The sequence below is a fragment of the Anabrus simplex genome, chromosome 2, assembly GCF_040414725.1.
Source record: "Anabrus simplex isolate iqAnaSimp1 chromosome 2, ASM4041472v1, whole genome shotgun sequence".
Classification (NCBI taxonomy): Eukaryota; Metazoa; Arthropoda; class Insecta; order Orthoptera; family Tettigoniidae; genus Anabrus; species Anabrus simplex.
In genome coordinates, this window is record NC_090266.1 from 1,111,490,256 (window position 1) to 1,111,634,434 (window position 144,179).

The 144,179-nt window shown below is 38.8% G+C and overlaps 1 protein-coding gene across 1 annotated transcript; it reads left to right on the forward strand.

The window, feature by feature from the left end:
- The first annotated feature begins 1,119 nt into the window (after positions 1-1,119).
- On the forward strand, positions 1,120-86,272 carry LOC136864726 (E3 ubiquitin-protein ligase UHRF1). The gene is made up of 2 exons (XM_067142068.2): positions 1,120-3,502; positions 80,029-86,272. The coding sequence occupies exon 1, from the start codon at positions 1,265-1,267 to the stop codon at positions 3,482-3,484; it is 2,220 nt and encodes a 739-aa protein (XP_066998169.2). The 5' UTR covers positions 1,120-1,264; the 3' UTR covers positions 3,485-3,502; positions 80,029-86,272.
- The last annotated feature ends 57,907 nt before the right edge of the window (positions 86,273-144,179 follow it).

Genomic DNA, 144,179 nt, shown 5'->3' on the forward strand with positions numbered 1-144,179 from the left:
TAGATAAGATGGCCGCTAACTTCTAAGTTAACGTTAATTTTAAGTTTACGTTACGTTACGTTTGCATTGTGAATGGGGCTTAACTCCTCTAGACGCTGCCTGTACTCAAGCTTAATACATTTCAATTTTCTCCTCCCCACGTCAATTGCACGTCTGGTATACAAGCCCTCTCACACAATAATCAATATATTAAATCAGTTCTTAGATCACTCTAGTTAACAACTCTAATCCCTCATTATCACAATACATTAACATCACTTACTTATTTCATAAAATTCTCATTTGACTCACGTCCTCCCTACCGCCTGCTTTTAAACCAAGCCCCATGGCTACCGTATATTGTCATCTGCCTCCCTCCACCGATCGCGTGTACATTTTCATTGACGTCATATCATCACACTGTCACCCCTCTTAATTTTTTGTTTACGAGCTCAATAACACTATCCGATCTCTAAATCCCCCATATACGTTAATCAGATATTCATTTCCCTCTGTCCAAAGTCCTACACTCTTACATATATTCACCCCTCTGTAGTTCCACTGCCCTCTCCTACTTGTATTATAAGAAAATTTTCTTCTCTTGTTAATTTAATATTTAGTGCTTGACAATAATGTATTTTAGTGTACCATTTGCCACCGAGGTAGACACCTCATTTGCAAATAAAGAGATTTTGATTTTTTTTTATTATCCCTTATATGTTGCCCCGGCGTTGTATGTCTTGTAGAAGTCGCTGAGATCGGCCACTCTAGCGTGAAGATTAATATACCTTGTGTCCCTGTGATTTTCCTATATCTCCTAGTATTGTATACATAATTTAATCACTCTCCTTTGTCTAGGTGCTACGTCTTCTAATGAACTATTTCAAGTACTTTGAAACCATTTTGTGCGTCCACTGCACGATCTATTTTACTCAATCTTCAAGTACTTCTCAATCAGAGAACATTGCGAACTGCATTAGTGTCCTACTTTATCGGAATTGTTTGCGAGTGTCGAACTAGTACAAATATAATAAAGTATTGTGTCTGGGTGAAATAACGAGCCCACATCAGCTTCAAGAACAACAGCAACAACAACAACAACAACTTGCTTATGATTTTGCCGCGAAAATTCATTACTCTTGGTTAATGTATTATAGTCAGAGAGGAGTATTCCGAAGTTGATTTTTGCGTGTTATGTGTACGAAGTTTTTGTTTTAAATACTTTAGTGTGATTCGTTGTGCGTATTGTATTTTGTTAAATTTTCTGCGACAGACTACCGTCGAGATGTACGTGCAAGTTCGAACTATTGACTGCAAAACCAGTATCTTTGTCACCGTGTCGAAACTTACAACTGTTGATGAATTCAGAGCGAAGATTCAAGAAGCTCTTAACGTAGAACCAGTAAATCAAAGACTATTTTATCGTGGAAAACAGCTGGAGAATGGTTACAAATTATTCGATTATAATATTAACTTGAATGATGTCGTTCAGTTGATGATCAAAGGTACTAAGCCACCTTCTACGAGTGAACAAGAGAAAACTGCGTATAGTGCAAAAGGTGATGTTAAAACGAGCAAATATTTTAAAGTTGGGGATAATGTCGATGCACTTGACTGTGCGTACGGTGCGTGGTTTGAAGGCGTTATAGAGGGTATACTGGAAGAAGGAAAAGATGGAAAAAATGAAGGGTCAGATGAAAATGGAATAAAATCTGAAGTTAGTTTAGGTGGTGAGTTAATTTACTGTGTGAGAATTGATGGAGGTAATGTTAGGAATACTCTGGATCATATCAGACCTGTATCAAAATATCAATACAAATTTTCTGAACTTTCTGTTGGGGATACAGTTTTGGTGAATTACAACATTGAAATGCCTAATGAAAAAGGTTATTGGTATGACTACTGTATTGATCGTTTAGAGGAAAGTAAAGATGATAGACGAATGTGGGGTACATTGTTTATTGGAAAAGATCGCATTCCTTTAAGGAATGTTGAATTGAAATTCACTACTGTGCTTAAGATTGAAAGTGTTCATTCAGTGACTATGAATGTTATAAAGGAAGAGACGTGCCCTGTTGTGGTTAAGGAATCTCCTGTTTGTGAGAGTGAATCAGTTTGCCCTCGGTGTAAGAATAAACCAAGCATTAGGTGTAAAGACTGCGGTTGTCATGTGTGTGGACTGAAGGATGAACCTGAGTCTCAAATATTGTGTGATGAATGTGATATGGCATACCACTTAAAATGTTTAAACCCTCCTTTGCAGGCTATTCCGGATGTCAATGAGTGGTATTGTCCTTCATGCAAGAATGATGAGAATGAAATAGTTAAGGCAGGAGAAAAGTTGAAAGAAAGTAAAAAGAAGGCTAAAATGGCATCAAAACAATCAAAGGGTAACCGTGATTGGGGAAAGGGCATGGCATGTGTTGGACGTACAACAGTGTGCACCTTAGTACCTCCTAATCATTTTGGACCTATTCCAGGTGTAGAAGTGGGGACAACCTGGAAGTTTCGACTGCAGGTATCTGAATCAGGTGTGCATAGACCTCATGTTGCTGGCATTCATGGTAGGGATTCTGAGGGAGCATACAGTCTTGTTCTTAGTGGGGGTTATGAGGATGATATTGATGATGGTGAAAGTTTTGTATACACAGGCTCGGGTGGTAGAGATCTGTCCGGTAATAAACGGACTGCAGAACAAAGTTGTGATCAGACATTAACTCGTATGAACAAGGCTTTGGCTTTGAACTGTAATGCTCCTATCAATGTCGCTGGGAATAAAGCAGAAGACTGGAAAAGTGGAAAGCCTATTCGAGTTGTTAGAAATTACAAATTGGCTAAGCATTCTAAATATGCTCCTGACGAAGGTAATAGATATGATGGAATTTATAAAGTAGTTAAGTATTATCCCCAGAAGGGAAAGTCTGGCTATGTTGTTTGGCGGTATGTGCTTCGAAGAGATGATCCTACACCAGCTCCATGGACAGAGGAAGGGAAGAAACACATGGAGAGTCTTGGGCTGACGATGATATATCCTGAGGGTTATTTAGAAGTCATGGCAAGTAAAGAGAATCAGGATGTTGCAGTTGAAAAAGGGATCAAAAGGCAATCGGAAGACTTGGGTGCATCACCATCTAGTTCAAAGAAAAAAAAAGCAGTAGCTTATGAACTTGACTCTGGCATCCGGGATCTAATTCAAAATGATGTATCTAATAACAAGCTTTGGAATACATGTAAAGATTCTCTCAGTAATGGGAAGCAGAAATTTCTGTCCATAGTTAGTGAAACATTTATGTGCATATGTTGTCAGGAACTTGTCCTTGAGCCTGTTACAACTGGTTGTGGTCATAATTTTTGTAGGCCGTGTCTGAAGAGAGCTTTTAAAGCTGAAGTGTATACTTGTCCATATTGCAGATGTGAATTAGGAGAAAAATTTCAAATGGAGATAAACAGATGCCTGGCAGATGTTCTTCTGAAACTCTTTCCTGGTTACAATGCTGGACGATGAAGGTCATTTTTGAAACAGGTAATTTATTTTCTCATGTATTTTATGCATTCTTTTTGAGGGATACTGTATGTATGATAGGTAGGTAAGGGTTATTCTGCCGGAAGGCAGGTCCGAACCTCCGCAGAGGTGTTCCTGAGCCGGAGTTTACGTGCGGTAGGGTGGCCAGTTCCTTTCCACTCCTCCATTCCCTTACCCCCCACCAACAGTGCGTGGCAACCCATCCAACTCCTGACTATGCCCAATGTTGCTTAACTTCGGAGATCTCACGGGATCTGGTGTTTCAACACGGCCGTTGGCACTGTATGTATGATGTAGACTGATAATGAAACTTAATATTAAGTTTATTAATGAATTAAAATCATTACTTCAGCCCGGTCGACAGGACTTTAACACATGCGTAATGACTGTCATTTCTTTATACGCTCGCGCTCTTCTCAGGCACGATGTTGTCAAGCAGTGCTCAGAGCTGCCAACCTGTGTACTTAGGAACTAAGTGAGTGGTCCTTTGATAGCTCGTGGTGGTGATTATTGTTACACGATTGGTGAGGAGTTATAGGACCTGGACAAGACCAGTGATATAGGGATAAGCAAAGGGGGTCCTCAAGGTTAGAAGCCGTGAAGTGGCCCTAGGCCTCTAGTTTCATGTGGAAACACGATTGGTCTGGACTGGTTCTTGCCATGTTGATGGTTAGGATAGGACCTGGACAAGACCTGTGAAATAGGGACAAGCAAAGGGGGGTTATATAGACGAAAGGTATCTACGAAATGTCACTGTAATATTTGTCCCAAATGGAAGATAATAATTAATTTTACTCAAAGTGTAAAATCTACAGTAAATTAAGAAATAGTACGATATATTTACTTGCAGAGAATAATATGGAGACATACTCTACTACCTTACAACTATTTTTTCTGCTACACTGCAGCCTTTTCTAATGTGTGTTTTTGTCTAACACTTTCGTGTGTGATGTCTTTGCTCACTGAAGGTGTTTGAATTAATTAGGTGTCATTTTCTTCATGTTGCTCATTCGTTTTGTGCCCTAACTCATTCATTAAATTATATATTTATTGATCCAGGGATCATGCTATTTTCCTTTTTTGAATTACCTGCGCTAGTCATATGGACAAAGATAATGAGAATTCAGACATAGCACCCACATTCGTCGGTGCTAGCCCTGGACCTACAGCCCATAAGTACGTATACATATTTCTCTAGTAACAACGGTATTCCTTAATTTACTGCAGATTTTTCACTTTATTTGTGTAAAAGCAATTATTATGTTCCATTTGGGAGAAATATTAGCGACATTTCGTAGATACCTTTAGTCTACATAACCGCAAAGGGGGTTTGGGAGCGTAAGACCCCAGGTTAGAAGCCGCCAGTGATACAGGGATAACAGCAGCGCATTCTATGAGGTCTAGTGTTTGGAATATGAATTACAAGTTCCTCGTGTACTTTTATTCGCTATTTCTCCGCATTCGATTTTCGATAAGGTTCGTCACTTCCAATATCAATCCATTGTCGATTATGGCTTTGATTTCTGATAAGACACGTTCCCTCCAATATGAGTTTCTTATAGATTGCTGATTCATTATTTTTGGAATGTGGTCAGCACGATGAATCCTCTTGGCCGTTATTCTTGGCTTTCTAGACCAGGGCCCCTATCTCATCATCATATAGGTCCTCAATTCTAATCACGTAGGCTGAGTGGACCTCAAACCAGCCCTCAGTTGTAGGTAAAAATCCCTGACCTGGCCGGGAATCTAACCCGGGCCTCCTGGTAAGAGGCAGGCGCGCTACCCCTACACCACGGGGCCAGTCTTCAAGGGCATCAGCTGTGAGAAATAAAAAGGGGGGTGAATGTGTTTACTATCCCTTCCTCTTTACACTTTAGGCCCTCATCATATTTTCACTTTATTTTCTCGGTTTTTCTTCTTCCAGACTCTCAAATAGAATACCGCATACTGCAACATTTTCCAGAGCGGTTTACAAGATCCATATTTTTTAATGCAACCTTAATTTTAACCTTAAGGAGTCCCCTCTACTATCGTCGGCCGCTACTCGTTTCTGGAACGTTTCCGAGAATACGTTTTTCTCCTGCAGTTCCTCTTAAAGTCTGTTGGCTCTGTGGAGATGTCGCTGATGACTGATCAAGCCAGTCTTTGCATGAAACATGCGGCCACACAAGTCACATCTAAAGGTGGGTGGAGTACATGGTTCACCTTTACTATTCAATTTAGATTAATCACTACCTCAATTATCACTTTGAATCGTCTGCAAGATTATTATGAACAGTGGATTCAGAGCTAGACCAGTTTTACAAGGGCGATTTCATCTCAGATTTTTTAAAAAGTGTAATTTTGAGTATAGCAGGAGCATATTTTGATATTCCCAAAGTTCTCTTTAGGTATCTTGCTTTCACACACTCAGGGGTCGAGAGGTTTCTAGTTGTCAGGTTGTTCCATATGAGCTCAATGCCATATTTAACGTCAAAAACTTCATAATTGGTCCGTATTGAAAAAAGATTTACATTCAAAGATAAAGAGTAAGATTCTCCACCCGTTCAATACTACTTAAAATGTGATGTAATTAAAATGTCACATTTTTATTGTCAATTTTTAGGTACCGGTTTCAACATTTTTTATGCCATCATCAGCCTAGGGTTAAGCAAACAAGGACATTGAGTAAATTACGTATGTATGTACACAGATAAACCTTCTCAAATACCTAGCAATTTATAATTGCGTCACAGCATAAAACATTTGACTGCACAAATATCTCCTATATATATATCATAAAGTTGTAGAAAAAGAGGTAAAATTATTCATATACAGCTCTATGCATTTCTATCACCTGGTAATGTTAAATGCTGTAATTGTGTATAGAATTACTGTAGCCAACAAGTTTGTGTAAAATCTTCTTGACTGTCTAAACAGCTGATTAAAATTAGACTACTGACCTTGGAGCAATATATAAAATCTTTTTTTGAACGTTCTATCATGAGAGATTTTAGCATATATACCTTATTAGCTAATTTTTCAGAGTATTACTATACAGTATAAAAGGGAAGACCATTTATTGTCCGATGTTTGTAAAAAAAAAAAAAAAAAAGAAAAAAGTTTACCGAGCTCGATGGCTGCAGTTGCTTAAGTGCAGCCAGTATCCAGTATTCGGGAGATAGTAGGTTCGAACCCCACTGTCGGCAGCCCTGAAGATGGTTTTCCGTGGTTTCCCATTTTCACACCAGGCAAATGCTGGGGCTGTAGGCCTACCTTAATTAAGGCCACGGCCGCTTCCTTCCCACACCTAGCCTTTCCCTGTCCCATCGTCGCCATAAGACCTATCTGTGTCGGTGCGACGTAAAGCAACTAGCAAAAAAAAAAAAATTGTTCCTCATGGATTATAATCAGAGAGCCATCATAAATTGGTCGGATTTTTAGAATCAAGTAAGAAACTTGCATGGCATGTATCTTGTTTAAATCTTACTGAAATAGCTTGACTTATTAGGGTATAAAATACTTTTTGAATCTATATTTCAGTAGTATATTAAAAAATGTGAGTGGACTGAGGCCGTAGGTTGACAGGTGAGATTTCATGAAAAACAATGTTTTCAGGTGGTCGGGGAAAAAAAAGAACATTCTATACACGACTGTGTTGAATGTTCCGGTCATACAAACCGTGAGCACTGAATGCATTTCTTCTTAGACTTTCGGTTCTTTTTGCGGTTGCGAAAAGCACACCAACCTGGTTCTTCTGTTTCCTGGTGTTGTGTTGGTACCTCGGGCTCCAAACCACGAATACTTCTCAGGCGCATCTTTATGTCCCTGGGAATGCACTGCAGTGTGGAACGCTGAACCATGTATTCCCTGCACAAATGTATTGATATAGTCTTCAAGAAAGCACGGCGGCTGGAAGCTCTGTGGTTAGCTTGATATACCACAAAACTGTTTATTCCTGCCATATTCAGGAGCATGTAGAATAGGGTAATTGGCCAGCGGTTAGTGACTCTTGACACTGAATGCTCAATTTTCATACTCTCTACCACATCAACCCCACCTTTTGTTAGGTTGTAGAAAGTCAGCATTTCCGCCTTATTTGCATCACCAGAGCTCTCGTCAATTGAATCGTCGTCATGCATAGACGATACCAACAAGACCACTTTATTTTTTTTGGCTGGTACGATAGTAGGGTGCAGTCCTTGCCGAAACCGAATATGCTGGAATTTGTTGGTCTTGAGGAAGCCTGTAGAAATAGCGGAGGGGTTTCTCTTTTGTTCTTCATTAGCGTTCCAACCACTGTGAGTTTGTGTTCATTGAGAAGTTTAGAAACAAGTGGTATCGATGTGTACCAATTGTCCATGGTTACATTTCATCCAGTTTGAGATATCGGGGGAATAAGCCTCTGAACAACACTTGCAGGGCTATTGTCCACCTTATATGGTCCTTCGTGTTGCTTTCCAGCATATGCCTCCATATTTACTGTATAATATGTTCTTGCATCCGCTAAAGAGAACACTTTAATTCCGTATCTGGACGGTTTGTTAGGAATGAACTGCCTGAAACTGCATCTTCCTCTGAATGCTTCGAGCATCTCATCAATGGTTGTATATTCACTTGGACTGTAGTTCATTTTACATCGAGTGACAAAGCCTTCAAATAATTCCCTGATATAAGTGAGCTTGTCAATCATGATTCTGTCAGTCCTCGTATTTATATCATCGAACCTCAGAGCTTGTAACAACAGCTTAAATCTCTTCATGGGCATTGTAGTTCGAAACAGCTCGATTCCAGTTCCATCTGTGCACCATAAATCAGAAAGGTTGAGGTGCTTTGCCTTATGTACTCCAGCCAGATACAGAAGTCCAGTCATGGCTTTAATTTTTGCAAGATTAGTCTCTCTCGGATCACGGTGCCTTTGAAACTTATGACGTTTCTTCTCAAGTAAGTTACTATGTTGTCCAATACGTTATTCGGAAAAAATAACTCCCACGCTTGTAAAGGGGTTTGAATATTCCTAGCCTCCCCGTTAGGGCCCGGTAAATGAATTACAATATTTCGTTTCCTAGTACGACCACGTTTCTTAGCACAATGAATATTCCAAACAGTATCGCCGTCTTTGCTAGTGTATTGTGGGGTAGCTTCACTGGTATGCGGTGGACTATTCTCTGCATATTCCGAGTCTATTGACACTTCACTATCCGTCTCATAAGCACTTTCTTCAACTTTATCTTCTTTTGCTACACATTCTTTTTCTGAATCTACAGTCAGTTCAGTATCTTCATCAGGTTCATATTCACTTCCATCAAAATGAAGCCGTCGAGCCGAAATCTACGCCCGTAAAAGTGAGTTATTCCGATCAAATTCTTTTTCCACACTCATAAGTAGTTTATTAATCCTTTCCTCCTCGTTGATATCCATCATGATAGTGAAAGATATAGCACAACGAGTGAATCAAACACAGTCACACTCAGACGGAAACACAACAATGTACGTGTCAGCAAGAGTCGCGCGTGGCGAATACTTCTGCAACGATGACAATTCCTAACAGTAACAATCGCCACAGCAACAGAGTTAGGCCCAGTTTCACAGTATACGCTTAAGCCACGGATCGGGCTTAAGCGGGAGCTTAAACTCTGGACGAGTTTCATAGTGGGGAGTGCAAGTGGTAAGCCGAGCTTATCTGTGACTGGCTTAAGCTGTATGAAACTGAGGTTTAAGCTAAGGATTCAGTTCGGATGGTAGAGCGCTGGCCTTCTTATAGCCCAACTTGGCAGGTTCGATCCTGTCTCAGTCCTGTGGTGAAGGTGCTCAAATTCATAGTTAGTGGGACGTAAAACCAATAACATTAAGATTAAATAACTTATATTTCTGAATATATTTCGAGGCTCGTGAAATAATACAGTTTCCGTGTTCCGATATACAGTAAAAGAGACAAAAATGTCGGTCGGTCACTTGCTTTCTTGGCTTACGCTGCGTGAACCATCAACGATAGACCCCAAGTGTAAGTGTACGAATTGTAGAGCACAGAAACCTCTACAAAAAAGTTCGCGATGGTATATACCTATTTCCAACCGTTTGCCCTCTAGAAGCGATTTTATGCTATACTCAGCGGTAAAAAATATAACTCCTTAACATTAAATAAATATTTCGATATTATCCTCGAATTCCTCATCGAAATAAATTTTTGACCTCCTCCAGTATTTTATAAGGATTACAATAACCTTGTCAGGACATTATTTGCATGAATGGTTCAGAAGTTATGGCCATTTTAGGCTGTAGTGGTAGTACGTGTCAGCAGGACGGGCGAGTGACCTTTTTTTAAACTTTATTTTTGTTACTATTATTGGAATCACATTTTCCGTTCATTCTTCTAAATTATCTTGGCTGATAAACGATGTATAACCTACAAGTCAATCAATCATAGGCTACGGATGTCAAGGAACTTAGAATACTCTAGTACGGATGTAAACAAAGATGAGAACTGAATCATTGCGCATGCGCAAGCATTACCAACTTCGGAGATGTTCAGCTTAGTAAAGCTGCACATGGTCCCCCTACTGTGAAACTCGTAGTGTTTAAGCCAAAGAGTAAGCCTTGCTTAAGCGGCGTGCGTGGCTTACTAAAGCTTCGGCTTAAACTCAAACTGTGAAACCGGGCCTTAGAGATAGAAATAAACTAACCTTGACAATTGGTTTCCAAAATCCCCGAGAACAATAAGACAAGCACAAATGCAACTTGGGCAAAGTCACATTCTCGTACAAACAAAATAAGAAAAGTGCAGAGGTTTTCTCTGTGGCGCGCCCTCTCCCGGGTTAAAGGTGATAAGGAGTGGGAAATACCCACTGTATTATAACAGAGAAATAAGGAAATTAAGAAGGAAGTGCAGGTTGGAAAGAAACAGAATTAAGAATGGTTGTGGAGGCAAGGAGAGACTGAAGGAACTTATTAGGGAAGTGAATTCAGGAAGTAAGTCAGCTAAGAATAACAGAATGGCAAACATAATAGGCACATATATGAATTTTTGGAAAAAATGAAAGTGTATGTATAGGTACTTCAAGGCAGAAAGAAGTTCCAGGAAGGACATTCCAGGGATTGTTAAAGAACAAGGGCAGTGTGTATGTGAGGACTTACAGAAGGCAGAGGTCAGCAGTATGTAAAGATTGTTGGATATAAGATCTTACACTTCCAGGTAGAGGAGGTTACTGATACTGGCAAATTACAGATTGATTTTTTTTTTTGCTAGTGGCTTTACGTCGCACCAACACAGATAGGTCTTATGGCGACGATGGGATAGGAAATTGCTAGGAGTTGCAAGGAAGCAGCCATGGCCTTAAGGTACATCCCCAGCATTTGCCTGATGTGAAAATGGGAAACCACGGAAAACCATCTTCAGGGCTGCCAACAGTGGGGTTCGAACCCACTATCTCCCGAATGCAAGCTCACAGCTGCGCGTCCCTAACCGCATGGCTAACTCGCCCGGTATACTGAAATTTACCTATGATAAAGGATATTTATAAAATGATACAAAAGTCGAAAGCTAGAAGATGGATTAGATTTCTGGGTATACACTATAAGATGGTCGCCTAGTTGTACTTTCTCTGAAAACAATAATCACCACCACTGAAGGCAATGGGTTTGGGATATGGTGCCATATCTGAAATATTTATTTGATTACTATTTGTATGAAGGGGCTATACAAAATGAATGGAGAGTTGCTATAGTAGTCCCAGTTGATAAACGTAAAGCAGATACTTACGGGCCTGTCAAACTTGACGTGTGTTGCATATAAGCTCTGGGAAAGCATTCTTTCTGATTACGTGTACAAAATTACTAACTGATTTGGTCGAAAGCAGTTTGAGTTTCAGAAAGGTTATTTCAGTGAGCTCAACTTGTAGGATTCCAGCAAGATATATAGTAGATATTTTAGATTCAGGAGGTCAGATGGACTTCTTCCTTATTGACCTATCCAAGGTTTTTGATAAGAGGAAGTCATGGGAGACTGCTGATTAAAATACTGATGGACTGGACAAAAGGGCAGGTGAATGGATGGCTACATTTCTGGAAAATAGAACTCTGAGGTTTAGAGTAGGTGAAGTATTATCTGATCCTGTAATGACTAAGAGGCGGGGTCATGCTGGGCAGTATTATTGGACCTCTGCCATCTGCACCTCTCACTGTTACCACAATTGACTTCAGAACCTGTCATTGTTGCTATTGTGCACATTTGTCAGGAACTAGAATCTAGATTATATATTTATTGCATGTGCAACAATGCACAAGATATTCACAATATATCATTTTCGCGTATCAGGGGATTCGTGATATAGGTTCACCGTCCCTCGTATAGAGAAACTTGTCGTCAGCACTGGGATAGGTGCCTGAATGGTGGGACTCTCTGTGGAATCCTTCAAATTATCATCAGTTTACTGCCATTGTGATATATTTGTTGTGCGATATCTACGCACCAGTCTCTGTTTCAACCGAGCAACCCTAGTACTGCATGTCTCATGTCAGATCCTGGAAGGTAGAGGTCTTAATTTTATTCAGATGGTTCTTGGTATGTTACCTCAATTCCCACTGCCATCATAGGAATGATTTCCAAGGTACATAATCAGTGATTTCTCACACCATGAGTGTCAACTTATGCTGAACTTACACCTTTAAAACCTGAATCTTCTGGGAAATAATATACTAACGTGGAGATTATTGAATGGGTATATATGTTTTGGGAATATTAGTTTTGGTATTTTATTTAGCATATGACTTTTCGTAGCGGAAGTGTCCAAGAACATGGTCGGCTCGTCTGGCGCAGGTCTTTCCATTTGATGCCCATGGTTGACCTGTGGTTTTGGGTGGGAGATGATGATGTAGGGAGAGGGTGAAACCCGATGTCATCACATAGCCTACTTCCGTCGAATAACGCCAAGGGGTTTGCTCAGAGTTTAACATCGTCATCCGACGGATGAGTCACAATCAACATATGAACAGTGTGGAGAGGTTTGGAATTGAATCCAGGATTTTGGCACACAATTTGTCTCCATACCTGCTGCCAACATTCTAAGGGTGAATTATTTTTTCCACCAACAGGACTGTCTTAACAGTGTCGGATTATAAAACTTGATGTGTTAATGATCATGGCCACAAGGACAACCGTGGTTCTGATGCCACAGCATGATGGCAATTGCATAAGCAAGTACAGGTATAGCAGCTGGGGTCATTGGATAGGGACATTTTGCAGAAAATTTAACGGCATACTGAATGGATAGATCTTTAACTAACATTAGCCTGTATAAATAGAACATCCAATACCAGTAACAACGATTATATCCCATACAACTTAACATTGCTCTAAGGACTATAATGATTTTTTTCATTCCTTTTATTCAGAAGGCATTCTCTGAGTTTTGCATAACTTGTACCTTTGGAAATGCTTAAGGTTCAGATTATGACACATTGTGGTGTTTAGATCTTTCCCGTCCATTTTGAGGTTTTTATGAACATAGTAATACTGTTTTAAAAATTCTGAGTCTTGCGTAACTTGTACCTCTGAGAACGCTTAAGGCTCAGATTATGACACTTAGTGGAGTTTCTAAAAAATTAGGGTAAAAATTAGATTTTTCCTGTGCATTTTGAGGTTTTTGTGAACATAGTACTACTGTTTTTAAAATGAATTTAATGTTTGTGAAAGACTTTTTTTTGCTATTTGTTCTATGTCGCACAGACACAGATAGGTCTTACGGCGACGATGGGATGGGAAAGGCCTAGGAATGGGAAGGAAGCTGCCGTGGCCTTAATTAAGGTACAGCCCCAGCATTTGCCTGGTGTGAAAATGGGAAACCAAGGAAAACTGTCTTTAGGGCTGCGTACAGTGGGGTTCAAACCCACTATCTCCCAAATGCAAACACACAGCTGCATGACCTTAACCGCACAGCTAAAAGTGGAAACACACTACTGTCACTTCACGGGAACTCTCGGTGAGCTGAGTCAACGTGGAGGGGAGGATGATGTCATTGCATGTTGCGTGAAGACGGGAAACACTGTCCTCACATTCACAGATGGCAATCTACGATAGTACATCCAGTTCATTGGATTCTGATGATATTTTAATTGCCTGTGCTGGTTCTGTCGCCATGAGTACTGTATGTCGCAAATGACAATGGGTACATGAAACTAAATTGTGGAGGGAAGAAAAGGGTGAATACCACAATTTAGCAATGGAGCTAAATGGGCATCCAGAAAGATTTTGCATGTACTTCAAGCTGAACAAAGATGAATTCAGCTACCTACATACTCTCATCAGGGATGAAATTGAATTTGCAACTGATCTGGAGGAATCCTACATATGAGGCTTTTCAGATATGAGAAAATTTCAAAAAATTAGTTCAATATCGCTTGAAGGCTCCGTGCCATGGCAATTACAAATCGTTCGTTGTGGAAGAATAAATTGAACAAAAAAGAAAAGAACTGTGTGGTAGTGAATAGATCGGACAATAAACATTTATTCACAGACATCTAATTCAGCAGGAACCGGGCGAGTTGGTCGTGCGGTTAGGGAGATGGTGGGTTTGAACCCCACTGTCGGCAGCCATGAAGATGGTTTTCCGTGGTTTCCCATTTTCACACCAGGCAAATGCTGGGGCTGTACCTTAATCAAGGCCACGGTTGCTTACTTTCCACTCCTAAGCCTTTCCTATCCCATCGTTGCCATAAGACCTGTCTGTGTCAGTGTGAAGTAAAGGAAATTGTAAAAATAAAAAAAATCAACAGTATAATTTGTAATTTGTATTGTATTTTAGTTATTATTATTACTGCGATAATCATAAGTACAAGTGAGGTCTGTTTTCTACAACTGAATGCCTATTAAAATCGGTACATTTTAGTGCTCACATGTGATCTTTATTTCCTTTCCTATTTCGTCCCAAGCCTCGTGCCGCATTTGCCAGTTTGTATGGTTAACCTGTATATATCATACAGATTATCATGCGCCCGCACCAATTCAATCAACATTTCTTCCATATCGCTAAGAGAAATGACTTCTATTCACACCTCACATCACCAGATATGTGCTAGAGCAGAAAATTGTGCTTCACGTGAGGAGTGCTGTCACCAGATTCTACGTCACACTGACGACAGCCGACGTGAACAGCCGTGACATGAGTGTAGTGTGATCACTACATTTCGTACAGTGTGGAAAAGGCATAGCAGATCTTCCTTGACAGGTTCAATTGCGTCACGATACGTGCAAACTCATGTGAAGAGACAGTAGTGTGTTTTCACCTTAACTTGCTCGATAAATAAATTTCGTCACGAGCAATTTTCCTCTAAAACAAACCGTAAGAGATACATCTATTGTTGCTGTAAGACCTGTCTGCATTTAGAGAAAAAATGGGAGATTCATTGAGTTTTGTGTTTTAGGCCCCCTCTGAAGCTGCCTCCTGCTGATTAGTTTTGACCAGCCTATATCATTGCCCCGACATGCTTTGGCAACCAGCACAGTTCCTAACCTCTCAGCTAGATGGGGGCTTCATTCATTCCATTCCTGACCTGGTCGCACGACTGGAAACAGGCTGTGGATATTATTATACAGATAAGATCCTATTCCTCATTATTTAAACTTATGTACCAGGTTTCACGGTGCTGTTACAAACAATAGTTTTAAAAATTCCGACATAGGCTGTTATTTGCCTTTTCTGTTTTAAAATCTTTGTATCAGGTTAATATTAAAAGAGGCAGACAGTAAGATGATTTAAAAGTGTTTTATCACATTCAAAGCAGAATGTTGACATACATATTGGTCGAGCTTTGGAATTGAGAATCTGAGGAATACTCTTCTGCTTGTTGGTACAATTGTCCCTCTAAATATAAGATTAACAGATCTGGCCGACTATCTCAACAGTCCATGGTAATATTTATGTTGGAGCCATGGATAGAGTTTTGTCAAATAACTGCTTCAGTTCTTGAATTCTCTTCTTGACATTTTTATTTTGTATGATTTTATGAATGCAAATTATTGACTACAAAGACACGTTGACAGACTGATGGAATGGAATATAAAATAGCTGTATGTATGCTTAGTGCTCAGCCGCAATGGATCCACCATTGCCTGTCATACCGGTACATGTCCTAGGCACCAATAAAGACTTATACTAGGGAAATAAAGGAGTGAGGCAGTTCCCTATTTCTTTTCTCATTAGGAATTTTTGCTACAATGAAAGAAAATCAGATTTATTGTGAAAAGTTTATAATCGTAACTGTCTTAACAAATCCATTATAGAGTCAATTTATTATTTTCATCATCATCACTGGCGCAACAGCCCTTTGTGGGCCTTAGTCTTCTGAAGAAGTTTTCCCCATTCTTTCTTGTTAAGTGCAGAGCTCCTCCAATTCTTTATTCCAATTATCTTTACGTCCTATTTCACCCCTTCTTCCTACTCCACTGGTCCAAAAATTTGCCTCAAAATCCTTCTTTATTCCAATTATCTTTACGTCCTATTTCACCCCTTCTTCCTACTCCACTGGTCCAAAAATTTGCCTCAAAATCCTTCTTTCAAATATACCGAGCTGTGTCTTTCATCAGATTTTGAGTGTGTCCAGGTCTCAGCACCATGTGTTAATACAGGCTTTACTAAAACTTTATACATTAGGACTTTAGTCTTCCTGAACAGCAGCTTAGACTTCAGATGTTTTCTGAGGCTATGATAGCACTTGTTAGCAGACAGTATATGTTTTTGGATTTCAGAAAAAACTTTGTTCTTGGAATTAACTTCTGATCCAAGGTAGGTAAAGCTACACACAACATCTAACTTATATGAGCCAATTTCTTTGGATTTCTAGGGTAGTCAGTCTTGGTTATGGGCATGTACTTAGTTTTTCCTCTCCTGCGAACCATGTGACCTAGCCACGGTGGGGAGGCTTGCGTGTCCCAATGAGGCAGATAGCTGAGCCGCAGGTGCAACCATATCGGATGGGTATCTGTTGAGACACCAGACTAAGGAATCGTTCATCGAAAGGGGGGGGGGGGGGGGGGTAGCAGCCTTTCGGTAGTTGCAAGGGCAGCAGTCTAGATGATTGACTGGTACGGCCTTGTAATAATACTCGACATGGCTTAGCTGTGTTGATACTGCTACACGGCCGAAAGCAGCGGGAAACTACAGCCGTAATTAACTCCCGAGGACATGCAGCTCCCTCTGTATGAATGATGTACTGATGATGGCTTCCTCCCGGGTAAAATATTCCGGAGGTAAACTAGTCCCCCATTTGGATCTCCGGGTGGGGACTACACGAGAGGGGGCGATCATCAGGAAGATGGATACTGACATTCTGTGAGTCGGAGCGTGGAATGTTAGAAGTTTGAATCGTTGTGGTAGGTTACAGAATCTGAAAAGGGAGGTGGATAGACTAAAGTTAGATGTAGTTGGTATAAGTGAAGTACGTTGGCAGGAAGAACAGGATTTTTCGTAAGGAGACTACCGAATTATCAACACAAAATCAAACGGAGGAAATGCAGGCGTTGGTTTAATAATAAGAAAATAGGGCAGCGGGTAAGCTATTATGACCAGCATAGTGAAAGAATTATTGTCGTCAAGATAGACACCAAACCAATGCCCACCACAATAGTGCAGGTCTATATGCCTACTAGTTCTCATATATCATAGAAGAGAAAAAAAAGGATCCACCTAATCAATACAAGTTTATTGTAAGTTCCTATATTACAGTGCCAGTTTCGACTCCTTTTATAAAGTCATCTTCAGCTGTACGTTACCTTTACATTAGTCAAAATTGGTATTGTGCCTTGCTAAGTAAAAAGAGGGATGTAACAAGCGTTAAAATTTTAGGCATATTTCAAAGTAAAAGCCGGCTATGTATACATCTAATATTAAGTGTGTCTGAGGGCCTAAAAACTGTGTTGATCAACTTATTTAAAAGATAACAGAAGAACTGTATATATCATTGGATCAATACACCAACCCTAATTACAATATAAATGAAATAACTGAAAAAATCAACACCATATTTAACAAAGTTATCCCCGCCTTAAAAAATTACTATCTTAAAATAGTCAACAAACAGTGTCCAACATGCGCCACAGCGCAGACGACCGACACACCCAACTCCGCCCCTATACATACAACAGCAACTCCCCCCACCCACCCCTCCATTCCCCTCACAGCAGCGGATACCAACACCAGGAGAACACGGCACAGAACACGTCAGGGAGCCAGGTCGAACGCATCTCATCCACTTCAGCAACAGTAAGTAACTATTACGGAAACACACATACAAGCAGGCACTTTCAGAACACAAATTACTAACTTTACTTTTTGTTTCTTACAGATATTTATTGGCAGTTATAGACAAGAAAAGAGCCACCACCAAGCAATTGAGATTTATACACTATAGCAAACTGCATTTAATGTTTTTAAGACATTCTTCAACCTCAGCTGCACATGCCTACCTCTGAATATACATGTATTTATCACTAACAACTGATGATTGTAATCATACAAGTGGATGAACCTAATATAGAGTAGAATATTAAGGAAGCAATCCATACAAACACAAGCACGGACATTTCCTCTCATGTTGGATAATTAAGTAAACAAACAAACGCAAGATGTCAAAAAATTCATTTCAAGAATGTGTTCCTACTCATCACACTGGACTTTAGCATGAAATGTGTATTTTAATGTGTAATTTTAATATGTACTGTGAATATTTTAATGTGTTTATGTATTTCCATCTTTTAAGTTGATCAACATGGTTTTTAGGCCCTCAGACACAATATTACATGTATACAGCCGGCTTTTACTTTGAAATATGCCTAAAATTTTAACGCTTGTTACATCCCTCTTTTTTACTTAGCAAGGCACATACCAGTTTTGACTAATGTAAAGGTAATGTACAGCTGAAGATGACTTTATAAAAGGAGTCGAAACTGGCACTGTAATATAGGAACTTACAATAAACTTGTATTGATTAGGTGGATCCTTTCTTTTCTCTTCCATGATATATGATAACTATCAATACGGGAAATAATGAAACTAATAAATCAAGCCTACTAGTTCAGCGGATGATGAGGAAATCGAAAGAATATATGAAGAGATAGAAGATTTAATACAATATGTAAAAGATGATGAGAATCTAATTGTGATGGGAGACTGGAATGCAGTGGTAGGCCAAGGAAGAGAAGGTAATACATTAGGAGAATTTGGATTGGGACAAAGGAACGATAGAGGAAATCGGCTGGTTGAATTCTGCACTGATCATAATTTAGTCCTTGCCAATACTTGGTTCAAACACCACAAACGATGGCTGTATACGTGGATGAGACCTGGAGACACTGGAAGGTATCAAATAGACTTATGATTAGGCAGAGATTCAGAAACCAGATGTTGGATTGCAAAACTTTCCCAAGAGCAGACGTGGACTCTGACCACAACTTGTTGGTCATGAAATGACATCTGAAGTTGAAGAAAGGAAAGAATGCAAAAAGATGGGATCTAGACAAGTTGAAAGAAAAGAGTCTGAGGGATTGTTTCAAGGAACATGTTGCACAAGGGCTAAATGATAAGGCTGAAGGAAACACAATAGAGGAAGAGTGAATAGTCATGAAGAATGAAGTCAGTAGTATTGCTGAAGAAAATTTAGGAAGGAAGAAAAGATCAACAAAGAATCGGTGGATAACTCGGGAGATACTAGACCTGATTGATGAACGACGAAAATACAAGAATGCGAGAAATGAAGAGGGCAGAAAAGAATACAGGCGATTAAAGAATCAAGTGGATAGAAAGTGCAAGGTAGCTAAGGAAGAATGGCTGAAGGAGAAGTGCAAGGATGTCGAAGGTTGTATGGTCCTGGGATAGGTAGATGCTGCATACAGGAAAATCAAGTAAACCTTTGGGGAAAGGAAATCTAGGTGTATGAATATTAAGAACTCAGATGGAAAGCCACTTCTAGGGAAAGAAGAAAAGGAGAAATTTTTTTTTTTTTTTGCTAGGAGCTTTACGTCTCACCGACACAGATAGGTCTTATGGCGACGATGGGATAGGAAAGGCCTAGGAGTTGGAAGGAAGCGGCCGGGGCCTTAATTAAGGTACAGCACCAGCATTTGCCTGGTGTGAAAATGGGAAACCACGGAAAACCATTTTAAGGGCTGCCGATAGTAGGATTCGAACCTACTATCTCCCGGATGCAAGCTCAGAGCCGCACGGCCAACTCGCCCGGTACAAAGCAGAAAGATGGCAGGAGCATATCCAACAGTTGTATCAAGGTAAAGATGTAGATAATTTGGTTCTGGAACATGAAGAGTCTGTTGATGCTGATGAAATGGGAGACCCAATTTTGAGGTCAGAGTTTGACAGAGCTGTGAGTGACCTAAATAGGAACAAGGCACCTGGAATTGATGACATTCTCTCTGAATTACTGACTGCCTTAGGAGAAACCAGCATGGCAAGGTTATTCCATTTAGTGTGTAAGATGTCGGAGACAGGAGGAGTCCCATCCTATTTTCGGCAGAATATTGTTATATCTATTCCCAAGAAAGCCGGTGCTGACAAGTGTGAAAATTACCGCACCATTAGTTTAGTATTTCATGCCTGCAAAATTTTAACAGTATTATTTACAGAAGAATGGAGAAACAAGTTGATGCTGAGTTGGGAGGAGATCAATTTGACTTTAGAAGAAATGTAGGAACACGTGAAGCAATCCTGATTTAACGTCTGATCTTAGAGGATCGAATCAAGAAGGACAAGCCCACGTACATGGCATTCGTAGATCTAGAAAAAGCATTCGATGATGTTGATTGGACCAGGCTATTTAAGATTCTGAAGATGATTGGGATCAGATACCGAGAACGAAGAATTATCTACAATCTGTATAAAAATCAGTCTGCAGTGATAAGAATCGAGGGCTTTGAAAAAGAAGCAGCAATCCAGAAAGAAGTGAGGCAAGGCTGCAGTTTGTCCCCCCTCCTTTTCAGTGTTTACATAGAACAGGCAGTAGAGGAAATCAAAGAGGAATTTGGAAAGGGAATCACAATCCAAGGTGAGGAAATCAAAACCTTGAGATTTGCCGATGATAGTTATTTTATCTGAGACTGCGGAAGATCTTGAGAAGGTGCTGAATGGTATGGACGAAGTCTTGGGTAAGGAGTACACGATGAAAGTAAATAAGTCCAAAACAAAAGTAATGGAGTGCAGTTGAACAAAGGCAGGTGATGCAGGAAATATTAGATTAGGAAATGAAGTCATAAAGAAAGTAGTTGAATATTGTTACTTGGGTAGTAAAATAACTAACGATGGCAGAAGTAAGGAGGACATAAAATGCAGACTAGCACAAGCAAGGAAGAGCTTTCTTAAGAAAAGAAATTTGCTCACTTCAAACATTGATGTCCGAATTAGAAAGATTTTTTTTGAAGACTTTCGTGTGGAGCATTGTATGAAAGTGAAACATGGACGATAACTAGCTCAGAAAGAAAGAGAATAGAAGCTTTTGAAATGTGGTTTTACAGAAGAATGTTGAAGGTGAGATGGATAGATCGAATCACGAATGAAGAGATACTGAATTGAATTGGGGAGAGGAGATCGATTTGGTTAAAGTTGACGAGAAGCGGGGATAGAATGATAGGACACATCTTAAAACACCCAGGACTTGTTCAGTTGGTTTTTGAAGGAAGTGTTAGGTGGTAAGAATGGTAGGGGTAGACCGAGGTATAAATATGACAAGCAGATGTAGGATGCAATAGTTACGTAGAAATGAAAATGTTAGCACAGGATAGTGTGGCATGGAGAGCTGCATCAAACCAGTCTATGGACTGATGACTCCAACAACAACAACTTAGTTTCTTCATTAATTTGTAAATTCATCTTTCTTCCTGCTTTTTCGAGGCTTGTGAAAGCTTCTCTCAATATTCTAGGTGTTTTTGCGGTTAAATCAATATCATCTGCATATGCCAAAATTTGAACTGATTTATATAAGATGATTCCCCTTCTGTTGATACGTATCTAACAACTTTCATCAAAGCTATATTGAACAAAAGGCATGATAATGAATCTCCTTGCTTAACTCCGTTCTTGGTCATTATAACACTTGATAACATATTATGGATCTTAATTTGATTCAGAGTATTTTCCATAGTGGCTTTCAGAAGGGGGATCAATTTCTTAGGGATCTCAGACTCGTCCATTGCTACATAGAGATTACTTCTATCAGTGCTCTCACAGGCTGATCTGAAGTCAATGAAGAGATGGTGTGTATCAATTCCAAATTCTTTTCATTTTCCAAGTATCTGGCAGATTGTGAAGATCTGATCAATAGTAGATCTTCCTTGGCAAAATCCGCATTGATAGTCACCGACCGCATTTTCCATGCAAGGCACCAATCTGCTAAAGAGAATATTGGAAAATATTTTATAAGCAATGGATAATAGGCAGATACCTTTATGGTTAGAACACATCATGATATCACCTTTCTTATGTATCGGGCAGATAGTACTTACATTCCATTCATCAGGGATTGTTTCAGCTACCCATATCTTGGGCACTAGTTTGTGGAAGTGTTTAACAAATTCTTTTCCAGCATTTTTCAAAAGCTCTGTATTAAATCCATTCCCAGGGCTTTGTTATTCTTTAACTTCTTAATGGCGAGCTCAACTTCCTCAGTGGTAGGTATCGGTACTTCTATTTCTGATTTTCTTGTATTTACAGGAGGTAAGGTTTCTTGGTCATCAGCTGGACTTTTGTTCAACAGTTTATCAAAATATTGGGCCCATCTTTCTAGTATTGCTTCCTCACTGCCCAATATTATGCCATATTTATCTCTACACAAATTTGTTCAAGGCTGGAAATCCTTACGACTTTTATTTAACTTCTGATAGAAAGCTCTCACATCATTCATACCTTTCAACTGCCCCATTTCTTCCAATTCTTTCCTCTCATACTGTCTCTTTTTCTTGCGCAATCTCCTTTTGTTCTCTTCTGGAAGTTGTGTACACTTCCACAGCTTTTCGGGTGTGGTTCCTCTGTTTCATTAGCTTGTATGCTTCATTATTTAAGGTTGTTTGTTATGCACACACTTCATTTGCAGTTTTTATTAGTGCATCTGTAAGATTCTTCCAGATTTCATCAATACTCTCATTATTAAGCAAATCAGTCAGGGCCTCATTAAGCAAATTAGCATATCTTGAAGCAGTTTTGGGCTCCTTCAGCTGAGCGCTGTTGAACTTTCTTGCATTGGACCCATGTACCTTTCTTGCATTAGATATTCGGCTTCTAATAGTTGCTACCACAAGGTAGTGGTCAGAGTCAGTATTAGCCTCCCCTATAACTTCTAACGTCCATGTTAAAGAAATGTCTTGCATCTTTTAGGAAGTGGTCAATTTGGTTAAAAGTACTTCTATCTGGAGACTTCCATGTGATTTTATGCATGTCCTTGTGATTAAAAGTTGTACTTCCCACTACCATATTTCTCGAGGATACAAAATGTATAAGCCTAATTCCATTATCATTAGAAATATCATGCAAGCTGTATTTTCCAATACAAGGTCTGTATTAGTCTTCCTTTCCTATCTTCGATTCAAATCCCCAAAGATTATTTTATAGTCTACTCTTGGGCACTCGTTATAAATTTCATCTAATTCATCATAAAATGAATCTTTATCTTCATCGCTCTTCTCCTCAGTTGGTGCATGTGCACAGAGAAGACTAATTGAAGAATTTCCCTCTAATTCTAAGTCTGCACAATCTATCCAATTTTTCCCGAAAATCCATGACAAAATGTTTTATATACTTATTGATAATAAAACCAGTACCAAGCATGTGATCCTTCGTGTGGCAACTAGAGAATACCATGTGATTCTTTCTCTTTATCACTCCTTCACTAATCCATCTCACTTCTTGAATAGCAGTAATATCTAGTCGATACTCATCCAGCTGATCGAGCAACTTTCTTAAGTTTCCAGCTTGGTAAAGATAAAAACATTTCACAAACCAATTCTCAGGTCCTTTACACGTTTGCAAGGTCGCCGTAAAAAGGTCAGGCCGGCTATTTCTTCTTCAGATTTCGTAACGAGAGTTTTTTACAGATTGGGTTTTCAGCCCAACGCCAACCCCCAGCAATCCTGGAGGGCTGATGTTTTCTTTTGGGGTTGTCTCCCTTAGCTGGTGGTTCCCCATTTTGAAGAGTCAGGAACTCGTTTTTCGCCCTTACATGACTTATGTCTCAAGTATTATTACAATATTATAAGTCCACCTGTTCAATACAATACAGTATTGTATTGTATTGAACAGGTGGACTTATAATATTGTAATAATACTTGAGACATACGTCAACTTCAATACGGAACCAAAATGAGAATAGTCACTTGTAACTTACATGACTTAGCCGTGTACACGCAGTGTGCCCGTTGCCCAAAGGGTCACGGCGTGGACGTGCATGTATCGGACTTGGTAGGAATAAATGGCATTTCCTGTGTTTTATTAGCACACTTCCACCAGCGAGAAGTGAACCCACAGGACCACATACTACCCCTTTGACTCCCAATTTATTATTTTGCAACATGAATTGTCATTATAGCAACCCTGTAATTAAAAGTTGCATCAATTTTCATGTTGCAAAAGTGAATGCGTTGTTGTTGTTAACCTTATTAGACCTTGGGTACACAAATGTGTACTTCTAAATTATTCAGTCAGTAGCGCCTGTGTTTTGTGAATTCTGACTGTAGGAACACAGAAGTGAACCTGTCAGTTTATGAAATCTACACCAGTAGAAGCAATTTAAAGTAATTTAAAAACGGCAGACTGACTCGATGCTTTTCTCATGCCTCCCTGCTTGATGACTGCATTTATTGCACAAATGTTTCATTAATACTGTACATCCCAAAGTATTGTTATTCAAAGTAAATATTAGGGTACACATATCTACAACATCTATCTCATTATTCACATATACATTTGATGCTAATGCCCGAGTGCACCAAGCTCGGTAATTATCAGCCTTTACGAAACCGTGGTAAAACTTTTACCGTGGTATTGTCGTAAAAGCAGTGCACCATTACTATCGCCCGGTTTCGTTACCGCGGTTTCTTGACGCTTGATTTTCTCGCTATTATTCCTCTCGAAAGAAATTCGAAGTAGTATTCAAGAAGCAGTGATCATTTCGATAGTCACTTGTCTTTAGTTTATCCAGCCGGCAGTGGTCGTTTCGACAGTCACTTGTCCCTCGTGACAGCGCAAGCAAGTTATCGACTCCTTAAAATGGAAAATAATGTTCGACATGTTTTGAATGTTACATCGAAGTCCTAAAGACATGGAAGGGGACCTCCTTTTCCACACACAATATTGTCTCTCGACAACATTCCTTGTGGCAATATGGGCTCTGTTATATCGTTGTTCTGCTGGGGAGGTGGGATTCTGAACAGGTGTAAGGAGGAAGGATTTACATGGGTAACCTCCATCACCCAAAATATAGCCATTAGCTATTTCTCTCGTCTCAAGACGCGCTCTCAGCCGAGAATTGTGAAATATTGTGCTATCATGACTCGACCCTGGCCATCTTGCTACAATATCTCGTATCGTGAGGTTCGAATCGCTCATAGTTTGCACGTTTAGCGAGAAATAACCTTTCCTATTTCTAAATACTTCCCCATTTTCACCTCCGGGAGACTGTATTCCCACATGAGTGCAGTCCAGCGCACCCAATACACCTAGGAACCCAGCTATTGTATGAAAACCTTCCATAACCTCTCTTTGTTCTCGCTGCATAAGTGGAAGTTGAATGAAATGTGGCGATAAAGACGCAAGTAGATCAGAAACCTTGTGTATTATGCGGCATACAGTTGTTCTCTCAACATCACAGACGTCACCGATCACTCCTTGAAATGTTCCAGTTGCATAGAACCGCAGCGCTATTAAAAGACGATTTCTAGGCGATATAGGACAGTTTCTCCCAGTCGGGCATTCCAATTGTTCACCATTTAAATCTAAAATGTAATTCACTGTTTCCTTACCCAATCTAAATCTTCTCTGGAACGAAACATCGCTTAATTCTTCAAATAAATCGCGTCTCTCTTCTATAATTCTCCCTTCATTTCCTTCAAACTGATTAAGATACTGGAGATATAACCTATAGTTGTTAAGTTCCATTTTGGAATCTCTAACCACAGAGCACAAATACAACTTTGCTGCGGTTTTCTTAGTTAACCGCTCGCTCACGCGCGGTAAACATTATACCGCGGTAAAATGTCGGTAAACTCGAAACCGAGCTTGGTGCAACAGAAATACGACTTTACCCTGGTAAAATTGTGAAGTTTACCGCTGTATTCTCTTTACCGAGGTTGGTGCACTCGGGCATAAGTATGAGTTATTTATACCATTATATGTTAAGAAAGTAAAATTTAACTTCTGTTTCTCTTTGTTCAGTCTAGAGTCTGAAGAGGTTATTGTTAGGAAATTGGTTCCAGAAATCCCCTAAGCAACACCTGTTCTGTTTGAGAATCCTTGGACAAAGCAACTATCTGCTCGATCTGTTAACGACGGGTTGAAAGTTTTGTGGCATTGAAGGTATACACAGATAAAGTGCTTGTTTTATATTTAGATGCTGTGGCCTGTATGTTCAGAGCCACTAAAACACTGGGAATTTTTTACCCTAGCTTTGTTCATTTAATATACACTGACTGACAGAGCAAATGCAACACCAAGAAGGAGTGGTCAGAACTTTATGCCAATTGCAGGGTAGACTGACGTCACTGAGGTATGCTCATGATGTGAAATGCGCCGCTGTGCTGCGCACGTAGCGAACGATAAATGGGACACGGCGTTGGCGAATGGCCCACTTCGTACCGTGATTTCTAAGCCGACAGTCATTGTAGAACGTGTTGTGTGCCACAGGACACGTGTATAGCTAAGAATGCCAGGCCGCCGTCAACGGAGGCATTTCCAGCAGACAGACGACTTTACGAGGGGTATGGTGATCGGGCTGAGAAGGGCAGGTTGGTCGCTTCGTCAAATCGCAGCCGATACCCATAGGGATGTGTCCACGGTGCAGCGCCTGTGGCGAAGATGGTTGGCGCAGGGACATGTGGCACGTGCGAGGGGTCCAGGCGCAGCCCGAGTGACGTCAGCACGCGAGAATCGGCGCATCCGCCGCCAAGCGGTGGCAGCCCCGCACGCCACGTCAACCGCCATTCTTCAGCATGTGCAAGACACCCTGGCTGTTCCAGTATCGACCAGAACAATTTCCCGTCGATTGGTTGAAGGAGACCTGCACTCCCGGCGTCCGCTCAGAAGACTACCATTGACTCCACAGCATAGACGTGCACGCCTGGCATGGTGCCGGGCTAGAGCGACTTGGATGAGGGAATGGCGGAACGTCGTGTTCTCCGATGAGTCACGCTTCTGTTCTGTCAGTGATAGTCACCGCAGACGAGTGTGGCGTCGGTGTGGAGAAAGGTCAAATCCGGCAGTAACTGTGGAGCGCCCTACCGCTAGACAACGCGGCATCATGGTTTGGGGCGCTATTGCGTATGATTCCACGTCACCTCTAGTGCGTATTCAAGGCACGTTAAATGCCCACCGCTACGTGCAGCATGTGCTGCGGCCGGTGGCGCTCCCGTACCTTCAGGGGCTGCCCAATGCTCTGTTTCAGCAGGATAATGCCCGCCCACACACTGCTCGCATCTCCCAACAGGCTCTACGAGGTGTACAGATGCTTCCGTGGCCAGCGTACTCTCCGGATCTCTCACCAATCGAACACGTGTGGGATCTCATTGGACGCCGTTTGCAAACTCTGCCCCAGCCTCGTACGGACGACCAACTGTGGCAAATGGTTGACAGAGAATGGAAAACCATCCCTCAGGACACCATCCGCACTCTTATTGACTCTGTACCTCGACGTGTTTCTGCGTGCATCGCCGCTCGCGGTGGTCCTACATCCTACTGAGTCGATGCCGTGCGCGTTGTGTAACCTGCATATCGGTTTGAAATAAACATCAATTACAAGATATTAGAATCATTCCGTATTGACGGTTTTCACTTTACAATGGCGAAAAATGAAAGTATCCTCCTATTCAATACATCATATATTCCGTCATTAGACGGAGTAAACAAGTTCAGACATGTTTCGGCTCGTTTGAGCCATCTTCAGTGAAAAAATTAGGGGGGTTGGAATAATTTACATAATATGAGTTGAAAAAATGCTAAAAAACATAATGAAAGCACAAATGAAAAAACAAACAAAAGAGAGCCTAGACGGAAACAAAATAGCACAAATATACAATATTTACATCAATATGCAGAGCAAAAAACAACTTATTGCGACAAAATTCAGTGAAACAGGTGTTAATTTGAAATAATAATTGATACTAAAAACTGCGTTAACCTAAGAAACAAGGGAATGAGAAAACAAATGATGCAGATGGAAATGAATAATAGTAGCACATGGTGAGGTTGTGGACCTCATAGTTTACAAATTATTAGTTTATAAAAACGACAAACAGTTTGAAATCGCTGTCAAAATCCTAGTGGAAACCCATCACATAAAATTGGTCAGGAGGAGAGCGGGAGCAAACATTTTGAGAGAAACTAAGCCTGAATTAACCTGCAGGCAAAAAGCCTGTGATAAGGAGAAAAAACACCTTAAATTTAAGGCTTCAGAAATAGCAGCATTCTTAATATCTTCTCAATCTAGCGGTCCCTTTCTTCATTATTGTTTCATAATGTTGGCTGGTGTTTTGCCTTATTATAGAGGGGTCGGAAGGGCGATGGCTCAAACGAGCCGAAACATGTCTGAACTTGTTTACTCCGTCTAATGACGGAATATATGATGTATTGAATAGGAGGATACTTTCATTTTTCGCCATTGTAAAGTGTAAACATCAATTATTCGTCCGTGCCGTCTCTGTTTTTTTCCCAACTTTCATCCCTTTCGAACCACTCCTTCTTGGTGTTGCATTTGCTCTGTCAGTCAGTGTATTTAGCACACGCATTGCAACTTGGTGCTGAAGAAGTAAGGTTATGAACATGAATAATCTAATAGCGTCAACTAAAAAGTATAAGATTTGTAAAAGCCCCAGTGAGAGTCCAATATTGTAAAGAACATCTACCACAAGTAGCCTTGCCCCACCTGAGCCTGTCTTAACCCAACAGGGATTGGGGGGGGGGGGGGGTGCTAGGCCCACGGTTAGAATAAATTGCTTCTTGTAATGAGGTATACTCTTTACAATACTTGTTAAGGAATTGTTATTTGAGTCATAAGTAATCTACCATAATAAACTAAATCATTTTGAAGCCTTTTTCTTCCTTAAAATGGTAATCAAAACTGCTATGGGCCTCCAAGGACTTTCCTTGATCCAAGTGAAGACCAATTTGTCTACTTATAAATACGATTGATTTTCACATCAGCCTTGCCCAAGTAGGTTCCAATAATGCACAAAAATGGCAAGAGTAGTCAAGAATGACAAAATAACCAGATTATTGAAGTTAGATTAGCAGTGAGTGTGTGCTTGCAGTTTTACAGATAAAATAGTCTGTTTACGTATTGTTCCCTAGGTGATGTATAAGCTGTGAGTCAACACGTCAGATATTGTGAAACGTGGTGTTTAAGTTAAGGGCAAGGATGATTAGGATAATAGCTACTCAATAGATTTCAATTCATTTTAAAGAGAAAGACAAGAATACGAAGATAACATAAAATCAATAAAATCTCCCCTAATGTTAGTCTAGAAGCAGCAATCCAGAAAGGAATGAGGTAAGGCTGCAGTTTGTTCCCTCTCTTTTTAGTGTTTATATAGAACAAACTGTAAAGGAAATTAAAGAGGAATTTTCCAAGGGAATCGCATTCCAAGGAGAGGAAATGAAACCTCTGAGATTTGCCAATGATATTGTTATTTTAACTGAGTCTGCAGAAGATCTGGGGAAACTGCTGACTGGGCGAGTTGGCCGTGTGGTTAGGGGCGCGCGGCTGTGAGCTTGCATCCAGGAGATAGTGGGTTCGAGCCCCACTGTCTGCAGCCCTGAAGATGGTTGAGTGCTGAATCGTATGGACAGAGTCTTAGAGACAGAGTACAAGGTGAAAAGAAATAAGTCCACAACAAAAGTAATAGTGCATTCAAACAAAGTCAGGCGATGCAGGAAATATTAGATCAGGAAATGGAAGTGTTAAAGGAAGTAGATCAATATTGTTACTTGGGTAGAAAAATAATTAATGATGGCAGAAGTAAGGGCGACACAAAATTCAGACAGCACAAGCAAGGAAGGTCTTTCTTAAGAGAAGAAATTTGCTCACTTCAAACATTGATATAGGAATTAGAAATATGTTTTTGAAGAATTTATGTGGAGTGTGGCATTGTATGGAAGTGAAACATGGACGATAGCTAGCTCAATCAATCAGTCACCACAGATCTGCATTAAGGGCAATTGCCCAGGTGGCAGATCCTCTGTCTGTTTTTTACCTACACTTTTCTTAAACAATTACAGGGAATTTGCAAATTTATTGGACATCTCCCTTGGGAAATTATTCCAATCCACAACTCCTCTTCCTATAAATTATTATTTGCCCCAATTTGTCCTCTTGAATTCCAACTTTATCTTCATACTGTGATCTTTCCTACTTTTAAAAGCACTGCTCAAACTTATTCATACTATTTATTTATACCACTGACAATTTGGAATATACCACTTAGTCGAGCAGCTCGTCTCCTTTCCCCTAAGTCTTCACAGTCCAAACTTTGCATCATTCCTTTGGTTTATTTCCAGTTCTTGAATCAAGTAATACTCTTCAGCGTCCCATACACTGGAACCGTGCTCTAGTTGGGGTATTACCAGAGACTTATATGCCCCCTCCTATATATCCTTACTACAACCCCTAAATACCTTCTTAGCCATGAACAAAGATCTGTACCCTTTATTTACAATCGCATTCATGTGATTATCCCAATGAAGATCTTAACTTGTATTAACACCTAGGTACCGTATTCAGCCATCCAGGGTAAATTTGCCAATGACGTACGGCAACACTGATTTTATCCTGCCCGGTATACTATAAAAGATGAATTGCAATAACTAAAATACGCGCGCAATAGAATGCTCTATCAACACTTGCTAGTTCAAAGAATATAGGTGGGCTCATTGTCGAGTCAAGTGATTTGTTTTGCAGCACTGAATATTGTCTTGTTGGGTGACATTGGAGAACAAACTATTCTCCAGCCCCAGCATCTGATTCTCTACTCCAGCAGTTTATGGTGTTAGGAAGTAAGTATGTCTGGTAACTGATCAACTGAATTTGATGCATTTTATTCAGATAGGCTTTTCATGGAATAGTTGTCCTCTTCCAGGGTAACTTCGGCCATGCCAAGAAGATACAAGAAAATTTTAGGCAGCTGCGGGTATTGTAATTACAATCCGTTTACCTAAAAAAACTCGTTAGAAGAGAAAGAAGCGCACAATAACGATTCGGAAAGCCTTGGAGAAATATGCTGTTCTGTGACTGACCCTGCAAGACATCCTGAACAAGAAGCACGTGGGAAAAATAGGACGTCCATGCATTCCTTCAGCTGAGGTTTGCTTTGATGCTTACTTGTATCTGCTTCCTTTATACCCTTGAGGTATTGCTAATTGAGATTATTTTATTTACCTATTATCTCTGATGTTTCTTTTCAGGAAGAAGCAGACCTCATTCTTGGACTTACTACGTGTGCTGTATGGGCATATCCGTTAACACCTGGAGACATCAGAATTGTGGTGAAGGATTATCTAGACTGGGAGGGAAAAAAAATTTCCATCTTCAAAGATAATGTGCCTGGTGCAGACTGGCTAAAAGCTTTTCTTGGTAGACATAAAAATTTATCGTTTCGCTTTGTGGAAAATATCAAACGTGCTAGAGCCTCCGTAGGATCAGTAGAAATTGGTGAATACTTCAACAACTTAGAAACATCACTGGATGGATTTCCTCCAGAAAACATTGTAAACTACGATGAAACTAATTTTGTAGATGATCCGGGTGAAGTTAAAGTGATTGTAAAAAGAGGAAGTAAACACCCTGAGAGCATTACTGACTCATCGAAGAGTGGAACTTCCTGTCATGTGGACTGGAACAAGCTCAGGAGAGTTGTTGCCTCCATATGTGCTCTATCGAGCCAAACATTTCTACCCAGGCTGGACGGAGGGAGGTGTTACTGGTGCACATTATAACATAAAGTGGTTGGTTTGATATGACCATTTTCGAGGAATGGTTTTCTACAATTTGTCATATCTCAAGAAGTTGCCTGGTTAAAATTTAAAAAAAAAAAAAAAAATAGGTGACAACCTGTCCAGCCATCTGTCATTGGAAGTGATTGCAGACAGTGTGAGAACAACACTGTATCGTTTGTCGTCCTGCCACCAAATTCAACTCGTCTAACACAGCCATTGGATGTTGCACTTTTCCGTCCACTTAAAATGTCTTGTAGGAAACAACTGATCAAATGGAATAAGAATAGAGAAACCCTACCTAAAACAGACTTTCCCAGAGTTTTCAAGGTGGCCCTGGAGGATATAGCGGATGAAAGGTTGAAAGCTAGCCTGAAATGTGGCTTCAAAGCTGCAGGACTTTGTCTTCTAAATAGAGATGCTGTCCTAAAAAGGCTTCCTGACTTTACTGACAATCAGAGTTTGGAAAAATTATGGAGCGAATCATTCACGAATCTCCTGAAGGCATCTCGATTATGAGAGAATAATAATTCCATGTTCAAAGGAAAACGACTGTATGTGAGGGCTGGATGACATGTAGCCACAAATCACATATCAGAGCAACACCAAGATGAACAGGAGCAGCTTGAAGAAAATGATGAAATTTGCAGCCAAGGAGAGACAGTTTCTACTAAAAACAGGACGGCGAGTTTGAATATGCAAGTAGATGAGACTGATAATTATGAAGTAGGAAACTTCATACTTGTAAAATTTTCCAAGGACAATAATCAGCGATTTTATGTCGGAGAAGTTAAAGAAACTTGAGAGCGCTTGGTAGTGAATTTTCTGAGGAAGAAAGCTGGAAAGGATGTGTACTTCACTTTCCCAGTTAGTGATGATGAATGTGAAGTCCAGAAAGATGATATTGTGAGGAAATTCGAAGTTCGCAACTCAGACATGGGCTTTTGAGGACAATCCAAAAGTATTTTCTTTCTTCATCTTGTTTTTCTCTTCATAAATAGGACTCAAGAGAATATGATTTTGCTATCTTGATTATCCTTCATGCCAATAAAAATAGTTACATAATTATAATACATATTTTTTTATATCATTCAATGCTTGTAGGTTTAAGTTCAATAAACTTGTTTCTTCTTTGAGGAAAATGTGAGTTGTTTGGAAATGTCTTGTAAATTTGATCACTATACGTATGTTTTACCACAAATCATTTTAATTTGATTGCCGATTATTGATATTGGGCGTTCTTCAAGTTTTTAATAACTTTCACAGTGGCCAAAGTAACACTAAGTCGGAGAAAACTTCGTTTCTTGAGTTATTCAGGTGGTGGCCGAAGTTACCCCAAAACAAGGGGTAACTCCGGCTGCTTTTTCAATAATCATAATTCATTGCTGAATTAAAATTACTATGTACATAAATAACACTGAAGAACAAACACGGCAGAACTTAACTTTTTTTCCCCAGAAAATTAAGAGGAATATTCAGTGTTTAAATATAAAAAATAACTGAAAAAGTGGCCAAAGTTACCCCATTTTACGGTACTTACAATGATATAATACCAATATAAATGGTCCGTTATTGGACATTATAAATTTTCCAGCTAACTCATTCCCATAGGGAATCAACATCTATATCATCTGATAGCCAAGCAGGCATCAATTTTTGGTAAAGAGACAGTCTCTTATAGTGCATTGGTACTGCCGGTGGCTCCAAGTAGCCTACGCAGTGGCCTCCACGGTATGCACTAGGCAGCGTCTTGGTAGGTGTGCTAGGTACCAACTGATGAGCCCAACCTAGCACACGAGGGTGAAACACTGGCAACCAGGAATGAGTTAGCTGGAAAATTCATAATGTATAATAACGGACCATTTATATTGGTATTATAAATTTACTCATTCGGGACAAATATTTCAGATTCCCTATGGGAATCTACATCTTTATCAACTTACAATGATGCCCGTAAGAAAATTTTGCACCATCAATGCAGTAATTAAAACTGAGAAGACTTTTCCAATTAGAGAAACTCACAACCTGACTTTTAACCCCGTTTATCATCATACCATTGCCTACTGTCCATCTCACAACATTGAGGTCATTTAGCAGTTGCTCACAATCTTGTGACTTATTTATTACTCTATACAAAATATCATAACCACAAAAAGCCTTATCTCTGATTCCACTTAGTTTCTCATTTCATTTATACAAAGGGCGTACTATATAGTTTTATACTTTTTTTCCTACCCAAATGAAGTACATTACACGTCAGTTGTTACATCCACCTTCTCAACATAATCTCCTTGTAACTGAATGCACTTTTGCCATCGATGTGTCAGTCTCTCCAGACTTTCCTGAAACCATTTTTTCCGAGTGCTGCGTACCCCTGCCTAGACAGCTGTGTCCAGTTCTGCAAAATCCGCAAAACGACCACGCAGAGGTTTCTTCAAGTTCCCGAACAGGTGTTAATCACTTGGTGCCAAGTCAGGAGAGTATAGTGGGTGTGGCAGCACCGTGAATCCCATTTGATCAGTGGCAGTGGTGGTCTCTCGGCTAGTGTGGGGCCGGGCATTGTACTGTTGCAGAAGCACACCTTTAGCCCATTTTCCTGGCTGCTTACTTTGAATAGCACAACGTAATCACTTAAGGGTTGCCACATATGCTGTACTGTTAATTGTGGCCCCAAATTCCAGCCAGTCAATGAGGATGATGCCCTCTGTGTCCCAGAACACTGTCGCCATTCGCTTGCCAACTGATGGCACTGTTCGTTCGATATTTCTTTGACAGTGGAATACCGCTATGCTTCCATTGCATCGATTGTTGTTTCGTTTTTGGCTAATGGTAATGGAACCATGCCTCATCATCAGTCACAAGCCTAGCCATGAAGTCGGCTGGATCTTGATCATGGCGTTGCAAAAGTTCTCTGCAAACGTCCACACACCTCTGCTTTTCGTCTGCGGACAAGAGTCTAGGCACCCACGTGGATGACAACCTTCCCCAACTGTGAGTGGCCGTGCACGATCTGCTGCAGGGTGTTTTGACTAATTCCCGTGGCTGCCTCCATTTCAGTAAATGTGATGAATTTGTTCCCTTGGATGGCCTGTTCAACCCGGGCAATATTGGCTGGTGTTGACACTGTCACATTCCTTCCAGAACTGGTTCCCTTGTCCAGCAACGTGCACTCGGTTTTCCAACCTTCCACCCAGTTGTAAACTTTTTTCCGTGACGGCGCATGTTCTCCACAGAACACCGATGAATTTTAGCAGTGCTCATGGCTTCTTTCCATAGGAACCAAGTCGTATAGCGCTGTCCCTGATGGTTGCTTTCCATGTTGTCTGCTCCTGCACTGACAGTGTTGCTATGAAATGGCTATGACGAGTGCATTCATTGGCTCCTGTGAATGTGCTGCTACCAAATGGTGGAACAAGACAGCAGTTACACGTCACCACCTTCAAAAGTGAGATTTGAACCATATCCGGACGTACAAAAAATAAACTGTAAAAAAAATATAGTACACCCCTCGTAAATATAAAAAAATATAAAGGTCCAATAATACTGCCTTGAGGAATTCTCCTCTTAATTGTTACAGGGGTCAGATAAAGCTTCACCTACTCTAATTCTCTGAGTTCTGTTTTCTAGAAATATAGCTACCCATTCGATCACTCTTTTGTCTAGTCCGTTGCACTCATTTTTGCCAGTGGTCTTCCCATGATCGACCCTGTCAAATGCCTTAGATAGGTCAATCACGATACAGTCTATTTGACCTCCTGAATCCAAGATATCTGCTATATCTTGCTGGAATCCTACAAGTGGAGCTTCAGTGGAATAACATTTCCTGAACGCGAGCTGCTTTCTATTGAACCAGTTATTAATTTCGCAAACATCTATCTATATATATATATAAAATAACTTGTCCTGACTGACTGACTGATTCATCATCGCCGAGCCAAAACTACTGGACATAAATAAATGAAATTTTGGGGATATATTCATAATAAGATGTAGGTGTGCGCTAAGAGAGGATTCTTGGATATTCCGTCGCTAAGGGGGTAAAAAGGAGGGTTAAATTTTGAAATGAGTGTATCTATAACTCAAAACTTTAAAAGTTTACAGATGTAAAAATTGGTATTTAGAATAATCTTTAAAAATAAGGAAGCCCGTATTTTTTTGTTTTCAGAAAATCCCAATAGAAGCGGTGAAAAAGTGGTTGAGTGCCTTTAATCAGGATACCGGTACTTATATCTCAGAAACTGAAGATATTACAGACCTGAAAATTGGTACTTTTGATCTCTTTTAAAAATAAAGAAACATGTATTTTTTTGTTTTTGGAAAATCCTATTAATGGGAGGGTAAAAAGGGGGGCAGATTTTTAAAATGACTGCATCTAATTCTCAAAATTTTAAAGTTCACAGATGTAAAAATTGGTATTTAGAATCTTCATTAAAAATAAAGAAACACACATTTTTTTATTTTTGGAAAATCCCAATAGGAGGGGTGAAAAGGTGTGAAAAATGGGTTGAATGCCTTTAATGAGGATACTTATATATCAGAAACTGAAGATATTACAGACCTGAAAAATGGTGTTTGGGATCTGTTTTAAAAATAAAGAAACACATATTTTTTGTTTTCGGCAATCCACTTGGGGGGGGATTGAAAAATTAATTAAATTATTTGTATGAAGATACTATTATCTCAAAAACGAAAGATTTTGCAGACGTGAAAATTAATATTTGGAATCTGCTTTAACAGTAAGGAAACACGTATTCTTGGAAATCCAATAATGGGTGGGTGGAGGTGAAAGAATTGAAAAATTGAATTAATTGTATGAGGATACTTACATCTAATAAAAACAGTATTGTTACAGACGTGAAAATTGGTATTTGGATCTCTTTTAAAAACAAAGAAAAATGCGTTTTGGAGGGGGAACATCTTTTGGGGGGGGGGTGAAAAGGAGTTGAATTCCTTTTGTGAGGACACATATCTCAAAAACTGAAGATGTTACAGTCGTGATAATTGGTATTTAGAAGATCCTTTACTATTAAAGAAACAAGTATTTTTTGCTGGAAAATTCACTTTGGGGGGTGGAAGTGTGAAAGGAAGTAAAAAAAAAAAAAAAAGTGATGGGGATACTTATATCTAAAACTGAAGGTAACAGATGTGAACATTGGTATTTGGAATCTCCTTTAAACATAACCTATAGGTACATGGTTTTTCATTATGATGATTGTTATCAGATTCCTGTTGATGTAATTTTCACCAAGAAATGATGATGACTCCAAGTGAGTCGAAACCGGTCTTCTTATAATTTAATGTATTTTTGCAATATGTTGAATGGTGGAACATCCCTCAAACACTATATTATTAGTTAAATGTCAACATGGAAATGAAGATCATAACTTGTGAATGGTGCTGGTCACATTGTCAACAATGACAATGGCAACAGATGCAATTTACTGCAAAGTAGCGGCGTTGCATCTTGCTGTGGGGTCCAGAACATCGATGATAATAATAATAGCAATATCTTAAATTCATCTAATATCACCCATCCTAATAATAATAATGTTCTGGACTGTCGTCAAAATGGCGGACCGTGCTGGAAACGGGTCCTGGCCGGGTAATGATTACTAATTCAGTCCGGCCACGGGTTCAGTACCGCTAAGGCACCCAAGACACCATACTGGATCTCTTCAAGGATTTGATCCATATTAAAATTATTATTATACGAAAAAATAACAAAGATTTATTGACCCAACTAACCGGGTGGAATACCTGGTCCTAGCCCGGGAAGTACGAAATCGATTGCTGGAAGGAAAGATTGAAAAATGGGAGGAATTTTGCCGTAATCTATCAGAAAATGAGTCAGATTACGAATTTTGGCGGATTCTCTCAGAAAACAGGTCAGATCGCGAATTTCAGCGGATTATATATAAAACGTTAAGCACTCAAATTATAGATTTCATTATAATACCGTAGCGAAGCAAGGGTATCTTGCTAGTATAATATGCTATCAAAAGTGTTTTTGCTTCACTGGTGGCAGCACTAGGCCTATGTCGAACTGGAGGCATTAAGTCAGTGTACTTCAGAATGAAGCAATCTTGTTTTATTTTGTCAGGATATGTGTAGATTTGATAATGAAAGGTAGTTATATTAGCTTTCTTTACAGTTTACACTGGTGGGTTTTTGTTGAATGACCACACACTGGAAGTTTCGGCCTATAGCTTGAAGCACAGTATCTGTTTGAAAACAAAACACCCCCGTTAGTGTGGAGATTAAAAAATCAGCAATGTTTAAAAACATATTTCACTGAAGAACATCAAAACATAACGTTAGAAGATACACTTCTTCTTATAGCGTGCCTGTCTGCCTCGGACGTTGGTGATCTACATGGCTATTCTGGCTTTATCTATTGCAATTCAGAACGGTTATGCAGATGTTTTGTTGAACCAGGTTTTAACGTTGAGCCAGGAAATTCTTTTCCGCCCAGGAGATATTTTACGTTCTATTTTTCCTTGCAGGATAAGTTGAAGCAGCTCATATCTTTTCTGATTCCTCATGATGTGTCCAAAGTATTTTAGTTTACGACACTTGATGGTGTTGATCAGCTCTGGTCTCTTGTTAGCTTGGCATAGAACCTCAACGTTTGTAACTTTCTGAGCCCGTGATATTCTCAAAATTCTTCTGTATAGCTAGAGTTCAAATGCTTCCAGTCTAGCAGTGGTGGCTTTTGTAAGGGTCCATGTTTCCACACCGTAAAAGAGAACTGAAAACACATAGCACCTAAGGAGCTGCATTTTGGTATCGATGGTAAGGTCATAATTCTTGAAGGTTGAGCTCATTGAATTGAAAACACTTTTTGCTTTTCCAATGCGACACTTTATCTCTTGCGAATTGTCCCATGCTTTATTAATGATGGTACCCAGGTACGAATACTTGCTCCATTGAGGAAAAGATTCACGCTTCGGATGTTCTTCTTACTGATGATCAATTTTGTTTTATTAGTGTTGATGTCCAGACCATATCTCTTGCTTGTTTCAGAAATTTTGTTCATCAACTTCTGTAGCCCTTCCATTGTATCTGCAAAGACAATTGTGTCATCTGCGTAGTGCAAATTGTTGAGTTTGACACCATTCACTGAAATTCCTTCTTCCACATCAAATAAGGGCTTCTATGAATAACGTGCTCAGAATAAAGGTTGAAGAGTATCAGTGATATTATACATCTTTGCCTGACCCCTCGGCATATTCTCACTTGCTCAGATTGGTCTTGATCTATTTTCATGATTGCAGATTAGTTCCAGTATAAATTTGCTATTATTCTTAGATCTTTCCCACCAATTCCTGTTTGCTTGAGTATGTCTATCAGGTGTTCATGATTCACACGATCAGATGCCTTTTGATAATCAATCAGGCATGCAAATACATTACAGTTTATCCCTACATCTTTGGAACAGTACCTGTACACTAAATATTGCTTCTCTAGTGCCAACTGCCTTTAAAAACCCGAAGTGGTTGTTTGCTATCTGTTCTTCACAAATACTGTATATCTGCTTGTGTATCACTTTAAGAAACAATTTTAGCAGATGGCTCATTAAACTGATGGTGCAGTAGTCCCCACATTCTTTGGCGTTTGATTTACTAGGTAAAGGAATAAATTCTGATTTTAACCATTCTGGAGGGATTTTACCTGATGAGTAAATTTTGTTGAATATTTTTGTGATCATTTTTATTTTTTTCCTCACTGAGCATTTTGAGAAATTCCGCTTGTATGCCATCTGGCCCAGCTGCTTTCCCTTCCTTCATTTGTTGTATGCCCGCTTCCACTTCACTTACTAGGATATCTGGTTCCTGTCTCCTCATGTCATTTTGGAATAACTGTTCCTGATATTTCTCCCATTTTCTCTTTTTTTCTTCCTTGTTGATTATGAGGTTACCACTACTATCTACTAGCTTTGCACAGTTTGATTTGCGATATTTTTTTGTTGCCTCTCTGACCTTCTGGTGCACATTAAAATCGTCATGTCTACTCTGCTAAAACTCTATTTCTGCACATAATTCAGTTTTCTCTTTCTCTTCGGCTTCTCTAATTCTCCTTCTGATTGTATTTTAAACCACTCTGTATTCCATCAAATTACTTCTTCTCTTCCTTCGTTCTTCCATTAGGTCCAGAATCTCATTTGTCATCCACATTTTCCTCTTTCTATGGTCCGGTCTCAAATGCTCTTCTTTTACTCCTTTTATCACTTCTTGTAGGTGTGCGAGTTTTTCATTAACATAGTCACCATTGTTAATCAATTTATTATTTAGAGCTGTCTTGACTGTCTGCTGTATGGTAGCATTTTTCAATTTTCTCAAGTCTTATACCTGTGCTGTTTTGGGGACAACATATTTCATTCTGATCTTAAAATTTCCAACCACTGGGACATGGTCTGATTATATGTCTGCTCCTGGATATGTTCTAACAGATGTACAACCATTTCTGTATCTCTTCTTCACCATCCTGAAAGCAATCTGATTCCTCACAATGTGTCCTGGTTTGTCCATGGGCGATTTCCATGTGTATAACTTGCGTGGTGGTAAGTTAAACCATGTATTCATCACCACTAGCTGATTTGTTTCTGCAAATAGTTCCAAGTCATCTCTTCGAGCGTTCCTGTCTCCTAGACCAAAGGGTCTGATGTTCTTCCTGCCCCAAGTTTTGCATTAAAGTCGCCCATGACTGTGTTGAGGTCTTTTCTTTTTAGCTTATTCAGGATATGGTTTATGATGTTATACAAATTGTAGACTTCCTCATCCGGTTTGTCTGCAGTAGGAGCGTAGACTTGAATAATATTTAAGTCAACGGGCCTTGCTTTGATTTGAACTAACATAACACGCGATGAGACTAGGATAACGTTATCAACACACTTGGCTATTCTTTTGTTCAGTATGATTCCTACCCCATGTTCATGCATACCATTGTACCCAAGTAGCAAACTCTGTGCTCGTCTATGTTGATGGTCCCAGATCCTGGCCATCGCATTTCGCTTACTCCTAGAATATCTATTTTTATTCTTGTCATCTCCTTTATTGCATTGTGGATCTTTCCCGTCTGGCTCATCGTCTTCACATTCCAAGTTCCAATTTTGACTCTATCTTGATGTTTCAGTTTTCCTATTGCTGTGCTTGTATCTGCCCCTCCCGGAGATCCGATTGAGGAGCTTGCTCCGGATACTAATTTAGCTGCAAGCATAGCCATGGTGATTACTAGGGAAAATTAATTGAGGTGGTTTCCCGTTGCCTTCCTCAGTGTGCAGTAACCACGTCTCATCGCAACATCCAAGGATGCTAGGACGCGAGGCAGCTGTATGGTGATACAAAGTCGACTTATCGATCTTCTTATCAGCATTAATGATATAGCTGCTGCTACTATATCATGTTCTCAGTTGATCCGCAGGTGCGAGCACCACAATCAGTCACTACTGATCTGCATTTAGGGCAGTCGCCCAGGTGGCAGATTCCCTATCTGTTGTTTTTCTGGCCTTTTCTTAAATGATCGCAAAGAAATTGGAAAATTATTGACCATTTCCCTTGGTAAGTTATTCCAATCTCTAACTCCCCTTCCTGTAAACAAATATTTGCCCCAATTTGTCCTCTTGAATCCCAACTTTATCTTCATATTGTGATCTTTCCTACTTTTGAAGACACCACTCAAACTTATTCGTCTACTGATGTCCTCCCACGCCATCTCTCCACTGACAGCTCGGAACATACCACTTAATCGAGCAGCTCGTCTCCTTTCTCCCAAGTCTTCCCAGCCCAAACTTTGCGACATATTTGTAACGCTACTCTTTTGTCGGAAATCACCCAGAACAAATCGAGCTGCTTTTCTGTGGATTTCTTCCAGTTCTTGAATCATGTAATCCTGGTGAGGGTCCTATACACTGGAACCATACTCTACTTGGGGTCTTACCAGAGACTTATATGCCCTCTCCTTTAGATCCTTACTACAACCCCTAAATACCCTCATAACCATGTGCAGAGATCTGTACCCTTTATTAACAATCATATTTATGTGATTACCCCAATGAAGGTCTTTTCTTATATTAACACCTAGGTACTTACAATGATCCCCACCGAGCTCGATAGCTGCAGTCGCTTAAGTGCGCCAGTATCCAGTATTCGGGAGATAGTAGGTTCGAACCCCACTGTCGGCAGCCCTGAAAATGGTTTTCCGTGGTTTCCCATTTTCACACCAGGCAAATGCTGGGGCTGTACCTTAATTAAGGCCACGGCCGCTTCCTTCCCACTCCTAGCCCTTCCCTGTCCCATCGTCGCCATAAGACCTATCTGTGTCGGTGCGACGTAAAGCAACTAGCAAAAACAAAAAAACAAAAAACAATGATCCCCAAAAGGAACTTTTACCCCATCAACGCAGTAATTAAAACTGAGAGGACTTTTCCTATTTGTGAAACTTACAACGTGACTTTTAACCCCGTTTTTCATCATATTGTCCATTGTCCATCTCACAACATGATCGAGGTCATTTTGCAGTTGCTCACAATCTTTTAACTTATTTATTACTCTGTACAGAATAACATCATCTGCAAACAGCCTTATCTCTGATTCCACTTCTTTACACATATCATTGATATATATATATAAGAAAACAGAAAGGTCCAATAATACTGCCTTGAGGAATTCCCCTCTTAATTATTACAGGGTCAGATAAAGCTTCGCCTACTCTAATTCTCTGAGTTCTATTTTCTAGAAATATAGCCACCCATTCAGTCACTCTTTTTTCTAGTCCAATAGCACTCATTTTTGCCAGTAGTCTTCCATGATCTACCCTATCAAATGCCTTAGATAGGTCAATCGCAATACAGTCCATTCGGCCTCCTGAATCCAGGATATCTGCTAGATCTTGCTGAAATCCTACAAGCTGAGCCTCAGTGGAATAACCTTTCCTAAACCCAAACTGCCTTCTGTCAAACCAGTTATTAATTTCGCAAACATGTCTAATATAATCAGAAAGACTGCTTTCCCAAAGCTTACATGCAATGCATGTCAAGCTGACTGGCCATGTCTATCACCCTTTCCTTTATACGCTGGGGCTACTATAGCAACTCTCCGTTCATTTGGTATAGCTCCTTCAAACAAACAATAATCAAATAAGTATTTCAGATGTGGTACTATATCCCAACCCATTGTCTTTAGTATATCCCCAGAAGTCTTATCAATTCCAGCCGCTTTTCTAGTTTTCAGCTTTTGTATCTTACTGTAAATGTCATTGTTATCATAGGTAAATTTTAATACTTCTTTAGTATTACTCACCTCCCCTATCTGGACATTATCCTTGTAACCAAAAATCTTTACATACTGCTGACTGAATACTTCTGCCTTTTGAAGATCCTTGCATACACACTCCGCTTGTTCATTAATGATTCCTGGAATGTCCTTCTTTAAACCTGTTTCTGCCTAAAGTACCTATACATACCCTTCCATTTTTCACTAAAATTTGTATGACCACCAATTATGCTTGCCATCATGTTATCCTTAGCTGACTTCTTTGCTAGATTCAATTTCCTAGTAAGTTCCTGCAATTTCTCCTTACTTCCATAACCATTTCTAACTCTATTTCGTTCCAGCCTGCACCTCCTTCTTAGTCTCTTTACTTCTCTGTTATAATATAGTGGATCTTTACCATTCCTTACCACCTTTAAAGGTACAAACCTATTTTCACATTCCTCAGCAATTGCTTTAAACTCATCCCAGAGTTTGTTCACATTTTTATTTACCATTTTCCAGTGATCATAGTTACTTTTTAATAACTTCCTCATCCCTGTTTTATCAGCCATATGGTACTGCCTAATAGTCCTAATTTTAATACCTTCCTTTCTTTCGCATTTATTTTTAACTACGACATAAACAGCTTCGTGATCACTAATACCATCTATTACTTTGGTTTCTCTATAGAGCTCATCTGGTTTTATCAGCACCACATTCAAAATATTCTTCCCTCTAGTTGGTTCCATCACTTTCTGAATCAGCTAGCCCTTCCCATATTAACGTATTTGCCATTTGTTCATGCTTCCTGTCGTTCGTAATACCTTCCCAATTGGCATTTGGTAAATTGAGATCACCTGCTACTATCACCACTCTCTCACAAGAGCCCCTATAAGCCATTGGGACTCGCCGTGTCTGGGTTGAGGACTTCCCCATCCAGATCCGTCTTCTACAGAGTACAGAAAAGCCCCTGCTCAGTTCAGAGCTCCTCCCCTGTACTTACCTTTCCCTTTTCTGTTTTTCTCGTTTCTAAGAAGCTGGATTCCTCTGGTTTTTTCTAGCCCATTCAGGTGTCACTTCATCAACTTTGGTGTCAATTTTTTTCCCAATATAATTGCAATAGCTACACAGTTTGTGATAAAAATAACAACTTTCCTTACAACAGAACTCCAACACCTATAATAGTCACCATGAATCAGCTGTTCTTTCCTGCACAATTGCTGCGATTGCTCTGCCTTCTAGCTTTAGAGGAGATGGCCAGTATTGCAACTCATAACCATACGTGGACGGCTGTATTTGCAACTAACTCCAATTTTTGATGAAGTGAAGAAGCTGGTTAGAGGCAGAGTTTGCAGCTAATAGTTTGCTACCTTATGTAAAAGTGGACAGAAAACACATTCAGCACAAAAAGTGGATTTCAATTGTTTTGGGGAGATTTGCAAGTAGACGACTCCATTATCCTTTTTTAATGTATCCTGTGTTATAACATACTTGGAATAAGAGGCTAACTACAGAAATGTGTAGGTACACTTAATATGTTCAGTTATAGACAGGTTATTATTATAGCTACTTGCAGACAGAAAGAAAGAAGAGAAGTTTTTGGAATGTAGTGTTACAGAAGAATGCTGAAGGTGAGATGGGTAGATCAAATCATGAATGAAGATTTCCCCACCCTCACCCATGGCGCCCCGAAGGGCCTTGGCCTACCAAGCGACCGCTGCTCATCCCGAAGGCCTGCAGATTATGAGATATCGTGTGGTCAGCACGACTAATCCTTACAGCCATTATTCTTGGCTTTCTAGACCTGTGCCGCCATCTCACCGTCAGATAGCTCCTCAATTGTAATCACGTAGGCTGATTGGACCTCGAACCAGCCCTCAGATCCAGGTAATAATCCCTGACCTGGCCAGGAATCGAACCTAGGGCCTCCGGGTAAGAGACGGCATGCTAGCCCTATACTGCGGGGCCGGTCAATGAAGATATACTAAATCAAATTGATGAGGGGAGATTGCTTTGGCTAAATTTGACCTGTAGAAAAGATAGAATGATAGGACACATCTTCAGATACCCAGAACTTGTTCAACTCATTTTTAAGGGAAGTATAGACAGTAAGAATTGTACGGGTAGACCAACGTATGAATATAACAAGTAGATTATGGTAGATATAGGATGTAGTATTTATGTAGGAATGAAAATATTAGCACTGAATAGGGTGGCATATAGAGCTGTGTCAAACCAGTCCATGGACTGATGACTCAAGCAACAACATTAGTCTCATAAAACGTGTGTTATTAGTTTCTTTCCCATCCTGTATCTCCTGTCTTATTCTTTTCATAGGACTAACGAAACAATGTGTCGTCGTGCTTATTGCAAAATTCTGGAAAGGATTGGTAGACATGCTTTTTGTTGTATGACCCTTGCATATCTATGTCATAGGGGCAGATTTTCGTTCAGGTTGTGATGAGGGAAATCAGTTCTCTACATAAACACTAGAACAGCTATCCTTTCCAGTTCAAGTGCCTCCAATTTGTGGTCAGATTATGCTTTGCTATAACTGTTAACAAGTCATAAGTGCTAAACTGTTTTCTTCGTAATTGGAACTCAGCAAAGGGTGATTCAGTCTTGACCACCTTTTGTTGCTTGCACAGTCAAATCTTTCATCTCTCTTGACACTCATCCTCAATATGTTGAATGTTGTGTATAAAGTAAAAGCAGACAGCTGTAAAAAGATTGAGCTTCAAATTGTAATGGCAGTAATTAGGTATTGTAGGACTTCAGGAAAAGGCATGATAGCAGAGTAGTGTCACTGGTTTCTCAGTAAAGTGGCTCAGATACTGGCCAATGCATGTGGGAATTTTTGAAACAAAGTGTCATGCGTTCTGGTGGTTCGGATTCCACGTAAATGTCCTGTGGCAATGATCACTGTATCAGCAGTTGTGCAAACCTACAGAATTACACCCAATTTTTTAACTTCAGAGATAGGAGTCCTGTATTCGACTTTTGGAATTTCATAGTTCATGTTGCTGTGATCATATTTTTATCCTGCATTTGGATTTTGAGACGTTCACTCCATCTGACATACTTGTGAATAAAAATTGAAACCGGGCCGATGACCTTCGATGTTAGGCCCCTTTAAACAGCAAGCATCATCATCATCATCATGAAAATTTGAAACCATGCAAAATAAAGACATGATCGGGATATCCTTAATTCCCACCTACTAAATATTTAGATCGATGCTTTCACAGCCTAATGAAAGTAAATGAAAGTAAACTTCACATTTCGTGACGATTTCGCTTTGCGTCCTCAGAAGAGAAACTTCCGATCTTGAATGCGACTGTTCTTTCAATTGTAAACTGACCTAGGTCTAGCAGAAATTGGTTTGCTAATGTTTGGTCGTTGTTGATAAAGGAAAAACTCGTATATCTGCACCTTCCTTAACTATTACCTCCACTGATGGTCAGTTATGATTATTATTTGGGGTTTCATTTGTAAATGTTTATTTAATCTTATAACTTATTTCAGTTTCTTATTACATTCTATTTTATTATTATTATTATTATTATTATTATTATTATTATTATTATTATTATTATTATTATTATTATTATTTATACAGACTTTCATGTTCATTATAGACTGTTGTGCCTCTCAGTGTTCAGTCTGCAAGTCTGTGTGAATTAATTAAGCACCTCCACAGTCTTTTACGGGTCTCATTAGTTCCACATTTTTTTTCTTTAAGTCATTAATGCAGAGGCTTGACCTTGGACTGAGCGAGTTGGACGTGTGGTTAGGAGCACGCAGCTGTGAACTTGCATTCGGGAGATAGTGGTTTCGAACTTACTGTCTGTAGCCCCGAAGATGGGTTTCTGTTTCTTCATTTTCACACCAGGCAAATACTGGGGCTGTACCTTAATTAAGGCCACAGCCGCTTGCTTCCCACTCGTAGCCCTTCTCTATCCTATTATTATCATAAGACCTATCTGTGTCTCTAGTATGGCTCTAGTATGAAATAATTCAAAACGCTTAGGGAAACGCAAGTCAACATTACATTGCTCACAATATTAACAAGCCTCTTTCTACACTGACTTCCCTAATGTATCTATCTTTGCTACTTTCGGCACAAACTTTACATTGTTTCTGTGGCCTCTGAGATTTCTCAGTTGCAGCAATTTTCTTTAGAAATGCCTTGCCAACAATCGATTCATAGGAGAAACTATATTCAAATCTGTGTTCAACTGCACACCACCTTTTTTCAGCTAACATTTCCGCTAGTTGTGCGATGTAGGCAGAAAGATGAACCAGCAGTATTCTTGTTTCCTTATATAAGATAAGAGTAGACAACCATCATCATGAATACATGGAAAAACACATTTTCCCTCCATTTTAGTTGATGTTGATCAAATGGATAGTGGCTCAACATTTGATCGTTACAACTACACTAGTTTTATTCTGACTGTAATCAATTATAGCATCAGACTTTATTTTTTTTTAACAACACCATGTTTAGTTTAGTTGAAAGTAAGTAAACGTCATTGGTATCTTTCCATTTTAGAAAAAATAAGTTTTCATTCCATGAAAAGGAGAGTTCATCCTTTTTAGTTTTTTGATGTATTAAATCAGCTGGGAGTCCTTTATGACTTTTCATGACAGTTCCAATGGCAACAGTCTTGAGATTCAAAAATTTGTCTAGTAAAGCAAGACTTGTATAAAAGATATCCATGTAAATTGTATGTCCTTTATGAAAATAACCTGCACAGATTTGTTGCATCAACTGTGAAATACTGTTGTCCACATTACCACGCGAGTCATTCACAGTTCATATATCCTATCTTAGCATCACATAGAGTATTATGCTGTATTTGTGTGGTTTCTTTTTGTATGAAATTTGAAACTTATTTTCCCTCTAAATGGGCATATTCCCTCATCAGCTGTGAAATTCTCTGATGGAAAGAAAACTTAATTCACTTAGTTTGACAAATCTGCCAAAAAATGGCCTAATATTGTGCAGAGGGTCACGGTCACTTTCAGACTGCGGTGCAAAGATATTATTGTAACAATATGTAGCATGCTGAAGATTGTTAAGAAACTATCTCGCTACATATGTTTACAAGCAAAAGTTGTCTGCAATACAGGATTATTTATCCAGTAATCTTTCAATTTGGGCTTCTTCACAAAACGTATGTGTAAAACTATGGCAAAGAATTTGTTCAGTTTGTATAATTTTACACAAGTCCATTTATTCCACATAGATTTCAGTTTGCCTTCTGCATGTAACTTGTCCATTGACTACCTGGCATAATGATTAGTTACTGTTTTAATTTTTTTGAAAATCATTACTGAAGAAAAATGTAATGGTGTCTGCATACTTTGTGAATAACTGGTGATAGGTTGTACGCCTAGCTGGATACCTCGCACTTACTGTAGCTTCTTGTGATGCAGACCAGGCCAGAGGTGTTCTCTGTGATGATTCCCCTTCAGTGATATCTATATATATAAAAAATAACTTGTCCTGACCTGAATGACTGATTCATCATCGCCCAGCCAAAACTGCTGGACATAAAGGAAATGAAATTTTGGGGATTCATTCGTATTAACATGTAGGTGCTCGCTAAGGGAGGATTTTTGGATATTCTGTCGCTACATCTTTTTTAAAAAAGGAAAATCCCATTAAGGGGGTTGAAAAAAGGGGGGAAAAGGGGTAGAACACTTTTTATGAGGAGACTTATATCTCAGAAACTGAAGATGTTACAGACATGAAAATTGAAATTTGGAATCTTCTTTGAAAATAAAGAAACACGCAATGAATAGGGGGTGAGCAGGAGTGACAGACGGGGTGAATTTTTAAAAAGACTATCTGCAAATTATCTCAGACACATAACATATTACAGATTTGAAAACTGGTATTTGGAATTTCCTGTAAATGTAAGGAAACATAAATATCGTTTTTGGAAAATCCAGTTAAGGGGAACTGAAAAAGGGGGTGAATTTTTGAAATTAGCCTATCTACAGTATATCTCAAAAACTTAACATGTTGCAGACGTAAGCATTGGTATTTGGAATCTCCTTTAAAAAATAAGGAAACGCATATTTTTGGTTTTAGGAAAAACCCTTAACGGGGAGGGGGGGATGAAAGAATTAAAAATTAGTTGAATTATTTGTATGAGAATGTATATATACAGTATATACCAAAAAATCTAAAGATGTTACAAACGTGAAAACTGGTATTTGGAATCCCCTTTAAAAATAAAGAAACATGCATTTGGTGGGGGAATCAGCTTAGTGGTGGGGGGATGAAAATGGAGATGAATTCCTTTTACGAGGATACATATGTCTCAAAAACTGAAGATGTTACAGTCGGGATAATTAGTATTTGGAAGCTCTTTTAAAGAAACGGGTACTGTTTGTTTTTGGAAAATTCACTTGAGTGGGGAGTGTGAAAGGAAGTAAAAAAAAAATTGAATTCTTTTTCGGGAGAAACTTATATCTCAATACTGAAGGTTACAAACGTGGTATTGGTATTTGGAATCTCCTTTAAAATAAAGAAACACACATTTTTTGGGTGGGGGAAACCAACTTATGGGCGGGGGTGGAGTGAAGAAGGAGTTGGATTCTTTTTATGAGGATACTTATATCTCAGAAGGTAGCCAGGGAGTGGCGCCCCTGCCTATGTGAGTCCCAGAGCACACTGACCCGGTGTGTAACATCTGGTATGGGTCCCAGCTCAGGGTTACGAGTGAAGACCTCAACGGCATCTACGGCGGAGAAGGTGGACTTCGGTACGGCGGAGATGGCGGAAGGGGCATACCCGTAGCGTCTGTACTCCAGAGGAGCGGCTACGAAAGGCGTCTGTCTCCATGTTAGGGGCGGCCGAATTTTGAACCTGGCAGTAGGTATAAAATGCCTTTGGGTGTGGCGAGCCCATCGTAACAATAGCCTATATGGACAAAGCAGATATGGTGCCTCGGAAAAGGTTAGGGCGTCCCCTGCTAAAAGCGACGCGCAGCTCTTCAGGTGCTGGGGGAACTGTGAAAAATGGGCAACCAGCACCAAACTACATCAAAATTGCAACAGTTAATGTACTGACACTGACGGGAAAGACAGAAGAACTGGTTGACTTCATGATAGAAAAAGGTATAGCCATACTTGGACTGTGCGAGACCAAGAAGAGGGGTACAGGGGAGATCCCTCTGAGAGAAGGATACAGGCTGTATTACAGCGGAGGACCTGAAGCAAAAAATGGAGTGGCCATCATACTTAGAAGAGAAATCCAAGAGTATCTGGAATATACAAAGTACGTCAGCGATATGATGATGATGAGACTCCAGTTTGAAAATGGCGTGAAAGATCTATTTCAGTTGTATGCCCCACAAACTTGTTGCATAGATGAACATCTAGAGTACTTCTTAGAGGAAGTGGAGAGACAGATAGAAGATAAGGAAGTACCATTGATGGGAGATCGAAATGCACAAGTTGGAATGGAAAGACAAGGAAAGGAAGATGTTGTAGGGCCCTTTGGATATGGAAATGTAAATCCAGAAGGCGAGTTGTTGGTGGATTTTTGCATGAGGAATCAAATGATTGTTGGAAACACCTGGTTTAGGAAGAAGAACAGTCAGAAGATTACAAGGTATGGCTGGGGAGACAGACGGACAAAGACCATGATTGATTATATAATCATAGAGAAAGAACACCGGAAGAACCTTGTAGATGTAACAGCCATGCCTGAAGAAGCCTTTGGTGGAGATCATAGAGTTGTGATAGGAAAACTGAAAGTTGGAAAGATTGAAAAACCCCAATTAAGGAGAGAGAAAAGAATTAAAGTATGGAAGTTGAAGGAGAAAAGCATACAAGAAGAATTTCAGAGGGAAATAATACCCTTGGTACCCAGGACAGAGGTGGGAAATGTTGAAGAGGAATGGAAAAGATTTAAGGAAGCACTGGTTGGATGTGCAGAAAAGGTGTGTGGTAGAACATCAGGAAATGTGAAAGACAAAGAAACACACTGGTGGAATGATAGGGTAAAGACGTCCGGCTCCATGGCTAAATGGTTAGCGTGCTGGCCTTTGGTCACAGGGGTCCCGGGTTCGATTCCCGGCAGGGTCGGGAATTTTAACCATCATTGGTTAATTTCGCTGGCACGGGGGCTGGGTGTATGTGTTGTCTTCATCATCATTTCATCCTCATCACGACGCGCAGGTCACCTATGGGTGTCAAATCGAAAGACCTGCATCTGGCGAGCCGAACATGTCTTCGGACACTCCCGGCACTAAAAGCCATATGCCATTTCATTTTTTTTCATAGGGTAAAGATTAAAGTGAAGGAAAAGAAAATGGCATGGAAAGCATGGAAAACATCTAAGACTGAAGAAAGTAGAAGAAAATATGTGGAGGCAAAGAATTTGGCCAAGAAAGTAGTGGAGGAAGAAAAGAGGAAAAGCTGGGCCTTATTCACACAGACATTGAGAGATGATATGCAGGGCAGCAAGAAATTACTGTATGGTATCTCAAGAAACAAAAAGAGAGATCAAGTAAACACCAGATTTGTGAAGGATGAAGGTGGCATAATTTTAACAAAGCCAGAAGAAATAAGAAATAGATGGAGAGAGTATTTTCAGAAGCTGCTGAACATAAGAACGGATGACAGTCATTCAATGGACGACCAGGAAAGGCAATTAGTTGACGAAGAAATGGATAAAGAAATTACAATGAATGAAATTGAAATGGCAGTAAGAAAGATGAAGAATAGAAAAACTGCTGGAATAGATGAAATTTCAGTGGAGATGATAAAGGCAGCTGGAGCTGTAGGTCTGCAGTGGACATATCGGGTTCTCAGGAATGTCCGGGAGAATAAGGAGGTCCCTGAGGATTGGCAAAAAGGAATAATCATCCCAATTTTCAAGAAAGGTGATAAGAAAGTTTTGAAGAACTACAGGGGAATTACTCTAATATTCCATGTTGCTAAGATAATGGAAAGGATACTGGAAAGTAGAATAAGGTTGAGGGTTGAGAAGCAGATACAGGAAAATCAGTTTGGTTTCAGAAGTGGAAGGTCAACAATAGAGCCCATTTTCATTATGAGACAACTAATGGAAAAGCATTGGGAGTACGGGAATGATATGGTGATGACATTCATTGATATTGAAAAGGCATATGACAGTGTCCCTAGGACGAAAGTTTGGGACAGTCTGGTGCAAAAAGGAATTGGACAAGGATTAATAAAAATGATCATGGCATTGTATAAGGAATGTTGTAGTTGCGTGCAAACACAAGTTGGCAGGACAAGTTGGTTCAAAATAACTAGTGGGCTGAGACAGGGAAGTGTTCTATCACCAATCTCGTTTACAATAGTAATGGATGACATCATGAGAACGGCAAAAGCAGCATATGGAGGAAGAGAAATGAACATGATGTTATTTGCAGATGATATTGTGATTTGGGGAGAAGACGACAGGAAGGTTCAAGAACAGTTGAATGTGGTGAATGGGAAGATCGAAGAATGTGGATTGAAAATAAGTGTAGAAAAGAGTAAAACTCTTGTTATGACTAGAGGGGAGAAAGAAGGGAAAGGTCAGATTAGACTTGCAGACAAGCCCCTGGAAGTAGTGGAAACATTTAAATACCTGGGGAGTGAATTAATGGTGAATGCTCGACTGGATGCTGAGATTAGTAAAAGGATTCAAGCTGGAAGTTGTTTCTATCATAGTGTAAGAAATATGTTATGGGACAAAGATGTGCCAATGGAAGCAAAGGATACTATGTACAAGATGTATTACGTACCCATAACAACTTACGGAGCAGAAACTTGGACAATGACAAAGAAGGATGAGAGTCGAATACAGGCAGCCGAAATGAAATTCTTGAGGAGTATGATACAGAAGAGTAGAAGAGACAAAATAAGGAATGAGAAAATCCGGGAAGAAATTGGAGTGGAAAAAATGAATGATAGAATAGGGAAGAGCCGACTAAGATGGTTTGGGCACATAAAGCGAATGAGCGACGAAAGAATGCCAAAAAAGGTGATGGAAATTCAAATCCAAGGAAGGAGAGGCTGCGGACGACCACGATTGAGATGGAAGGATACCATCCAACGCAGCATTATAGAAAGAAACCTGCACTGGGACACAGTGTTGGAGGAGGAGTGGTGGAAAGACCGAAGAAAGTGGAGAGGAACCATATTTGCCCCTACCCGGCTACAGCTGGATAAAGGGAAATGATGATGATGATGATGATGATGATGATGATGATGATGATGATGATGATGATGATGATGATGATGACTTATATCTCAAAAACTGAAGATGTTAAACGTGAAAATTGGTATTTAGAATCTCTTGGGGATGGTGTAAAAGGAGTTGAATTACTTTTACGAGTATACTTACTGTATATCTCAAAAAGTGAAGATGTAACAGACATGAAAGTTAGTATTTGGAATATCCTTTAAAAATGAAGAAACATGCATTTGTTTTTTTACGGAAGATCGACGTAAGGGGTGTGGGGTTGAAAATAAGTAAATAAGGAGTTGAAATATGTTTGAGGATACTTTAAAAACTGAAGCTGTTACAGACGTGAAAGTTGGTCTTTTGAATTTCCTTTCAAAATAAAAAACACGTAGTTTTTGTTTTCGGGAAGTCCACTTTACATGTAACTAATCTCATTTTTAGGCCCGTATTGAACTATGCTATGATATATTAACAATGTGTTGGTTATTTTGATCCACCTTTTCAATACAAATTACAGTTTGTGTTGTTAAGTTGTTACAACACTAATTTACCGGGACATGTTTCGCTTTTATTCATAAGCATCATCAGCCTATACAATTGTCTCAAGATTTGTCATATTTGGATTGTTGTTACAAATTTCATTACATTGAATGTAAATCTAATTTCATTGATAACAATATTTAAAACACAAGAATAATATACACATTAAAAATTATGACAATTTGATTTGCAATGTTAAAATGGAGTAACTCTTAATTCTAAAACACATTGACGTCCAAAACACAGTTTTTACAATTTGAAAATTTGGCTAATAATTGTTTGCAATATTAAAATAAAATTGATTCAACTATAATTTTGGTATTAAAATTTGAGTCATAAATATAAATATTGGATGTTAATATGTAGGAGCTATAGTTTCTGAAGTGCGTTGGTTTCTAGAATACAGTAACATTTCAGTAATGAGAATTTTAGTTAAGAATTGTGCTCTCTAAATAATGTTATTTAAAAAGACTGTAATTTTGCATTATGCGTGATTAGTTTTGATGATAATCTAGAATTGAAGTCTTGGGTTCGTTGGAAAATGGCTTCTAGCCAAATTTTCAAATTGTAAAAACTGTGTTTTGGACGTCAATGTGTTTTAGAATTAAGAGTTACTCCATTTTAACATTGCAAATCAAATTGTCATAATTTTTAATGTGTATATTATTCTTGTGTTTTAAATATTGTTATCAATGAAATTAGATTTACATTCAATGTAATGAAATTTGTAACAACAGTCCAAATATGACAAACCTTGAGACCTTGCTTATGAATAAAAGCGAAACATGTCCCGGTAAATTAGTGTTGTAACAACTTAACAACACAAACTGTAATTTGTATTGAAAAGGTGGATCAAAATAACCAACAAATTGTTAATATATCAAGTCCACTTTAGGCGGGAGAGGTGTGGAAAGAAGTGAAGAAGAAGAAGAAATTGAATTATTCGAGTATACATTTATTTCAAAAACTGAAGGCGTTACAGACGTACAGGCATGAAAACTGGTATTTCAAACCTCCTTTAAAAATAGTGAAACACGTATTTTGTTGTTTTTGAAAAATCCAGTTAAGGGGCTGAAAAGAATTAGAAAAGTGGGTGAATTTTTAAAATGAGTACCGGTATATCTACATTATATGTAAAAAACTTAATATGTTAGAGACAAGAAACTTGGTATTTGGAAAGTCCTTTAATAATACAGGAACCTGTACCTTTTTGTTTTCGGAGAAGGCACTTAACTGGGGTGAAAAGAAGTGAAAAATAGTTGAATTATTTTTTATGAGGATGCTTATACCTTAGAAACAGAATATGTTACAGACATGAAAATTGGTATTCAGAATCTCCTTTAAAAATAAAGAAACGTGTATTGTTTTTGGAAAATGCACTTAGTTGGGGGTGGTGGTGAGGGTGGATGAAGGACTGATCAAGGAGGTGAATTCTTTTTATGCGAATACTTATGCACATCTCAAAAGCTGAAGATGTTATAGATGTGGTAATAGGTATTTGGAATCTCCTTTGAAACTAAAGAAACATGTATTTATTTTTTTGACTTGAGAGAAGATTGTTTCTCACATGTACAGTTGTATGTCGCATGGTTGTCTTAGCCCCAAAAGGTAATACCACATACATGGTTTATAAAGAATTTCTAGGGTAAATGAAACTCGATTTTTGGGTGAGTTTTTATACTTTAGGATTTTTCAGATAATGTCTTAGTTCAGTGCCGAGGAATGATTACTTTGATCAAATTACAAAATCCACATGAGTGAAGCCGCGGGTAATAGCTAGTTACATATATTTAAGTGCCGGATTGACCCAGAAGTATTTCTGCTGACGTATTTTACGTCTTTTGAACAAACAGCACAGCAGACTGTGCTATATGGCACCTCTTCAAAATAATCCCTTCTTCACGACTTACATTGCGTTTTGGACATCGTCTTAAAGTTGTCATGTACAATTAGACACAGTTACACAGTGCACCATGGTATACTGAAATACCTAATTATCATGCAAATACTCTATAATATTGTAATTATTTACTTCGTCTCCACAATGGCAGTAAACACAAGCACTGGTCAAATGAATATTGAATGTGGGATGTGATAATGATGTACACCTACATTAGCCATCATTTTCTGTACTTAGCCTGCTCATTCGTGTACTTACCGCTGCATACAATGCCAGAATGCGCATTCTTTATAATTGTGTTATACTGCATCAAAATGGACCTCGGTAGAAATGAAACAAATAAACGCCCTAGTCTCTTATATTTATGGAATGGAGAACGCCCCTAGTTGGCTATTTGCATACTTGGCACAAACAACATTCAGCTTCCTCTACCTGTAGGTCTACAACCCGCTGCATGCTGTACAATGCGGAGCAATGCTCTCGAGATCTCACAAGATTTCTCGCAAGAAACAGAGCTTGCGCTAGTCTTGACAAATCGCGGGACCTCGTCTCAGACTGCCCATCACTAGTTGTGTGTGAGAGTTAGCGCCTGTTTGAACACAGTCATCACGAGATGCCCTTTCAAGGCCAAATAAAGTTTCCTTGTCTAAAATAGAAAAGAATGAGTGTAAGAATCCAGAGACTAGAGAAAATTAAAGTAAACAACATGGGTACAAGTATGATTATACCAAAAATTGACCGGGGAGAGGAAATTGTAATTTTACTAACCAGTATCTTTGATTTCTTTATCTGAACTGTCGTAGTCGAGATCTGAACCGGGATTATTAAACAAAATCTCCAATTCTTGCCATTTTAGGTATCTTGAATCCACGATTACACAGCAACCGCGCGTATACAATTCAGTCACTTGTTGACCACGCCAGCCTGTGGGGTTGTGAAGCTTCCTCGGTAGTACCAGGCATAGATTTAGCTTTCGATTATGTACTGTCGCATGTTTTTTAAAAACTGTAAGCACTGCGGAATGTGCTCCAGTACACTGCCAAAATTTGTTGTACATAAAATTGGATATATGAGCACTAGAACTGAATGCCATACCGCGTGCATCACTTCACCTCTGCGGAACATTACAAACGATATGTTTGTACATCACTCGTCTTGAGTGTGTTAAACTTAAAGTTTCATAAGACGTAGTTTTTCGCATTCACCCAGCAGGACGCTCTCTCCCTGTTGAGATGCAGTGATGCGCGATGGGTGAAATAAACCCAACAAGCGAAAGTCCTCCTTAATTCTAAATTGTAATTATTGGAAACCATGTAAATGATGGTACATTAATGTAGTATATCAATTGTAATAGTTTCGGAATAATTAAGGCAATGTGCAACATGCGATAATAAGAATGGATATTGAAATATCCATGTTCTCATAAAAGCTTATACATACACTGGCATCACATAGTTGTTTATATTGCGTTTATGTTAGACACACATTTCCTGTGTCAGAAGAGTCGCACATAAAGATCCACTGGGTATAGAGGGAAAAGCAGAGGGTAATAACTGTAGAGGATGTTCAAAGATCAGACTTGATAACATTTTACTTTTGGTCCATTACTTCCTGTTGCTCGTTTACTTCTTCCACAACACGCATGTAGAAGGAAGTGGGGACCACCGAGAGCCTACTGGCTCTCGCAGACATACCAGCCGAGCCAGCAGCCAAGAGAGTTAGCTCCCTGCCTAGACTCGACGTCATGGCCGCCAAGTGCGGGAGCCTACCAGCTCTCGTGGTGCCCACCCCAGCCGAGCCAGCAGCCTCGTGCTGGCCCGCCAAGCCAACCGACCAATAGCAGCTCACCGATTGATCAAATAACCAAACAGAGCCTACAGCCTGTCAACAGCCAAGACAAGTTGTCGAAGGGCCTAAACCAAGATTCTACGTTGCTATCACACCCCGCCAAGTCACGTATCAGTAGCGTGGAGACCCCAAGTCCAGGCTCAATGTCAACTTAGCTGGCACACTACCAACACCGCAAATTCCAGCTCCAAGTGTGATGGAATGGCAGTTTGTCACGGCGGCCCGGTGCCCTGATTTTGTGACTTGTGGCATTAACCACTCAAAATCGTAGCCCTGTCACGACTCAGGCAACGGGTTGCCACTTTGGTCGGTCCACCAAGTGCGTTTGACCCTTCTGGTATTTCAAACGCACCCCTCCATCCCCCATTCCAGGCCCCTTGGGGAACTACCCATTACCCATGGATCCTCATTCCAGATACCCATTGTTACAGTATACCCCTGTGACGTGGATTCTCCCTCCTTAGGTCAAGGGGAAATGCCAACATACCCACAACCTACCCCCTGAAACTCATGGTTTCCCGCGGATTAGGGGTGATTAGCTGTCCGGCACGAGGTACCCTACCCATTGTGTTCGGCCGATGCGTCGCGATCCGGAATGTGTGGCGGGATCGGTGCAGTCGGCTGTGGACGCTCCCCTCCGAGACGTCATGCCCTCCAACTCTGACCCCTAATATCCTCCCCTTCAACCAAAATTACCCTAAACACACAAGCCTGCCCCCACACCACTACTGGGTCACCTCGGTGCTCGGTGGATCGAGCAGCCGAGACCCTGTAGCCAAGAAACTCGTTCACCATGACTCCAAGTTACCCCCACCCTCCCGCTTCTCACTTCCAAAACCACAAAACGCCGCCTTCTAAACCTAACACTAGATCCAACCTTAAACCTCGAAACGCCAGAAACTGGAAACTGAGGCGGGTGCACAAACACTTAAACGCTGCCCATTAAAGATGCTGTTTTTATTCAAAATTTAATTTCTGGACACTCGCATTACTAATATGTGATGGTCACTGTGCAACACCTACGGTACAGTCCTGTTGCAGTACAAAGCAACGTAAGGGCGTGGTCAGTGCTTGGATGGGCAACCACCCAGGACTACCGCATACCGAACACAGGTAATTACTGTGCCAGCCAACGCTCAAATGGACTAATTTCCTGGTCTCACACACATTACTGTACACTAACACTTAAGAAACACACACATACAGAAAGCAGAACAAAAATTATATTTATACTGATAAAACCTACCTATACTGATAAAAATACACAAATTATACATACATTACAGACCGACAGAGGAGCGCGATAAGGTGCACCGGTATCGGTACTTCACACACCACCTCTCTCTCTCCGGAGATGGTGGCACATACTTGTTCCACATATTCTCCACACACACACTGGCTTAACATGTTCCCAGCAAATTAGTTTTCGCACATTAGACAACACTTAATTTTTCTGTCCTCTTTACTTCCATGGTCTTCATATCTTCCTGCTCGATACTTTCCGAGAACTGTACTTTTCCCTTTCTCAGATTTTCCAGAAAGCCACTGAACTCAACTTAAGAGATTAGTTGTTGGTGTCAGTATTTTACTTCTCAGTGCCAAATGTTCTTTTGTGAGATTCATGGACAGCATTTTCAAGCAAGTTTTGCAGAATGTAGGTTTGGAATTGAGTAGAGATTGTTTACTTTATAGATGACTTGAGCATTTGAAATAGGATACAGTTGCCAGTTAGGCTACTATTTCCTATAGAGGAAATAAACATATTAGGAATGTACCTGATCACTAGAGACGAGAATTATAGGCACTAAAAACTGTTAAAATAGGCAGGCATATAGGCTCTTAAATTAGCCAAAATAGGCATTTAAATAGGTACTAATGTGTAAAATAGGCAACAAAATAGGCATGAAAAAATTACTTATAATTTAATAACACACTCAAGTACCATAAAAGTAATTTACAAGCAATGTTTCAATGTTTTCCGGTAACAATCTTGTTCTCCTCTCATGCATAATGTTTTTGTACTGAGAGAAAGATCTCTCAACATCACATGAAGTGACTTCAGTGAAGTAACTTCATCTGGTTTTATTTCTCTGACAGCGACTGCCTTCCCAGAGGTTCAGACAAAACTTCCCCTGACTTCTTCCACAATCCTAAATGACTCCACCAGGGGCATGCCACTCTTCCCCAACTTGGTGATTGCTCTCGGCAGCTTGTTGAAATTTGAAGATGCTCCAGTTTATGCAGGGGCATATTAGCTCCCAACATTGCAGTGCATAGGTCTGAAAAAAATGGTTGTTGGTTGCTGCCCAAAGTGGACTGGTAGAAAGACTGCGTTGAAACAGATTTCTGTACTCGTATCAGATGCATCGCAGTATTTCTAAGTTGATGTATGTGGTATTTTTCTCTCATTTGATCTGAAAAATAATAAAGTTGAAATAAATTACATTGTCCCTATATCTTAAATTTCTACAGTTGGGCTAATTGGCAATAATATTTAGTGTATATCATGCATTTGTTTCATAAAAAAACTATTAGAGATGATGTTTCTAGAAGTACAAAACTTTAAAGTAGGAACAAGGGAATAAGTAATTTAAATGGAAATATGTCCTCAAGGATTTTCCGTTATAATTTGGCAGTATCGTGTCTAGTTCACCGGGTGAAAAATATAATAAAAAACCGTGAAACGATACCGGAGTAGCTTAGAGGAGAGATCTGTCCTTTATGCTTGCCAAGGACCTACCAAGGTGGCCCAAGCAGTATTCTTACTTATATAGAAGAATGAAAGCAAAAATTAGACACTACAGCACAGTGGTAAAGCCAGAGGGTCTCTACGCTTCAGAGAGTCTGACAATGAATAAAAAGGATGAGGTTCAAGATCTCGAAAAGAGGAGAGGAGAATCTTAAGGAAAATTTTAGGATCACAGAAGAATGCTGATATGGAGTGGAGGAATAGAAAAAATGATGATCTCTTCAAATACACCGAAAATATCACTGTCACCATGCGAAAGCAAAGGCTAAAATTCTATGGGCATCTAGAAAGAATGGACGAGAAAGTAAGAAAATATTAAGTACATCCTTGGACTGAAATCTTCGACAAAGTGGGTAGAAGAGGTAAAAAGAAATGCAATAGAAAGTGGACTTACAATGGATATGATTCACAACAGAAAAGAATTTAGAAGCAGAGTGGACAGCATCAAAACATTCCAGGAGAAACCACCAAAATGTAAACCCAAATTGGTCATATCTGAGAAAGAAAGGAAAATTAGAAGTGAAAGGATGAAGAGGTTCTGGGAGAAGAAGAAGAAGAAGATAAAGCCTTAGGTTCAGTGCAGTCCATAGACAGCCAAATTTGGAAACAAGAGGAAGAAGAATGAAAACGGAGGCACTATAAATCTCAGATTTATGAACTTTTTATTTGTTTCTATTCGCCAGCTTTGGTCAGCCAGGTCAGCTGTCATGAAGACTATTTTCTGTTGCCTGCAATAGATCCTGCATCATGTGTGCCCATAAGGCCGCCACCCTCGTTGAAAATTAAAAACCACGTAATTTGAAATTGTCGTGACATGCGCCCATAACCTTATTTTTGCCACAATTTGGTATGGCTCTTGAGGGGATGCTAGAGGCTTGTTAACCTGGGACCTTACACCCCTCAGACTCTCTTCCCCCCACAAAGCACAACGGTTACTAACCGGACCTCACCAGGCCAGACCAACGGTCTTTTCGCTGGCCTGGTCTTGTAAAGTTAATCTTGGCAACCTTGTAAAACACGCTGTGGCATCGTCCTAGCCGGCCTACATTGGATCTGCAACCTGTGTTTCGCGAAGTCTTAGCAGACGAGTAATAGCTTTCACGTTTTTTTCTTTTTTTTTTGCAAGTTGCTTTACGTCGCACCGACACAGATAGGTCTTATGGCAACGATGGGAGAGGAAAGATCTAGGAGTGGTTAGGAAGCGGCCGTGGCCTTAATTAAGGTACAGCCCCAGAATTTTCCTGGTGTGAAAATGTAAAACCACGGAAAACCATCTTTAGGGCTGCCGACAGTGGGGTTCGAATCCACTATCTCCCAAATACTGGATATTCGCCGCACTTAAGCAACTGAAGTTATTAAAGGGAGTTTTAAAAATGCATTTTAGTTGTAAACATCTATTTTTACAGGAAATGAATCGCAGTTCTAAATACCGATTTAATTTTCATCCATTCTGTGACAAGTGGCCACCGGCGTTCCAACTCCTCGTTCAGTAATTTAATGATTTACATTTTAGCAATATAAAAGAATAATTGAACGTTCACGACTAATACAGCATTGCAACAAAACAACTTGCCACAATACATAAATTAATAGGCCTATATATGCTACAATGAAATGCGATCATAGTTCTCAATCACAAAGAAAGATATTAGGAACAAAGGAACTTACTTCCTTACTGCAAGCTTGACGGACTACCCTTCCATCTGTAGTGAAATTGGGATCCCCTTTGATCCACTGCTTCAGCCAATACGACTTCGACGATTTTTCTTTGGACATTGCTGCAAACACACTTCTTCTTCTTCTTCCACTTCACAATAAATCACAACACGTTCTGAACATAAAGCGTAAACGTACAACAGTTCGCATCGAAAGGGAGGTAGAGGACATATGGGTTGTGCAACATAGTTCGACGTTGACTGGTTCTTGCATATGTCTTAGATAGGAGGTTGGAGGGTTGAAGGCTTCGAGGTCAAATTGTTCCTTGTTTCTCCTGCTGGAAATTTCCCTAGACTTATTTCTGGTGACTTATTTTTGTTCGTGGGGTAAACAGATATTGAAAAAAGGGAAGGTAATTCTGTTGAGCACACTAGCTACAATAATAATGCACTGGAAGAAAATCGGCTTTAAAAAAAATACAGTCAAAAGGTATCAAATGGGCATTTATACTCCAAATAGGCACACACCCCTGAAATAGGCATTTATAGGCACAATAAAACCAACAATATATAGGTAAAAAGAACCTAAAACGGATTACGGACAATGGTCCTTTTCACAACAGCTATGTCCTTCTTTCTGACATTCCTACCTCCGTACAGTAGCCTCCCAAGATTTACTTAAACATGTGCGTTCATCTGTTTAACTTGCTCTTCGTCTATTGCAGTGTTTTTTCCAAACTAAAATGTAAAAATGCTTGAAGGTAAGAGCTCTGGGCAATAGTGACTATACAAGTGATGATGTAGTGTACTGTCAAGTGTGCGACAAGAGTGTAAAATGCGATAAAAAATTTCAAACTGAACAGCATTCGAAAACAACTTTGCATCTCAGATCAAAAGAACAGAGTAAGAATACGCAATACTACTTTTAACTGACGTGGGAATATGGCATGAAGTTGGTACATTTTCCGCTGATTTTTGTAAAACTTTAGTATAAATGTTGAATAATTATCATCTACGCTCGTTTCTTGAAAAGTATTGTGCTAATCAAAGAATACCAGATGATTCTACCCTTAGGAAGAACTATTTACTTTCAATGCACGCTTCTGTCGTGGATTCTATACGATCTGATATAGGAGAGAACTGTGCCTGGATATCGGTAGATGAAACAACCGATTCGTGTGGTCGATACATTGCGAACTTCATAGTGGGTAAATTATGTCCAGAAGAACCCGGCAGACCTAATTTACTTTCGTGCAGAGTGCTAGAAAAATCCAACCATGCTACAGTTGCAAGATTTGTTGACGATTCCCTGTGATTTCTGTAGCCTAGTAAGTTGGAGAGTGATTGTTCCAAAGTGCGCCTTTTAGTCACAGATGCAGCTTCGTATTTGATGAAAGCTGGTCAGTCTCTTTGAGTATTTTTTCCAGATCGTATCAATATCACATGTTTGGCCCATGGATGGCATCGTATTGCAGAAATGATACGTACCCTCTTTCCATCTGTCAACAAAGTAATTTCAAGTGTGAAAAAATTCTGTTCCTAAAAGCACTGGCTCGTGTACAGTTGTACAACACTCGTCTGCCTCAGGTTTCTCTTCCGCCGGAACCTGTTCTCACAAGATGGTGAACTTGGTTATCCGCAGTATTGTTCTACCAGGAGAACTTAAATCAACTGAAAGCTGTAGTTAAAAGTATTGATGATAGTCAAACTGCGTGTGTTCGTAAAGCAAAGTGCACATTTGAATCTGAAACTGTATATATATGTTCCGTCTATGTACATTATTCGTCACTTTCGAAGGCGATGAAGGGCCTAGAAACTCGCGGTGCACCTCTACACGCATCCCTTCAGTTAATTCAAAACACCCACTAGTTCTTTAAATGCTGTCCGGTGGTGAAACTGGAGAAAAAGTTAAAAGGAAACTCAGTGTGTTGTTGGACTGAAGAAGGAGATTCGATCCATAAGCAACTACATAAGTGAAATCGGGCAGTCTTTGCCAGAATAATGTTTCTAGCAGTCAGTGCCAGTTTACCCGTAATGCCCATTTACGCCCGTCGACGTAGAACAATTATTTTCAGCATATAAATTAATTCTGTCCAACAACAAAAAGTCATTGGTCCCTGAAAACATTGAAAAAACTGTAGATAACCTACTGCCATGTGTCATTTTGCAAGGAATGAACATGATTATCAACTTAACACTGAGTTGAAATTAAATAATGCATTTGGCAAGTGCATTTTGTTTTATTTTTAGTGCATATTTTCATGCATATTTTCAACATTTTTAGTGCGTATGTGGATGCATATTTTTGGAGTTTTTTGCAAATGAATCCGGGCCGTACTGATGATGATGTGCTCTTTGCAGATGTTCTTCAAACAGCAGCAAAGCAGATTGGAGTACTCCAATAAGTAGCTCCTAAGACTGGTCTAAAGATCTTGTTCGAGAAAACTAAATACATGGTCTCGGAGAAGATTGATCCTACCCGTAAGATAGTGACACCATATGGAGATCGTAATCTATGATCTATATGGAGATGTTATAGATGTTGATTCCCATAGGGAATCTGAAATATTTGTTCCGATTGAGTAAATTTATAATACCAATATAAATGGTCCGTTATTGGACATTATAAATTTTCCAGCTAACTCATTCCTGGTTGCCAGCGTTTCGCCCTCATGTGCTAGGCTGGGCTCATATGGTACTATATGGAGATATCGAGAGAACTATAAAATTCAAGTACCTTGGTGAACTTCTAACCCCCAATGGTAATGAGAATGAAGCACTGAAGGAAAGAGCTAGGAAGATGGAATTGGCTTTTAAACTGAGTCAGGATACATAGAAAAACTGAGACACCACAGCACAGTAGTTACACCAGCATGTCTTTATGCAGCAGAGACACTTTCTAAGATAGAAGATCCCTTAATTGAGAAAAAAGAAAGTTCTCAGGAAGATCTTAGGACCAAAGAAAGTCGCTGGAGAATTTACCTTCCATCTGAGTTCCAACAAGGAAATGTATGAGAGGATTGAGAAGGAAACCACCAAAATGAGGAGGAGAGAAATGAGGAAATGAGAAAAAGAGAAATGAGGAAGAGAATTTTATGGACATTTGAAGAGAATGGGCCCAGACAGACTGGCATATAAATTAATTATTCTTCAAGAAAAATGGAAACATCATCCCCGCTGGTTGAACGAAGTGCATAAGGATGTCATTGAAGGAGTTATCTTGCCCACAGAAGTTCAAAATAAATATCTTGAGACAGAAAGTTGCGGAACTGAGGGATAACCCAGAGAAACGACCTGCTAACACACGGAAAACTCGGTGGAAGAACGGCAAAGGAGGAGCCAAACATTAAAGAACCTTTGGAGAGAATGTAAAGAGAAGGGTATTACCTTTAGGAAGAAATGTGGCAGGTAGCTGGTGTATTTGTAGCCCAGAGTTGGCTCTATCGAAGGAAAGAAGAAAAAAACAAGAATAGCATTCTGAAACATATGAGCACGCGCGCAGGTGAAATTTACACAGTGGATGTTACTCTCAACTAACAAAGCCGCGCTGCTGATTCAAAGTCATAACATTTGGAAGGTTCACTTGAAAGGTACTGAGAGAGGAGGCCTGAAGAGCCCAATAGAAATAACTGAAATATACATATCAATTTGACCTGGGTAATTTTTATCGATACATATGTCCTTGCTGGTTAAAGGTATGCTTTCTCAAAACCTGCTGCATGCATAGCAATGAAATTTGGCATTTTCGTTGAGATCGGTAACATGCATAATTATACAAAATAAATTTTCAATTTATTATCTAGTATAGAAATTTTAAAACAGCGTTTATTAATGTATCTGTTTAATTTAAATATAAAATATATCAGAATTCTGTTTTTGCAGGATTTTTTGTCAAGCCTGCCTAAACGTGTGATGAAAATATCAGAAAAAAGGTGTTCTGAAGAGAAAATTAGGTAGCAGACTTTCAGCATAATCTGATATTAAGACCAAATTATCGGCATAGGCCAAATTACTTTCTACAGTTTGTTCAACTCAATCCCTCCGTACCATTTTATACCTTTTAGTAAATGATCCATGTAAACTATGAACAATAACGATGAAAGATTATAGCCTTGCCTAACCCCTGTTACTATTTTGAACCAAGAACTCATTCTAGTGGTGTTGATGGCTCCTTTGCTGCAGTCTGATGCTGCATTGATTTAATCCAGTTTATTCTCCACCTCTTCATTTAAAATGTCTGTGCACATCCTGCCTGATACACTGAAGTAAGATATAACTCAAGAGTTGTTGCAAAACTTCCCATTCAGTTACTGCTTTCGTCCAGTTACATTCCATGCTTATCTTATTACTCTGAAGCCATTTCACCACTGCCTTCTCTCTGTATACTTGGGGACAAAATATGACGGCCTCAGTTCCTGGAAGCTAGCTGGAAGCCAGCAGTCAATCACACCCTGCACCCTGCTGAGTTAACAAGTTGCTAGTGATCCTTGTTTGGTGTGGAGAGGTTGCCAAACCATGTTCTTCCATACTCTCTTCAGTATTTACCCTTTCTTTGTGTCAAGTGTAGTTAACGATTTGGCAACTCCGGCTACAGGAGATGTAGTAAATCCTAAAAGCCGCTAATAGACACCGGGCTGCCGCTGGAGAGTACTGGTGTGAGGCGAGGTTGTCATGTATTGTCCCCAAGTATATTTTATAATTTCTGGTCTAATTTCACCTATTCCTGTTTCTTTTTGATGCAGTAATTTAGTTACTATCCATTCTGCTTCCTCAGTCATAATTTTGTTACCATCATTTTTCTCCTCCACATCACCTTGGTTGTTTGGGACTTAAAAGAAAAATTATCTTTAGCATTGAGAAGATTTTCAAAATATTCCTTCTATCTGTTTACTGATTCCTCAGGATCTACTCAGAGTTTACCTGATTTATTACAAACACTGTTCATTTCCTGCTTCCCTCACTTTGTGTTCTCTCCCTTACTGTTCAGAACAAATTCCATGCTGTTTCACCTAGCCTTTCCAGGTTATTTCCAGTATTTTCCTGTGATTTCTTCTTGGGACACTGACTCGCACTTCAGTGAGTACTTCATAAAACTTATCTACTTCATCTGCATCTGCTCCCTTACGCATTGAATACAGTGAGGTGATTGCCATTCTGATTCCCGTAGCCATGAAATCTTTATACATTTATTCATGTATATACCTAACAGAACTATTTTTCATGCTATGGTTTTCCTAATGAACAACCTTCCTTATACCTTGCCTTTCTCCATTTAACACTTATTAGGACATATTATAATCTCCTATCTCTTGTTATTTTCCTTTGCCCAAACATCATTAACTCCAGTTGGTGTTGATAGCACCCGTTGGAAATTCATTTTGTTTACCAAGTTGTTTACAAAGATTGAGTCCCTGGTCTCTCAAATAAAAGTGTGCCTCTATTACTCCCTTGGATCTGAGGCTTGCTTAAAAAATATTCTGAGTGTGCTAGGTAAATTTCTGTGAAGTAGGGTATTTGCCTTACGCTGTCATCGACCCAGTGACAATTTTGACTCTAATGGTTTAGGAACCACTGATGGATTTGGTAGTCATAGCTGCCTGAGCACAAGGAGGGCTGCAATTCAGAATGTGTCCGAGATGCCCACACCTATTCCATAGCAACTGTTATCTCAACTCTCAGGACCACTTGCTAGGCCACTCATCCATTGCCTGAAGTTCACAAACTACATGATAACAACTGGAACCACTCCTCAAATATAAATAATATTGTTACCAAGAGAGTTGGCCATGCGGTTAGGGGCGCATAGCTTGACCTTGCATTTAGAAGATAGTGGATTCGAACCCCATTGTCAGCAGCCCTGAGTTGGTTTTCCATGGTTTCCCATTTTTACACCAGGTAAATGCTGGGGCTATACATTAATTAAGGCCACGGCTGCTTCCTTCCCAGTCCTAGGCTTTTCCTCTCCCATCGTCGCCACAAGACCTGTCTGTGTCGGTGTGACGTAAAGCAAATATCCAAAAAAAATTGGTGTTGATGGTTAACGATTGTGTCTGTCATGTAGAGTGCTTCTGGGAGAACGACTAGCCTATGTGGTAGTAATGGAGTTTGGCTTTGGTGGAAAGTGATTTCTTCTTACGGATATTCCGGGTGAATCTATAGATTTTATGCAATGTTTCGGCATGGTTTTTTTGGCTATTTCATTGTTCTTTAAGTTCATTATATTATTATTATTATCATTATTATTATTATTATTATTATTATTATTATTATTATTATTATTATTATTATTTTAATCCTACCTACAATTATTGTTTGTAGCTTTTGTCTGAGGGGTGTTCTTTAATGTGTTAGTGTATTTTACCATTAATTTCACTTAGATCAGCGACTCTGAATTTGTTACTAAATCTACACACAGACAGTAAATTTTGTAATTAACTCTGTGATGATATCTTTTGATTAATGCTCTCACGACTCTTGAGTGATAATATTTTGGGTTTATGCTGAACGAAATGAGAGAAACTGTTAGGTAACTTTTCATCAGACTTATCAGCTTGTCTCACCCCATTACAATCAATGCATTTTGGTAGCAAAATACAGAATTGTTTGTAGACATCACAATGCTGATTGTTGCAGTTGGGTAGGTTGGATACCTAAGTATATAAACCTGGTTTTTCTTACTTTTCAGTGTGCTTGGCTGCGTGACTCAAAAGGTGCAGTGCTGGCTTCTGAGGCCAAGTTGGTGGGTTCAGCTAAGTATGGTGGTAGTTAGTGACGGTGCTCAAATATGCTAGTCTTGTGTATTAAAAGAAATCCTGCCGGACAAAATTCCGAAATCGTAACATCTCGTAGAACTGTAAAAGGAGTTCGTGGGACAAGATAATACAGCATAGATTTTCTTGTCTGCTAAAATCCACGTTTTGCGATCAGTGCTTATTGTCCACTAAAGGCTGTGACTTCCCGGTATCAAATATACAGAGGGTTCTGAATACTCAAATCATTATCATAATTTACATCAAACATATGTTTTTAATTAATCATTCGATTAAAAATTCATTGTAAATTAAAATAATAATGTTATTGGTGTTACTTCTCACATCGGAGATGCATAATTTCATCCCGCAGGAGTCCTTTTACATGCCAGTAAATCTACTGACGCAAGACTGACGTATTTGAGCACCTTCAAATACTACCGGACTGAGCCAGGATCAAACCTACCGAGTTGGGGTCAGAAGGCAAATACCTCAACCCGGCTGTAAAGTTTACTGTGAATGTAACGGGTGTAAATACGTAAGGTTATAATTAAATAACACTGAAACGAATTGATACACCGTTGAGCCATTGCGTAATGACCACCCTGACCTGGGAACATCAGTGCGCCTGGAGCGGGGAATGTAACGTGCTGGTGGCATGTTATACATAGGGCAGGTCTTCAGGCTTACTGTTAGTAGCGTCTCCTGTGTCAGAATGGGAAAAGCAGCTGTTCTCTCATTGTTTGATAGAGGGCTAATTGTGATGGCACGGCATTTTGCTGCTACGTCTTGGAAATGGTGCATTGTGTGGGCTGCTCTTCTACCACTGTTAGGAGCGCATATCAAAGTTGATGCAACGATGGGCAAACAATAACACATTGTTCAGTTGTGTGTTGACAGAGTCTCTTTGATGCCAGAGGCCACTGGAGGCTATCAGAGCGACTGCGGGGCCACAGTTCGAGAAATTGCTGATCAGGCCAATGTTTCCCGGCATACGGTTCATCGAACACTGCTGTGTACGGGACTGCAGAATTGAAGACTTAGTCATACCCCAATGCTGACTGTAGTCCCCTCCCCCGAAAGCAGTGCACGAGGAGGGCACAGAATCATTGCCACTGGATTGTGGATTGTTGGGAATAGGTCACCTGGTCTGATGACTCCAGATTCTTGGTTCATCACGTAGACAGCTGAGTGAATGTACGCAGATTTCCATTGGGGGCTATGGCATGTGATTGCACACTTGAGCAGAGACAGGCTGTTGAAGGGTGTGTGATAATCTAGGACACACTGGGACTTCGCCACAAATGTAAGTCAGGAATGAATAAATAAATAAATAAATAAATAAATAAATAAATAAATAAATAAATAAATAAATAATTCCTGTACACCAATCTGTAACAGCTACCTGGTATCTGGACGTTACAGTAAACAAAGTCCATTCCTGTCGACAGTGTTCGCTGATGGTGACAATCACTCCCAGCATGACAATGCTCCATGCCACACTGCAAGGACTGTGAAGGACTGGTTCGAGGAACTTGATAGTAAATTTGCTTTAATGCCGTGGTTCCTAAACAGCCCTGTATGAACGTCGTTGAACATTCAATGTTTGATTTGGAGAAGGAGGTTCATGCTACTTCATCACCGCCCAGCATTGTACGCCAGCTGGACGACTGAAGATGTTAATCATGAAAATAAAGATAAAAAGATAAGAAAAAAAACCCACGTGTTTTTTGTTCTTGGAAAATCTACTTGAGGTGTGGTGAACAGGAATAACAAAGGGGGGTGAATTTTTAAAATGGTACCAGATACACCAGGATTTGTTCTGCCACCTTGTTAAATAAATGCCTTGCTGAATGGCAATGGTTTTGAGGGCAAAAGGTGGTCTTGCATCATATTAAGTATGTGGTCATAATGTAAAGGCTCATTGGTGTATATTTTTATATGTTTTAACATCAAAGGAACTTATATTTTATGATTGGCATGTGAATCACATAAATCTGTGTCCTAAAATATATATATAAAATAACGTGTCCTGACTGAATGATTCATCATCGCAGAGCGTAAACTATTGGGCATAAAGAAATTAAATTTTGGGGATACATTCATATTACAATGTAAATGCTCACTGAGAGGATTTTTGGATATTCTGTCGCTAAGGGAGTTAATTTTAAAATGAGTGTATCTACATCTCGAAAACTGAACACTTTAAAGACACGAAAATTGATATTTTTAATCCCCTTTAAAAAAAACCCGTATTTTTTTGTTTTCGGAAAATCCAGTATGGGTCTGGGGTGGGTGAAGAGAAGTGAACTTAGTTAAATTCTTTTTATGGGGATACTTATACATCAAATACTGAAGATGTTACAGACATGAAAATTGGTATTTGGAATCTTCTTTAAAAGTAAAGTAAATGCGTATTTTTTTGTTTTCTGAAAAATCCTCTAAGGGGGGGGAATGGTGATAAAGGGGTTGAATTACTTTTTGAGGATACTCATATCTCAGAAACTGAAGATGTTAGTCATGTAAAGCTTTATTGGAATCTCCTTTAAAAATAAAGGAAATTTTTTTTAGAAAAACTATTTAACGGGTGGGGGGGGGGGGGGTGAACATTACTGACGAAGGGGGTGAATTTTTAAAATGAGTATATCTCAAAAACTGAACATGTTACAGACGTGAAAATTGGTATTTGGAACCTCCTTTAAAAATAAATGTGTATTTTTATTGTTTTTGTAAAATCCACATAAAAGGGGATGTAAATAGGACTGAAAAGGGGTTGAATTCTTTTTATGAGGATACTTACATCTCTAAAACCGAAGATGGTTCAGACATGCAAATTTGTATCAGGAATCTTCTTTAACCCTGGAACCGGCAGTCGTCGCGATCGAGACTCATTTGCCTGTTACTCAACCGGCAGAGTCCCTATCGAGATGCATTATGCCAGCGCTGACTGATTTCGAGATAGCGGCTTGACACTCAACATCTTCATGAAATATCTTGCATCATGTTGAAGAGGAAACTCTACTCTATAAATACAGCACAATTCTGAAGTAGTTTAGTGTGACAGAATGTGCGGTATACACGTGGAAAAACGAGAACGCTTTGCAGACGGTCATTCTGTTGTGCTTGCTGTGGTTGTCCGATGTGCATTAGCTTTCGTGGCGCAAAATGAGTGAATTGTCAGGAAGTAGTGAAATTCGTAATTGTTTGTTTGATCTGGACGACGAAGGTGATAGTGACGCATTTTTAGAAGAAAATGACGATGATTTTGACAACAATTTGTCAGGTAGTGGCGAGTTATATGAGCCTTGGCTAAGTGATTTCGACACTGATATTGATGATGTGGAACACTATGAACCAGCCACTGATGATAATAATGATAATGACGGTAATGCAGTTGACCAAACAGAACCGAATGGACAAGAGTTTATCCTCCAGAGCCACAAATAAAAGTGGAAGAGAAGTTCAAGGTTCGAAACGCAGGATTACGAAATTGCCCTCCGCGAAACCGTCCTCCTCTAAAATATTTCCATTTGTTTTTCTCCAATCCTATCTAGAATCTTTTAGTGACTGAAACTAATAAATACGCACAGGAAATTATTCAAAATAAAACAAATTCTCGTCTGCAAAGATGGGTTGACGTTACAGTATCAGAAATAAAAAAAATCATTCCTCTAGTTATAAATATGGGTCTGAACCATAATAACAACACTGAAAAATAGTGATGCACTTCAAAATCGCAAATATTTCCATATTTTCCAAAAGTCATGTCACTAAAATGTTTCGACTGGAAAGAAATATTCTATAACCTGTTGGTAATAGCAATTTTTGATGCCTACATACTCTGTAGTTTGAACACCGACAAACCCCTTGAATAAGAGAAATTTATGGTTAGTATTGTCGGTCTTGTAGATGAAGAAACTCTTCAATGCATTCCACCTGGACCTTCAAGAGAAATGAAACGTCAGCTGGTACGCCTCCCAGGAAAGAAACTGCGGTTGTGCCCTGTCTGTTCGACTGCAGAAAAAAAGTCACGCACCCACTTCTGGTGCCCAGAATGTAAATATGGTGTCCATCAACAGTACTACCATAAATTATGACATTCTTGGAGGCCTATGAAAGCAGGAAGAAAGAGGAGCCACCCCGAAGGTAGTGAGGATGTATCTGACTAAGTAGACTCACGTGTTGGTGAGATGTGCTTGTGTTATTTCGGTTCTATTTTACTTTACAATACTTCAATGTAGTGAAACCTTTCTACATACTTTTAATCAGCATAAAATTGTGCAAATTTTGTATATAGTAAAATCGTCATAAAATATTACATTTTACGTACACCTTACCCAGAACTTTCGGATTATTTTGGAATACTTAGCGTGTGTTGGATACTTCACCCATACTGCTTTAGGATACTAAATTGGTAAATTTAATTTCCTACTATAGTATTCTTCGTCCTTTTCTGAATAAAATGACTTTTTATACATAAAAATAAATTGAAAAACATTATTATGAATTTTTTAAAAGTTGCTTGCAAAACTCGCCTAAATGCTTGCCGCTTGAAGGTAAACCGCTTGCCAGTTCCAGGGTTAAAAACGAAGGAACGCTTTCCTTTGTTTTCGGAAAATCCAATTAAGGGTGGGTAAATAAATGGGAAAATGAGTTTAATTCTTAGTATGAGGATACTTGTACCACAATAACGAAGAATGTTACGGACGTGAATATTGGTATTTGGAATCCCCTTTAAAAATAAAGAAACACACATTTTGGGGGGGGGAGGGAATCAATTTAAGGGGGGTGTAAAAGGAGTTGAATTAATTTATGAGGATGCAAATAAGAAGTGGACTTAAAACAATACACCCCTAAGGGGGTTTTGTCTGGGAGGGGGGGGGGGTGAGGAATGAGTACAAAAATATGAATTTATGTGAAACTGTTTGAATTATGAAGTTAACATTTCAAATGATATCTTAGGTGTTAAATAACAGAAGGTTTGAAACAAATTTAACCGCTCAGAGAGTTAAATGGGAGTTAAGATCTGAAAACAGATTTATTCATTCCTTTCTCCGAAACGGTTGGAACATACAAAGACAAAATTCCAATTCCAAATCCTAGGTGTGACATAGGAATTTTTTTTACGTTCCAACCCTAAAGTGTTAAATGGGATTAGCTCAGTAAACAAAATTATTCATTCCTCCGAAACTGATGTACAAAGTTGTAATTTTACGAGAAGGGTGTTCTTTTATGTCCTAGGTGTAAAATATCATATACTTCAAAATATTTCTCCCCTGGGGTTTAGATGGTGGTTGACCCTCAAAAACACAATATCCATTCTTCCGAAACCCTTTCAGACACTAACTTTTTTTTTTCTTTTTGGTGAGGGTTGGTCTTCTATTTTCTAGATGTTAATATTTAAAAACATTCACCCCTTAAGAAGTATTTATTCCAACATTACTATTCGATTTACAAAATCAAAATTTCACAGGTTGGTCGCTTTTACATCCCAGATTTTAAATAAGATATGGTTTAAAACATTCAAATTCTTCCGATGGTGTTCAAATGCATGTTAGATCAGAAAATAATCATTGCCCCAAACTTTTGACGTACGAACTGAAGGCGTATTTTACAGGCTTAGCTGACAGTGGACTCCCCAAAATGTAAAACTTTGAATAATAATTTTCAGTTGAAAGCCGTAGCGAAGCATGGGTATCATCCTGCTAGTCTACAATATATCTCAAAAACATAACATATTACAGATGTGAGAGTTGGTATTTTTTATCCATTTTAAAAATAAAGTAACGTGTATTTTTTTGTTTTCAGAAAAAATCAATTCGGGGGGCGGGGGGGTATAATGACTGAGAAAGGGGGTTGAATTATTTTTATTAGGATGCTGGTATCTCCAAAACTGAAGATATTACAGACGTGAAAGTTGGTATGTGGAACCTCCTTTAAAAATAAAGAAACACATCTTTTTAAAAATTCATTTAAGGGAGTTGTAAAAAGGACTGAAAAAAGGGTTGAATTTGTTTTATGAGGATATGCGTATCTCAAAAACTGAAGGTGTTACAGACATGAAAATTTGTAGTTGGAATTTTCTTGAAAAATAAACGCACATTTTTTTGTTTTTGGAAGATCCACTTAAGGGGGGTGGGTGGGGTGAAAGGAAATGAAGAAAGTATTGAATTCTTTTTATGAGGATACTAATATCTCAAAAACGGAAGATGTTACAGACATGAAAATTTGTATTTGGAATCTCCTTTAAGAATAAACATGTATTCTTTGTTTTCGGAGAATCCATTTAATGGGAGGGGGATAAATGAGTTCAATTCTTTGTTTTGAGGATACTTATATCTCAAAAATGAAGGATGTTACGTATGAGAAGATTGGTATTTGGAATCTCCTTTAAAAATAGACACTTATTTTGCGGCAGGGGTGGTGGGGGGATATCAACTTAAGTGGGTGTAAAAGGGGCTGAATTCTTTTTATGAGAATACAAATAAGATGTGGACTTATAACAATAGACCCCTAAGGGGTTTTGAGTGGGGGGGGGGGTGAGGAATAACAAAAATATGCATTTTTAAGAAACCATTTGAATTATGAAGTTAAAATTTCAAATGATTCCTAGGTGTTAAATAACAGAATGTTTGAAAGAAATTTAATCACTCGGAGAGTTAAATGAGGGTTAAGATCCGAAAACAAATGTATTCATTCCTTCCTCCGAAATGGTTTAACGTATGAAGACAAAATTCCAAATAGCGGTATATATTTTAAATCCTGGGTGTGAAACAGGAAACATTTTTTAACGTTGCACCACTAAAGTGTTAAATGTGGTTAGCTCCAAAAACAAAATTATTCATCCCTCCAAAGCGGTTTGACGTACAAAGTTGTAATTTTATGAAAAGGGTCTTCCTTTATGTCCTAGGTGTAAAATATCATCATCACTATCATATATTGCCCCACTCCAGTTGCCTGGGTGTGGTTAACAAGCCTCCTCCACTCCTTTCTGTCCTTCCACTTTTCCTGCTCTATTTCTTCCGTCACATCCAATCCAGCTTCTCTAATGCCCTTCCAAATCTGATCCATCCACCTTCTCGGTCTTCCAACTGATCTCTCTCCCTTAACTTCTCTTTCCAATTTCCTTCTTGCTACCTGTTCCTTTCCCATTCTTTTTACATGTCTGAACCATCTCAGTTTTGCTTTCTGTATAGTCTGTACTAACGGTTCTATATTTAGCTCTTATCTGATTTTGATATTTTGAATTCTATCTCTTCTTGTCTTTTTAACCGATATTCTTAAAAATTTCATTTCTACTGCATGGATCGTACTATGTTCGTACTATAGTTGTCGTCCCATAAAAGCTCTTTGAATTGATGATAAAATGTTGTACCTTTACTTATTTTGTTATTAATTTCAGGGTTGATTTCATTACTTCCATTAATAATGCTACCCAGATATATAAACTGTTCTACATTCTCTAACCGTTCTCCGTCTATGTTCACTTGGCCTCTCTTTTTCTCTTTTCCACAGTGCATGATTACAGTTTTCTTTTACTAATTACCATTCCAAACTCCTTCAGATTTTCATTCCATATTTTCAGTCTCCTTTGTATTTCATTTCTTCCCTTTCCCCAAATCACCGCACCATCTGCAAATACCAAAGCATTAACTTCATCGCTACTGATACTCTGTTTTGCACGTTTTATGATTTCATCGTATACATGAGAATATTTCTCCCCTAAGGGGTTTAGGTGGTGGGTGACACTCAAAAAGACAATATCCATTCTTCCGAAACCGTTTCATGCACAAACTCATCTTCTTTAATGAAGGGTGGTCATCTATATCCTAGATGTTAATAAATATTTAAAAACATTCACCCCTTAATAAAGTATTCATTCCTTCATTACTGTACGACATACAAAATCAAAATTTCACAGGTTCGCTTGTAAATCCTAGAAGTTAAATAAGATAGGGTTTTAAACATTTAAATTCTTCCGTATGGGGTTCAAATTAGTGTTAGATCAGAAAATAATCATTTCCCAAATCCGTTTGATGTACGAACTGAGGGCGTATTTTACTGGCTCAGCTGACAGTGGACTCTCGAAAATGTAAAACTTTGAACAATGACTTTCAGTTTAAAACCGTAGCGAAGCACAGGTATCTTGCTAGTAATAAATAAACAAACTTACAAACGGCATATTAATTTTTGTGCTAATCAGTGAACTTACAAATGGTATATTAATCTCTGTAAACTATAGTTTACTCCAATATTTCTTGCAAATGAAGAGATTTGTAAGGGTGCAGTTTTTTATAAAGAAATACAAATTTTAGGCTTCAAATGTTGATAAGCTTATTTCAGTTTTGTTAATTGTACAGTATTTCTTTTTTAGATATTACTTGAAACTTTAACTTAAATTTGATTTACATTTTTAACCCACGAGGCCTCGCCGCCCGGTCTTTTCGACCGCACATTCATTTATTCACTTGTAATCTGCAATGAACTTACATCTCGTCTTGCTCTTGCTTCTCTTATCCTCCGCTGGAGAGTTGACAACGCTAGTGCAGTAACAGTTAATCTAAATTTGTTGTCCATTGTTACCGGAAGGAAGAAACTGTGACCTCGACAGAAGTTGCGGTCTTTTCCACCGCGCGCGAGGCCTTGCGTTTGGCGTTGTTCTTTTGTGTTCTGTACTGCGAGTCTTAATATTTCTTTCTGCGTGTAGTGTTATGTTTCGTGTTAGAAAACATGGATCCGAAGGAAATAGAGAGGATTGATCAACTTCTGCGAAGCGTAGAGAAAGAAGAATCAGTGAACCGAGCTCTTCAGCGACAACAGCGTATTGCAAGGCGCTATTTGTTTGAAGATGACGATAGTGATTGTGAACCGTTTGATAGCACTACAACATCTGATGACGAGAATTATTCAGTGAATGAAAGTGAACATGATACGGAAAGTGAGGAGTCTGGCGAATCTGAAGATGATATAGACAGTCCTTGCGTGGAGCCTGATCAAGTACCACATCTGCTTGGTAAGGATAATAAAACAAAGTGGGATGCTCATGTAATGTATAAAACAGGTCGTAAAATAAAACAGAATATAGTGAAACCTTCTCATTTACCAGGTGCAATAAGGGAGGCAAGACATGTCCAATCTTCATTAGAAGCCTGGCAGTTGTATTTCCCTGACGGTGTACTGGAGGAAATTGTAGCATATACTAATGTATGGATTGACAAAAATCGGACTAACTATAGCCGGCCACGTGATGCTGCCAATACAAATATTGTAGAACTCAAGGCTGTGATTGACCTTCTTTATTTAGCAAGTATAGTCAAATCAAGACATTTGAACTTGAAGGACTTATGGGCTGCAGAACTTACCATGTTTATAGGGAATAAAACAGTTCGATTTGAGATTATACTTTCTCAAATAATGAAAATAAGGAAGATAATTCCAATAAAAGAGATAGTTGACCCTAGGCTTGAAACAACATTTCAAGATGTATAACTGTCTGGATAATCAGAGTTGAAGTTTTTCGCCTAACAATGTCCAAAACACGATTCCAGTTTATCTTACGTGCACTCAGGTTTGATGATATAAATGATCAAGGTAATAGGGTGATAGTTTATAAATTAACTCACATCAGGAAGATCTTTGAGGATTTCGTGACCAGATGCATGAAATATTATTCACTTAGTGAATATCTCACAATTGATGAGATGTTACAGGGGTTTCGTGGTCGTTGCCCATTCACGCAATATAATCCAAATAAGCCGGATAAATACGGCATCAAAGTATTTTCCATGGTAGATGCCAGAACATTTTATACGTGTAAAATGGAAGTTTATGTAGGAAAACAACCGGAAGGGCCTTATCAAGTTGACAACAGTGGCAAAAGTGTAGTCGAGCAGCTAGTTCAACCAATTTCCGGATCTGGACGCAATATTACCATGGACATTTGGTACACCTCAGTACCATTAGCCGAATCATTGCTCAACGATCACAATCTTACCATCGTGGGAACAATGAAGAAAAAACCACCAAATTCCTCCAGTTTTTGTTCAAACCAAGCCTCGTAAAGCGAATACTAGCCTTTTTGTGTATAGAGGACAGCAAACACTTCTCTCATATGTACCAAGAAAAAAAAATTTACTTCCTCTTTCTACGATGCATGAAGGAGATAACATAGACCCAGATTCAGGAGAAGCGAACAAAGTCGAGATGCTTACTTTCTATAACCTCACGAAAGGGGGCGTTTATGTCGTAGACAGGATGAAGTCTGAATACTCTGTCTCTAGAATCGGCAATCGCTGGCCCCTAATGTTATTCTACATGCTTTTGAACATTGCTGCCATCAACAGTTTTATTATTTTTAGAGACAGGCCTAACGGAAGTGGCATAAATCGCCGGAAATATTTGAAGGAGCTCTCAATGATGCTACGAAATGGTTACATGATTCATCGTGCATCGAATGACTGCATTGCTCCTGATGTAAAGATGTGTTTGCGTAGCATTTTGGGTATTGAAAAAGAGGACCAACGTCACCAAACTGTAAATCAGACAGACAATGGTCGCTGTGCTTATTGTGACAGAAAGAAGAATATGAAAACCAAAACTAAGTGCGTTTAATGTTCAAGTTTCATATGTAAAGACCACACATGGCCATCATATGTCCAGTGCACGGAGAAAAGTGTTGAAATCGTACAGGAGGAGGGGGATGATGACTAAATTCGTCAGCATTTGTGAGATCTGGCAAGTTCTGAACGGTTTTCCTGTATTGCACTCAGTGTTAAGTTCCGAGATTTGTTTTGAAGCAGCCATAGGTGATGAAAATTACTAATGACTGGTGCATTGGGACTTGAGTGGGTTTTCATTCTTTAATGTTTATTATTGTTTGCATTTTACATTTCCAGAGTTCAATTTTTAAACATCGGTAGCCATAAGTTCTGACGGACAGGTGTTCAAAGTAGTCAATTGAAATGAATATATCTTTATTTTGTGTCTTGTAGAATATTTTCTCAGCTGATTAGACATACATTTGTGTAATAAAGCTATGATATGATATTTCGGTGTATTGTGTTCGAAAAAATAATTTGCGCATTAAATAATGGCCCATGTATTCTGTGCGGTCGAAAAGACCGCGCGCAAGTTCTGGCGAAAAAATATCAGTGCGAGTTCTCCTGGGTTAATAAAAGTTGTAAAACAAACCCCTGCAGATACGTTTTACCATTTTAGCTTACTGCTCTTTGTAGATTGCTTGTATGTCCAAAACCTAGCAGATTCTTGTGTTCTGGAAGTGGATGAAGTACATTCATGCCTTGCCTCTTTTATATGGAGTGGAGTTTTCTGTGGTCTGAGATTAGGAAGTTCGGATTAATATATAATGGGTTTTGTGTGCATTCATATTGTTTATTGTGTATATCAAATACTGTATGTATACATTTTTATACCTTTGAATTTTTTTCTTTTCAGCACATATTTTCTGAAGAATATGAGAAGATGCCAAAAGAAGTTAAAATCTACCCAGTGAGGACCTATCTTCTTCTAGTGGTCCAGATCATTCATTGGGACTGTCTTGTTGCTTTTAATTAACGTATGTTGGGTGCCGAAGATGACTCGCTCACTTGTAAAATTTATATGTTTGATATGTTTTGTGTCTTTTTTTTCAAATTATTATATACAAGATATTATTAACGTATGTTCGGTGCCAAAGATGACTCGCTCACTTGTAAAATTTATATGTTTGATATGTTTTGTGTCTTTTTTTCAAATTATTATATACAAGATATTTTGATTAGAAGGCTGTCTTTGCTTCGTTTGGTGTTTATGCAAGTAGAATTATATTAATCATGTAAGGACATAAGATGTCTACCTTGTATATATAACTAGTTGTGATTTTTATGGTTATTTTCCCCTTATTTTGGTGCTTAAAATGGTTTGATTTTTGTGAATATTTAATTAAAAACAGACAATTTTGCACCTTGAAAAAAATTGATAAAATGTGATGGTCTACCATTTTTCTCTATTACATTTTTTTTACTACTGATTCATAAATTATTTTGTGTTTTCATACTTTTGTATACATAATGGAACAAAATTCAATGTTATTCAATATGTTAAAATACTGAGAAACATGCGGGGAGGTGGGATATCCTAAATAACAAAACAAAAGTTTTCATACCAGGAGGTACTTTTCAAGCTAAGATTCTCATACCTATCACCGCGGCCAGCAGAAAATAACATCTCACAGTATTTATGTTCTGACTACATGTAGCTTATAATGAAATTGCAAAGGACAAATTAAATTCTCCGTTAAATATGTCTCTATGCTCGTTCACTACAATTAATTTCTGGATTTTCTGCTTTAAACCTTTTGTATACTTTGCTTGTACTCATATCTGGCCTCAAACATAACTTTTCATTTTTGTGTCTGGAATAATGGCTTTCTTGCTTAGAAAGCTTATTTATGTGCTTTCTAATTTCATCCTTAACAGTATCTTTCAGCTTATTTAGAGTATTTTCATACCCTCCTCTGCAATCATCCAGTGGTTTACCATTTTACATTTTTTCTTGAAGTTTCTGTAATCATCTTGGAGTAATTCTATAATATTGTCTACATAAAGTTTGCTTACATACCTAAATTTTCAGTGCTTGTACCCTTTCATAATACTTAAAACTGCAATGTCTTCTAGAAACTGCCTCAGAAGTAGACCTTCCCTAATATCTACGAGCTCTACACTTTCTGCAGCTAGATGATGAGTTTGTTGGTTGTAATCCATGAGATAGAATTTCTCAAACAGTATTTTATAGTCCTTTTTACTTAGATTCTTGCAATGATAGGGACACTTACATGTAGCCATCTGAAATTAAATATACAGTAATATAATAGGTTTAAGGGAAATGATGTGGTTCGTAACCTAAAACTAATGTCATACAACGTTTATGCACCCACCTCTTCACATGGTACTTTGCCTGGTTTTGGTGTATTTCTGTGTCCTCTATATGGTTGTTTTGTATTTCTCGTATGTTATCCTTTGTTTCCTGTCCACCCTCTTAATTTCACTTTACGTTTTTTTCCCGCTTTATTTCTATCATTCAAGAACTTCAGACTCACAGTTGTGCTTCCTTGGCCTGCCATCGTTACAACCTTCTTGCTCCCGGCCTACACTGTAACATTAAAACTGTAATGGAAATATGTCAGTTTCGCCAACATTGACCTGCCAGAGGCAACTCTTGCCTCGATTACAACCTTTTTGCATTGAAACCTGACTTTGAGAGTAAGTATTGGTTTAACCTTCTTGCCCGGAGGTATTCAATTGGTGGATTGAGCAGAAGTCTTGGTGCCAGGAGGCTTGTAGGTGAAGTTATATAGTGTGGTTGAACGTGAATAACCTGCGCACTGCACTCCACCCTTCGTGATCCTTGCCCAAGCCTAGCAACTCGGAATTGCTTGTACATTCTTGTATAACAGGTTGCTGCTATTCTATACTAGAGTATTCAGCTATTGCTTTAAATTAAAGAAAACCTTTATGTTTATTTTTCTCACAGATGTTCAGTGTGGGAAAATTGTGGCAGAGGACAAATATATTTTTGACAATTAATGCAATAAAACAATAGTTTGAGCAACGATAGATGCAGGGAAATTTAACATTAGTTTATATGGAACCTTTTTGGGACTGAATAAATTGAATGATGAATATGGGAAAACGACAGTCCCGGGAACGATGTATTGGAAGTTCTACTGTATTGCTCAATTTAGTACTTTTCATGAAGGAATTTTGATTATGTATGCCATAAAATTGCTTTTAAGGGGCTGCCTGACCAGGGCGGTAAAGGCGTTCTCGGTTTCACTCGGAAGGACGTAAGTTCGATTCCCAGTTACGAAGTAAAAAAATTTAAGGAACGAGATTTCCACTTTCGGAGGTGCATATGGCCCTGAGGTTCACTCAGCCTACACCAAAAATGAGTACCAGGTTAATTCTTGGGGGCAAAGGCGGCCAGGCGTAGGGCTGACCACTCTATCCCATCAAGTGCCAAGGTTACGGATAGTGGAAGCCTTTACGTTCCACCCCTCCCAGGGCCTTCATGGCCTGTACGGTGATGGCTTTGCTTTTCCTTTTTTTATATATATATATATAAAATTGTTTTTAACACATTTTGCTTATATCATTAATACAGGAAAACCTCTCCCTTATGTAAAAGGCACAGATAAGTTTAATTGATTAAAAAAATTATATGGACCGTAATCTGCTGGATGATCATCCGTAAAACATGGCCAAATTCATTTGTGCGATGCAATTTGGACCGCGACCCCACAGGTGTGGGGAAAAGCAGTAGAAGAGGTAGTTATCTGCAGGATAATACTGATATGAAACATTCGTTAGAGAATAGAGTGATAATCACTCGTCAGGTTATGTTTCTGTATTTGTCGCAGGTTGTAAGGATATATTTTGTGGGAAATTATCTTTTAAATATTAATTTTTTGATTTTTAAATTATACTTCAAGATAGAGGCTGCATATAGTAAGTCTGAACTTGACAGATAAATTATAAAAAAATTTTTGCCGGGCTGAGTGGCTCAGATGATTGAGGCGCTGGCTTTCTGACCCCATTTCGGCAGGTTCGATCCTGGCTCAGTCCGATGGATTTGTAGGTGCTCATATACGTCAGCCTTGTGTCGGTGGATTTACTGGCACATAAAAGAACTGCTATGGGACTAAATTCTGGCATCTGTGTGTCTCCGAATACCGTAAATGTAGTTGGTGGGACGTAAAGCCAATAACATTATTACAGATGATTTTACAACTTATAACTTACACTTACATTGTTACACTAGAACCTTGATTGAAGAGAGATATAGGAATTAAGTACAGCACTTTTCTAAGATTCTTGTAAAAAAAATCTGAAGTTTTCTATCTAAGCCCCTTGCTCATATATTTCTCGGACTATTTTGGTAGAACTTAGCGTGTGGAAGAAAGTACTTGTGGAAGCTGATACTGCGATAGAAGTTAAGAAGAAATGCTGACTTCTTATTGCCAATCTAGGGCACATTTTATCAATTTTATTGTAAACTGTTCATTGTGTGTATGTAGTTGCTTGCACTAACAGTGATAAAGCAATTGACCTCCCACTGCTAATACCTTGAAATATATTTTATGGTATCCAAAGAGGTTTTCAGGATCATTTCTGTCTTGGAACATTAACTTGGTTTGAGTTTGTCCCGACTATTTGCAGCTCCTGAAATTATTGTGATTTCTTCTCTTCCACTATTAGTGTCAAGACAACATATGAGGAAATGTGAACTCTTTGAAAACAAAAGCGACGAGTTGTCAGCATTTTTGATATGTGTAAATTTATATTTTGCCATATATTTGTGTTAAGAAGGAATGTTATTCTCTTTGTTTTATTAATAATTGCATCATTTTTTATTCATTGTTTTATTCAAACATTTTATTGTGTCAGAATCAGTTGTGGAAATCTTATTTATAATGAAGGCGATACTTTGTTTCTCTATGTTTTTATATCTATATATCATGCATGCTTCATTTTGTTCTTTTGTTGAACTCTTTGAAAGTACACGACGAGCTGTCAGCTTTTTTGATATGTGTAAATTTATATTTTTCAGTATATTTGTGTTAAGAAGGAATGTTATTCTCTTTGTTTTATTAACACTAGAACTGCGGCTGGGTCATTTGTGACCCAGCTGTTAGTTGCTTCTTCCCTATTTTCTTTGTGTCTCGACCTGGAGTGCTAGATTTTTTATGACTTTTCATAAATAAGGGACTTTAACAACCACATATAATTTTAGTTTTCAGGGGGAACCCCACTGTTTAAAAATTCAGATTTACCTAGAACTGCGGCTAGGTCAGATTTGACCCATCATTGATAATAATGTGTTAGCATCTTTTCTTCCATTTAGCCTCTTATAATTTCAGTCCGTGTGTCACCGGGATTCTCCAAGCATATATACTGTGCCCAAACTGCAACATCGCATTGCCTGCGGAGGAAGGGAGGGGTACGAAACGTTCAGTCACATCTGAACAATCGTGCAGTAACGACAACACTACTCATGCTTTGTTGTACAATAGGTTGTTAGTTTTCCAGTATCGGTGTATAGATAGTGTGTGAATAGTTGACTGTGGCTGCACGTCAACGACTTACCACTGAACAAAATATTATTGATGCCATAAATGACATTTCCGATGAGGAATCTGAAGCGGAACCCATGGATTTTTCGTTTGATGAAGGATCACAGCTCGAAGCTTCAGATTTGTCATCAGAAGGTGATCATGCCATTTGAAGCTGTAGCAAATCCTGATAGAGCAGGTGTGCATTTCTAAACTTTCATTTCGCAACGTATGGATTATAATTTACATACTTTGCTAATTTCAGGCCTAAAAGTATTTAGTTTACAGTTTCTTTATCACTGTGATTTTTATGTTTGGGCTATAAGGTTTATATAGCCCGGTGCATTTTTACTTGTAAATACTATTTTCGGGTGGAAAAACTAAGACAGACTTTACCATTGTATCTAATAAACTCTTGCAATGCCAGAGACTTCTCGTGGTCGTCAAAGGGGGTGTGGCCTGGAGCACTCTTCAGTTCCTTCAACGGGAGTGGAGACCATCGCTAACAGTTAAGGAATTGTACAATTTGACGATAACGGAGAGGATACGCCATCTGTGAAACGAGGCAGGTTTTGTGTTGAGAGCCTGAATCAGCTTCCAGCAGGTACAGAAATTGTATCTCGAGATGGTACGACCTGGAAAGTTGGGGTAATTGGTGATGTTACAGCTGATAGATGTAGAGCTCAAATTGTGTTCAGAGATCACGCTGGACCTACTGCACATGCTGAACGTAATGTGAATGAGACTTGCGCAAGTGCTTGGCGACTTATGATCACGGACAAGATTTTGAAACATATTGTGACGTACTGAGATAGGCGCGCATCATGTACTGTTGTCAGATGATTGGTGTCTTAAGATTGAGGAGATGGAAGCCTTTCTTGCTATATTGTATATTCGCGATGCCATAGGAGCTAAAGGCTTAGAACTGAGACTCATTGTGGTCAGAGAACTGGGGCAATCCTATTGTAAAATCAACAATGGTTCGTGATAGATTCAGAGAAATAATGTGTTTCTTGAGATTTGACCTTTAATCTACAAGGCCTGAAAGACTAAAAGGAGACAAATTTGCATTGGTATCAGATATCTGATACGCCTTCATTGCAAATACCCAATGTAGCTATGTACCTGGAGCATATAAGTGTTGACGAGCAGCTCTTCCCTTCGAAATGCTGCTCTAAATTTACGCAGTTTATGACCTCAAAACCAGACAAATATGGGCAGAAGTATTGGATGGCGGTAGAGGAAGACTCCAAATATGTCGTGAACACTTTCCTATATCTCGGAAAAGATTAATAATCACAAAAAGGAGGGGTGGGTCATAAGTGTCCCAGCCGCTGTTCTAGGGGGTATACAGATCGCCGCAGTTCTAGTGTTAAGTGTATTATTTTTTATATTGTTTTATTCAAACATTTTATTGTATCAGAATCCCTTGCGGAAATCGTATTTATAATGAAGGTGATACTCCGTTTCTCTGTGTGTTTTATATCTTATCATGTAGGCTTCATTTGTGTCCTTTGACCATGTGTACACCTAGTAGGTACACCATACGTATGCATACTGTAAAAAATTTATGTAAATAAATGACTTATGACCTGAAGATCTTTACAACTTTACACACAACATGGTTTGCAGTCTTGGATAAGGAAGTGCTTATGATACTATTTCTTTGCCTTACAGTATTTACAAAGTATTGTGCCTCTCTATAGCTTAACGTTCTTAGCCTTGTAGCCTGTGCTTGGGTTAAGCTAGTATGTAGAGGTGGAGAGATGCAAGTAAAAATTTTTTAAAAGCTATTTCCATGTAAATGTTACCAAATTGGCAGCAAATGAACACTCCTCTTATGTAGCAAGTAAAGAAAGAACAACATGACCAGTTGCACATTTTAAGAACATAATTTTACCTCAAACTATAGAAATTAAGCAGAAATCTATTTCGTTACTCAATACAACTTGGAAGTCATCTGATGACATTTAAGTACTATTAATCCCTTTTCCCACAAAGCTGCTTAGTTGGGTCGCATAGCTGTCAGCTTTCATTTGGGAGACAGTGGGTTCTCAAACCCCATTGTCTGCAGTCCTGAAGATGGTTTTCCTTGGTTTTCTATTTTCACACCAGGCTAATGCTGAGGTTAAACCTTAATTAAGGCCATGGTCGCTTCCTTCCCAATCCTGGCCCTTTACTTTCTCATCATTCCTATAAGGCCTATCAATGCTGGTGTGACATGAAGCAAATTGTAAAAAAAAAATTTAAAAATCCATAAAGCAAGAGATTAATGCTGCCGTATCTCCTATACTATTGAACTAAAAGTCATTAATAAGGGACTAGATCTGGAGCAATGTATCACTTGTTAGCACCCTTAAGGTAAAGCGAATATAATGTTACTCGAAAATCAGCCACACCCCTAATTTTTGACTGAAATATTGACATAAATTTTTGCCCCAATTAAGAGCCGCACATCCAATTTGCTGGATTTCTGCAAGAATGAGTCTGCGGTAACAAAAGGAAACTGTCCCTGCCGTGCAGTCTGTACTCAACTATTGTCGAGTTTATTAATAAATATTTGTCATGGAAAAAGTTAACAGCTACACAGCTTCATTCAAGCTAAAAGTGATGAAATTCACAGAAGAAAATGGTAACAGAGTAGTGGGCCATTAGTTTTCTGCACATGAAATACAAATTAGGATTTGGAGAAAGCAGCGAGTGGAATTAAAAAATTCTAGTTCATCCAGGTATGATTTTCATTGAAGAAATATTACTGGAACAGGTGAGAGAGGTGTGGAACAATGGTTGCAGTGTTTACTACAAAATGTTACAAGTAAAAGTATGGGAAATTGCGCATTCCGATGATATCCCAAGAAACTTATTCAAGGCAGGTCACGGTTGGGTGATAGGTTTATACGGCTTAATAACCTCTTATTGTATCGAAAAAAGTCTTTGTGCCAAAAAATGCCTAAAGACTGCACCATTTAAACTCTGTGTTTGACAAGCATGTGATCAGGTTACGGCAGCAGAATTCTTACTTCCTCTTGCTGATCAAATGTCTGTATATTGTCCCCTTCTCCGGGGTCGCTCAGTCGGCGGAGCGAGAGTCCCAAAAGGGCCAACTTTACTATTTCGGGACCGACCTTCAGAAAATTTATATTTGCAGGGCCATAAGTGACTGGATAGGGGACATAACATGGAAAAAAAAAAAAAAAAAAAAAAAAAATCAGAACAAAATAACAATACCATTTATTAAAATATGAAACCAGTCTGGACAGTGCAAGAAAAAGAACAAATATTTACACAAACATAATTTAAATTAACTGCTTCTCATTAGCGAAATAAATATGAGTCCACAGCATGCTCATGGGTTCCATTAGCTTCGATTTCATCTTCAATGAAACACACTCCGAAACCATACCCTAGGTCAATGCTCCACATAAAAAACTGCAACATTTGACCAATTCACAAAATTAGCAATAATGTTATGATAAAAAAAAAAAGAATGCTACATTAAACCATGAAATTTACAATATTCCCTTGCTTCATCAATCTTTATAAATTATTTTCCTCCTCGTGAAAGTTTGGGTAACTTCCCACCAATTAACTCTTTCCAAATTACAATGTCTTTCATCTGAAAAATATAAATTATTTTCTTTCTAGAAGTTTCCTTTATCTTGCTTTAGAAGATTTAGCACAATAGGAAAAAAACTATTTTTCCCATACTCTGAAAATCAGCTTGCAAAACACTTGGAAATCTCAAAACATATCATCAGAAGATACTTCGACAGAATTTCTTTACAACTTCTTTGACACATTGTTAAAAATCTCTTAAATTCTAAACAAATTCTTTGGAAATTCTTTACAAAACTCTTTGGAAATTCTTTGGCATATTTCCCCTCTTTCATAGATTTCGTTCGATTGTATTCATTTTATAAACCATATGAAACGCTATCTCACTAATACACTGTGGATAGATAGAGTATCGCGTAGCAAAACGCGCAATCAACGTGAACTACAATATCATTGGACAATAAATCACAAGAAAATCACTGAAAGAATAAACACTCCTGGAAACACAGGGATAAGCTGTCACACAGTAACACAATATCCCCCAACTGTTTATCAACAGATTTTATCACACTGTCGAGGATATTATTTTTATTATTATTATTTATTATTATTATATCTCCCTTCAGCATTAGGTTGAAGACCCTCGCATTATTAGCCAATAATAGTAAAGATTCACCATGACTTGTGTTAAACGACAAAATAGGATGAGTAAAAGAATAGCATCGAAGAAATAATCATCACCACCATCGGTTAGGGAATTTCGAAGAACGCGCTCGTAACCCTCAGGGAAAAGAAAAATAATAATCGAGTCATATATTACACAATACCAGTTGTTGGGCGAAAAATCATTATTATTACCTGAACACTTAATTATATCACCATAAATCACTATAATCTTCGCGTCTAACATGTACCCTAGCGGTCCCATGTAGTCAAATATCATCATAAAATTCCATCATCACAATCATCGCTTAGTTTTAATCCTCAACAACCATTTAAAATTTCCGACTCATTTTTATTATAATAATAATCATTAACTCCCCGATTATTGCTCCTAAAAGAGTCTTCTCGATGAGCTGCCTACTGTCCACAGCAATCACCTTCCCTTCTAAAATCAATCTTATTTCACAAACCAGTTGTTCATTAAAGCTTCGATTTAATTATAGTTTTAATCTTATTTAATTAATTTCATCCTCGTCATGATTTTTTAAAAGAAGTCATTTTATTCTTATTATTATTACTATGCTTATTATTAGGCTTCATTTCCCCATAATTCCTTTCGAAGACCTTAATTGTTCATAACCTTGTGAAATTCACTAGCAACTGTGGTTATCAATCACTGAATCAAATAGGAATATCCTAAGAAAATGCAAAAGAAAGAAAAAAATGAAACTAATGAATCCATGACTACTCTACCACCACCACCACCACTTAAATACAGACATTACTAAAGAAACTACATTTCGTTAAATAAGAATACAATCCAACTAGCCATCTACTGAAAGAGAAGAAATGTAACAAAAGTACTTATTGTTCCGATGTAAATCTCCGGGGTCTGGATGTCGCTATAGATGTCTGTTCCTCTTCTTCACTACGGTGGCTTGTGGACGAACAAATTCATCGTGCTGGCTTGCACACGTCGGTTTAACACATCGTGACCCTGGTGAAGTCCAATAGCGTTGAATCACTCCAGCAAGGTTTTAGGAAATTCCAGGATTTCCTTCTGGTTCGCTCCATGCTGACGGCTGGTGTTCGTGGAGATAGCTGAAACTGAAATTTATTATAAAAATTGGATCCACACTCGTATATCACTAGATTGTCTTACGGTACTTAACTGCGCAATGATGTACACTGGGTTCAGTCCTACCAAAACTTCAATTTTCGAGCACATTTACCAGTCTACAGTACATCGTTGAGCTGACGGAATTTCGAGTAATATATTATATTACTAACAAGACGGTGTTCATAGGCCTGGTTTATTCTCGAAGGTTCTCTTTCGATGGTCATCCTCCCTTGTAGTTCTTACTGGAACATTCTACAAACTTCTGCAGTAACGCTCGGCGTAATGAGTGCGCTGACTGTCCGTGGTTTGGAAAGTTCCACCCGGGAAAATGTGCGGCAGCAAAAATATCGCACTATACTGAATTGATTTACGGAAATGTGAATTAGCACTCTTTAATAATAGTCGTCGTGCTGTACAGGAGGTGAACAGTTAATACCACTGTTTGCTAACTTCTGGAAAATACACTGTTCGCTGTCTCTCCTGTAACTCAACCGTTCGACTTCTTTCTAGAAAAGTCCTCCGACCATCTGACACCTTCACTGATTTTCATTGGCTGTCAGCTATCCTGCAACGTGATTCGTCCTTCAAACTTGTGAGCAGATTTCTTTGGAATGTCGCTCCCCCTTGGCTATCGGCTCGGTAGGTGACGTAACCTCTGTGACGTGGTGACCTTCACCGGCTGACCCAGTTCACACTCGTCCGCAGCGGAACGGCACGGTGATCAGCTGGTGTTCGCTCACGCGTAAACCCGTATTGCATTACAAACTTTTACCAACTTCCCAAAATTCAATAAAACACCATTTGGACGGGTACAATATTGACATGGCAAGGAACACTACTGTTCCTGAGAAGGGAGTGGCAAGTGTTCTAAGTAAAAGTTAGGTTGTTTGGTGACTATGGTTATAAACTACCTCCGTATGTTATGTTTAAACCCAAGACATCACCAAAGAACATCACATTCCCAACTGGTATTCATGTGTGTGTGACTGGATATGTTCCATGTGGCTGCGAAGACCTGATGAGCTGCACCGAAAGCAGTCCTGCCTTGTACTGGACAGCTTTAGAAATCATATTGTTATGATGCTATGAAACAACAACTGGGAGCTAATAAAACCGATCTTGCTGTGATTCCGGCTGGTCTTGCATAGACCTTGCAATTTTTTATATGTGTTGATGGACAAGCCATTTATGGACCATTTGTGGTGAGAGTACCGTATAATCCTGAATACCACCCGCACTTTTTTCCCCAAAATATTGGTTTTAAATCTTGGGTGCGGGTCGTATTCAAGCCATTCATTCTCATAAATATTTACTACGTTTACATGGAGTATTGAAATAGACTTGAATACGGTTACCGTACTCAATATACCACATGTAAACGGGCATTCAGGTCTTACTGCGTTTTATTGCGTTCTAGAAAACAAGATTGATTTTCCTCAATACGGTTACAGTGGCATGTAAGATAATGAAATACGGTAAATCAAAGAATATGTGGTAAGTATGAAAGCCGCTGCTGCGGATGCTCGATCGTCATTTGTTTCACAAGTGTTGCTGCCATGCTGTTTGCACGAATAGCTGATTTGCGGGATATCGTACTTTGCGAGAGTCGAGACTGTTGGTTACGGAAGTCTACCTCGCTCACATTCGAGTTCCGTACCTGTCCCGTGAAAGTTCTGTCTCGATAGTAAGCGATGGATTCAAAACGGCGTCTGTGGTCATTTACTGTGCGTGAGAAACTTAAAGTTGTAAGCGAAGCTGAAATATACGGAAATCGTACTGTTGGCAGGAAGTACGATATTGATGAATCGTGTATTCATGATTGGCGGAAGAAGAAGGAAAACTTCTAAAAAGTAACGGTGATTGCAGAGCGTTCTTCGGGCGGAGTGCATTGTTTCTGGAAATAGAAGAAAGACTCCACAAATTTGTGATAGAAAAATGTGAGTTAGGATATGGTGTTTAAAATGTGAGTTAGGATATGGTGTTTCTAGTGAAATGTGTCAATTGAAAGCACTAGAGATCTCAAAAGAACTCAAAACACAGGGTTTTACTGCAAGCCGTGGATGGATCCAAAACTTTTATCGAAGAAAGGGATTATGCATTCATAGATGTAAGTCTGTTTCACAACGTCTCCCTGGGGCGTATGAAGAAAAATTAACTGCCTTTCAGCGTCACATTATTCATTTGAGGAAGCAAAATTCTTATTTGCTGTCGCAAATTGGGAGTGCTGACCAGACACCTGCCTATTTTGAAATGCCGTTGGAAAATACAGTGGTGGATACGAAGGATTCTAAAAGTGTAACCATCAGAACAGGTGGTAACGAAAAGCAGCGATGCACGGTAATGTTGTGTGTATTAGCGGATGGAACCAAACTCCCTCCACATGTGATTCTGAAAAGGAAAACACTTTCGAAAGGAAACTTGCAGTCCGGTGTTATTGTTAGAACTGGATGGACAGTGCGTTAGTTGAGGACTGGGTGAAGTGTGTTTGGCAACGTTGCCCGGGAGCTTTGTTACAAAAACGAAACATGCTTGTGTTGGACAGTTACTGAGGACATACAACTGACGCCGTAAAAGATATGATGAGGGAAGGAAAAACCGATCTTGCGATAATTCCCAGAGGACTCACTTCTATTCTACAGCTGTTGGATGTGTACGTGAACCGGCCTTTCAAAACTGCAATGAAACAGTTGTACACCGAATGGATGTCTGATGGTGATCACGCGTTAACACCAACTGGACGAGTGAAGAGGCCTGTAGTGGGACTAATATGCAGCTGGATCAAGACTGCATGGGCGCGCATTCCCAGCAATCTAGTGTCCAAAAGCTTTAAGAAATGTGGAATTTCTAATTCAGTGGACGGTAGTGAGGAGAACTATTTGTGGAAAGATGCCAGCGACGAAAGTTCCTGTGGTGAAATTTCAGATGACGACGGTGAACTGTGAATGATCTCAGTATTGGACCAATTTTATTTTATGATTTTTGTGATGATTTTATTAATTGTAAGCTGTTTGAATTTATATTTGTAGTATATTTGAAGAAAATTAAATAGGTATGCAAGTTATTTGATTTTTTTTCGTATGTTGTCTCAAATTTAGGGTGCGGGTCTTATTCGGTGGCGTGTGGTATTCGGGATTATACGGTATTCTGACTGGATGGCTGCTGGAAGCCACGGATACCGGTATACACCCATTGGTAAGCTGAAGCGTCGGTCGCTCCGGCTGATCTCTCAATGGATCATTCAGATTTGGTGTAACATATCAGAAGCGATCTTCTCCAAGAGCTTCATGAAAATTGGAATTTTCAGTGCACCTGGCGACACTGAAGATGATGCTATATAGATAGATGGAAATGAGAATGATTCAGAATATGACATCGATTCAGACTGAAGTGAAACTAGCCACTCTGCTAGTGATTCCGAGTAAACATTCATACAACCTGATTAGGTATTCACATTGACGCTATCTAATTAAAGTTGAGAATTTTCCACAACATAATAAACAGCAAAGTGAAGCAGTACACGTTCTAAAGGGACTAGCGGGTAAAATCCCGCAACATCTAATATCACCAGGGTCATATAATTCACGATATCCGTATTAAGCGTCAGTTTTCAATTGAGGAGTTTCCCCTGCTTTTTCGTTTACTTTTCAACGAAGGAAACTATACATATTACATGGCTTAAGGTTTTAAAGCTATTAATCGCCTGCAAGTAGAATAGCACAATATAAAGACATGGTGTGTTTCTTCATAAGAGGATATCCATCACAGAACATTACATGTTTTAACAAACCTTTTGTCAATTCATTACATGTGTTTTTTAATTCAATGTGTATCTTGTCAATTTGTTACTAAGCTGAAGATGTTTCTTAATAGCAAACAAAACATGTCTTTATGATTGTTATCCATGACAACATAATAAATTATATGCATTGAAAGGTGGAAAGTTCTCGACTTTAATTAAACATTACAAGTAATGAATTTCATCTTGGTCCATGGTGGAATTATTATATATGACAAACTCCATCTTCTAAAGTTTGAGAAGTTCCGCCTTTCCACCACTTTAAAATCTTAAGATTTTTCTTAGATTGAAACAACATTAATTTATTTTTTAATTAGCCTGTACATGTTCTTCAGCCGTGATCTTGATTTATAGTTAAAATATGCACAAAAACACTGGTTACATAAGTAAAACACAATTAACAACTCATGTTAAAAACATGTACTTGACAAGATAAAAGTCTAAATTTCTAAAGAGTCTGGTTTTTTCTTCACTGTCACGTTTTTTTTTTTTTTTTTTTTTGCAAGTTGCTTTACGTTGCACCCACAGAGATAGGTCTTACGGCGACGATAGACAGGAAAAGGCTAGGAGCGGGAAGGAAGCGTCCATCCGTGGCATTAATTAAGGTACAGGCCCAGCATTTGCCTGGTGTGAAAATGGGAAACCACGGAAAAACATCTTCAGGGCTGCCGACAGTGGGATTCGAACCCACTATCTCCCGAATACTGGATACTGGCCACAATTAAGCGACTGCAGCTATCGAACTCAGTAACTGTCACTGTTTGACATCTCTTGATGTAAAAGATGTGTTATTCATAGAATGCCACTTGGAAAATTATCCCAAGACATACATACATACATACATACATACATACATACATACATAGATACATACATACATACATACATACATACATTATCATTATAGACTGTTATGCCTTCCAGCGTTCAGTCTGCAAGCCTCTGTGAATTTACTAAACGTCGCCACAATCTTCGATTTGCAACTAGTGTTGTGGCCTCATTTAGTTCTATACCTCTTACCTTTAAATCGTTAGAAACCGAGACTAACCATCGTCGTCTTGGTCTACCTCTACTTCTCTTACCCTCCATAACAGAGGTCATTATTCTTCTAGGTAACCTATCCTCCTCCATTCGCCTCACATGACCCGACCACCGAAGCCGGTTTATGCATATAGCTTCCTCCATCGAGTTCATTCCTAAATTAGCATTTATCTCCTCATTCCGAGTACCCTCCTGCCATTGTTCCCACCTGTTTGTACCAGCAGTCATTCTTGTTACTTTCATGTCTGTTACTTCCAACTTATGAATAAGATATCCTGAGTCATCCCAGCTTTCGCTCCCGTAAAGCGAAGTTGGTCTGAAAACAGACGGATGTAAAGATAGTTTCGTCTGGGAGCTGACTTCCTTCTTACAGAATACTGTTGATCGCAACTGCGAGCTCACTGCTTTAGCTTTAAGACACCTTGATTCAATCTCACTTACTATATTACCATCCTGGGAGAACACACAACCTAAATACTTGAAATTATCGACCTGTTCTAGCTTTGTATCACCAATCTGACATTCAATTCTGTTGAATTTCTTACCTGCTGACATCAATTTAGTCTTTGAGAGGCTAATTTTCATACCATACTCATTGCACCTCTTTTCAAGTTCCAAGATATTAGACTGCAGGCTTTCAGCACAATCTGCCACTAACACCAAATCGTCAGCATAGGCCAAACTGCTTACTACACTTCCACCTAACTGAATCCCTCCTTGCCGTTTTATATCTTTCAGCAGATGATCCATGTAAACTACGAACAGCAAAGGTGAAAGATTGCAGCCTTGTCTAACCCCTGTAAGTACCCTGAACCAAGAACTCTTTCTACCATCAATTCTCACTGAAGCCCAATTGTCAACATAAATGCCTTTGATTGATTTTAATAATCTACCTTTAATTCCATAGTCTCCCAGTATAGCGAACATCTTTTCCCTCGGTACCGTGTCACATGCTTTCTCTAGATCTACGAAACATAAACACAACTGCATATTCCTCTCGTAGCATTTTTCAATTATCTGGCGCATACTGAAAATCTGATCCTGACAGCGTCTGTGGTCTGAAACCACACTGGTTTTCATCCAACTTCCTCTCAACTACTGATCGCACCCTCCCTTCCAATATGCCAGTGAATACTTTGCCTGGTATACTAATCAATGAGATACCTCGATAGTTGTTGCAATCCTTCGTGTTCCCTTGCTTATAGGTAGGTGTAATTACTGCTTTTGTCCAATCTGAAGGTACCTTACCAACACTCCATGCTAATTTTACTACTCTATGAAGCCATTTCATCCCTGCCTTCCCAGTATACTTCACCATTTCAGGTCTAATTTCATCTATTCCTGCTGCTTTATGACAATGGAGTTTATTTATCATCCTTTCCACTTCCTAAAAGCGTAATTTCACCAACATGATTTTCCTCCTCCCCATGAGATTGGCTGTTCGCAACACCACCGGGATGATTTCCTTTTATATTGAGATGATGTTCAAAATATTCCCTCCACCTCTCCAGGATCTCTGGGATCTATAATGAGTTCACCTGAATTACTCAAAATACTGTTCATTTCCTTTTTCCCTCCCTTCCTTTATTACTGTCCAGAAAGGTTTCCCTGCTGTTTGACCTAGCCTTTCCAGGTTATTACCGAAATCTTCCCATGGCTTCGTTTTGGATTCAACAACTATTTGTTTCTCTCTGTTTCTTTCATCTACGTACAAATCACTGTCTGCCTCGGCCCTTGTTTGGAGCCATTTCTGATAAGCCTTCTTTTTACGTTTACAAGCTGCTCTCACTTCAACATTCCATCTTTACACACAGTTGTTCCTAGGCATTCCCTTGCCGTTTCTACTACAGCATCTCTGTATGTCACCCATTCACTTTATATATCCTGAACCTGCTTACTGTCCACTGTTCGAAATTTCTCACTAATCATATCCATGTACTTCTGTCTAATTTCCTCGTTCTGGAGATTTTCTACCCTTATTCGTTTGCAGACAGATTTCACTTTCTCTACCCTAGGCCTAGAGATACTTATGCCCGAGTGGACCAAGCTCGGTAATTATCAGCCTTTACGAAACCGTGGTAAAACTTTTACCGTGGTATTGTCGTAAAAGCAGTGCACCATTACTATCGCCCGGTTTCGTTACCGCGGTTTCTTGATGCTCGTTTCTCTCGCTATTATTCCCCTCGGAAGAAATTCGAAGTAGTATTCAGGAAGCAGTGGTCATTTCGATAGCCACTTGTTTTTAGTTTATCCAGCCGGCAGTGATCGTTTCGACAGTCACTTGTCCATCGTGTTTACAATTTGTGACAGAGCAATCAAGTTATCAGCTACCTAAAATGGAAAATAGAGTAATGAAACGCCCTAGAAATCCTAATTTCAGTCCTCACGAAAATTTCGTCCTGTTGGATTTGGCTGAAAAATATAAGGCAGTCATTGAAACTAAAAAGACGGATGGCGTGACATTAAAAGAAAAGGCGAAAACTTGGTTAAGGATCAGTCAAGAATTTAGTTGTGTGCCAGGTACTATCTGCTCACTTTTTAGTGATAGATTTACACCCTAGTGCTGAAGTGGTCGACTTCAGTTATCTTCGAGATTCGTATTGGCAACCTTTGAAACACAAACTAAGAATCGCTTATCATCGCTGTGCGCCATCTGTCGTACACTTTAAGTACTCGTACTGTTGTTGTTTACACAGCAAAGCCAAACTATAGAATTCATGCTAGGAACACGTTTCGCAACGGGAAATGTTATATAGTATTATATATTGTGTGTGTGATACAGTTGTTTGCTTAAAATAGTAAAGGTTTATAAAATTCATATCGATCGATCATATTATCGATTCAATTCAGATTTCATTTCCATTCAGTTGGCAGTATTAACGGAACCCTTCTTACTTCTCCAACGAGTACAAAAATCTATCACTAAAAAAGTGCGCATACTATAAAAATATAAAAAGCAATTTAATAGACTTTATCTGATATACAACACAGTTGCCGGTGGTGCACGTTGAAGAGTGGACGTGTGACTCTCGGTGCTAGTATATTACTCAGTGTGGTGCGAGTAGGTTCGGGTGTTCAGTGTTTCGTCCTACTTAGCTTCCTTGGGAGCGGTACGAAGTTTTGTATTATATGTCTTAAATTCTAACTCACTCCCCACATCATGGCGGAGTCGAGTGGGGGACAGAGTATGGAGGAGGAGTCTGTAGAAGTTGATATTCGTAAGTACTCTATGGAAAATACACTTGTGTTAAATGACCCAACCCCATCGGATCGTAACCGTGCTTCCTCTACTAAGGTTGATGTGTATGCTCTTAAACCTGAAACGCAGACATACGATGATACCCATAAAGGCCCCTATCTAGTATTTGTGGAGGCCATTGATGTAAGTAAGAAATTGGGCAGTATACATCCCATGGCTTTGGGAAAACTTTTTTTATGACCGTAAATTTTCAGGTGTTACTCAAATTGCTCGGCGAGGTCGCCATAGGATTCAAATTGAGTTTCAGACAAGCACAAAAGCTAATAACTTTCTCACCAATCCTATCTCAAAGGAAAAAAATCTTAAAGCGTTTATTCCTTCTGCGTCACTATATAAGATCGGAGTTATTCGAGGGGTTGATAAAGATTTGTCCGTAGAGGAAATTTGTCAGGTTGCTGAATCGACCGCCCCTATCGTTGGAGCTCAGAGAATGAACCGCCGCTCCGTTCAGGATGGCCGGGTCAGTTATATTCCAACTGGCACCATTAAACTCACATTTCGTAGCCAGACTTTACCTGCCTTCGTCTCCATTTATCGGGTTCGTACCCAGGTCGACCCATTTGTCTTTCAACCGACTATCTGTCGGCGATGGCAACGATATGGTCATACCAGAAAAAACTGTAGGGCTCAACTCTCTCGATGTGCCAATTGCGCACAAGATCATGAAACTACAGTATGTAAGTATCCTACCAGACTTTGTCTCAATTGTTCCGGGAAGCATTCCGTGGGATCTCTACAATGCCCAGAACATAAATGACAACAGGCTATGAAAAAACAGCAGGCTTTGGAAGTTTCTCCTTTATCTTCCGAGTCCTTTTTTACCCCAGTGTCCAATAGATTCAGCCCCCTTTTGACCCTACAACAATTTCCTCCACTCCAGAAATCTGCGCCGGTTCTACAGAATCAGCAGCCCAGAAAACGTAAATTTACGGCGGTTGTCTCGTCCCCCACTCCGAGTCCGGATAGGTCACCAGGGTATGATGTCCAGGGCTATCGTGAACTCCTCAAAATACCTCCCTCGGCTACGACTGCCATATCTCCCACTGCCTCTGTATCCGGGACGAACACTCCCTTTCCATCCCAGCAGGCTGTGTCGCCTGCGACCGTAAAGCCAGAAACATCCCGGGCTTCGAACCCGGTTTCGAAATTAATTCCAGCTATTTCCGATAAACTTGGGGCGTATGCTAAGGCAGCTGAGCACGATGCCACATGGTCAAAAGGCTCCTTACTCTACAGGAGGAAGTTGTGGCTCTTTTACGCAACCTCGAATCTTCTGTTGCTTCACAGAATAGGTCTACCAGGAATGCCGGTAGTAATGTAACCAAATAACACGTATTCCCTCTGATAATGGTTGTATATCTACCTCATATCCTATTCATTCCCAATTTCGCGGTACCACAATATAGACGTGTTCGATTCTCGATATCTAACCGTAGTTACCTTATCCATTTCTTTTCTATCTCCCACCCGGTCTAGTAGTTTCGATACCTTTCTTTCTCCCCTCGGTGTTGACCCGGTCTGTTTGTGATTAGTAGAAAGTCGCCAAGTATCGGTCGCTTTGGCGTGAAGATTAGTCCCCTTGTGTCCTTGTGTTTTTCCTGTGTAGTCGTGTTGTTTCATTCCTTAATTTCCCACCTTTTTTCCACTTTTGACTTTATTTGTCCACCTCCTCCATACTTTGGTTTCTTTGTTCGGTTACGTGGCTGGGTATACCGCTCTCAAGCGAAGCCCATTAAATAATGTAGACAAGACAAGACAAGACAATAGACTTTATCTGTCCCTGGGAGGGAAAGTACACTATGCCGCTAGGGAAATATTTGTGAGGAGAGTTTCTTTGGTAGTTGCGCTTTTGCATTGAAGTTCTATTGCAGTTATTTTGTGGATATCACTTGACCTCTGATCTCAGTCACGCAGTGATAGTGGTACGGTACACTACTCTACTTGTGCGAGTCAGTGGTGCGCGGTAGTGGTAATCACTTGTGTTTTCGTTCAAGTATGGTGCGGGAGTGACAAGCAATGGAGACCGACAGTGGAGGAACGTCGGCGGTAACCGGGAATTCCTTACGAGTGGAGCGTGAAATTGTCGTTCCTATGGAAGAGGAACCCATAACGAATTCATCTAGTAATACGACACGACAGCAAGGTTCTCAGTCTACTGAGTCTGATGTACAGAGGCGTAATACGGAAGTGGTACACCGTTCTAATTCCGAACAATCTAACAATCAATCCGAGACGTCCCAAGTGGCTTCTACCCCGGAATATTATAATAGCTTTCATCATGGACCTTTCTTTGTATTTGTTGAATCTATAATCTATAAACGAGCAAAACATCGGCAATCTACACCCTATGGCACTTGGTCGCCGATTTTACGAAACTAAACTCAATGTCAAATCGATCCAACGTAAAGGACGTAATCGACTACAAGTTACTTTCCATACGGCTTCTCAAGCAAACGCATTTTTGAGTAATCCTATGCTTGAAACCCTCAAAATTAAAGCTTACATTCCATCCTCACAAGAGTTAAGAGTAGGCATTATTCGTGGGGTTGAAAAAGGTTTATCGAATTATGACATATTACAGTACCTGGAATCCGAGGCACCAGTTAAAAGCGTGCAACGACTTAATCGCCGTGCAATTCAAGATGGTGAAACCCAATACCCTCCTACGGGTTCAGTAAAAATTGTTTTCAGATCACAAACATTACCCTCCCATGTCGCCTTATATAAGGTGTACATGGAAGTTGAACCTTACATCTTTTCACCCATTCGCTGTCGCAAATGCCAGCGCTATGGGCATACAATTCGGCAATGTCAAGCGAAAAACGCTCGTTGTGGGAAATGTGCGCAACAACATGAAACCCAGGCGTGTACTGAGCAATTTACACAATGTGCGTACTGTAAGAAAAACCATGTCACAGGTTCCTCAATTTGTCCTGAACATAAGTATCAGGTCACCATTAAAAAATTAATGAGTACTGAACACATATCTTTTCCCGAAGCTAAAGCCCGAATCGCCCTTCCAATTTATCATTCCGAGCAACAAGAACTTCAGTTCCCTCCTCTATCGTCGAACCCCCCATCCCTTTCGACTCCAAACCCGCGTAAGCGTAAGTTCACCCAAGTAATCATGCAATCTCCAACTCCTACACCCGAACCCGGTTTCGACCAACAAGGATACGTGGCCATTCTGCGAAACGAACATTCAGTTCCAGTACATTCGATCCCGTCAACGAGTGCCATGCAACAACCTCTGCAACTAGCATATCCCACAAGTGCGCCCACATCTGCTAGGCAGCAACATTCCGCAACCCCTCAAGATATACATTATCCTCCTTCCAAGGAACGCCTTCAACAAGAAATCCAGCAATTGCTGGTAATGCTAATCCAAAGTATGGGTCACGAGCCTCAACTTCACCATGTAGACTCTATCATGAACATACTAGCATGATTACTTTACTCCAATGGAATTGTCGAAGTGCCGCCTCTAAAAGACATGAGTTACAAATATTGTTGAATGAAACACGAGCTCATTTTATCTGCTTGCAAGAAACGTGGTTTCAACCGCATTTCATTTTTCGATTACGAGGTTATCAAGTTTTCCGACATGATGGTAACGGCTTTGATGGAGTTGCCACATGTGTTCATACTTCCTTATCAGTTACACATTTCTCTTTACAATATATCATCCCGCACACTTATGCTGTAGGAATAGTACACCATAATACTTGTTTCATAAACATCTATTGCCCTCCCCACATTTCCATTACTCAGAATCAATGGGTGCATTTTTTCAACAATTTGACACATTTCCACATCTTTTCCTTCTTGGTGATTTTAATTGCCACCACACTGAATGGGGATGTACGGTGGATACAATCAAAGGTTCTAATTTACTTACTACTTCAACTCATCAGAATTTGTTCCTTTTAAATGACGGCTCCCCGACCCGTTTAACTCCGCCTGGATCTCCACCCAGCGCAGTAGACCTTACTTTCTGCCGCACAACTTCAGACTGTTTAGCAGTTTGCTGCAGTGTTCTAATAGCATGAAGTTATTGAATTCTTTAGAGAAACTGAAGTGATGAGGACGTGCTCTCTGGAGGAAAAAAGTTATTAAGGATATTTTTGACAATAGAAATCATAACACTTGTCCAGGTAAGCAATAAAGTTAAACTGGCATGAGGTCAATGCAATCTTACCATGGTGAAATCTATAAGAATTTACAGTAAGTTTCTCCATTTGTGTGATCAGCAGATCCCCATTAGTTTTTGTAAATTTATTATAGCAGAACAAGTATGTCATATGTACTCTTACAGAGCTTACCATTTGGTGGAGTTGCACTTGTGAACTTATTTTAGTGAGAAGTCAAGTATTTGATATTCACAGACTAGCGCATGACGTGAACTTTGTTAATTTCGCATAATAGTGAACTACTACGATATTTCAAACTGTCGGGTGTGATAAACAGAAACCATCAGTTACGATAACCCTAATTATTCTAGGACTCATTTCTTTTAAAACAGTACCGTACATCCTTGAACTGTGTCTCTTTATTTACTCAGTGTTCATGCCATATCAGGACACGACTTTCTCCAGTAATAAACTTGGTGAATATTAAGAACTTTTTATTAGACAATTCATGCTAATATAATATAATCACGATCAGAAAATCTGTTTATCTGTTTACGATATTGGTTCAGAGAGTGTGATCAAAATTATTACACGTTGCACTTTTATAGTGTTTGAACTGTGTATTTATAGACGTTATCAGTGACGATTTAAAATAGTGTCTTATGCAGCAAGGACTGTAATTATTCACTTAGCATCATAAAATTAGAATACGAGCTAAACTGTGTTTTACGACAGTGAATGATAATATCTGTGATTACTAATCGCGCCAATTGAACTTTCCGTGTTCAAATATCACCTCCAAGAGCAGTGGAAGTCTTGGTGAAATACTTCAAGATCCAGTTACATCAGACATCATTTCATCTATGGTACCCATCGAGGGACGTCAACGTGGTGTCTTCATGGAACATCGCCGAGTTCGAGTCTCCGTCCGCACTCCGCGGAATGTTCCAGACTCCCATTCAATATTTGTAAGCAAAATCTTCTCTTCTAAGTGAGTAGTCACAAACTGACTGACTTTCTTTTCATTAATTCTGAGCAGTGATATTCTCAGTGCTACGTGTGAACAATATTTCATAACTTTTCATCATTATCAAGAAGTTCATATTTAGTGATAGATTTATTTTTCAAATTTAATAACTAATTCATGTTCACATTACGTAGAAGAACTTTAGGGTTTTCAAGTGTTCTATGATCCTTAATTTCAATGCTAACGAACTGAGAAACATTCATCAAGAAGTTAAATTTTTATTTCAATTTTTCAGTAATAAGTGTGTGTGTGTGTGTTCATTTTTTGGATTTACTACTTAGAAAGACTCTAGGTTCAAGACAAATACTGAGTGTTTTTATAAAAGTTAAAAAGACTATAGGATCAGTGATATTCACTTATTTTTTCTCGCACCGACTTCAAGAAAATCTCCGTTTGAACCTTTGATTTTGATGAAAGATTTGAGTCCTGTATTAATATTGCAGGGTGATGAATCTTTGAACATTATAAATAAATTGTTAACGAAAGTATAACCATCTATTATTCGCCCTGCGGTTCTATCCTGCTCTGTATTGGCTCCAAAATCACCTTTCACTACCTGAGGTCCTTCTCATGCCCCATACCCACAGACTTTTCCTGGTACAATTGATAACATTAAAATAGTTTGCACATGCTTCAATTCTTCCAATGCAGGTCACTTATGGTGCTGAGCTCGATGTTGATATTGTGTAATTCATGTTGTTGATATGTTGGACAGAAACTGTTTACTAATTTTAACTTGTGTTGATAAGGACGATCATCCTGCAATGTTATATTTATGGCATTCTGTGTTTGTTGCAATTATATTTTATTAAAGTAATTTTAAATTGTTATTAAAGTATAATTCAGCTCCCAAATAGATACAAATACTCTGGATACCCATAACAAATATTATACTTATAGGTTCACTTGTTTCTGAGAAAAGGATCTTATACAGTACTATGTGCTCAGTATTTTACTGAACAACAACTGTACAGACCTGAAGATTGTAATTGCACATACAGTAGTGTACTTTGCCTCTGGGGTTCAGGCATTTGCATATATGTTTTATTATCCTTATGCAACATGTTCTATTATATTTTTCTGTACATATTATTCAGGTACCACACCTAGGTCACACACTAACTTAAAAGGTGTGTATGAAAACCTTAAAAGAAGGGCTAGAAGAGCCTCTGCCGATGAAAAGGTAGAAATGTACAAGACAGGGGGTGGACGTAGCGTACCGTCGAAAGTACAGGATATTGATAAAAGGGTGCTTGCATTATTGCGGAAAGCAGTGTGTGTATTCCAAGCACCCATGACTCGGATGCGGGTTATGCAGAAAACAAAGGTAGGCCTAAATAGGATACTTATATGGTAGTAAACTTATATACTTATATATATCTTGCTTGTAAATTTCATTTAACAATAGCATATAGTAGATCACTTTAAAATAATAAACTGTAATATAACTTCCAGAACCTAATGACAATCTAAAAAGACCTCCCAGTACTTCCAACCCTCTGGACACACTACGAGATATTGGTAATGTGAGTACGGTATGTTAATATGTTCACCATATATCACAATGCGCAAAACTACACACAAGTAACTGCAGACCACAGAAGTACAGACTGCGTTTATGTAATAATACATATATATAATTATTCTGTTTTAGGGGGACTTTGGTGTTGACAATGGTGATGGTGATGATGATGATGAGGGTGACAACTTAGGCCAGTTTTCTCATGATTATGGGCAAACTCCACTACATACACCAACAAGACATTCAAGTGGTGTAGGCCTAAAGGTGAAATATTTTCTGTTTTAATTTAGTTTTAGAAAAACTTCACTGCGCTGCACTGGAGGTAGAGTTTTGATAGTGAAAATAAATTTAAAAATCACCAATATTTATAACACCGAGGCCAAACTATTAAATATTCTTTTTCAATTTACATGGCACTGCATTTTTTTCTCTCTTCACTAAAACAATGGGTGTATATTTTTCTTTGCAGCACCAATCGAGGAAGACACCTGGAGATACAAAAAAGAGGAAGCTGACAGCAACGGAGTCCATATCAAGTGCTGCAGAAGTGCAGCGAGAGGCACTTCTGTTGGACATGGCGCTGAAGAGAGAGAGAAACATAACGAGGAATTAGAAATTTTTAAATTAAAAACGGAATTATTAAAAGAAAAAATTGCCTACTGGAAAGCAAAAAATGCTGAACCATTGTAAAAGAAATGTTTAAAAATAAAATCTCACCTTAACTTTGTTTGAATTTAAGTAAAATGTCTGTTAACTACAGCACGTCTGGTAACTTGTCCTGGATTATCATCATTCCTGAGATGCAGATGCACAGCAGGTATTGGTAAATTGCCTTCTCCTTCTTCTTCTTCACCAATAATTGAAGATTAATTTCAGGGTCATTGGGAGGATCTATTTCTCGAGCTGCAATGGCAATGTTGTGCAGCACAGCCATGGCAACAATAATGTTCGACATGTTTTGAATGTTGCATCGAAGTCCTAAAGACATAGAAGGGAACCTCCTTTTCCACACACCATATTGTCTCTCGACAACATTCCTTGTGGCAATATGGGCTCTGTTATATCGTTCTGCTGGGAGGTGGGATTCTGAACAGGTGTAAGGAGGAAGGATTTACATGGGTAACCTCCATCACCCAAAAGATAGCCATTAGCTATTTCTCTTGTCTCGAGACGCGCTCTCACCCGAGAATTGTGAAATATTGTGCTATCATGAGTCGACCCTGGCCATCTTGCTACAATATCTCGTATCATGAGGTTCAAATCGCTCACAGTTTCCACGTTTAGCAAGAAATAACCTTTCCTATTTCTAAATACCCCCCCCCCCCCATTTTCACCTCCGGGAGACTGTATTCGCACATGAGTGCAGTCCAGCACACCCAACACACCAGGGAACCCAGGTATTGTATGAAACCCTTCCATAACCTACCTTTGTTCCCGCTGCATAAGTGGAAGTTTAATGAACTGTGGCGATAACGACGCAAATAGATAAGAAACCTTGTGTATTATGCGGCATACAGTTGTTCTGTCAACATCACAGACGTCACCGATCACTCCTTGAAATGTTCCAGTTGCATAGAACCGCAGTGCTATTAAAAGGCGATTTCTAGGCGATATAGGACAGTTTCTCCCAGTCGGGAATTCCAATTGTTCACCAATTAAATCTAAAATGTAATTCACTGTTTCCTTATGCAATCTAAATCTTCTCTGGAACGAAACATCGCTTAATTCTTCAAATAAATCGCGTCTCTCTTCTAAAATTCTCCCTTCATTTCTTTCAAACTGATTAAGATACTGGAGATATAACCTATAGTTGTTAAGCTCCATCTTGGAATCTTTAACCACAGAACACAAATACAACTTTACAGCGGTTTTCTTAGTTAACCGCTCGCTCACGGGTGGTAAACATTATACTGCGGCAAAATGTCGGTAAACTCGAAACCGAGCTTGGTGCAACAGAAATACGACTTTACCCTGGTAAAATTGTGCAGTTTACTGCGGTATTCTCTTTACCGAGGTTGGTGCACTCAGGCATTAGTTGACTACAGATCAGATAGTGGTCTGTATCATCGAAAAATCCCTGGAAAACTCGTACATTCCTAACAGATTTCCTGAATTCGAAGTCTGTTATGGATCTGGTACCTCTAGCCTCCCATGTGTAGCGGTGAATAGTCTTGCGCTTGAAGAATGTATTCGTAACTGCCAAACCCATAGTAGCACAGAAGTCCAGCAAACGCTTCCCATTCCCATTAGCTTCCATATCTTCCCCACATTTACCAATCACCCTTTCGTATCCTTCAGTTCTATTCCCAACTCTCACAATGAAATCGCTCATTAGCACTATTCTGTCCTTGCTGTTGATCCTGACCACGTTGTCACTCAATGCTTCATAATTCTTGTCAACTTCATCCTCACCTGCACCCTCACATGGTGAATACACAGGGACAATTCTAGTCCTAATTCCTCCAACTGACAAATCTACCCACATCATTCGCTCATTTACGTGCCTAACAGAAACTATGTTGCATGCAATGCTATTCGTGATAAAGAGCCCTATCCCAGACTGCCCTTCCCTTTCTAACACCCATCAAGTACACTTTATAATCTCCTATCTCTTCCTCATTATCTCCCCTTACCCGAATATCACTTACTCGTAGCACATCCAGATGGATCCTCTTTGCTGACTCAGCCAGTTCTACTTTCTTTCTTCCATAAGCCCCATTAATATTGATAGCTCCCAATCGAATTCCATTTCATTTTCCAAATTGTTTCCAAGGAGTCCCTCGCCTGTCAAATGGGAGTGGGACTCCGTTACTCCCATAGGTCCGAGGCTTGCTTAAAATGTTCTGAGCTCGGTAAATTCATGAAGCAGGATGGTACCCTACTTGCACATAGTCAAAGTGAAGATCTCTCCTCTAACAGGTTATGGACCACAGGTGAATTGTATAGTCCTAGCCGCCTGAGCGCAAGGAGGACCATTACTCAGAATATGTCCGAGATGCCCACTCCCATTCCATAGCAACTGGTATCCCGACTCTCAGGACCACTTACTAGGCCACTCAGCCCTTGCCCATGGTTCACGAACTAGGACGTGACTACAGTAACCCACACCATGAACCACTATCCCAAGAGAAAGGGATCTTAAAGTTTCTTGATGAATGAATGAATGAATGAATGAATGAATGAATGAATGAATGAAACAGCAGTGTACAACTATGCAAATTTTGTAATATTCAACACTTGATGTGAGTGGAAAGGGAGAATTTTATTCTCAGATTAAATGCATTGATTGTGTTTGGGATGGAAAAGCAACACCATCCCTGGAAAGGAGAACAAAATTTTGAAGCTCGATAACGAAAGTGATCTGGCTGTCGTGTTTAATAAGACCTTAAGATTTCTCACCACCTGACAACCCTCACGGCTGACTCACACCAGGCCTCCTACTTGTTCAAAGCTGCTTATCTCCAAGTGTTGTATCTGTGTGTGCCCGCAAGGTCTGCATGCTTGGTGGAGGGAGGGAGACCAACAGTTGCAGAGGGAGGTGGAGGGGAAATGTTCCATCTAAGTGTGGGAAATTCTTCCTTCAGTAACCTATTTTGTTACTGATGCCAAGCAGGTTTAATAAGACAGACATTGAATCAGGTAAAACATTCTTATTTTCTATGCTGACAAGACTTCGCAACTAGATGCATGGGACATGTAAACGCCAGTGGACACCAAAAATTCTGTGCTATGGGTATCCACATGGAAGAGTCCAGACACACACATCAAATCAAATCAAAATCTCTTTATTTGCAAATGAGGTGCCTACCTCGGTGGCAAATGGTACACTAAAATACATTATTGTCAAGCACTAAATATTAAATTAACAAGAGAACAAAATTTTCCTATAATACAATATTATACAATTTACGCTAACAATTTTTTCTATTAAACACACAGCTCATCCTTAGTAAATTTATATTGTTTACAAAATTCTACTAATAATATCTCCTGTACTACTTACAAATATAGTCAACTGATATACTTTATGTGGAATTACTTCAAATGATACTGTACAACTGGTATAAGATTAAAATTGACATTGCATTTATTTACTTTTTTCTTTACCCATTCTGGAACCTAAGCAGCATAACGACCTGCTGCGTCTTAACCAGAGCCCCTTTTGCCACCACTTTTCAGAGTTCCTGAAGGGCCTTCACAGCTACCGTAGCGGTCCCAGGGCCCTCGAAGTCCCCACTGTACTTCACCCCTACAGGCATCCCCTACTTTGGCTGTCCAAACTCCTTAGACTAGGGGATGGAATTAATTTATTCACACACATTTTTTATTTACATTAACCTGCACTGGTCGAATGCCCTCTAACATTTCATTTATTTTCTCTGTTGCTGTTTATTCTCTTCTTGAATATCTGTACAGATTTTGGAAAAGGATCAAACACTACCCCTGGTAGACTGTTCCACTCCTTTACACCCTTCCCAATGAATGAAAATTTACCCCAATCGCTTCTACTAAAATTTCTTCTAATTTTACATTTGTGGTCAGTCCTGCCGATATAATTATTTTCCAACTGAAGCCTCTCACGGATATCTCCCCATGTTGCTTCTCCTGTATAGGCTTTATATAACCCTATAAGTCTAGTTTTCTCCCTTCTCTTACTTAAAGTTTCCCACCCTAGTTCCTTTAACATTTCTGATACACTACTCTTTCTCCTGAAATCCCCTGTTACAAACCTTGCTGCTTTCCTCTGCACACTGTCTATTTCTTTTATTAGGTATTCTTGGTGAGGATCCCAAACACTGTTTGCATATTCCAATAATGGACAAACCATACTTAGGTAACTTTTCTCTTTTAATTCTTTGTTGCATCCTTTAAGTAGCCTCATTATGACATGTAATGATCTGTATGCTTTCCCAACAATGTCATCCACATGACCCTTCCAGTGCAAATTACTTTCAAATTTTACACCTAAGTATTTGCACTTGCCATCTTTTGGGATAACTACCCCATCCAAAGTATATTCAAATTCAGTTTTAAAACTCCTGTTTGTAAATGTTGTAACAGTTGATTTGCCTCCATTAACCTTCATATTATTCTCTTCAACCCATTGTTGGATACTCTCAAGGTCCCTTTGTAATTCTGAACAATCCTCAATGGTATTTATTTCCCTATAAACAATTATGTCATCTGCATACAACCTTATTTTTGATGTTATATTATTCCCTAAATCATTTACGTATATTAAGAAAAGTAACGGACCGATTATACTACCCTGTGCAATTCCCTTCCAAACTTTCTCTTCCTGCGATACGTTATTTCCTACTTTGACTTTCTGAACCCTTGAATTTAGAAATGTTTTCACCCAACGTGTAACCCTTATGTCCAGTCCTGTTCCCTCCAATTTCTTTAATAATATTCCATGTTCCACTCTATCAAAGGCTTTGGAAAGATCTATGGCTATGCAATCTAACTGGCCTCCTGAATCCAATTGATCTGATATGTCCTGCTGAAATCCCACCAGTTGTGCCTCACAAGAAAATTTCTTTCTAAATCCATACTGGCTCCTCATGAACCAATTTTTATCATCACATATCCCTCTGATGTACTTTGATATTAAACTCTCCAGTATTTTACAAACTATACTGGTCAGGCTGATTGGTCTGTAGTTTTCTGGTTTCCTTTTATCACCCTTTCCTTTATAAATTGGTATTATTATAGATTCCTTCCATTCCTTTGGTATTACACTATTATTTATGACATAGTCAAAGAGAAATTTTAAATAAGGCACTATGTACCACCCCATTGTCTTTAACACCTCCCCAGTAATTTGATCACTTCCTGCTGCTTTTCCTTGCTGAAGCAGTTGGATTTCTCTGAAAATATCTTCATTTGTGAATGAGAAGCTTCTTGTTTCCCTCTGTGTCTCTCCTTCTGTATCTTCTGTTTCGGTTTCCAACTCCTGACAATCATCTACTGAATATCTGAATTCCTTACTAAAGAGGTTTGCTTTCTCAGTATCTGTTAAATAGTGTTCACCCCCTTCTCCCACCATTGTAGGAATTTGGATTCCTTTTCCTTTTTGATTCCTGATATATGAATACAGCTTTTTCCATTTCCCTTTGTGGTCATTACGCTCTTGAAGAATGCCATTCATATAATTCTCTTTTGCTTCCTTTTTCACTCTATTCAGTTCCCTCATTAGCTGTTTTCTAGTTTCTCTACTCCCTACCTTCTTTGATTTTCCTGTTTACTATTCTACATGTTCTTTTTAATTTTCTTATTTCCCTTGTATAATAAACAGGGTCTGAGGTCATTTTACCCTTCTTAACAGGTACAAATCTCTTCTCTCCTTCCCAAATGATTCCTTTGAATTTAGCCCAAAGTGTATCCACATTACTCCCTTCACATATTTCCATAGAACAAAATCTGGAGGTAATAAAGAGGCTGAAGAAAGGGTGTCTCATGAATACAACAGAGTACCTGTTTATTTTCCTGGACAAGTTCTGAATGACGACATGGAAAATAGGAATGCTTTATTTGATTCAGTACTGCCCTTATTAAACCTACTCGGCATCAATAACAAAATAGGTTAGAGAATGAAAGAATTTCCCCCACTTGGACGGAACATTTCCCTTCCACCTCCTTCCGCAACTGTTGTTCTCCCTCCCTCCACCAAGCATGCAGACCTTGCGGACACACACAGATACAACACTTGGAGGAAGGCAGCTCTGAACACAGTAGGAGGAGGTCCAGTGTGATTCAGCCGTGAGGGGTGTCAAATGGTAAGTAAACTCAAGGTCTTATTAAACATGGCAGCCATATCACTTTCGTTAACAAGCTTCAAAATTTTGTTCTCCTTTCCAGATTTGGACGCAACAGCATCATAGGAAGTTGCTTTCCATCTCGAACACAATCAGTCCATTTATTTCATCTGAGAAGAAATTTCCTCTTTCCATTCACAAGTGTTGAATCTTACACAATTTGCATAGTTGTACACTGCTGTTTCATTCATTCATCAAGAAACTTTATGATTCCTTTGTCTTGGGATAATTTTCCAAGTGGTATTTTATGAATAACACATGTTTTACATCAAGAGATGTCAAATACTGACAGTGAAGAAAACACCAAAGCCTCTTTAGACATTTAGGCCTTTTATCTTGTCAAGGATAAGTTGTTTTTAATATGATTGGTTAATTGTATTTTGCTTATATAACCTTTATTGTGCATATTTTAACTGTAAATCAAGGTCATGACCGAAGACGTTTTCTATGAAAAACGAAGCATGTACCGATTAATTTTAAAATATATCAATGTTATTTTAATCTAAGAAAAATCGTCAGATTTTAAAGTGGTGGAAAAGTCTAACTTCGCAAACTTACAAGCTGGAATTTGTTTTATTTAATTAAACATTCATGCACAGTTGGTTTTTAACGAACATGGTACTGTATGATTATATGAATTTTCCTCCCAATTTTTTTAAAATGTAAACAATCTAGCCTCTCTGCATGTGATAAATGTACAGTGTTGGTAAATTACAAATGGAATGTAAACTAGTATATTTTGCAAGATAACTTCAACAATACATGCAGCATTACTCATTTCATACAGTATGCACTGCCGTGTTAAACTTAACAGTATTAATTACTTTTGTGTGTTAATGACGCCACATTAGTAATGCGACAATCGTAAATATGTGACACACTGCCAGGTCAGTAATTCGATAAATTAAAATTAAATGTTTATTCTACCTTATCGATACTATATATTTATTGCCTTAAGCAATTTTTAAAAAGTTCTTAGTAAAAACTTTACCGAGCTCGATAGCTGCAGTCGCTTAAGTGTGGTCAGTATCCAGTAATCGGGAGATAGTGGGTTCGAACCCCACTGTCGGCAGGCCTGAAGATGGTTTTCCGTGGTTTCCCATTTTCACACCAGGAAAATGCTGGGGCTGTACCTTAATTAAGGCCACGGCCGCTTCCTTCCCATTCCTAGGCCTTTCCTATCCCATCGACGCCATAAGACCTATCTGTGTCGGTGCGACGTAAAGAGAGAAAAAAAGTTAAATTACTACAGATCAAAGCGTTATATATATTTTCTGGAATAAATCCTTAAAATGAGTGACTTGTGGTGTTCCTTTATGTAACATAATATTAAATTTTTCATGCTGTTAACAAGGACATACTGTGGTTGAATGATCCTTGTAAAGTTGAGAGATTGCAACAGTAATCTGTAATAAAAAGAAGGAAAATAGTGATGTGAATATTTAACTGTGGATCATTTATGTAAGATGAGTTGGTGTCTAAACGAATATTGACTCACCACGTTAATAATAAGTCCAATAACACCAATATGCATGTCAGTTTTTTTCTGCTACAAGGGAAAATATGACCGATTCTTTTTAACTAAAGTGCCCTAAATCCATATATGTGTTCAGATTTTCTGTATCACATCAGGTGTTTTTGTAATTTTGAAGAGGAAATCGAAAAAATCAATATTGGCAAAGTTCATCATTTAAGAAATGCATACAATTTAATATGACAATATTCCTGAAGCGATTACTTAAGCATTGAAGGATGTAGAAACCAAGTCTGTATTCATATTTTCTCATTCATGCCCCATTTTATGTAATTTTTAGAAATAAGAATGAAAAACTTTAAAAATTAAACAAGAAGTTTAAAAACGTCAAATTAGGTATTTTTAAAAATGTGTTTTAACACCGCAATATAAAATTCGAGTGTATAAAATTAACTATAAAACTCTGAATCATGTTCATAAAGAGTACTTGCAGCCATTCAGATGTTCCATTTGTCGGTCGAAATGTTGCGCCATTTTGATGTCCTTCTGTGACTTTGAGATGTACTCCTCTTTAACTCTTTCGCCGTCCCTAGCACTCCAGAGTGCTCAAATATTATCATCTGCCTGCCAAGCTAAACGCTCCAAAGCACTCGTCACAGTTGCGTTCATTAGAAGTGTGTTGAGCAATATATTGAAGGGTCTTGTGAAACCACACTGTATTCCCTTCACTCAGCAAGCTGTCAGGACCTTGTTGATAGCATTTTCTGTGTATTACCCAAGCAGACCTACTTTATAAACATCGTCTTTCAGTTAGAGATTATTCTTTTTAAAGTTCACGCCATGTCGTCTAATCGCAGAGTTGAGTCGAAAGGTATGAAAGAATGTGAAATTGAAGATATGTTAGAAGTTAGTGGAGATAGTGAGCTTTCTAGTTGTGGTTTGGAATTGTATTCTGATGAATGTACTAGCTATAATGATTCCGAGAATCATGAGTGTGAACAAATATTGTGCGAAGATCGAGGGTCAGGGCTACAAAGAAATGTCACTAGTGATATCTGGAGTCACAATATTAGTTTTGATGAACTGAAAATGTGGGAAGACAATGCCGGTCCAAATCACGATTTACCTTTTGGGAGTTAAGAAAAAGATTTTTTGCATTATTTGTGGGTTTAGAACTTTATGAGGTAGTAGCAGAGCAGACAAATATTCATGTCGAATATTTGCAAAGAAAAACTGCCACTGTTGATACTACCTAGCAAGACACTAACGCTGATGAAATAAGGGCATATGTAGGAGTTCTAATTTATATGGAATTGGTTGTTTTGCCTGACGCAGATGATTACTTCCTAGGAGACTTCTGCGTATGCCCGTTAGTAAGGCAGGCAATGACACTGAAATGGTTTAGGAAATTTGGGCAGTATTTACATCTATGCAGCCATGTAAACAGGCTAACACCACAAGATGAACATTACAATATTCTGTACAAAGCAAGACCAGCTCTGCAACTTATTGAAAAATTCGGAATTTTGTACGCATCTGGCCGAGAACTCGCAGTAGATGGAGCTGTGATAGGTTTCAGGGGAAGATTTATCTTGAAACAGTACCTCCCAGGGAAACACCCACCAAATAGGGTATCAAAGCATGGGGTATGGCTGACAGTGGAAATGGCTATCTTCTGAAATTTGAGATTTACAAGGGGAAGAAAGAAACACGGGACCAGAATTTATTATTAGGAGAGCAGGTGGTTTTACACCTGACAGAGACATACCGGGGAAAGTGGCATCACGTTTACTTTGATAACTTCTTCAGTTCTGCAGAACTGATGAAATTATTGCTAATCCATAAAACCTATAGTTGTGCGACAACGAGGGTAAATAGAAAGGGTTGGCCTGATCAGTTTAGGAAATCTGCACAGTTGAAACTCAAGCGGGGAGAATGTAGCAAAATGCAAAATGAGGGTGTAACAGCAACATTTGCGTCCCCGAAAACCAAAAAAATAGTTAGTGGGACGTAAAGAAAATAACTTATGCTGTCAACAAATTCAGATTCTGTGAATGATGGTACAGTGAAATGAAAAATTGGTAAAGGCAATGAAATAGAAATTGCGTGTCCTCGTGCTGTCGTAAATTATACAAAACATATGGGTGGCGTGGACATCAGTGATCAGAAAAGAGAATACTATGGGGTTGGGCGATCATAAAAAAAATGGTGGAAATTTATTTTTCATTTTGTGATCAATGTGTGAACAGTTTCATTCTTCATGATTTGAGTAACTGACCAGTTTTCACAAATCATGGAAACAGACAGCTGAACTTCCGGCGCAACTTGGTGCAACAGCTGATTGGGAACTTCACGTCCCGCAAACATATGGGAAGGATAAGAAGTTTACCCATCGGCTGTCCATCCCCTAAATTATTTCATTCTCTTGTGAAGATACCTGGTCATGCCAAAGTGTGTGCCTTGTGTTTACAAATGAAAAATAGGGCAGCTTTTGGGAGAGGCAAACAAACAACATTCAAATATAAGCAGTGCGATCTACCAGTGTGCAGGATGGGGTGCTTTTTGGAATACCATCTGGAGCGAAATGTGGATATTCAAAATTAGGGTGAGTACACATTTATATGCACTAATCATTTAGGAATGAAATGCAAAAGAAATTACATTTATATCTGTATTCATTTGACTTCTAGTTATTTTCTTTTAAAGGGTAGTATTTATGCTGCTGTGCCTATTGGGATTTAAAGGACTCTGTCAGGAAACACGGTAATTACAGCCGGGCATCCGCTTTTAAATGGGGATTGGCAAAGGGTTAAGCACCAGCAATAACCTGCTAACATTGCTTCATTCCACTTGCCATGGCATCTTATTTCCATTGTTTTAATATCTTAATGAAATCTTTCAAGGAATGGCATTCATACAAATGTAGAAATGAATAGAGTTTTTTAAAGTGTCCTTGCAGTATTAAGCAAGAAAATATAATTATTATAGGATACTTTGTTCATGGTTTTTTAATTTCAGTTATTTTATAAAATTTTAGTGATTCCATTATGTCTAAATTACCAACTTTAATGCAGTAATAATAGTATAATTGATGTAAAGATATATATAAATTTCAGTATTTAGACATTTTCATGAATTTCAAGAAAGTTTTTTAAAAATTTGGACGTGATGAAACGAAACTACATATGGGATTTGTAACTACGCGTAGGGGCGGAGCTAAAAATATTAAGTTTCTTTGTCAGTGGCGTATACTGAGAGCTACCAAGGCTATCAGTGAAGCCCAAACATAATTGAGAATGATGGAAGTGTAGAGCACATTATAATGTAAGCATCTGACACATTGTTCCATTTAAAAAACTTCAAACCAGTGAGAAAAAACGTTGCACGTATTTCTGCGAACAAGGCATCGGAGACTGATATCGCAGCCCAGACTCTTGCCCCTCTTCCCTCGACTCGCCCCAAGCGGCTTGCTCCTGTATATCAGACAGGAGTGGGTACCTGTGTGATAGCTGTGCTAGGCTTCGGTCCGTCAGATCGCCCCTGCTAACTATCAGTGATGCGTTACTCATCGTATATACTTCCTCACCTCATACTTTTGACGCAATTATACAGATAAGAGTGTCGGTATTTCATTCCCGTGTTCTTCTACATCCCTGTAAGAAGATACTGCAGGGCTGATGTTATGGGAGCAATATAGTTTTCATTTTAAGGTAGATCTGTTAAAATGAAATGCAATCTTTCAGGTTTAGTGTTCTCTTTTGTTGGCTGGAATCAAACCCGTGATCATGGGTTGGACACTACCACTGATCTCCCGAAGAAGCTAATTAACCAGTGAACGATGGGTACGACCGCAATAAAATTCTACATGTTTATTTCAAATAATAACAATAATAATAATGATAATGGTGCATGGCATCAGTATAGGCTTCGTGGTGACATAATGAGGATAAAATGAATCGCGAAGACATCATAAACACCCAGTTCCCAAGCCAGGGGAATTAACAGCATGACAGGGGTGATTCTGAAAATTGAACTGGGGCCATCGGATCAAAGGCAAGCATTCTACCCATTTAGCCACAAAGCTGGACTTTAATTTACTAAACCTTAGGCTAGCATCTCCACTGATCAGGGGTTGAGCATTGACAGTAGCAGAGGCCAGGGCAGTAGCTTGTGAAGCAGCCTTGACAACACAGCAGGCTACTTCGTTGGCTATTGGATGAAGCTCAAAACGCTGAAGGCTTGTCGTTCACTAAACCAACCATGAAAAAGGGGTAACGTAAGTCTAGTGGTAGCCCATGTCTTGATCCCTGCATACACCACTGTTCTTTGTAGCAAAATGGTTGCATATCAGTGTCTGTGGTCCATGGTGTGGGTTACTGTAGTCACGTCCTAGTTCGTGAACCATGGGCAACGGCTGAGTGGCCAAGTAAGAGGACCTGAGAGTCAGGATACCAGTTGCTACGGAATGGGAGTGGGCATCTCAGACATGTTTTGAGTCATCGCCCTCCTTGTGCTTAGGCGGCTAGGACTATACAATCCAACGGTGGTCCCTAACCCATTAGAGGAGAGATCCTCACTTGGACTATATGTAAGTAGGGTAGCATCCTGCTTCACAAATTTACCGAGCTCAGAACGTTTTAAGCAAGCCTTGGACCTATGGGAGTAACGGAGTCCCACTCCCATTTGACAGGCGAGGGACTCCTTGGAAACAACTTGGCGAACAAAATGGAATTTGATGGGGAGCTATCAATATTAATGGGGCTTATGGAAGAAGGGAAGTAGAATGTGCTAGGAGTAAGTGATATTCGGGTAAGGGGAGATAATGAGGAAGAGATAGGAGATTGTAAAGTGTACTTAACAGGTGTTAAAAAGGGAAGGGCAGAGTGTGGGGTAGGGCTGTACATCAGGAGTACTATTGCACACAACATAGTTTCTGTTAGGCACATAAATGAGCGAATGATGTGGGTAGATTTGGCGGTTGGAGGAATTAGGACAAGAATTGTCTCAGTGTATTCACCATGTGAGGGTGCAGTTGAGGATGAAATTGACAAGTTTTATGAAGCATAGAGTGACATCGTAGTCAGGGTGAACAGCAAGGATAGGATAGTGCTAATGGGCGATTTCAATGCGAGAGTTGGAAATAGAACTGAAGGATACGAATGGGCGATGTGTAAAAGTGGGGAAGCTAATGGGAATGGGAAGTGTTTGCTGGACTTCTGTGCTAGTATGGGTTTAGCAGTTACGAATAAATTCTTCAAGCATAAGGCTATTCACGGCTACACATGGGAGGGCATGGGCACCAGATCCATTATAGCCTATTTCTTAACCAACTTTGAATTCAGGAAATCTGTTAGGAATGTATGGGTTTTCCGGGAACTTTTCATTGAAACAGACCATTATCTGATCTGTAGTGAACCAAGTATCTCTAGGCCTAGGATAGAAAAAGTGAAATCTGTTTGCAAACGAATAAGGATAGATAATCTCCTGGATGAGGAAATTAGAAGTACATGGATATGGTTAGTGAGAAGTTCCAAACAATGGACAGTAAGCAGGTCCAGTATATAGAAAAAAATGGGTGGCATATAGGGATGCTGTAGTAGAAACAGGGAATGCTTAGAAAAAACTGTGTGTAAATATGGGAAAAAGCGAACATCTTGGTGGAACAATGAAGTGAGAGCAGCTTGTAAACGTAAAAAGAAGGCTTATCAGAAATGGCTCTAAACAAGGGCTGATGCAGACAGGGAATTGTAAGTAGATGAAAGAAACAGAGTGAAACAAATAGTTGTTGAATCCAGAAAGAAGTCTTGGGAATATTTTTTTAATAACCTGGACTAGGTCAAGCAGCAGGGAAACCTTTCTGGACAGTAATAAAGAATCTTAGGAAGGGAGGGAAAATGGAAATGAACTGTGTTTTGGGTAAGTCAGGTGAACTCGTAATAGATCCCAGGGAATCAATGGACAGGTGTCCAGCTCCATGGTTAAATGGTTAGTGTGCTGGCCTTTGGTCACATGGGTCCCGGGTTCGATTCCTGGCAGGGTCGGGAATTTGAACCATAATTGGTTAATTCCCCTGGCATGGGGACTGGGTGTATGTGTCGTCTTCATCATAATTTCATCCTCATCACGATGCGTAGGTCGCTTACGGGTGTCGGATCAAAACACCTGCACCTGGTGAGCTGAAGTCTTCAGACACATCCAGGCACTAAAAGCCATATGCCATTTCCATTTCACTGGACAGGTGGAGGTAATATTTTGAAAATCTTCTGAACGTAAAAGGAAAGGAAACCTAATCATTAGTTCTTAAGATTGAATCACAAGTCTTTCTTCAAGATTTTAGAAATACCATTTCTTTGTAAATTATTTGAGAGCAAACTTGTTCTACCATAAATTTAAATTAATATATTTTTATCAACTTTTCCACTATTAAGTCCTTGTTAATAAGGCACACTACCAATGATTCTGCCTTCTATGATAATTTAGTAATATAACTCTGAGATTTTAATATGTACAAATAGTTTTTAAGCCATTAGTTACGAACATAAACCAAACTTTGAGATTCTAGATTGGCTGATGATGCTCTATAAAGGAGCGAAGCATGTCTCACATATAACTTCATATTAACGAGGAAGCTCTAAATGCAATAACATTTTGATGTATTGAATAGGTGGTTTATAATAAAACATTGTTTGTTGTAATATTAAAACCTTTTATTCTATTGCTATTACATGTTTCCTAAAATAACTGAAATAGATGACCTTTAAAATATTGGTTACTTGTACACTGTTAAAATATTATTATATGTGTTTGTCATTAGACACAATTGTCATGATATAAAATTTCACGACCTGAACCTTACTTGTTCACTATTTTAAAATTGTTAAATAGTAGTTCGCTGCCGCCGGTAGATGTTCACCTGAGCTTCATATATGTATATATATTCACAGTCAATAGAGATAAGACTAATTCTTTATCACCAGGCGAGTTGGCCATGCGGTTAGTGCCGCGCAGCTGTGAGCTTGCATCCGGAAGATAGTGGGTTGGAACCCTACTGTCGGCAGCTCTGAAAATGGTTTATCGTGGTTTCCCATTTTCACACCAGGCAAATGCTGGGGCTGTACCTTACCTAAGGCCATGACCGTTTCCTTCCCATTCCTAGCCCTTTCCTATCCCATCGTCGCCATAAGACCTACCTGTGTCGGTGCGATGTAAAGCAGCTTGCAAAAAAAAAATCTTTAACACATTCGCATCCCCATCACATAGTGAATTGATTTCTGATTGTAGGTTGGTGGGAAGCCTGGCTGACTAATAATGGGAAACGTTAAATATAATATGGATTAGTACACCAATAGAAGAACATTTCAGTGGATTGATACAAGAACAAAACAATTGACTGTGCATTAGAGAAGTGATAGACTACTTAACAATTTTAAAATAGTGAACAAGTAAGGTTCCAGTAGCGAACTTTTATCTTATATCATGAGTATTGTGTCTAATGACAAGCACATTTGATATAATACTTTAACAGTGTACTGGTAACCAATATCTTAAAGGTCATGTTTTAATATGCTAAGAGTATATGGTAAGAAGGCTGATGAAGGGATTAGAATAGAATCCTGAAACATGTACTGAACTAAATAAATTGTAGATAACAATTTGTTGTCACAAATAAGTATTGACTAGGCGGACCCATATAACATAGATTATTGTATTTTATCGATATGGACCAATTGACCTATGAAAATGGTGAAGATTATAAATTGTAATAAGGAGGCCCAAATTATTGCTGGCCTTGGAGCGGTCTCACTGTCGTTGATACGGCTTTGTGTCTTGTAAAGAAATGGTGCAAACTTGTCGGGGCCTGCACGTTGGTGAGGGGAAGTAGAAAGAGGGGAGAGCAGGCACGTCTTTGGCTACCTTGCTGTCTGTTATTGCTCTGTGGAAAGAGGGGGAAATGACATGGAGATTCGGAAGCTTCATCTTGTTCCTACTATTCATTGGATTATCATGTTCTCTACCTAACAATTTCAAATAAATGTCAATACGTTCAAAGAGAGGATTCTTGTATTCAATTACGTCGCTAAGATTACTATCCTCATTAATGAGTTGATCCAAGTGGATATGTATGGTCTTCGTTCATTTGTTTACGATAGATCTTATTCAGTATATATGAAGCTGTGGCCTGTCGTGCTCATGAATGCACCTATAGCTGAGAACCTTTTATGCTTCTCAGCATTGACATGCTCCTGATATCTTATCACAAAATTACCAGCCAGATTTTTCCACGTATGTTGCTTTGCATTGTGAACATGTCAATTTATATATTCTGGAATCCAAATACATATCCTTCCTTGAAATGGTTACAATAATCTGATTAAAAAAATCTATGCTTTGTATTATTATTAGTGGGAACTGCAATTTTATAGTTGTGTTTCTTAAATGAATTTGTCAATGCATAGATTTTTGGATTATTGTACGTAAACTTAACACATCTCTCTTTTATTTTTGGTTCTGTTAACAAGTTTGATTTCTGTTTGTAAATTTCCTGATTATCTTATTTATGCGCTCATATTAATACCATTGTACTGGGCCTGTTTCTGGATGAATAGAAGTTCCTTTTGATGCTGTGATTTTATTAACAAGGTGAGTCAATACTCGTTTAGACACAAACTCCTCTTATATAAGCGAACAACACTTAAATTTTCATGTTCCTATTTTCCTTCTTTTGATTACTGATTACTGTAGCAATCTTTCAAATTTACAATGATCATTCCCTTATTAACAGCATGAAAAATTTAATTTTATGTACATAAAGAAACACCACAAGTCACTCATTTTAAGGATTTATTTAAGAGATTCTCAACACAGTGCATAAAGAAAATATATGTAATGCTTAGATCTGTAGTAATTACGGAACACAAGTTTTTACAAAAACATTTTTGATGAAAATTATGACAAACTGTCGCAGTTTTTATAAAAGAGCATTTAAATTAGATACTAACATGATTAATTCTCCCACAACCACCCCCCTCCACTCCTCCCTCTCTTCAGCTCATTACATCATTACCTTAATAACCAATAGTTTCTAAGTTTTTATAAATGTTTTTAGACAATTTTAGAAAAACTATGTCTTGGTATATTTTTGTTTTCACCTAAACAAGGACACTTGTAGCTAATGATGTTTGTATAAAAACAAAACGTGTACTATTAAATGAAGAAATTGCTCAATGCGATAAATATATAGTATCGATAAGGTGGAATAAATATTTAATTTATCAAATACTTTAGACATTGGTACAGATCATGAAGTTGATTGCTTGCTGCCAGGTCAGCACGAGGATGTGACCAAGCTCGCAGTGGCTTTCATGGCAAGGCAAAGAATGAATCGCTGACCAGCCACATACAAATCAGCTGATATAGGAACACAGCATGTACATCTCCTTAAAGTTTGTCAGAATGACTACAAATTTGATGTCAGATTTGAAGTTTAGGAATATAAATCTCTGGTTAAAGTTAATTGCACTGTCCTTTTCTTGTAATAAGTGCAAGTAAGCTACTCAAAACACGCCATCCTTTGAGCACATTCCCTGAGCGACGTTTCAAGTTTCGACCATTATCTTCGCATGCACAGCAGAAGTCCGTTATAGCCAGAATTCATGTTGTTCGTTTGTTTAGTCCTCAGCCCGAAGGCTGGTTGAATCCTCAACACCTCCGCCATCAGCTATCATATGTGGCCTAGGCTTCACTGAAGAGGCGTACTAGGGAAAATGAGGATCGAGGTAGTTTCCCGTTGCTTTCCTCACCAGAATTCATAATGGTGAAAAATTTACTCGCTATAGCGGATTGTCGTTACATCCCATTTTTCATAAAATTCTACAACCCCCCCTCCCAAAAAAAAAATTCCCAGACACTAAAATCTGTATGAAACAGCTATTGTTTTGTTAAAAACTTGCATTTTTGCAGATAATTCCCATGCTACAGCCTACTTGTTAATTATTTTTCTATTCCCAATACTACCTGAATGTGTATGTTAAATTTCAGTCTTAAGAACTGCCTCTGTTGCAAACATTTCTGTTTTCTTATTCAGTGTCACCTAACCTAACTTAACCAGTATGTACCATGAAAACATATTTCAAGCCCCAGTAGAGTAATAATGGCCTTTTAGCTATAAATTTACATGGGAATAGCCTTTCCAAAATTTAACCAGATGTGAGAAAATGCTAACCTTTGAAATCAATGATGCACTTGCTATATCTCGAGGTGTGTCGCATTCTTACTTAATTTCAGTACATGGCATTAAAATTAAGTGATCATTTACTTCATCTGTTATTTCTAATGAGTTAACAACTGCTATGGGCCACATTTTTTATGCATTTAGGCCTATTATGAAAACATGTTCTCTTTTGTTTTCAATATATCATTTGACGGGTACATTTGTTGCTTATGGCAACTTATTGGTTAAAAGTGGTACATCGTCGCCATAAGACCTGTGTCGGTGCAACGTAAAGCCACTAGCAAAAAAAAAAAAAGAAAAAAAAGTACATTTTTCGTATATTATTAACATCTTTGGCCACATAACACTTTCTCTCAAAGCATTGATACTTTGTCTATATATGAATTTTTCATCTAAACAGTGTTATGTGGCTGAAGATGTTAATAGTATACGAAACATGTATCACTTTTAACCAATAAGCTGCCATAAACAACAAATGTATCGACAAGGTGGAAAAAATAAATAAAAAATACTTAGTTGTGAATCTGTTAAAGTGCGATACGGACCATGAAGTTGATTTAATGTAATTCGAATCACATGTCGACGAGAGAACTCGCTAGTGCACGTGGCGAGAAATCAATACTGAAGACAATATGATCGCATACAAAATAATCACTGGAGTGCACAAATATCGAACATGAAAAATAACACGCTTGATCACTTGTAATAACGGATGCATCAGTTGTAGGGCTCTCGTTGTAAACAAAGGTTAATATGTAGTTTAATATAGGAATTTTCAAGGGACAGAAAAAACTTTTGTTACAGTGGGTTTATGCTATATGCCATACTTGCTATGGTGACTTCTATTGTAGTGCAATTATCGTTTTAATGGCACATGATAAGTTTTTTTCAAGAAATTGGACTGACACATACGGGCTGCATATTATAAAATTGCAATGAATATTTCCACAGCATGTCATCATACGTAGTGATACACTATTAAATTCCATCACTGTCTTCCGTGCAGTATTGAAATCACTGCGCATTTTAACTTTGTTTTCACACAGTTTACATTAAAATGTGCGGCCAATATGCAAGTAAATACAGTTTTAAGATGAAAAGTTGATCAGCCTTACTTATGAGTGAATAAAATAAATGAATTAAATGAATAGACATCTAGAATTAACATTCATACCATTATCATTCACACTCTGTACAAAGTGAAACAAGCCTTAAACTGAAAATATTTTTATCAGATATTAAGCGTGACAAAAGTCGAACCCAGGACTCTCAGTATCCCAGTTTGGCAGAATTTCACTTGTTATATGTCTTCTTAACTTATTGTATACGACTCGCAAGTCTTAAACTTGCTAAAAGAAGATAAACATTGTCATTCTAGGCATTTTATTAGGAATTATTTTAAGTGTAATATTCTAATGACACAAGCAACTGTTCACAAATGTGTCCATTAAGATTGATTTCATTACTCACAGAATTACTATCCATACTCTGTATTAAGGGCAACAAGTCTTTAAATCAAAATATTGTTACCAGGTATTAAGTGTGACAAAAGATCCCAGTTTGGCAGAAGTTCACTCATTATGTGTCTTCTTAACTCATTGTATATGACCTGCAAGTCTTAAACTTGCTAAAAAAAAGAAGGTAAACATTGTCATTCTAGTCATTTTATTCAGGAATTATTTTAAGTGTAATGCTATAACGTATTTTATATTGTGTAAGTGTAATTTTTATATGTTTGCCCATTTCTATGATCTACGCTCGACTGAAGATGACGCCAAACAGCATCGAAACTAGTATTGAATAAATGATTATTGTAATTTAATCTAAACAACAAATTGTATTGAAAAAGGTGGACCTAATAAGTTTGTGTCAAAACTTTGTTATTTACAGTTCAGTACGGACCCAAGATGAAATTTTCAACTCTAAATATTACTAATCGACTCTGACATCACCTTCGAATATGAATATTTCCACAGCATAAATTTTGTCGCATAAAAGCCTTCAAATTGACATTAAAATGTGCGGCCAATATGCAAGTAAATACAGTTTTAAGATGAAAAGTTGATCAGCCTTACTTATGAGTGAATAAAATAAATGAATGAAATGAATAAATGATCCATTCATTCACATGATGATTATAGCAACAAAGCATGTCAAAGAGAAATACAATAGTTTTACATGCATGGTTCCAGTTTTGTGATTAAATTTGAGATTTATCTTGTAACCGTGCCCAAGGACAGGAGCAATTACAAGAGAGGAATTCCAGTTGCATTCTAATTTCCTGTGCTCCCACTGTTTGGAATAACAGTGTATCACAAAATTGATTTAAAGGATTGTTAACATTCCTTTCTGCATCAAAATGAGTGGTCTTGGATCAACCTAGTGTAGGGGTGTTGTGTGTTCTGTAAATTAACTAGAAAAATGTTTCAAAAGAATTCCAGTTGATTTTGCTGAATATTTAGTCATTTTGCTTATTATATTTGAATTGTTTATCAAAAATATGAAATTAATATATCTACGTTATAAAAAAGCCCTTGGTAGGCGTGTGTCCATGTCTGTTTGTGCAGCTAATCTCGAGAATCACTGAACATATTTTGATGCAGTTTTCACCATTGTACAGAGCATTAATTGAGGAAGGTTGAGGTGTACAAAACATTAAATGAAAGGGACGCATGCAGGGACTATTTTATTGAAGGAAATTGAAGAAGAAACGGACATTAGCTAACGCTACTTAAACCATTGGAAATCCCCTGAGCATGTGTGAACTGAGCAAGTTGGCTGTGCGGTCAGAGGTGCGCAGCTTTGAGCATGCATTCAGGAAATATTGAGTTTGAACCCCACTGTCGGCAGCCCTGAAGATGGTTTTCCATGATTTCCCATTTTCACACCAGACAAATCCTGGGTCCCAGCTCTTTTCTATCCCATTGTCGCCATAAGACCTGTGGAAAAGTGCAGATCTGTGGAACTTGTGCCAGGGTTCAAGTTGAGACCAGTTTCTAATCGATATCGTTGTGTATATCAGCATAATATTAAAAATGGGTCGTCATCCTAATAAAGCTAGCAGCGGTAGTGCCAGCAGTGGTGCCAACGAAATCGAACAGGCGGTGAGAAAGGTACTGGACGAGGCCGTGCTTTCCGAACGCTTCGTGGAAAGTATTGTAAGTGCAGTGGCGAGACAGGTGACGGAAATTGTGGTGAAAGAACTTGAGCGTAGTCTCCAGTTCAATGCCGAATTGGTGAATGACCTAAACAAAAAACTCGAGTGCCGCGAAAGAGAAATAAAACATCTCAAAAAAGAAGTTGAGGCGAAGTGCGACTCCCTGGAACAGTACCAAAGGAAGTCAAGTTTACGTCTGTTTGGTATTGATGAAAGTGAGGGTGAGAACACAGACGACATTGTTGTGAGCCTCTGCAATAAACTGGACGCCAAGGTAACCAAAACTCACATTGACAGGAGCCACAGCGTAAGACCGAAGGTGCCTGGAAACCCTCGGCCCATCATTGTGAAGTTCACGTCCTTCCGCTCCCGGCAAGAGGTTTTCACACGGAAGCGCCAACTGAAAGGAACACCTACCACGATACGAGAAGACTTGACTGCAACTCGTCTAGCAATTCTGAAGGCAGCCATCACTGTTCATGGGCTAAGGAACACTTGGACTGATCACGGGGATATCATAATTAAGTTGGCAGATGGTACAAGGCGTCGAATCAACCGCATGTGTGATATTCCTAGATTGTAATCTGCAAACATCACCACATCAGTACTGAACTACATTCGCTTTTAATGTGAGTACCGAAATATTGTCTTCCCTTGCTTTCATAGTAGGAATTCACTACAGTTAAGTTTCACTTTCTCCTCTCTCTCTCTCTCTCTCTCCTCTTCCTCCCTCCCATTCATCAATCTCCCATAACACACTTCCTATCACATCTTTTACTATATCAGATATCTGTTTTCCAAGTATAACATTGCTAGTTAGAACCCTCTAATTTAAAATTAGATTCATTTGTGTTTACCTTGTGTAATCTGTTTGTAGTGTGTTCTGTCATTGTTATTAGCTTTGCACTGTCTTTTATTTCTCCAGTAATCAGTATTGCTTGAACTATATTTAACCGTAGTCCTCTCGTTAGTACTGTTTTAGTTTTAATTTTCTGTTCCGAAGTTGGCATACCTTTTAACACAACAAGGACATGCTTCTGACGACAGCAGGCCTAAGCGCATTCCTGTAATTCCATCCCCTTGCCCCCACTGTTCCGTTAACCGCTCCCTTCACTCACATAGGTGCTACAGCAAACCCAGGTCCTATTTCAGCCGCTACTATCTTGAAGGAAACCGTGGAACAATTTCCAAGAGCTCTTAATGTTTGTCACTGTAATGTGCAGTCTTTGCTCTCCCAAACGCGCATGGATGAAATGCATAACCTGTTTTCTTCGCGCCAGTTCCTTGCAATTCTTATGTCTGAAACGTGGCTGAGCAGCAAATGCCCCAGTTCAGCTGTTGACATAGACGGGTACGTCCCTCTACGAAATGACCGCGAGGGGAAAGGCGGTGGGGAGGGGCTGCTTATGTTGCAAGAGACCTCAACCCTCAAGTAATTAGCCATTCACCTTCACAGCATGAACGTAAACCAGAGTTTTTGTTTGTAGAGATAACACTGTCTAGAACGAAATGCTTGCTAGGAGTGGTTTACAAGCCTCCGAAAGTAGGGTATTTGACCGACCTTGAGACTGAAATACTAAACCTTCTGCCAGACTATGAACACGTTATTGTAATGGGCGACTTCAACAAAAATTTGTTAGACAGTACCGCAGCTTCAACTCGACAGTTTCGTAACATTTTCGAAGCATGTAACATGACAGTTTTACCTCTCGGACCAACCCACCACACTAATAGCAGTCACACCCTTCTCGATCTAATAATAACAAACAATTCAGCGAAAGTCCTGCAACATGGACAGACATCAGCCCCAGGGCTATCTGGACATGACATAATCTACCTGTCCTACCAATTACAAACTCCAAAACCAAGGTCGAAAATATTATCATTCGGGGACCTCAGACGAATTGACGCAGATAAATTAGAAGAAGATGCTCTTTCCGTGCCGTGGATGGAGATAAATCGCGCCAATAATCTACAGGAAATGGTCTCAACATTTAATAGCCTAGTAGCGCAACTCTACGATCGGCACGCCCCAGTACGTACGGGAAAAGGTTCCAGAGCTCCTAAACCGTGGATAGATGACGAAATTCGTCACTTATGGCTAAACGAGACGCTGCTCATAGACGATACAAGCACTACCCAACGGAAGTAAACCAGCAGACCTATAAAACACTGCGTAATAAAACGACCTCTAAAATTCGAAGCGCTAGACTACGTTACGCCCACAACTTGATTAGACCTGACGTACGCCCTGCGACGTTGTGGAAATCTATGAAATATTTTGGCATCAATAACCAGAAATTTAACGATGAACTAAATGTTAACGTACGGTAGATGAATTAAACGACCATTTCATTTTGCCAACGGGAATTAATCCGGTCATAAAGGAGAAAACTATTAATACATATGATAATACGCCATCTCCACAAAGAGATCAATTTTACTTCAGTCACGTCACACCGCAAGAAGTGATTGACTCAATAAAACGCATCAAGACCAGGGCTAGGGGCGTAGATAATATAGACCATGAAATGCTCATGAAAATTCTCCACCACACCATTTATCCATTGGTGAATATTTTTAATTACTCACTGCAACAGGGGACTTATCCAGAAATATGGAAAATGGCCATAGTTCGCCCGCTTCCGAAAATAAAACTGGCGAAGGACGTTGGTGACTATCGGCCGATTAGCATCTTATGCATATTGTCAAAAGCTTTAGAATTCATAGTTCACAAGCAAATTACCGACTATCTTATTCAACACAATCTTCTTGATATCCACCAGTCCGGCTTTAGACCGAGACACAGCACTTGCAGTGCATTAACACATGTGACTGATGACATAAGGCAAGCTATATACAACAAACAACTGACAGTTCTAGCGTTTAATAAAGCTTTCGACACTGTTGACAGGGACATACTTATATCCAAATTAAATAGTTTAAATTTCTCCGCGAGTGCACTCCAGTGGATCAGATCCTATCTCACCGGTCGCCGGCAGTGTGTACTTGATAACAACAACGAATATTCAAATTGGCGTACGGTCGACGTAGGAATACAACAAGGATCTGTACTGGGCTCCCTATTTTTCTCTTTGTATATAAATGGCATATCTTCCGGATTAAAACACTGTAAATACCACTTATACGCTGATGACATACAGATATATATATACAGCAAACCCGAAAACTACACTCAGAAACACGTCACCTGAATGAAGACTTGATGACCATAGATATATGGGCCAGAAATCACGGATTAAAATTAAACCCATCAAAATCCCAGGCAATAATTATTGGTTACCCTAAATTACTTTGCAAACTCAATCGAACAGCGTTACCACAGTTGTCCATAAGTGGTACTCCGATACAGTATAGCCAAAATGTAAGAAATCTTGGTATAATATTTGACGAACATCTGTCCTGGTCTGCCCAAACTATATCTGTGTGTAGAAAAATATACGGAACGCTACGCTGTCTCAGTAAATTCAAATTCACTTTCCCTTTTAAACTAAAGAAAATTCTTGTTGAATCACTCGCATTACCTCATTTTGATTATTGCGATGTAGTTTACAACAACCTATTCTCCGGACCACCTTTTGAGCAGACTAAAGCGGAAGTGACGTCATTGTCTCGTCACACTCGCCGTGGTTGCCAAATGAGCCGGCGCGCGATTCAAAGTTGTACTCCACCTCTATAATACAGCACAGCTCACGGATTGAACCTCGAATTACTTTAAAATAATTAATACATTAACGTATGCGTGTTAGAATCCCATACAGTTTTTTAACGGCTTACATCTGTAAACAATTAATTTACTGAATTACATTTTAAATGTGAAAACCTACAATCTGTTTTCCAGTCAATGACCGGGTCAGGGATGGAATAAATGAAGCCCCATGTTGCGGCGAGGACAGGAATTGAGCCGGCTGCCGAAGCCTGTTTCACTCCTCTGGGGCAATGATTAATGACTGACAGATGAAATTAAATGATACAGGAGAGTGATGCTGGAATGAAAGATGACAGGGAAAACCGGAGTACCCGGAGAAAAACCTGTCCCGCCTCCGTTTTGTCCAGCACAAATCTCACATGGAGTGACTGGGATTTGAACCACGGAACCCAGCGTTGAGAGGCCGACGCGCTGCCACCTGAGCCACGGAGGCTTTCACAATTTTAATGTACTAACTACAATTTTACGCTTAAAGCATTGCGAACGAATTCTTTTGACATAAACAGTAAGCATTACAACAATTAAATTATTATTATTATTATTATTATTATTATTATTATTAATTATCAATATACAGTATATTTATATAATATTTTATTATTTATTATTCACTATTATTATCTAAATATATGGCCTGATTTCTGATTGAAATGAGCTGCTACTCACGGGCGATTTATGAAAAAGCGAGTGAAGTGAGGATTATGTATGGGCCTACTCGTACTGGAATTAACTTGAAACTGACAGATGAAGTTGGGGATCCAGGCGAAAACCTGTCCCACCTCCGCATTGTCCAGTACAATTTCAATAAATTAGTTATTACATATTATTATTATTATTATTATTATTATGATTATTATTATTATTATTATTATTATTATTATTATTATTATTATTATTACTATCATGCAGGAGGTTTCAGCGTTAGCTTACCTTGTGCCGCAGTAATTAATCTCTGTCACTATCGAGTGGCTGTACAAGTCGGAATCAGAACCGGGGTCAGCACACGAGGTAAACTAATCCCGCCGTCAATACTAATCGCTCGGAAATGCTTATAAACAGACAGAATCATATTTCTCTCGCCGGAAGTAAAAATCTTGTGTTTCTTCTTCAACTGATAACAGTCTGGTGAATTTTTGTTCGGATCCTTCGCACAATAATATCCAATAACGAGTAAGATGAAACCTACAAACGTACAAGAGACTACAAGAATTATGAATTAGCACACAATACGCACATACACTGTTTTTATAAAAGCGAAGCACACTGATAAAATTCTCTCACTGCTATTTTAAACAGACTATGATTGAAACTGCACCCACGTAATATTAAAGTCTTTGACGTGTTCAAGACATCCACTAAGTGAGTAAGTATGGCAGCTCCACATTGACTGCACCATTGCCTAAACTCGCTCTGAGTAGCGCATCCCCTTGCCCCCTCACCTGCCGTGTGACAACACCGTAGTCGCTGCCCCTGTCGCCCGCGCCATCCTCTGGTCTATACACTCACTTCCGCTTTAGTCTGCTCAAAAGAGGAGTAGACTGGGGAAGGAAATTACAGTGTGCTCAGAATGCTTGTGTAAGATTTATCTGTGGACTTCGTTGCGCTGACCATGTCACACTGTCTTACACGCGGCTCGGGTGGCTTCGCCTGCAAGAACGACGCACACTTCATACTCTTTGCTTCTTGCATACTATTCTTAAAAGTTCTCAACCAGCCTATCTCCGTGATCGAATGAAGCTCCTCTCCACAGACCATAACAAAAATACCCGATCCTGCAGCACCATGTGTTTATCCTTTCCTGTACACAGAACAGTAATCTACACGAAATCATTCACCGTTACCGCAGCCCGACAATGGAATCTCTTACCAGTGGACGTCAGAAGCATGTCCAGCAGCTTAGCTTTTAAACATGCCTGTATCGAAATACTAGGTAAACATGCATGAATCATCAAATTATGACCTGAAAACACCTACTCCTACCGCCTCCTCATCATCATTTCCCTCTTCCTTTCACAGATCTTCTTCTTCTTCTTTTCCTTCTTACTAATCCTTCTCTTCACCTCTCAACTGAAGGCGATATTTTGGTGTACTGTAGAAATGTATATATTTTCTAAACTTTTTCTTAAGTAGTTGTTACAGAACTCATTATTCATAATTATATTCTTAATGGTACTCTACGTGCGATTTATATTATATAGATGATATGATCTTTTTTTTAAGTGTGGTTACTTTTGTTAGTGCTATTACTGTTATTATTGTTCATATTATAATATTATTATCATCAGTAGTTATTATTAAGTGTTCTAGGTTAAGACTGGTTAAGTGTAAGAAAGGGAGTACATCCCTAACTTTGCCAGGATAAATAAAACATATTACTTACTTACTTAGTAAGTATGACGTTTAGCAAATTGGACAAAAAGAAAAAAAAAGAGGGCATGTGCCGAAGAATTATCCAGCATAAATATCTCTACAAAAAGGTCCATTATGATATATGTCTGTCTGTGAAAGGTTTTTTGTGAAAGCATTTTTATGTTATAGTTGGCAGTAAAAAGAAAATCAATGTTTAAATTAGAAACTGTAATTAGAATTAATCATGTAATCCTTATCAAAATAAATTACTTATTCTCCTCAATAATCTTACTCAGATGAAAATACCCTTTACAATATAATTTTCATGAAAGGTTTAGGAGTTATCATGATTTTAGTGAAAGTACAGGGATGGTTTAAATATACTGCATGGAGCAAAACAGGAGGACTAACAGGCAGGTGGCTGGAAGGTCTTGGAAAAACATTGCACATCAGGAGGAAAACAAGTTATGTCATCTACAAGGAAAATTTATTCACTTATTTAAAATTTGAAAGTTGCTGGTTGGTGTGCAGAAAGGGTAAGCCACAAAAACATGATTTTGAGAACCTAATTTTAATATTTGGAGTGCTTCAAAAATAAACTTTTGAGTTTACAGAAGGTCATTCAGGATCTCTCGTGATGAGTTTTGAAGGCTGTTGGTGGCGCTGTTATCAAGTTGAGCACGTCAAAATGGGGAGTGATGATTCATGCCAGTACTGAGAACGTGTGTAGAGTTTTGTGACATTAGCTGTAACGATGCCGAAGAGGATTGACCCTTACGGGAGGGCTACACAATAGCCCTTTCCGATGCTAAATATAGCTATTCTGCGATCCAAGGAATGTGCAGGAAGAGTGATTTCTTGATATCAAAGAACGGGATCAGAGCTGTATTGAATAAAAACGGCGAAGACCTATGGCTTAATTCCAGGGGGGGAAGAAACTCAAACCCACGATCAGCCACCAGCCGTACACCAGAAGTGGTGAGGAAAGTGAAGACCCTTGTCTCAGGTGGTAACCCTGCCCCCCGAATGACTATTGCACGTAAGTTGGGGATGTCTGTTTCAACAGTTAACACCATAATCAACAAGGACCTGCAATTAGAAAAGCGGCATAAACGCAGAGTTCACAAGCTGTTGCCTTGTCACATTTCGAAACGTCGCACTAACATAAGAAAGCTGAATGAGAGCTATTTGGCAGGTGACAGATGGAAAAATGTGGTGATAATTAGATGAAGCATATGTATACCTTAGTGAATGTATGCTAATAATGTGAAGATGAGCTCTACATACTACAGTATCAGCACGAGGTTTTAACACCCATTTACAGCACAGATATCCCAGCAGTTTATGGGAGGGCAAAAAATCAGGTAGGGGTACATTAAAATAAAGCATCCAGGGACACCTCTCATTTGACTTGTCTGTTCTTGGAGGGAATAGAGACGGAAACAAAGGCCACTCACTGGGGATTCAGCCAAGGAGCTGGATCTCATTTAATGAACTTTAAATTGACCAATTAAAAAAAAAGAGGTCTCAATTCAGGGCACACATAAACCAAACCCCATGGCACTACAGCCCTTGAAGGGCCTTGGCCTACCAAGCGACCGCTGCTCAGCCCGAAGGCCTGCAGATTGCGAGGTTGCGTGTGGTCAGCACGAAGATTCTTCTCGGCCGTTATTCCTGGCTTTCGAGACTGGGGCCGCCATCTCACCGTCAGATAGCTCCTTAATTCTAATCACACAGGCTGAGTGGACCTCGAACCAGCCCTCAGGTCCAGGTAAAGTCCCTGTCCTGGCCGGGAATAGAACCCGGGGCCTCCGGGTAAGAGGCAGGCACGCTACCTCTACACCACGGGGCCGGCAGGGCATACATAATTTAAAAAAATATATATGTACACCAATTACTCTGTAGATTACATGACTGATTTGCGTGATCCTTTTTCTAATTGAAAGGGTGATAATCTCGAATTGGTCCCATTAATATTTCATGAAAATTGGTTCAAGTAGTGTTTATAAATCAATAATCTCAATATTTGCCTCTTCCATAGACTGAATAATTGTGTAAGTAATTACTCATGGACCAGCTAACAATAAGTTTATTGATATGAATTCAATAGCCAACATATTGAGTGTGTAGTCTGCTGAGTGTAATGAAAGTATGTCAGCCTTTGTAGAGGATCGTACAGCAAAGATTTTTATTGCCACTGTCGGCAACCCAGAAGATGGTTTTGTGTGGTTTCCCATTTTCATATGAAGCTGTACGTTAGGCCTATGGTCACTTTGTTCCTACTCCTAGCCCTTTCCACTCCCATCGTCACCATAAGACGGTGTGACGTAAAGCAAGTTGTATTAAAAACACTAAAAAGACCACCTCCTCATTTAATGTATGTACACAGATTACTCCGAGGATCTGCGACTGATTTGCATGATTCTTCTTATTTTAATTGAAAGGGGGTGCTCTCGGATTGGTCCCATTTAAAATTCCATGAAAATCTTTAGATCGATAACTGCTCTCTCTGAAGTCATTCCCTGAAGTTGCTATAACATTCACGAATATAAACAAAGCTCCCCTCAAATATGACTATACATTTGTAAAATGGGGCTTATTTCAACTGAATAGGCAAAACGCCTATGGTAAACAGTTACACTCAATAAGCTTAAAGACGAATTCATTCCGCTACAATTGCATGTGTACATTAAGATATAAGCTTGTTTTGTCACAATTTCAGTTATGATGTAATGTTTTAAATTTTTTTAGCAAGAGTATAAAAAATATTTTAAATAACATTGTTAAACAATAGAGTATGTCATAAAGATCTTTATGAGGCATAAGGTGAAAATGCAAATAAGATTCTAATGTAGCTGAGGATGACCTTGTTAAGAGGTTGAAACCGGTCGTAGACATGTGATGATCTGCATTACATGTAAATAAAAAGTATTGATCAGGTGGAACTTTCTTTTCCTTTTATGACAATTGGTAACTATCAATACGGAAAAATGAAATTTATAAATCAAGATTCTGTGTTAACTCGAGCAGAGGGAGCAGAAACTGTTACGCACGGCTGGTCCATTGCGGTTTTAAAATTTTTCCATCATCAACGTGACTTTGTGTTATCTTCACTATGCTGGGTGAGCAGAACTTTATTATGTTACTCTAAATACTCTGAATTAATCTTCTCCAACTTTGCCCCTCAGGCCTTATTTGTATTTCAAACTCAGCCCCTTGTAGGACAGTTCCCACCACGTATTTCATGAACTTTTATCGTCAACGCTTAGTTACTAAATTTTGCACATTTCTGTCACGAGGACTCGTAGCTTGGGCGAACGTTTTAATATTGAATCAAGTGAAAGACTGACTAATACAGAACTTTTATATATGACCTGTGTGTGTGTGATAGAATAACTTTCAATTATTGCAGCCTGATCTTTACTACCTCTCACCCTCGCCACTCTTATTTTTTCTCTCTTTTTCTTGTCACTGGTAACATTGTTTATTATTTCCCGTCCTTTCCTTTCCTGTCTCTCTAATTTTTTTTTCTTTTCCATAATTTCCGTGATTCTAATTATAATAGTGGCCTTCGTGTTTCATATACTATAAATATCGGTGCTTAGCTATTGTACACATTTTCTTAAGGTGTAAAAATAATTATTTTCATCTCTTCTTAATATCGATAAAAGTGTTCTATTATCAAAGAACTCAAGTTGCGATCTCATATGCATTGGTCATGTTATTTGTATCTACGTAATTATGCCTAGGTCTAGTCATGGTCTAATGATCAGTTATTTTTATAGTCTTCTTTGTATTGCCAAAGCGGAATTGTAAAATTCTAGTCACGAACTTAATGAACGCCTTCTTTAATGAGCCCCATAATGTATTTTAAACTCTTTATTTATGGTTTGAAGTAATGATATCACAATTTAATGTTGGAATTTGTAGAAATCCCTGATTGTAAAACTTTCCTCTTTGTGATTTGTGATTTTGAAACTTGTTATTTAAGCTTCCCTAGCTGTCCTAACTTCCCCTGTTTTTTTACTCCTACTTACTATGCGCTTACCACATCATACCTACTGGAAACATGGGCCAGCGAACTCTGCGCTAATCCTGCTGAAAAGTTGAGGTTTTGAATTGTGATTATGCTTCGCGCTTTTTTTTCCCCCCTTGTTTGGTCTAGCGCAGGAGCTTGGTAATATTTTGTGTCTGCCACTTAACTATTTTGCCTCTTGGTCTCTATAGTACGCATCCTTTGGCCCAGGGTTTCATTTCTGCTTCAGCGCACAGGCAGATTCCTACTTAGTTTAGCATTCGTACTCTATTACCCATGTTATTTGTCATCACCGACTATTCTCTGAGTTTGTACTGTTTAACACACCTAATCTGGATACACTAAATGTATCCCGCGTCCAACCATAAAAACCAATACATACAAACTTGAGCTGGTCAATTATTCTATATAAAGAATTATTCCGGTATTCAGTATTATTTTCGAGTGAAATGGTAAAGAAGGACTATATCTCCAGAGGAAACCAGCATACTCAAAATTTAGTGAAAGAAGAAACTCCACTTAGTGCCTTAGGGAGGAAGATATCTATGGAAAATGAGCCTGATTTTCTGCAGACACCACCTGTGAACGTAAATAGCGCTGGATATCATGTTATTGATCTATTTTAATGAGAGCTTATGTTGTGAAGTATGTCATGGCAAGTTTGAAAAATTTGTATTTGTTCTTGCTGGCATCTTTAGCATAACTGAAAACATTGTGATAGCAAGGAGTTCAGAAGCAGCAAATCAACTGCACAGAATAGTTACAGAAATAAAGGGAAGAACTGTGTATGCAATGAGATGTTTTGGCTACATTTACATTGCATAGGATATTTTTGTGGACCTATGGATCTACCACCATCAGTGAAGCAGAGTATATACACAGTGCAGGATAACTGTTTCCTGGAAAAACAGAAAACAAATAAAAACAGGGAAAACAGAGGGAAATGGCTTGTCACATCAAAATTAAGCTTTTGATATAAGATTGGACCCAAACGGGATGATGGAACGAGACTAATATATTGAGGCTACACGAGTCATACACAGCCAATAGTACTCTGATGACCTTCATTACCTGTTGCCTACCAAACTTATCCCTTATAACAGTACATGAATGTTCCCCAGCAAACTATCAGCGTGATTATTTTCAAGGACCTCTCATGTTACCCACGGACGCTGTATATACCTAAACAGAATGCAACTCATGAAGACTGTCATTATTTCTCCTACAATCCACAGTTCAAATTTACATAATGGTCTCCTTATGTGTACCTATCCTCATGTTCATCATTCTTAACCAAAGACTTCGCCCCAACATAGTGGCTTATTATCCACACATATACTCATTAATGTCCTAATTTATTCATCACATACAACGAAACTTCATATATCACTTCCCATATTAATCATCTCTAGGTTACGTTACGAGGACTTTGTTCTACATTCCACGTGTCGATAAGACATCTCAGCTCATAGTTCACCAGCATATTCAAGTTACATTCCTAGAAGACTTTAGTACTAACACAGTTCATACTCAGTTTGTATTTATGACCCTCCAAGTGCCACCGGTACATATATACATCGCATGATGATCGTAAACTACTGCGTTTGGTCATGAGAAGTATTTAACCATGATAAATGTGCACTCAAGGTAACCACAACAACTGGTTCAAATTTGAATATGCAAAACAATTCTGATTGGCTCTGAGAACATTATTAAAACCAATTGAACATGGCACACATTCAAAGGATTAGCCATGGTATTAGTCTTCCATATATTGTTATTCCTGTTTGAAGACTCCATCTGTTTTCCCCATTAAGTTACACATCTTGTTCACAATATAAGCAAATCTTTTCCTTACTTAAATGAATTACACAACAAGAGCATAAAGGAAAAGGGAAGTAGGAGCATTCTGAGTTAAGACTTGCATTAATAAATTTTTGTAAGGTGAATATTTCCACCTACCTTGATCCGTTATTTTCTCTTCTCTTCTGCATGGGATCGGGTGGATCACCTAAACTCTGTGTCGTGCTATCAACTTATCCCCACCTGGACTTAATTTTGCATTGTACTCATGGCTTCTTTCCATGAAATATTATTCCTCATTGTCTGAACATGACCTTTATTCTAAGAATCAAAGAATAGTTTAACCACCTAATCGATACCTTTGTTTGCCTTGGATAGTTTTATAGAATCATTCGTAGTACAAATTTTGTCTGCTTTGCAGACATCACCGGCTACATTCACTTATGCTTAGGTACAAAAAGGTGAAAGTGTACACAATATATTGTTCTCATAACAGCTTTGATCTCTTCTAATGAGAAACTTATAACTTTGTTTAATGGGGGAAGGATGGTGGTGATTGGGGAGGGGGGTTGGAGGAGGGGATGAATGGTTAAAATGTGTAATAAAAACTTATCCTTAACCACTGTTTTTCAAACACGCTTTGAGCAGAAGCATGAAAGAGACTTAAAAAGTCATTTTATCTTTTTAATTGAAAGCTGAACAAATGTTTTAACAGTATTTCAGTTAAGGACAAGTTTCTAATTACACTTTAATTACACGTTAAGTAATAAGTTTGTAACAAGTTAACTAGTGTTTTTTCAAACATACTTTCAAGCAGAAACATGAAAGAGACATAAAAAGACTTATGGTATTATCCTTTTAATTGGAAGCTGGAGAAATGTTTTAATAGTATTTTAGTTAAGGATTAGTTCTTTCTTCCCTCTTCCAACTCACCCCCCCTCCCCCCCCCCACTATCGTCCTTCACCCATTAGATAAAGTTATAAGTTCCTAATGAGAAAAGATCAAAGCTGTTATGAGAACAATATATTGTGTAACTTTCATCTTCTTTGTACCTAAGTATAAGTGAATGTAATTGATGATGTCTGCAAAACAGACAAAATATGTACTACGAATGATTTTTTGAAATGTCTGAAGGCAATTAAAGGTATCGATTAGGTGGTTAAACAAGTCTTTGATTCTTAGATTGTCATATCAATACGGACATGAAGTGGATAGTCTGTAAACCAAGCTCGATAGCTGACGTCGCTTAAGTGCGGCCAGTATCCAGTATTCGGGAGATAGTAGGTTCGAACTCCACTGTCGGCAGCCCTGAAAATGGTTTTCCGTGGTTTCCCATTTTCACACGAGGCAAATGCTGGGGCTGTACCTTAATTAACGCCACGGCCGCTTCCTTCCCACTCCTAGCCCTTTCCTGTCCCATCGTCGCCGTAAGACCTATCTGTGTCAGTGCGACGTAAAACAACTAGCAAAAAAAAAAAGATAGTCTGTAACATAACCTGAAATGCAAAGAAAGGTGCATTAATAATGTGCACACACTTCTTCTTACAGTTGTTCAATAACATGAAACAAGTACGTGCCGTATTACCGTTACCAAACCTATAATTGATTTAACAAAAATATGCACACTTCACACACTTATTAGTTGTTTTCACAATCACTTGCAGGAAGCAATTGGTACGTTTAAACTTCACACCACATATTTACACATTTTTAGATATCATTTCAAACAGCTACTTTTTTTCCCAATGACCCAATACACACACATTCATCAAGTTTTAATTACAATGATCATTCCAACAATGTCAGTCTGCCATGACAAGAGACCATTTAGATTGTAGATAGTAAACAAACATGACTTCCCTCTACTGAAGTCAAAGACATAAGAGGAGAAGCTGTGGCCAGACATACATTGTTAACAAATCCTCTTGCGATGTTGCTTTAACGGCTGTTAGAACCTGAACCTCACATTAAGACTGCTATCACTTGAGGAGTGATAGTGTTTCAGAAAGGTTTGTATTTCCGACTGACTTAGAACTCAATTCCATTTTAACATGGAGCCCTTATAGCGTGCAACATAGTAGTATTTTTATGCTATGGCATCTAATGTTAATATAACATACATGATACACATTTGAGACAATTTCAGTCAATCTGCAGTTCTTCTAGCTTTTACTCTCTGACCAAGTAGCTTCGATCTCTCCAGAATATGCTCGTAGGATGTCATCTAACCACCTGTATACCAAATTCAATATGAAATTTTGTTTAGCACTTGCAAGTGCGAAGAAATATTTCACTTGCATCTACTATGCCGATGGACATCAGTCTATAAAGACCAAATGGTTATAGTAAGTGCTTATGCAAATTAAGATTCAAGATAATTCCAGAGTATGATAAACATACTCAAGCCTAGGGTGACCAGATGCAAACAGATATAAAAAGAAGACAAAACTATTTTAAAAGGAGAACAATGCTGAAAAAATTAAAAAAAGGACACAAAAATCCTCCAATGAGAGTCCAAATTTAGACTTACCTATATACAGTAGCAGCCCACTTTAAAGGGCAGAGGGGCACGTGCCCTTCCGGCTAAGTAACTGTTATTGTATGGTTCTACAAGTACTGGCAAATTGAATGTTGATACATTCAGTTTTATATTAGGCGCGACATGCAGCTAATGCATCACTACTGATCTGCATTTAGGGCAGGCGTCCCCTACGAAATTACGCAAAGGCTTATAGCGCCGAGTCGTACACCCATTTCAAATTCGTGTTGCAAATCTGTCAATCAATGAGTCACTACCGATCTGCATTTAGAGCAGTCGCCCAGGTGGCAGATTCTCTATCTGTTGTTTTCCTAGCCTTTTCTTAAAACATGGCTATGAAATAGGAAATTTATTGAACATCTCGCTTGGTAAGTTATTCCAATCCCTAACTCCCCTTCCTATAAATGATTATTTGTTCCAATTTGTCCTCTTGAATTCCAACTTTATCTTCATATTGTGATCTTTCCTACTTTTAAAGACGCCACTCAAACTTGTTAGTTTACTAATGTCATTTCACGCCATCTCTCCGCTGACAGCTCGGAACATACCACTTAGTTGAGCAGATTGTCTTCTTTCTCCCGATTCTTCCCAGCCCAAACTTTGCAACATTTTTGTAATGCTACTCTTTTGTCAGAAATCACCCAGAACAAATCGAGCTGCTTTTCTTTGGACTTTTTTCCAGTTCTTGAATCAAGTAATCCTGGTGTGGGTCCCATACACTGGAACCATACTCTAGTTGGGGTCTTACCAGAGACTTATATGCTCTCTCCTTTACATCCTTACTACAACCCCTAAATACCCTCATAACCATGTGCAGAGATCTGTACCCTTTATTTACAATCCCATATTAACACATTTATTAACACCTAGGTACTTACAATGATCCCCAAAAGGAACTTTCACCCCATCAGTGCAGTAATTAAAACTGAAAGGACCGTGCTCGATAGCTGCAGTCACTTAAGAGTGGCCAGTATCCAGTAACTATTCTCATTTTGGGTCCGTATTGAAGTTGATGTAAATCTCAAATATTATTATAATATTTATAGGTCCACCTGTTCAGTAGAATACAATATAATCCACTATTTCATGTGGTTAAAATTTATACATAATACATAAAAGTCAATGGTACATGTTTCACCCTTTTTATATGGGCATCATCAGCCTATATCAATCTTAAAAATTAATGGATATGGAATCTTTCCAATCTTATAAACTATAGAGTAAAATGTTGGACAATGATTTCATAAAATATTATACTATAACATCTAAAATAACGATATTGCACCATAGTATGTAAAAAACAAAAACATAAAAACAACAACAATCAAACAAACAAACTGTGAATTAACAGTTTTTGAAGATTAAAACATGGTTAATAATGAATATTTGAGCATTTAAAAATAAAATGGATCCTCTTCTTATATATCATTAAGACTGTGATGGCCTTGAGTGTAGGCACAATCATCAAAGGGGGATGTTTGTTCCATTCCCATAGCATGAGTCCAAGATAGTAAAATCACTGTCAGTTATTTAAAACAGAAGTGTTAACGTAACAAATATGTTAAAATGTGTACGGTTGATATATCTGAAAGTCGTAGAAAAGAAAATGGAACTTCTTGTGGAGGCGGTCAGGGCTGTTAGGAGCAAGATGGGCGGGCCTAACATTTGGCGAGGTGGTGGAAGCTTTAGAACAAGAAGTTCTAAAAGTCTGCGGGGTTGTATTATGTTTTGAATTCACAATGCCTAATAACTTTGGAATTAGCTCATATAAGGGATTTTTTGCCTCCGTGGCATCATTAAGATTATGGTCTTTGTTATAGGTTTGGTCTAAAAAGATGTAAAGACTTTCTAATTCATTCATAAGTTTTCCTTTGCCTATACATCTTAGAATAGTGAGATCCTTATCAATTGATGTAAACTGGTGTCCTGTTTCACTCATGTGTGAGCTCATCGCTGAATATTTGTTATGTTTTAAGGCATTGTAATGCTCCATATATCTCGTATATTGCTTTCAGAACAGTAAATACAAATCAAAGTATATTTTTTAATCATAATAAAGTCAATTATAAAAACAGCCGTTTTTCGAGATCTGGTATTTACAGACTAACTTGCGCTCAGTGTGGATTTCGTTATGTTGGTCAAACTGGGCACGGATCAGTCTCAATACTCTGCTACTATCAGTTCACAAACAGCAGAAAGCAGAAGCAGACACAACCTCAAGGAAAGAGTCTTGACTGCTCTACCATTGAGGGAACAAGGCTGCTTCGCGGACAAAGCAGAAGCAGTTTATCCCATACCTACAAGACAAAGAAACCCGTAAGGATGGCTTTTTACGAGAATCCACGGCCGTACCCTTGGGGGGGGGAGAGGGAGTTTGTTCCAACACCCCCACCAAATGAAAAATGATTTGATAAATTTACACAGGTTTTGAAAAATTCAGCCCATTAAATTAAAACTATTATGAAATCAAGACTTTGGAATGCAAAACAATTTAATTTAATAAAACTGTGTTATCTTTGTAGGTTTCTCCCTGAATATAGTTAACAAATTTGCTGAACAAATAAATAAAAATTTTAATTTTGGTGAATTTTGCTTGTTTTTAATGTTTTTAATAAATGTTGGACTATTATTCAATTATCTATACCGGTACTCCACCACCTAATCCTTGTTAAAAATGTTTTGCTTGGGTCTTTAATTAGCTTCATGTAAATACAGAAATAAGACAACATAAAGTATATTGTCTAAATATTGTAAGTGTTGAAATACCTATACTGTATATTTGAATGGTTATATCCTAGGAACTTACCTTAGTGTTCACTTTTTGACATTGTTATGAGTTGATGTGGATCATGTTCCACATATTGGTAGTTAAGAGATTCTTCTACTTTCCAGGCCTTTTCCCAGTTATCGGCACTAATGTGGATTGAGCCCTCTTTTACAGATGCCAGATGACCTTCCTGAAGCCAACCCTATGTGGGGGGGATTTATTTATTGTTGCATGTTTCTGTGGAGGTTAGTAAAGTGACATGTTGTGTGTAAGAGAAGGTGTTAGGATGATCACCAACACTCTGTCTCAGAGCTAGACAAATGAACCAAACGTGGTTGAAATGAACCTTGGGCCGTACGCCAATACGCTGACAATTCATGTTGGTAGGCGGACAATCAGATATAATTAATTAAGAGCCTGAAATAAACATTCTTAAGAGAATTTTCGATAATTTATAGCAAAGAATTCAAATAACAAAT

What these genes read in the sequence shown, in the direction of transcription:
- LOC136864726 (XM_067142068.2), top strand. Translation starts at nt 1,265, where the DNA reads ATGTACGTGCAAGTTCGAACTATTGACTGCAAAACCAGTATCTTTGTC.